The following is a 131,378-nucleotide window of genomic DNA, read 5'->3' on the forward strand; positions in this document are numbered from 1 at the left end:
CTTAGTCACAGTTATACAATCTGTGGTTTAAAGGACAACGAAAGTACGTCACTTACCTAGTTAGTTAATTATATCATCTATAACATCGTGCACAGCTGCCTAGATATGGTTACTTTGCTGGCACATAGCTAGCTAGCTAGCTGTATCACTTCATACTTTGCAGAGCTTGCTGGTGGGTGAGCTAGTAAGAATTAGATAACTAGCATCAGCTAACCGTCAGCAAACGAGTAGATATTGAAACGTCTTGCTATACTTCTTCAAGTTAGCTACCTAGCTATCTAGCCAGCTAGCTTGTTAAACTAAATACCAGACCAACCTTCCAAGTTCCGAGACCCACAATCGGCATTTTTGCTCCGGTATTCAACGTCACGGCAGTGGCCATTATTAAAATGTTGTATTGGATACAAAGGCTCTACGATCACTCTAATAATTTTAGTTTATTTTGGCTCCAGTCTGTACAGCCGATGGAACTACAGATTGTAACTTCCCTGGCGTCGGCTTGCTTGATATTCATTCAACGCCGCGGCAGCGCAGTGAATCTATCTCGTCAGGTCATGTGACGCCTGAATTCGAGCGCAAGGTTGCCATGTCCACATTTATTCCCCTTACATTGCTTAGGTCCACACAGTATCGACGGGGAAACAGGACCACCACAGATTCTCAAGCAAGTTACACCCCTGCTCATCATATCCACAATCTGGCACTCCCCCCTTTTTCCTACAGCAAAGTTGCCAATTTCCCGGTGGTTAGTCATTTTCCTAACAAATTATATTATTACTCGAAGGCACAGCTTCAAATCAAGAAAACAAACCAGTTGGCTCACAATCTGAAAGAGTTACGCGTTCAGTCCTGGGTAAATTAAGGTTACGCAGTTTGCAACGGAAAAAACCAACACCATTCATGCATTAACCAACAATCAGTTAACGTTCCAGTTCACCTTTCTACAACACTTTATCTAAAGAAGTTCCAAGCTCAAAAGGCATTTTAAGAGCCTCCTTCGATGTAGCCTATTCATAATACGCAAGACCTTTCTCTGGTGTTTTGCTACTCTTCAGAGTAAACGTATTGGTTTTCTGCAACGTAATGTTTATCCTTAATGACCCTATACCGTCCACGCATTATGCATTTGTTCATGAGACATTAAGTGCTGTGAAAGACACTACAAAAGGTTCTTGCATTTAGTGCTAAGAAGTAATTCTAGTAATAAATTATCTTTTCCATTTATTTGCAAATTAATGTTATTCATGCCATAATGCAATGATTTGTTTTTTACCTTGACTAATTGCAAATCATAAACTTGATTTGCTGGTTCCATTTTAGGAGCACCATAATGACATAAGCTTTCACAATGATGCTTTGACAACGGGCTTTTTATACTCATGAGCATTTTAGGGCCTATATTCTCATAAGCAGTAAAGACTTCACAGGATTCAAAGAGGCAACTGGAATAAATTGAAAAAAAATGTATCCACAGGTAAGAATTTAAATATATTTGTCAACCTGCCTCCTTTACAGAAAGTAGGGTGGACCGAGAAGGGTGGTCTAACGCTGATGCAAAGTCAAGAGTTTCCCTTATTTAATCTCAAGTCAATTAGCCTTATAAACAGTGATGACAATAACTTTATTTTCCCCAAAGCGACATAGATGTAAAAAAAAAAGTAGCTCACTTGGATGAGTTATCTCGTGCCTGAAAGTAATATACAGCACTTAAAGACAAAAATTAAAATAGGATATTTACATATTTTGCGGTTATTTGAGGCTATGATGTGTTCAGTTTACAAAGAAAAGACAGTTCACCCCCATTTGACAGCTTGATGGGGACATACACACCTTTCTTTCTTTCGAATTGTTTCAAGATTCTCCAGTACCATTAAAAAAGACTTGGTGGAGTCAAAAATATGACATAGCTACTTTTTTCAGCTGAAACAGCATTTCAACATTAGACGATTTTGCAGTTTTAAGAATGTAACCAACAAAGTCCCAACTAGACTTAAGGCAGTACCAGTTTTAATTAGTCCTTACAATTAACAACTAAATTCACTATCCTAGACCTCTGGCAGAGGGCACTAGGCAACATTTTTCTACCCAAAAAATGAAAAAGGTTTTTAAATTTGAAATCGTTTTAAATAAATTTTAAAGTAAGGTTTTTTTAATCACGTTCCTTATGTATAAATTCTGTTTCCAACCTAGGCCTAACTCATGTAATGATTAAAAATGCCTTGTAATGTCCAACAAGTCATCTGCTGAATAATTTTGAAACAATATTCAGATGATAATAGCTGAGCCCCACAGTTTGGGTGGGGTCCCAGTTTAGCCAGTAGAGGACACTTCTTACTACATAAATATTTTATTAGACATTAGCTTATTTGACCTGTTTAAAATTGCAATAATTTTATTCACAGAAGAAACTAAATTTGGGTGAATTTTCTGGTAATCACAAGTATACAGGTGTTAATATTCATCTTTGACATTAACAAAGGAGTACTTTTCCTGCTCTGTACCTTCTTTCTGCAGACGTTGGACTCATTCAGCACATAACTAGAGCTTCTTCTGCACTTTAACAGACAGCTCAATTCCAAGTTACCCATGTTTTTTGTAAATGAGGCATTATTTAAAGTTTGTACAATGATCAAAAGCTACAGAGAACTTGGTAGGTTACAAGCACCAAGCCTCTAAACCTTACCATGCAGATAAGATTTTGGCAAAACAAACAAACAGAAAAAAGACATAAAAATGGAAATAAATATAATAAATATCAAGACAGGCACAGTGCAGTCACTCCCTGCTGCTACAGTCACTGATGTGGGGACAGAGTTTTGTCAGAGGTGTACCCTGCAACTCCTAGACCACAGTCCTCCCTGCTGACTGGATCAATCAGCCCCTCGACATCCCCTTCCTCGTCCTCCTCTTCATCGTCATCCTCCTCCTCTTCATCCTCTTCCTGGAGGGCCTCCCCGCTGGTCTTGGGGCCCTTGCATATCTTGAGGTGGCGGGTGAGGTGGTATTTGGTGAGGAAAGCCTTGCTGCACTTTTCGCAGATATAGTCTCGCCGACCCTCGTGGGAGTTCAGGTGCTTCTTCAGGTGGTTGGACCTCCAGAACAGCTTGTCACACTTCGGACAGCGTATCTGCCGCTCTCTGCAGAGGCGGGTTGTGAGTGGAGTGAAGAGAAGAGAAGACATGCGTGTGAACAGGAACTGAAACTGAATACAGAAACCCTCTACTGCTATAACCTTGCAGTGCTGACAGAAAGCAACAGTTTGGCATCACTCAAGTGTGGAGGAAAAAAAATATGAAAGCCAACTGTCAAAGTGGTATCTACATAGTGTTCATAAATGATTGTCTTACTGTGTGTGAGTGAGCATGTGTTGTTTCAGGTCTTGTCTCCTCATGAACATCCTGTCACAGTGGTCACATTTGAGATTCTTGGCTCCTGTGTGGATCACCATGTGTGACGCCAGGTGGGCTTTCTGTGTGAACGACTTCTCACACACATTGCACCTGTAATTCTTCTGACCTGAAGGAGAAAACATGTCCTAATTTATAAAAGCACTCACTGTGATAGGTACAATGCATACAGCAACAGTGTATGTATCATCATTACAATCATCATCAGAGTTGCATATACACACTACCACACACTAGCAACTGGCACACTCCACTGTATTAAACTTCATTAAAAAAAAACTGTACAGTACAATACATGTGTGTCACCCCTACCTGTGTGGATCTTGAGGTGTGTGCGCAGGTTGCTGGGGTCGCTGAAGGCCTTGCTGCAGTACTCACACTTGTGTGGCTTCATGCCCACATGGCCCATGAAGTGCACGTTGAGCTTGGTGGAGGAAGTGAACGCCCTGGAGCACATGCTGCACTTGAACTTCCTCTCCCGGGCGTGGCCGTGGGCGTGGCCGGGCCAGGAGGAGGCTGCGCTGGAGCTACCGCTGGCCAGCTTGCCTTCGTGATGGGCGTGGTGGGTGTGGTGCGCCGGGTGGGTCTGCGTCGGGCTGTGGGTGTGGTTGCTGTGAGCGTGACTGTGGGTGTGGCTGCTTAGGTGAGATTTCAGCTCTGCGAATGAGGCACACTCCTTGCCACAGTGACACACCTGGCCATCTGGAACCTCTGGAACACCTGCCACAACAAAAAAAGTACCCAATAAACAGAAAGAATACAGCACTGAGACTATTTTTATTTTACCAGTGCAGGCAGAAGGGGCTCCCTCAGCTGTCAAAGCCATTTAAAAATTGAACGTCCTGGGTGGCAGTGCCCCCGTTAAAATCTGCACAAAGCCTTGTAGCGCTGCTTCTCTTACCCATCTGCCTGCTGTAGTCCCGGCTGTAGTAGAAAAGCAGCTCCTGATCTGGGAGGATCTCTCTGGATGAGCAAAAGTACAGCTTCCCGTTGTCAGGATAGGCCACCAGGTTCTGCTCCTCCCCAGTCCTGCGTACATGCATAGGCATGTGCACAAACACAAACACGCACAAGAGAGAGAAACGGACACATACGTCAACCCACAAGTTACGGACATGGGATCATAGGGGCGTTATCATTGCAGACTCATGCAATATTCTTCTTAACTGCAAAATAATCTTTTCCTTAGATTAAATGCACTTTCAATGCACCTTTCCATCGTACATGAATAAAAATGTCTATGACAATATACATTGATTACTAATCCATTTAACTGAAACATATTAAGATTTCAAATATTTGTGACTCACAAAATATACAAGTATTTCATTCTGAACATCTTCTACATCATACACAGGAGCCACAATTAAATACAGATATTAAGCTTAAATGAGAAATTAAAAATGTACGTTTTTTTCAGTCTTCCATGACCATAAAAATGCAGCTCTGATTGTATGTGTGAACACTGAACCTATTGCTACACAGTGCAAACAAACGTGACTTGCCTTGCTTTACGAACAAACATCATCCAGTTGCACTCGTTCTCATCGGTTGTCACAATGCAGAACTCCAGCACATTATTATGGAACATCTACAACAAAACGAGCAAAGGAAATCAATAATGGCGTTTAAAGAATATTCAAAATGCTCACGCTTTTGGGAGAGACAGCAGCCACATCGCCGTTCATCAAACAAGCGATGTGCCTCATTAACAAAAATTGAACCAGAAGTGACTCTGCAACAGACATTTTAGTTTGATACCCTTGAATGCCCTTTGCTAAAAAAAAAAAACCCTCAGAGGACATGAAGGAAAGATTTGAGAAACGCTGCTGGAAGGGGCTGCCTACTTTGCTAAACAAACATCCATTTCTTTTCAAATGGTGCCATCTAGTGGCAACAACTAGTAGAAGTAGAAGAATTAGTAGAAGTAGAAGAGTTTAAATGCTTCCCAAGACACAATAGTTTAAAAATATTGGTTGTGAGCACACACATAAACCTGTAGATGCCCTTTACAGCAAATAAGTCATAACCTGGTGGTGGGATTAATGTATAAGCAGACAAGCCAACCTGTCTCAAATTGCATGGTACACTGATGTTACTACACTTGATTCTACATAACATCTGTTTTTTAAGCAAAAAAGGAGGTGGTTTACTTGTAAATTTCAAGAGAAAATCTTTTGATATCTGGGAAATTTTCAAAGACTTAGTAAGAACAGTGGGATGTCTGAGCACTCTAACTTTACAGGATCAAAATACTTTCAAGGATTTCCAAGGATCATGAAAACGCTGCTTAAGAGTTTGCATCCATGCAATGCCTCCGCTCTGACAGTGTCGACCCCCATGAGGGGACCAGGGAAGCCATCGAAATGCTGGCAAAATGGTCCTCATCTCAGCTTCTCACCTTCCACACATGAGGGGTGTTCTTGTCCGACCAGTCTGTCAGGTCCACAGTGCTGCAGTGCTGCCCGACCATGGGCCCAAAGCAGGTCCTAACAGGTATGGTCTCTCGTGCAAACACACCTGTACAAAGACATGAGTGACAGAGACTTAAAAGCGAAGGAATGAGGGCAGGGCCCGAGATGCAGGGAACACCACAGACCTCGAACAGGGTCCCATAAGCAAAAACACAGGCTGCTGATCTCAGCAGCATGTTAGCAACTGTGACAGTATCGGGGCGCGGCATCTTCCTACCAAGGGGCTCGTCTGCCACAGACACCCGGAGGCACAGAGGCCGTGGCAGGGAGAGGCGGGCGCGGCTCTCGATGGGCGTGTCGGGGATGAAGGTGACAGGACCGTGCTCAGGGCAGTCGGAGGGGTATGAGCGTTCACACAGTGTGCACCCTGTTCAAGAACACAGAAATGGCACTGTACTCAACAGCATTGACACAAATCACCACTGTGAAAAATCACAGTGTCTAGATACTACATACGCGCGCACCCAAAAGATTAGGTCATTTTAGATTAAGTGCACTGAAATCTCATAGGTTAAGTGGATGGGCTTCTTATATTTTTTTTACTTAAGTAAGAGGAGTGGTGGAAAAACAACAAAAGAAAAAACAAACATCACCCTGCTGGAATATGGAGCACTTACATATTGTGAAGGCAGTGGCCATGTTCTCCTTGTTGGAAGTGGAGTCTTCCAGCTGCAAAGATGAGTTGACCAACACCAGGCTACTGTCAGGCCCCAGGGACACCTCCGCCGTGATGGGGGACACGCTGACTGGCTCCAGCCCCATGGTGGGGGGCCCGTGGAGGGAGACAGGCTCCAGCTGGGGTGGGGGCGCCATGGATGGGTGAGAATGCGACCCCGCCAGCACCACGCTGACCGCACCAGAGTTCAGACCCCCAGAGGAATGTAACGGCTCTCCCAGGCCTCCCGCTCCTCCTCCTCCTGCTCCGGCTCCGCCCACTCTCCCGCCGAGATGCTCCTGCTCCATCACCACGGGCAGATCCAGGCCCGGCCCGTGCAGGGGCATCACCCCTGCCGACCCGTCCACCCCCCCCAGGCCCTCATGGTTCCGGGGCCTCCCGCTCAGCTGCTGGGTCTCCGCCACCACGCCCTCCATCGTGGCCAGCTCCTCGCCCATTCTGTCCGGTGATATGGGGCTGCTAACGCGGGACTCCATGCTCAGACCAGCGTCCAGCTGCACCTCGTGGGCCGCCCCCTGGTGGAGGCCCCCCTGCCCCCCCACCTGCCGAGAGTCCAGGGACACCAGGCCTTGCTCCAGGGGCCCCCCGGGAGCATTGTAAGGGTCCAGACCAGAGGGGTTGTTGCTGGACACAGACAGCGTACCGTCCATGTTAAGGCTGCTGGGGTGGATATACTGAGGCGGTGGACGGTCTGCAAGGTAGGACAAGATACCTACACAGACAAGCACAAGGAAACGGAGACTGTCAGGGATTTATAAGCATGTCTGTTAATGAATGATATTAGAAGAGCGTAAATCTGAAAACGAGGCACAAAGAGACCTCCCAAAATACCTGGCAGGATGTGTCGGAAGTAGCTGCTCTCCAGGTGGGGGTAAGGGGGCGGGGGCAAGGTGTAGTTCCTCTCTGGAATGCCACACATCACCCCCCTGTCTCCAATTGGACCCATTGGCAGCATGAGGGAGAGCGCAGAGGGCAGAGACCCCAGGGAAGGACCTAGGTTTGGAATGGCCACTGGCATGCCTAAAGAGAAAGGGAAGTTTTAAAAAAATACATATAAGACAGCTAGAAATCCCAAGTTACCTTTGTTAATTTACTGATATGCATATACATAGAAGGATAAATACACATTTCTGTCTCCTGACCTGGTGCGGCAATGGGGTTGTGGGTGGGGGAGGTGGGTAGGCCCAGGTGGCTCCCACTCACTGAGGGCACATTCAACTGGTCCATCCCCACAGGACTCAGATTGATATCATTCATTCTGCAAGATGAAGAACAACATTTATGTAAAATGATTAACCACAGCCAGACAAGAGTCAGAGAACCATTTCAATCATAACCTTTCAATAGAATATTACCTGTTATTAGGTGTTTGTGTTCATGACACTGTAAATTTTGCATTCTTCTCGCTAAAGTGCAGAAAAAACACAGACTATCAGTTTAAGTAAATAAGTAAGCAAAAGTTTTGCGACATTCAAATACTGAGAATATGATGGTTTAGTGAACAATCAGTGATAACAACGTAAATATCGGACTTATTTTCTCCATTGAACTGGCTAGCCTCCCACAGCTACAGAACAACTTGACCCTACTGTGCAAGCTAGCTACAAACTCTTGTTCCAAGTTATCTTTACATTTAGCTGTGCATCGCTGAATTCATGATATTTAGTTGAAAGCAAAGGGCCGCTTTTTCAACCAATTTCTTATAAAAACAGCTAGCTAACGCTACCTAGAGACAAAACTAAGTTATATAAAAATGCCTAAGTCGCAAGCAAGTTTTAAAGTCGATTTGGAGTTGCAGGCAGACTGAAACAATGTTCAACCTGCTACTGGCTAGCGCTGCATGCTGCTGGACTGTAGCTTTCGCTAGGAAGCTAGTCAGCTAATTGCTTCCCTGGGTAGCTACTTCTCTTGCTCAAGAAATACCATTTCATGCATATTGTCAAAACTGTATTCACTTTGATTGCGACTAGCTAGCTAACTACGTACGTTGCAGTAACAACCTGTAGAATTATAATTCAGTTTTGGTAAATGAAACCTAGCAAGTTAGAATTCCTAACCTTTATGGCTAGCAAGCTAATTGGTAGCTAACTAACACAGCTCGCTAGCCATGTCTGCAGTGAACACATAGCTAGCTACCAAGCTAATGCGTCATGACAAAGCCAGGGAAGTATGTTAGTAGCAAACACAGTATACCTACAAGAAAAAATATTCGGAGAATATCATGTTAACCAGCTATCTAGCAGTCAGCCAGGGACACAACAAAAGCAGTGAAATGCAAAACAAGACAACGACCAGGTCTCCTGAAAACAGTATGCGCTTTAAATAACAATGGGTATGCTTTTAGACTTAAAAGCCAACATTGTGACAAAAAAACTCTTTAAAACGTGTAAAATCGGATATAGATTCAGCGAGGTAATATCTAATGCATTGAATAAAAAGGGAAAACCCACCTAGCTAGCCAGCTAGCTAGCAACTGACTTGTAGGTAGCCTCTCTTTCCAGGTCCATTGCCTTGAAGATACTGTACTGCACTGAGCATGTGCAAAAGTAGGGACCTAAAACCATCATCATGAAAACGAAAACGAAGATACGTGTGATTAACTACGCGTAATTTAACTGATGCATTTAATGTATAAAATATTCTGTTTACAGAAAATTAATATGGATTACTTTGGAATAAATTGTGCATGTTCTAAATTAAAGACGAAATAAAATACTAACATACATTTCGTAAAGTTTAAGAATGCAGAGAATCTCTGGCTAATCTCACTTCATAAACACACTTTTGCAAGCCGATGGCGGTCATGGCATTGACGGACATTATTAGTTCCTCCGACAGACAACTTAACAGCGCTGACACAACTGCAACATAACGGGGGAAAATATTGCTCACTGTTTGTCTCCTGTTATGCAGCTAAAATTTAAATCTGTAATGCATTGCTCAGAACTGAAAACAGGTATTGTTAGAACTGTGGTTGGGAAATCTGGTCGCATGAATTTACGAGGAACCCCAAGCCTCACCTGCCCCCATTGCGTCATCAGCAGCGCGACACACAGAAAATGGGCGCATCCAAATGAACGTATTCGACAACAGATAACTTTGCGATCACTTCACCTTTTCTACTACGGGTTGGTTATCTGCAATTATTAAGATATGCCAACCATGTGTGTAGCTGTGGGTTGCCATCAGAAGGCAAAACCCGGGTCGTATGTGAAGTTTTATACTTTTCCTCGGGATCCTGTAAGAAGAAAACGATGGATTTCTGCATTAAAGCGAGAGGGATGGACGCCAGCTCCACACAGCAAATTGTGCAGTATGCACTTTATTTCAGGTGTGTAGCTAATATTTGAAGATGGCTAAGCAGCTATTTACAAGTGGATATTTCTATGTCGTGCTAAACAATTATCTAGCTAGCTAGAAACTCTTTGCACCTGGAATTCTAAGCCTTGCCAGGTGCCGTTTTGCAGGACAATTTAAAAAAAACAGGGCAAAGGACAATGTAAAAATTAAGCATCGGTAACATTAATTTACAGAAAAGCTTCAGCAATCCACCTCCTAGTTCATGGGAATAAGAGTTGTCACTCCAATGGTAAGTCTAAGACAAATGACATGATGCAGGCAATACACTAACTTCGATTGCTAGCCAGTAACAAAAAGTGTGTATGTATTGACTTATGATTTGTACTTTGAGGGGAGGTTTTTGTGTGTTAAAATATTTCGATATAGATACACCTTTTTGGAATAAACTGTAAGTACTAAAGTGATATATGAATATGCATTTGTGAAAGTCCTAGAAAGTGTGTACGGGCATTCGACCGTGCACACGTAACACAAACGGGCACACTATGAATTGATATAAAAACATTGTGTGCAGCCATGGGTTGTCATCAGAAGGCGAAACCCGGGTCGTATGTGACTGATGGGTTCATGTGTGACACGGATGCGATCTTAGAGCAGTAGAGATCCACTTTTTTACAGGCAGGTGGTGCTGCAAATACACCATTGAAGTAGTTGCAGAGAAAGGTACTGTTTTTCTCATTCGGTGTGTTTAGGATAATAAACCTTTATTAAATTGGGACCCGTAATTCAACACAATTAATACTGCACTACATATTTTTTATGAAATTATAAAGCGTCTAAAATGAACTGAATTCTCATTAATCTGGTTTAAGCAAAACACTGTTAACCCAATGTTAACATCAATGTTAACCCAAGTCATAACAAAGTAAAAATCCCCGTAAAAAAACTTGGACTATACTGAATGTACTCTGTATCTAATAAGAGCTTTGGAACCCATTTCCTGTGATTTTTAGGCAGACGGAGCGACGACCCTCTGTCCCCAGACTACATACCATCATGGTTTGCACATACCACAACGGTGGAGAAGGAAAGGTCAATGGCTGCTATGAGAAGATACAGACGGAGACAAGAGTAAGCGTCCCCCCGTACGGTTAAAGGAAATTCATGTAATTGCAAATAAAATAACTTTATTTCCACCTGTGCTTTTTATTCTTTCTGTTCACGATATTTGCCTGATGTGTTTTTTATGGATTTATTCTCCATAGTGCTCTTCCAAAGAAAGATGGGATTTCACGATCTTTATTAGCTGACCCAACTACAGCGGGTTCTTATAGAAATGGATTCTTACCCTCCAGCTCAGACAAAGACAGGCCAGTTTATTCATGTTATCCCTCCCTGTGTGAGGAGTACGTAAAGAGATCTTTCATGGAAGTCCAAACATTATCAAGGTATGTCTTTCCCATGTTAAAAACGGGTAGCAGTTTGGTTGTCTCCACAACACTTTGCTTCGTTTTTTTGAGGTTTTTACTTCTGTAGCGTTTAAGTTTATGCTTAACAGAAAGTAATGTTAATGTGAAAATAATCTCAGAAAAAACAATTGTAATGTTAAACCTTTGCTACCAGAATATATTGTTTGAATGGTGATCTTTTAGATGATCTCCTTTTTAAAATTAGGATACATAAGTCAGAGCCACCCATAGCTCTCCAAATTTGTAGACTTACAAGGTTTACTTAATTGTTCATAATCAATGTTTGATTATATATGGACTATCTTCCGTAAGTGGAGAACAAGTACTGAAACACAAAAAAAAACTCTTCATACATCACAGTTCACATGAATTCAAAGCAGTGAGCATCTCATTGCTCAGACCCAGTAGTTTTTGAACACAGCTTTAAATGCATCAGATGTTGAAAATGGGAACATTCAGGATGAAATGGGCCATTCATTTCTGCTTGCTTCGTAATAGGTCTCAAATTAAGTGCCTCTGAAGTACAGTGATCTTAACTTTAATATTGATGCAGTAGTGGTTGGTTTTCCTCTCTCTCCCATTTATTTTTAACTTTTGTTTGTGTATCTTTGAAGAAATGCCATATCATCAGCACCTGAGGTGGCTGCCACCCCATCTGCAAAGTCTGGGAATATTGAAACAGTACATCCCACCAGCTTCCATGAACAGTATTGTCTGCCAGAGGTACAGACCCCTTAAGACATTTGCAAACAGACAGTATCTTGCATTTATCCATTCACACACTCGGCTTGGAAAGCAACATTGCAGCAAGTAGCAGTTAATGGAAAATCATGCTGACTGTCTCACAGAACACTTATACAGACAGGTTTTCACCTCAGTTTTTCAGTACTGAGTACTAGGTGGGAAAAGGATCATAGGAACCGAGCATTTGAGTCCAACAGGTTACACTAGCCTTATAGCATCTCTGGAACTAACACTGTAGACAAATTATAGGTCACTTCCCCTAGTGATTTTGACACCAAAGAGCCATATCTCATATCTCCATGAATAAATGAATAAATTTATGCATGATAAACCTAAAGCATATAGAAGATGGCCAGACCTTAACTGGGTTGACTTCTGATTGTCTTTATCCGGTTTGCTAGCTGGTTCATCACTTTCTCTATTTTTTGTCAAATTCAGAGGCAAACGGGCATTGTGAAGCCAACTTGCTCTGATCTCCTGCTGCAAAATTTAAAAACGGGAAATGTTTTTGTATATTAGACACTTTCACACAGGACACAGTAATGTGTAATAAGAGATAATTGTTAAACCGCTTATTTCAATCTCTAATAGCTCATAACTTTTTTCAGTATTGTCCATGGAAGGACTCTGTTTCTGCCACCGGTTTGCACAGCTGCCTGCTTATTTAATGTGAAATCCATCTATTTAATACGTGGTTATGTTTTTTACATCCATAACAGAATAAATATGTCTAATGTTGTGTTTTGTTTGTTAGAGCATCCAGTGGAACAAAGGAGCATGGGAAAAAGTAAGAATCATTTTTTGAGTAATTTCTCATGGTTGCCTTTAATGATTAATTCTGGTGACGATGAACTGTATTTGGGTTGAACTGTAAATACATGATAATCTGTAATTTACGTCTGCAGGTGAGCCGAGAGAAATTTCAGAACAAAAGGAAAAATCGCTACAAGCACACCATAAAGGTACAGATTGCAAAGTCCCCAGCAGCCACATATTTCAGTGTGTTCATAGAAATTTTCATTTTAACATTGTTTGACCCCTGTACAGAGACATAGTTTACAGTGTGTGGGCTTTGGGTAGACTCACTTGCCTTTTTAGGGAACATCATTCAACACCACTCCTTACTCAGCAAGCAGCACTGTCTCTTGGGAATCCCCAGAAATGCACAGGTTGCTGTAATTGTGCTGTAAAAGTGACCTAAAAAGGTGACCAGACTCTTTCTGTTTGAATCTTGAAGATGAAATTCCCTCTGGGTAGGAAATAAATACAGTCTCTGGTTTTTCTATAGTCAACCTGACACAATGTGTTTTAGAGCTATTTGCCAAATTAAGTAGTGATGTTCATTCATGCCATACACCGCCACCCACCAGTGACAATTCCCAATGCCTTCCACTCTTTTTCTGGTCACAAAAACCTCTGTCACAGGTCAGATTGGGAAAGACACAGTTGGGGGAAGCTCGCCAGTGTTGTGATTTTTAAGTTTGAAATCATGATGTGTCTCACAGCAGCTGGTTGCCCCATTTGTCCTGTGTTCAGGTCCATGAGAAGTGGGAGTGGCTGGGCATGGATCTGAAGGGCCCTCTCCCTGCGTCGCAGAACGGACACAAGTTCTTGCTGACCGTGATGGACTATTACTCCAAGTGGGTGGAGGCCTACCCCATGAAATCAGAGTCTGCTGGAGAGGTGGCGCTGAACATCAGAAACCTCACCTATCAGTTTGGGTGGCCCCTCCGAATCCTGTCACAAATGGAGAAGGCGTTCATTGAGGAGGTAAAGTGCACAGATTTCAGATGTTGAGGGTTGTATTTTTTTTTTTTTTTAGAAACCTTTTTTTCATCCATAGAGACACAAGGACTGCAGTGTCAGCGACTAATAAAAAGGTGCCCTTTCTTCAGCTTGTTCTAGATGAATCCTCTCTGTCCCATTACTAATGTGTCACACATACAATATACTTCTACAGACTTGTACAGATTTCTGCAGATTTGAAGTGAATTAACACTGATGGGCAAAAACTGAGAAGAATCATGGCCAGAATATCTGTCCCAACCTGGCTGGAACCACTAGGCAACCAGAGTTTGTTGATTGGAGGGTCTGACTGGGGTGAGGGTTTGGTGAGAGTCTGCAAGTAAAAGGGAGCCATCTGTATCAACTCTATAAAAATGGTATTCTCATTTCTTGGGAGCTTATTGATTTGTGAATTTTATTTTGCTGAAATATTTAATGTGATGGCCCAAATGAAAGTTCATATGGCAGAATGCCATTATTTTATTCAGTGGGGATATCCATGTTCGTTGCATGTAAGACATCACTGACTGGCCAGCTGGTGGTATTTGTATGTCTGTTTCACTATAAAAGCAATGATGGAAAGGCTTGTTTATTGAGCAGTGGGAGTGCTTGTCTGAAGTATAAACGACCTTATATTACCGCCTGAACAAATACAGCAAACTATTGTCAGCTGAACAAATACAACAAACGTGCTTGAAAAAAGTAGTTTGCTGTGTTTCTCGGTACTGTGATGCATACATCTGACCATGTCAGTGCAGTGAGGTACGTGTTTGATCAGTTCAGTGTGTGCCTTATAGTATGTCTGTACGCGCTATGCACATTTCAACTATTGTGATTCCATTTCTTTCTTTACAGGTTGTCTTTATTAGTGTACATATTGCAGCCTGTGTTATCTTCTATTGTCATGGAAGTCGCTCTGGATAAGAGCGTCCGCTAAATGCATGTAACGTAATGTTCAGCAACGCAGTACTGTTCTGTTCTGTGTTCCAGGTGAATATGGAGCTGAGCACATTACTTGGGGAGCAGGTTTGCTCTCTCGTGGTCTTCCACCCAGAGGCCAGCATTCGGGACACGGTCACGCAGTCCTTTATAGACAGGTGAGTTTGCAGCACCACTCCATATCTGCTGGTCATTCTGAGTAGCTGTGACGTTTTTCAAAAATGCACAGTGTAGGGTGTCTTCAGTGTGTATCATAAATAATGCGAACCTGTGTGCTTGTCCACATATTTGCATGTGGCACATCAGAGATTTTTCACTACCAGGGCAGCCATGATCCTTGAAAATTTCCATCTTAGAAAGTCTGAAAGTAGTCAGATATCCCAAATCCATACTCAATGCCAACATACTGCTTGACGTCATTGCACACTGCCCATGAAAAGGTTCAGAAGGACAGCGTGTATATTGAAATGCACTTCTTGAAATTTTTAAGTATAGGCTGCCCGGCCAGCAAGTTCCCATAAACCATTGGGTGGCAGTAGTCAAAAGATTTGCGATTCCTGCTAAATAATGCTCCACCCCTATCCAGGTCTGGTTAAAAAAATGTGAGGAAAACTTTTGTCAAGACTGCATACAGCGATATAGCTAGCATGCAGTCTGTGGGATTATATGGCCGGGTTTTTCCAAGAGTAACTCAGAGATGGTATTGTCGTGTTTATGCCCCCTAGTGGATATGGAGGATTAAGCTTTTTAAAATGATGAAACAAAAGAGAGGCAGTATGTCAGCAGTAAATTAGGACGGAAGCTTGAATAGTATTTTGGTGTCAGTGAATGCAAGTATTGGTGTTGAGTGTGTACAGGCTCTAAGTCCACTATCTAGATTGGCAACTTGTTTTCCATGGCAATAACATTTGTAATTGTGTCTCTGCCCAGAGGCAAAATATTTTGAAAGGACCGCTCTCAAAAAGCACTTCACCCCTGCAGTTCCACCTTTTAAAGTAGTCTGATTTTGCAGTTACCTCCTCAGAGTTAGCAGGAATTTGATTATTTCTGCAATAACAAATAATCCTTGAAATCTCAAAGAACCTCAGACAAGCAACCGTAAATCATTACAAAGTCGCAGGAAATATAAATGTGCTCTGAATAGGGTAACCCGGTAACTTTATCCACTGTCAGCTTTGTCCAACATCCTGTTCATTCAGCCACTGTTAAATTTGTCACCTCACAGCATGGTGTCAGAGCTGCTGAGGGACCATCAGGAGAGCTGGGATGTTCATCTCCCTGCCAGCCTGTTTGCTTTACGACTCCGGCAGCACCCCGGCACCGGACACAGCGCCTTCTACATGCTCTACCGCAAGGAGCCCCGCACCGACTTCTCCACAACCACCCAAGAGCTGCCTGTAAGTGAAGGCCCTCTCAAGCTCCGTCTTACGTCAGCCAGGCAGCGCACATTATGTGCAGCTTCCGTCAATCAGATCAGATCCGGAGGCATTTGTAATTGCACTGTCATGTCGGGCCATATACAGTACATTTTCCAGAGCAAAATGGAGGGAAAAAGAAAACGCACAGGCGATGTGATGAAGGGGACCGGAAAATGATTCCCTCACATCCTGAATTCTTCTCACATTCCTGAGAAGCTCCTCAAAACTGTCATTGAAAAAAAGAGAAGTCAACATTAAATAGGAGCTGCAGTAGCAGTAACAAAAGTAATTCTAGTGAAGGCCACAGTATGATAGAGTATGATAGAAGAGTAATTACATCCAGTCAGCCTTCAGCTTTTATCTTCCCCATAGTTTAGGGACTGTTAATTTTTTTAGAAAGCTGAATTTCTTATTGTCTTGAAAAGAAATTACTCATGTTGCAGAGATTTAAAACACTCCATATTCCCATACCTGCAATGCCACTCCACTCAAATCCATACTTTAGTACCATGGTCACTGCAGAGATGCTGACAGTCATAAAACACTCTGTCTGCCACACCCTGATATGAAAGGTCTGCTCATTACAACTGGACATGACAGAAAACCAAATAACAAAAGCACTTACCTAATGAGTCTAATGGGATGCATGAATGGGCTGTTTAAAAGAATTTTAACAAGCTGCCCAGCCACCGATACAATGCTTAAATGACCAAGTGACCTAAACTGAAAAAGCCGGCCCTTTGATTTTCAGAGAAAGCAGTGCTCGCTGTGAGGAAACCTGCTGTGACTTCACGCTGATATCCATTTGTTTCTGCATCAGAGATTGTGTGACAGGGAAAGTCGTGTCACTTCCTCCCACTTTGTCTTTGTGCTCCATTCAGAAAACACACTTAACATAACCCCAAAGGCAGTGTAAGGCTAATGGGTCAGATTCATTGTTTGTTACATTTTCCTTCGATTACCTGCTGTGTACACATTGATTTGTAATGGGACTTTTACTTAATCGCTATATATACAGTACCTGTCAAAAGCTTTGACACCATTTTTATTCTTTATTTTTACTATCCTGTTATGTCCTTAACAGTTGCGTGAGGACCTCATAAGCAGCAGCGGTCTTAAGATACCTGAGGTGAAGTTCATCTCCAGCATCAACCACCGAGACCCAGATCCCCCAGGTGAGTTCAGAAGTGAGGTACAGCTGGCTGTGGAAATTATTTTTGCACTGGCAAATAGGAGGAAAAACAAGGAACCTACATTCTCATCCAGACTTCTGATCCCTCAGGTTCGGAACACAACATTCAATCAGTTTCCCAGAGTGATGTCGGCGACACGCTGGCGGTAAGTGTCAAAACACCCTGCGAGAAAACAGGGCTCCAGGACTGCAGATGGCTGCTTTCCTGAGCTGGTGGTTGTTGTGCATCTGTGTTGAGCTCGTACCAATGAAAATGCGCAACCTCGCCAAAGTCAGCACCGATCACTTTCTGTGTTATTACTAGAGAGACAAGCAGCGGCCCGTCTTCTTAGTGACCCCTGTGCCCCTGGCCTCTGCCAACGCTCAGCAGAAGGGCAGAACTACACGTGAGTCCATCCAACAGTCTTACCTGTCTGGGGCTGGCTCATTTCTACTCTTGTATGCATACATTTGTAATGTTTGTTCAGGCCATGAAATTAGTAGTTTTCCACTCAGCTGACTGTCTCACGGTGATCTGTTTACAGAGGAAGGCCTGGCAGAGTCCCCACAAGATCAGAGGGATGAGAATACTGCTGTTATGGTAAGAACCAGAACGCAAACAGATGGGTTTGTTATCATAATGCTGGCTTACAGAGAGAGTTGGTTTAGTGGTTTCCTCTCTCTTCTACAGGTAATGTAGCATTGGTTTATTTTGTTGTTGTGTGCTCTGATTCTTTAATAGTCATTTTCCATTACTTCGTTCATCCCATAGGAAAGACAGAGACAGCCTCGTGGTGGCAATATCCAGCATCCAACAAGGCGGATCATCCTCCAGTAAGTGGATCGGTTCTCTCATTGGCTTTCAAAATTGCTGGGAGGAGTAGGGTTTGGGTGCTATGTTTGCATAGAAGGGAGAATTATTCCTTCAGGCCTTTCGATCTTAGACGGCTGGCCTGGAGAATATAACCTGGACTCATTGGGTCTATTTTGGATTTCTTTCAGGAGGATCCACCCTGAAGACTATGCGCTCAGCATATAATCAGGAGGAGAGGTTCTCTGGGACAGGATCTCTTAGGGTACGGAGGTAGAGTGGGGTGAGAACTTGCAGATGGAGGATGTGGACCACACCTACATGTGTGCAGCCTGCAAGGAGGAGACAGAGAACATGGAGACCGGGCAACAGAAGGAGGATTGCAAGGACAGGATCTCTGTGGCGATCAATCTCCAGGTGTTCCTGCAAAATAACCTTGTAGAGAAGAGTAATGGAAGAGTGAGTTTGTATGATCCCACCCAAAATAGGTGGAGCTGTCATTTGCTTTAATTGGCTCACTGTTGTGATCACAGTGTTTTGCTTTCGAGAGCAATATATTTTGATTGGTTTGTACAAAAGAGTGATTGACATCACAGAGTAACTCCAACCAACATGCGGTTCATGAAGTTTCAATTTTCCCTTCAATAATACAGACAGATAAGATAAAGGAGGAGGAGAAAGAAGACATGAAGATTCCATGCTTAGAAACAGAAAAATGCATTAATTTTTATGTACATAACTTTTTCTGAGTGCTGGATTCTTGGACAGCTTTTTGCTTTCTGTTATAACTCATGTTTCTACGTAGGTCCTTGTTGAGGGTCATGTTTATTATATAGTAAGATGGAGAGATGAGCTTAAAAGTTGTATATTTGACAAATAAATTGTTTAAAGTGTTCCTCTCATTACTGCTCTCATTTGTTGTTCTTTCATCTCATTTATTGTTTTATAAGATGGTTATTGCAGAGGAGAAGGCGTTCATCAAAGTAATTTTCCAGGAACTGTTTTGTCCATACTGGAATTTCTCTAGTAAACAGTGTTGTCCAGTACAGACCTCTTAGGGGCTCCTGTTTTCTTGCAGCTGCTCTGACAATGGGGGGCTTCTTCCCTGTGTGAGATTCCAGTGGAAAGCTGTGTATACAACTGCATGCGCACACACACACACACACACACACACACACGGACGCATGCTCTTACATGGCTTTGACCCTCTAAACTGCACTAATTAGTGATGTTGGAGCTTGGAAAGACTGCTGGCTTTGTTCCCCCCCTCTCTTCAGCGGATGGGTGAGTTTCCGTGGTTACTGTGCAGATCTGCATAAGCCTGCAAGGGGGGAAAAAACAAGGCTGTTAGTTTTCTAGGAGAAGGCAAGTCTGTGAGTGTTTAAGCCCCTTCAATCTGCCTCTGTTACTGCCGCGTTCGCAACGTGACGCCACTCCATCCATCTGATCCCTAGAAAGGTGAGTGGGAATGGAAGAGGTTTTTTCCCATCAAACCAGTTAGCTGGTTATGAATGCAATTGCATGCTGAAGTGTTTCCCACAGGCTGACACATTTAATATAGTGGGGCAGGCAGTGCAGATTGTGTATTTGCTAACACAGATTTGTGTGTCAGTGTCAGAGATTGTAGTCTATGTTTTCAGACCTATTGGTGTGTATGTTTTAGGAGAGGAAACCATAGTGAACAGGTGTGTGTGTGTGTGTTTTCTACCACAGGAACGTACTTTTCAGGTGTGATTGTACTCAACTGCTAATTACTTACATACAGGGCTTTCTCGGTAGTGTGAGTCAAACGTGTTTGTTGGCTAACAGGAGCATAATTTGCTGGTGGGGGGGTTTGGTAAAGTCTGAGACCTAATGGCGGGTTTTTGTTGGTACAGAGTCATGCAGCACTCTGAGGGAGGGGCCAAGGGGGGTGAGGCCAAGGCGGGAGAAGAAGCCGTTTACCTGCGGAGAAGGATAGACCTGCTGACTGCCACCTCCCTTATCATTGGCACTGTGGTGGGCAGCGGCATCTTCATTGCACCCAAGGGTGTCCTGATGAACAGTGGCAGTGTGGGCCTGTCTTTGCTGGTGTGGGCTCTGTGTGGAGTCCTCTCCACCTTTGGTAAGAGTGGCTCCTTCATATGGCACTAAATCTTACATTTCTTAACCAGTTTCTTCCCGTTTGTTATGAAAAAAAGAATGCCAATCAGTGACAAACAAAGGGAAATTACAAAAATGAACGTGTCTTATTAACCAGGCATTCTGGTAATGATCCCGCTCAATTACTCCACTCATCTGTGAATGACAATTCACTCAATTCACCGTCGCATGTAGCAGTGTTCTGACATAATGGGGTTTGAGTCTCCGCTGTATCATAGCACACACGTCACACATTCCGTATCATTGTGCCGAGCGTTGTTTTGGTGCCTTTCCAAACAGCCGTTTCCCATGGGTCGAGAGATTGGCGTTGGAACACAAACAGATCAAAGGGAGAGTTTGCGCTATGAAAGGGGGGTCTGCCCCCCCCCCTCTCCCGAACACAACCCCTCACTCAACTTTCGGCTTATGGTGTCACTCCCCTGTAGTGTGACCTAATACTGCGACGCGAAATCCTCAATTAACAATTCTGTGTTTACAGCGAGCCAGTATCGCACGGCGCTGGACAACAGCGACAAACATTTCAGCACTTGAAACGTAATTCGTTTGATGTCTGAGGTAGCCTGTGTTAAAGTAACCAGAGCTGCGATCAATTCCATTTTAAGTCCGTCAATTCAAGAAGAGAACTGAAATTCAATTCGTGAATTGAAAATCGCTATGTAACTTTCTATGAAAAAATGTACCAATTCACGAATTGAATTTCAGTTAATTCCTTGAATTGACTGAACTGAAATGCAATTGATCCAAACTCTGAGAGTAACACGTTTTCAAAGCTTAACAGCGTGGAACGTTCACACATTTTAAATGCTCTCAAATGATAAGCTGCTCAAACAATTATCTTTCTGTTTCCCTGATTTTGTAACTTTTCCTGTTGATGTCATGTAGATAAATAAATACCACATGATGTTACAGTTGTATGGACTCTTTTAACATCTTAGTATTAGCTCGGCATTAAATCAAGCTATTCAGATGGCATATTTCGTAGGCTAGACGCAGCCGCTGTTTTAGTAATACGGTAAAACAGCATCGTGGCTCTACTATGGGAATTCTTTGGAAAAAGTTTAAGAAGAAGTCAAGCTCTAACAGGGCGTATTATAGCGTGTTTCAGATGTGCTGCACCTCAGAAATGTGGCAGGTTTACCCGCATTCTTTGCCTGTATAGGTAACTTTCGAAAAGTCGTATCATTCTTCTTGTTCTATCACCTGGTCTCTTCTATCACGTGGTTATTTGAATATTATATATAATTTCAGCTGGATTGCCTGTTTCTTAACAAATATTGTTGAGTTATGAGATGCTACATTTACATTACATTACATTTACATTTATTTGTTTGGCAGATGCTTTTATCCAAAGCGACTTACAAATGGGGTAGAGTAAGCAAAACAACCATAAGGATGTTAGATCTTCTATACACTATTCCAAGGCTTTTTGAAATAATTTTATTAGGCAATTCAACGAATAAATTATATTTTACAAAATATGTAATCCCAAACAAAGATAGTTATTAAACGTTATTTATTTTGTGCACGTAGTAGTGTTCATTAAATAATGATGAAACCGTTTGTACTCATCTGAAAGTTCTAAACTGCGCTGTAACTATTTATGCAGTAAAGGGGTTGCACGGAACAACTCACAGCTTACATTAAAAGTAACCATTGAAATATTGATATGTATTTCCATTTTTTTCCAAATGTAATAAATAATAATAATAATAATTTATTATTATTATTATTTACTTTTCAACGCGAGTTAGTCTGAATAGTCACATAATGGAGAGCCAACCCCAAATAGAGGCATGCACATTGTCATTTATTCTAGGTATTGGTGTATATCTATAGCAGATGAACATATGAACAGAAACCCTTGTGCTGCACTCTGTCTGTGGACAGGAGCTCTGTGCTATGCGGAGCTGGGCACCAGCTTTAAGAAGTCTGGGGGCCACTACACCTACCTGCTGGAGACCCTGGGACCCTTGCCTGCATTCCTGCGACTCTGGGCAGAGTTCATCTTGGTCAGGTCAGCCACCACAGCCACCCTCTCCTGTGGTGTGTGTGTGTGTTATCACATGCATGGGTGTGCACAAGCATGTGACATTGTGTGAGTTATTTTGCGTGTATTTCAAAGTGTGTGCACCTCTGTGGGAGCTTCTTTGTGAATTCAGCCTGGAGTGATTCAGCAGAATGCCATGTGAAATACAGAAGCCAGATGCAGATCACATTCTTAGGTGCATTCTTCGCACGTGAGAACTGTTCACACAGACATGGCTGCCCATGTCTGTCGTCTGTGATGCCTGTTGTTGCATGTTTTGATGTCCATCATGTGTGTGTTAACTGTCTTGTGTGCTTCAGGCCTGCAGTGGCCTCTGTGGTGTCCCTGGCATTTGGCCGCTACGTCGTGGAGCCCTTCTTTGCCCCCTGTCCCGCACCCCCAGTCCTGGTCAAGCTCGTCGGCATTCTAGGAGTGTGTGAGTCACAGCTCAGGTCACTGAATGTCTGTAGGACCACTGAAAACATTTCAGCGGTTTCTTATAAATAAATCGATCAGAGGCAGTTTACTGCTGTAGAGATACAATGATGAATAAGACCCTATTCAAGGAGTATCAACAGCCAGCCTTTAGTCAATGCTAACTCTGACTCTTGAGCATAATGTGAAAACACTATCAGTATATAAATTTGTATTGTCTTGTAATTGGCTCATGACAGATGCAGTGAGGAGTTTGGTGTGCATGCATGTGTGTGTCTTTATGTGTGCACATGTTGTCTGTGTTGGTGGAGCACTAGGTGTCCTAGAGTGTGTGTGAATGGGACAGTATACAGTCTGTATGTGTGCTTGTTGAGGTAGTTGCATTCTGTTGCGATGGCACTATTTTCTGTGCCTCTCTCTCACTCCCTCTTTTCTTCTCTCTCTGCCTCCCAACCTCTCTCTTTCACTCCCTCATTCTGTCACATTCTCACTCCTTTCCCCTCCTCCCCCTCTCTCTCCCTCCTTTTCCAGCTTTCGTTGTGGCAGTGAACTGTTGGAGCGTAAGCCTGGCCTCAAAGACCCAGATCACTCTCACATTCATCAAGATGTTTGCCTTGGTCCTCATCATTGTCCCAGGAATCATGGCACTGTTCAGGGGTGGGTGGGTCTCAGGACTCAGCATGCGTCTGTGTCCTTGTGTTTGGGTTAGACCAAAATCGGTCAACTGATCGCAAAACCTTGATGCTGAAATGAATCTGCTGTTTTTATCCTGCTTCTTGATTAAAAGTATCACTGTTGCCATTCCAATAACTGGAACTCAAATAACCTGTTACAAAAGATCATAATTATGCTACTGCTAATCACTCTCTTGTGTAAATAGGTCGATTGTGTAAAGCAGTGTTGAATGGTGTCTTCTCATACTGTCTCACTTCAGGACAGACAGACAACTTCCAGAATGCTTTTGATTCTGGATCCTTAACCCTGAACAAGCTGCCACTAGCATTCTACTCAGGCCTCTATGCCTATGGAGGATGGTACGTCTCAGGAAATTAAAATTATGTATCAGGTGTTTCCACAAGCTTAAGTTAAACACACACTTTTGCTGTTATGCCTCTTTTCTCTAGGTTTTATTTGAATTTTGTGACAGAAGAAGTTATCAATCCTAACAGGTACAAAAACTGTGTTGTGGCAGTATACTAAAGTATGACTTTTCTATGGACATTTGCATACCTTTTACTGAAACATGAAAGCTGGGCAGTCGTTAGAAAAATAACACTTGCTCTGATTTTTTGCCATCTTTTCTTTCCACTCAGAAACATTCCACTGTCAATCATCTTCTCCATGGTAACAGTAACTGTGTGTTACGTGCTGGTCAACGTGTCATACTACACAATGATGACAGCCGGGGAGCTGCTGGTGTCAGAGGCTGTGGCTGTGGTCAGTACAGCTGTGCTCTGTCAGCAGCTTTTCAAACTGCTTTGCTTCTGGAGAGTGGAGAGATGACAAACCAATTGTGAAGGCTAGTGTTTCTGGGGCTCAGTCATTTAGATTCTGTCGTTCTGTGCACAGACCTTTGCAGATCGTGCTCTGCACAGGATCGCCTCGGTTATCCCGGTGCTGGTGGCCATGTCCTGTCTGGGGGCTCTGAACGGAGGCTTCTTTGTGGCCCCCAGGTAAAACACTCCCCTACATGTGCCAGCTTCCACAGAGCTGCAGTCACATGCTTGGTTATACGTATTTAATGTCTCTCTCCGTGCTTTAGGATGCTGTTTGTGGGGGCCAGGGAGGGGCACTGGCCTGTTGTCTTCTCCATGATCCACATCCGTAGACAGACGCCCCTGCCTGCTGTGCTGCTGCTGGTACAGTACTGTCGGATACCACCCCTTCTCGCCCATTGGACCCTATTCCACAACAGTCCTCCTTCTGCATAGTAATGTGGAGTTGAGCAGGTGTTGTCCCAGGTGTTTACAGTGTGACAGACATGCGTTTCTTACCCTTTACCCATCTTGATCCTGTCTCCGCAGTACCCACTGGTGGTGCTGATGCTGGCGAGAGGCGAGCTCTTTCAGCTGGTCAATTTCGCCTCCTTCTCCCGCTGGCTCTTTATTGCCTTGGCAACCCTGGGGATGCTCATCCATCGCTACCGCTTCCCGCTTCACCCCAGGCCCTTCAAGGCAACTATGATCACTAGAACTCTCACCGTTTTCATTACTAGAACAAGCTATAAAGCAACCAATATTAGTAATACTATTATGGTGGGATTGCAGTACTGTTACAGGCTTTGGTCTGTTATTAACTGAAGTGGCAATAATGGAAATAATGAATTCCACAAAATATCACCTGGAACTCTCTACTAGCTAGCTTGTACCTTGTTTGGCCAGTTATTGAATGTTGGTCATGCAGTGATTCTAAAACTGTTCACTCCTTATATGGCTTTTTCCTTAAAGACAGCCAATACTAAAGGCACTAAAAACGTTGTAAAGTCTGGGCAGGTGTTCCACAGCATATAAATTATTGAAAGGCTGAGGGTTGGCTATTTCACTTTGATCATTTTTCTTTTCCTGCGTCATGCTCCGACCCTTCGTCTCCTTCTGTTGGCCACAGGTGCCGGTGGCCATTGCAGTGTCTTTCACAGTGGTGTGCTTCTTCATCGTGGGGCTGTCTCTGTACTCTGACCCCTGGAACACGGGAGGCAGTTGCATCATCACCTTGTCCGGGGTGCCTGTGTACTACCTGACCGTGCATCGGCCGCGCTTGCCCCCCCGCTGGAGGAGAGCCTTCAGTAAGTGACACAGGGCTGCACACCCTAATAACACAGTGTACTTTGACACACCTATCCACCGCACACATGCAGCAATTAGCTGTAGGTGTGCCAAAGTCTGCTGAAGCTGAAAACAATCAGTTCAGTTGTTTTATTTAATCTACATGACAGAAGGCTATATGTGAATATGTATTCTCAATTGTATGGATTTTACATGCTTGTCAACATCACGTCACAAGAAAATGATTAAAATATTAATGTGTGAGTAAAATACCAAAGACCAATAAAGTTGATGTTGGATCATCAAACAGTACAATCTGAAATAATCCAATATTCAGGGAGGAGATAACAGATTTTTGGGTAGACGGGTTGAAGTAACAAAACAGGCACTGGTTTGATAGGCTGAAGTTACATACTTATTATTATTATTATTATCATTACATACCTCAGTAGTTCGGTGCTACATCTATAAGAAACACATCAACAAAGAAAATAATGACAGAAAGTGTTACTATGTGTAAATGAGTATCTTCCTCTCACTTGGACACAGAAAGCTGCAACTCACAGCCATGCTGTCCCATCATGTGGACCAGAGGCATCATCATTAGCTAGTTGTAGTTCTAGGTTTTCATAAGTACAGTTCCAAAATGCAACGCCACTACACACAACTGTAAAGTAACATTTCATTGCTTTACTGAAGAAATTGCAGAAATAGCAAAAATGCATACGTAAGTGCATATACAATATGTGGGTTGTGCTCTTAGTGTTGGTGTTGAATGAATGGACTTCTTGTCATGGTAGACTATGTGCAACTGACAGGATTTTGTTTTGTAGACTACTGCAGCAAGCAGCTACAGATCCTAATGGAGGTGGCCCAACAAGAGATCCAGACCTACTGAAGACTTCCCCATTTCTGGTTTCTTCCTCGGTGTCAAGTCTTGCTGAAACTACCACATTTTCAAAATGCCTGTCCTTTACAGGAACCAGGAGTATTGGTTTGCTGTGAAAATATAATAGTTTCTGTTCATGTATATCTTGTCAGTTTGGGAAATGTAAATGCCAATAATTTATGTTGATGACCTAACTCTAACACTGTTAATATATTCAGTCACTGTGAGAGGGCCTCTGTAAATGGAAAATATCTCCTGTTCCTCTAATTTCATTATAAAAGTTCTTGTTAAAGCCTGTTGTGACCACATATGAAAACACCCGTTTGTAAATCGGCATCCTCAATACAACACAAGTCGATTTTCATGTCATGCTTTCCTCGACTCTGTCATGGTGTTCTTCATGTATTCTCATTCTCTTCAACGTGTACACAAATTTCACGTATGTGGGTGAAAAAATCCAATACCTTCCAGGAAAAGAAAAAAGGTGAAAGTACTACTGTAGCACTTCACAGCAGAAGCTGTGTATAAAATTCACTTCCCAGAAGATTTTATCTCAGACTGATTTCCATGATATGAGTCAGCATTGATTTTTGCTGCACTAAACTACCTTGGACTGGCTATGAGATGGAGGTCTTTATAGGGATAAATCAACATTGGCTTACTTAATTTTTAGTACATTTGAATGTTTTTAAAATAGTGAAATTAAATTATAACTGACTGAAGCAGCAGGCCATGTACACGACACTCATTGTCTATGCCAGATGGCCTATGTTGACAGTTGCATACACCCGTGTCTAAGAGTTTGTGGTACTTGTATGTAAAACCACATCTGTAGCTACAGCACACAAAAAAAGTTTAAATTCTGAGTGATACTGCACATATGCACACTGTCAACTGCACTCTCACACGCAAAGGAAGCCTGACAGGGTTTCAGTTTATAGAACATCACCTTTTTGGGAGCTGCTGACATAAAAGTAGAATTAAAAAAAAAAAAAATACAATATTTGCACTTTATAAGGAGAGGCAAAGGAAAGCCCAGTGACCATAGCAACCACAGAATTTTACCTCAGGCCACACCGTTCTGAAGCCAAGCTACTTTTTCCCTTTACCTATGAGAACTCTTGACTCAAAAAAGTCAGATACTGTGCATACTGTGAATCAGGTCAGATACTGTGCCATCTAAAGGCAGTTATGCTGTCTTCTTTTTATGACATGAGAATCCATGACCTCACCACAAAAAAAAACATTTTTAATAGCATTTATTTTCCCCTCATTTTCTGGTGTTATATATTATGTATACAACATGCTGAATTTAATGACTCCCAATAGCCCCTATGACAGGTCTGCTATTTTGAGCAGAAATGCCTGTTTAAATACTAAAACCGTAGTGTCTCACTAAAGGATTAGACAGATACATCAACTTACACGCATTTTACACGCCTAATACAAAATATACAGAATGTGCAAATTAAAACAAGACAAACTGGATGTACATTCATCAATCACAGCAAGAGAGAGAAACACAGAGAAAGGGAGAGACTGGCAAATGTATGCTCATTTCTAGTGCTTCCTTCAAGAGCAGAACAGTCATGTGGCAAAATACCCTCCATGTACAGTAATTGGTTGATACCAACATGAAATTAAAAACCAGACAAACAAACAGTCCAAGACTAAGACATGGCAGTTTTGTGGCACAGGGACATACCATCTAGAGGAGGGAATAGACACAGTAGACAACAGGCAAAATTTATAATATATTTAAAAGATATTTATCTGAGCAGCTTAGTAATGGAAAAAGAAAAAAGGCCAGCTTCACTGACAGCTGGAAGCGCGTTAAAAGAAGGGGGCAGTGGCATGTCACTTGAGTTCTGGGATGAGCTGTGACCAGCTGATGTTGCCCATGGCCAACTCTTCGTCATCCAGCCCTGAAAAGCTGATGTCCACCAGAATCTTACTCAGACTGTCGTTCATGGTATCCAGGATAAGACCCTCAGTGAGGGAGCGGTTGGCCATGGTAGCGCCCCCGACCTGCAGCTCCCGGGAGCAGGACCCGAGGCGTTCGGGCCCTGGGGAGGTTTGGGCAGGAGGGGAGCGGGAGGAGGTCAGGAGCTCACGGGGGGAGCTGAAGAGAGGCAGTTCCTTGAACGGCGTGCTGCTGAAGCTGAAGGGGGTGTGGTTGTGACGCTGGGGGGTGTGGGTGGTGCCACGGGGCGTGCGGATGGGGCTGAAGTCCAGCACGCTGTGGCCCTCTTTGCTCAGGGGCGTCAACCTCCAGGGCTCTGGCAGTGTGTCAGGGGGCTTGCTGGGTGTGGAAGAGGCAGGGTGGCTGCCTTTAATGGGAGTCTTGAAGGCATGTCCCCTCTCTGGGCTGTCAGACTCTGGCTTGGGTTCGGGCTCGGCCTCTCGCGTGTCCTGGAAGGTGGAGAGGTCAGAGGCCAGACCCGAATCGAAGAAGGTGCTGTCGGGGAAGAGAAGAACGGGCTCCTCGCTGGAGGGTAGGACCAGACGCTGCTTACGGCGCGAGCTACTGGCTTCCTTCCTGCTGTGGGGAGGCTGGGCCTCTGGGGCTTCGTGGGTCACGGCAACATCGAGCGATTCTTCTTTCAACACATCCACTTGGGGTGGGGCATGCTGTAGAACCTGCAGTGCGCACACACACAGACACACATGGAACAAAATCCTCTGAAATCTCATCCAATTAACCTACAAGATTTCATTTTGAGGTGAGACACATGCCGAGCCAAATTGCTCATTTGGCTCTACTCTATCCATTTTTGGCTTTTCTGTTATTTTGCTTCTATATATCTGTTCTTCAATAGTCAAGATAATAATAAAAAAAAAAACTTAAATATTTTCGTTTTGTAAGCTTAACACACTGATATATTCCTGGAAAGCTAGGCTTTCTGTAGCCACGGATTCATTTGAACCTTATATAGTTACTTCATCGTGAGTTCCAACAGTTGGCCTTTAACAGACCTCATTCAGCAAGTATAGTCTCATCGTACAGTACATAGAATAGTCTCAGATGTCTCAGTTGATATAGACTTGCAGAGGCAAGCTGATTTTATTAATATTATGTAGGTAACGTATTTATTTATAATCCTGGGAAACCAGACGATGATTAACAACAGAAATACTGATAAAATAATAGCCTAAATGTAGGCAAACACCGGACTTTACCTTCGGCGCAATCCGAACCTTCTTTCCCCCTCCGTGGATGCTGGCAGTTGAAGAACTACAGTTCTGTTGTGGCGCAGCTAGAGGAAGCTGTGCAGAGGGCAGGAAGAGGGAGGGGGCGAGGGGAAGCTGGATGGGGACCAGGTAGGAGTCAGTGCGTGGTAGAAGAGGCTTCATCTTCCTCTCTGAAACTGCGGGGGAAAAAAAAAGTCAGAGGGGAAAAGAAACTACTCTCTTTCTGTTTTCAGTCATGCTTATTGCCTGTTACTCAGCCCCAAAGATCCTCCTCTCCTGCTGTCACTTACCCGTGGTGCTTGCAGCTGGCGCTTTCCTCAGTTCAGGAATAGCTCGCTTCAGTGGCTGTGGGGAGATGCTCAGTGTTAATTGCTCATTCCCAGCATGGTCTGAGGGTAAAAACTTTCCTCTGCTCGTCAGACTCCAATAACTGAGAAAGTTAACCTGACCTAGACATGCATAAGGGTAAAAGGTTACTGAAGGGAGTGGTTACATGGCAACGGCTACAGTTCTGTGATGGCTGCTGCACTCCCTGCACCTCACGTCTCTTCCTGAAACACATTTCCAGCACAACTATACGACAACACACAAAGATGCGAGAATTGCTGTCCCTGGCTGCACGTATGATTGTGGCGGAAGTGAGGGGGTGAAGGGCAGCCTTACTTGTTGCTCACAGACCTGCAGAGTCTGTGGAGAAGGGGGGGCTGCTGGGTCCACCACAGGCTGAAGGAGCGGATGGGAAAACAGTGGACAGTCAGCGGAATAAGATAAAGCCAACACGAGTACAAATCCTGTGTGTTCCCCCTGGCCGAAACGCATTGATTATCAGCTACTTTGGATAACGGCTCGCAAGAAATTGGTCAGGCTGATGAAGGTCTTTGTAACCAACACATAGCGAAGAGAACTAAAACCTTGATAGACAAACCCATCTATGAACATGATGTTCCCGCCAGGACACCTACCTTGTAGACCTGATCAAGGGTCAGGCAGCGGTTGGCCTCGGGGCGAATCGTCCAGTAGGAGATCTTGCCGTCATGAGAAGTCTCACGGATGAACATGTCATGCAAGGAGAGGTTGTGACGGATGGAATTCTAGAGGGGGCATAAAGATAGTCTTATAGAAAATAAACCTTGGGAAAATTACTTCAAAATAAAGCTTTGATTAGTTATGTCACCTTGCCTACTTCTTGCCATTAGTTACACAATTCTCTCTGGCTTATGGGGGGTATGTTTACCTTCCAGCCTGGCTTGGCCACATTTCTGAAGTAAGAAAAGTGGTCCTCGATCCAGGTGTAAATCTCCTTCAGGGTCATCCTCCTGTTCTTCTTGCTGTTGATGGCAAACTGGATCATAGCCATGTAGGAGTACGGAGGTCTCTCAGACTGAGGGTCTTTAACGTTGCACAGCCCCTCTCCACATCCTTTGGGTGGCTGAAGGAAAAAAATAGAATTACAGACAATGTTACCTCAAAGTTCTTTTTTAATGAATGAATAAATAGTAAGACATGGAGCATCCAAAAAAGTCAGATGTCAGTGTCTATCCAAATCCTAACAGTTGTGGTTGACATAACATTAAGGCTAGGGTGATGAGTCCTTTTGTATTACTGAAATATCATGTAATGTTATTGATAAAAAATACTGTTATTTGATAACTGTAACTAGCCAAAGGCAAGGTTGTAGGCATTTTTGTATACGGTTATGTCACTCAACACAACAAAATTACATGCACGTTGACCATTCTTATCAAACGTGTTTGGATATCTAAAACTGTAGTGGCTTCTAATAAAGGCAGTTCTGATTTTACAACTTGAACAATTTGCATTTATTAAGCAACCTATATCAAGACATGATTCACAGGGGAATCAGAACCACTTTGAAGTGGCAGTGCAAATAACTTGTATTTACATGTTGCAGTACAATGAAGCATCTAAAAGTGCCTTAAATTAAGGGTACAATCACCACATCCAACAAAAATGTGTGATAACCTCCTGGTCAGTACTGTTTCCCACCTATTTGTCTTATTGGTAGAACAAGCTGACAAACAGAAGTCTTCTCTGTGAAGACCAGAAAATGGCATAGGACAATAGTTGAATCAGCAGCATTAGTGACCACTGTCAGTGTGATGACCTGGAGAAGCTGTGGGCAGGACTCCTGGTTCTCCTTATTGGGATCTTTCTTCCCAGGGTCGGCTGCCAGACCGTCTGTGCTCATCCCTCCCAGCCACTGAATGTTAGTCAGACTGTCATCCAGAGGGCTGCAGTCCAGCTCCTTGTTTACTGAGAGACGGGAAATAGAATTATACATCTTGCCTCTCAAAAAGTGTGCCGTTACACTTTTTTCAGAATATGAATGATCATTTTTGTTTCTCAAGAAATTACTAACGGAACTTTGGAAAAAAAGCATGTAAAATGGCAGTTATTTCCATAGTTAAAAGCATGGACTTAACGGGCACTACAGATTTAGATGGCTGAAGACTTACAAGGTTTCATTGTGCTCAGGGGCTTGGCATCCACCAGGCAGTCCGTTTCATCTCTCTGAGGAACTCCTCCCTCCGGCTTTGTGTTGAGAGCCAGAGGGTTTCCACATGAACTGTCCCCAACTCCCAAGGCAGGCATGCAGAGTGTCTCTGGCCAGTCCTCTAAACTCCCACTTCCACCGCTCAGCAAGATGAATTTATTGGGTCCCTGAGGGCCACATTCCTTGCCTTTGGCAGTAAGGGCACTGAGGACACTTTGGAGGTCCGCAGTCTTGGGGATGACCACCACCTGTGTGTCAGGCATGGATGGGTGGTCCATAATGCGGATGCTGTTGGGAAAGTGCTGAGCTCCTGAGTGCACTGGGGTCTTCTTGCATTGTGGCCCATCTGGCTCATCACGGGCGACCTCTGGTTCATTTTTTGGAAAGGGAAGCTTCCTCCTCTTGAGAATTAGGGGTCTTCTGGGACTCTCTCTCATCATGATCAGATGTCAATCACTGGCGGCGCCGACTGGCTGACAGACTGAAGGGAAGACAGACACAGTCACATTGCCGTCAGCGTCTGCTTCATTGTATAAAAGTTACGTGTGGTAGCTTTAACAGTAACAACGCTTTACCAGTGAAAATAACACTCTAAGAAACCCGGGATACCTGTAGACAGTCAAACAAGTGCACATTCTTTCTCTACCTCTCTCGCAGCGAGTACCTTTTGGCTAACAAGCTAAAATTAGCAGGCCGATGCTAAGTTGGTTGCTCAGACCAGGAAAAAGATCAATGCCGCTTTGTCTGAATATATCAACCCCTCTGTCTGTGTATTTATTCAGAAACAACAGTTCCTAGTTCACAGAAAGCGGGTAGTTGGTATTGAGCATTAATCACAGATCGTGCAGAGCTATCTAGTCAGATAAGATGTACGTTGTCTGTAAGCTGGCTAATGGCAACAACCAATGTACTTAGAAAAATTCTACTTTTAAAATATTAACCGTTGATGAGACGTACAGTCTTCTAGAACTAGATGCCGTTAAACTGATTGAACTTGGTCAACCTGGTTTAGTAAATACCTAGCTTACAACGTTAACCTCAGCAACGTTAGCCAGTGACGTTAGTTAGCTAGCTAGCAGTGGAGCAGACTAACACTGACTGATATTGGCCACCCATTTTAGCAATACCTTAGATAAAACGCTAGGTCGCAAGATGCACAACAAAAGACAAGCAGTCCAAATCAAAGACCATACCTTCATATTAGGAAAATTGCCTTTTGTTCGTTAATCCCACGCTTCCGCTCAAGACGTGTTAAAATCAAATTCCAGCTTTGAGGAAAAAAATGTGTCTGAACATTCCCCCGATTGTTTCGTTTCATGGTGATTTGAATTTTGGCGCGCGCTACGGCAGGGTAACGTCCTGATGTCGTCACCAGCCGTTACCAATCAAAATTCATTTTCTGCAGGGGCTTAACCAATCGAAGGGGGACCTTTCACAACCTCTCCCAAATAGTAGGCATACTACATTTTACATACTAAGCATTGACAGACTGTCATTCAATATCTTTTGGTATGAAATACTTTTTCCTTCAAGTCATTATAAACATTTGAAAAATATATCTGCTATAAAGTGAATCGAAATTTGGCCTGAACAATCTGGGCCACCTCACACTATTCTATAACATACTCAATGCTTCCTTTATTATTTTTGTAGCCTAACTTGGTCCTACGTTTTTGTTTTTTTTCTAAGTGGCTGAAAATAAAACAAGGCAACAGTACTTCGTCAGCCCAATTTCTAACCGTAAAATAAATGGAAATACCCAGCTTGGTGGATGTCACACTGAAATTTTTCTCCGTTATTAATTAAGTTATTAAGAAATGTTTTGAGTTGTTTGATCGTTATGTACATTCTTGAGGGGGTGGTCTAAAATGAATCAGACTCAGGAAAACCTGAACGTCAACGATAGGAACGCGTAGGAACGCAGGCAGCATTAGCTCATAGATAATGCAGCAGGAAAATTAAAATAGAGAAGAAAGGGAAGTGAAAATTGTCCATGGTGGAGAACTTATTGTGTAACCACATGAGATTGTATCCAAATTTTGTATGTGAAAATGAGATTATAAATTACAGAAGCAAAATTTAAATTGAAGTATGTTCTCTAGAAGTGCACCAGAGGGCGCAAAAACACAGTGAGATATTACGTAGAGAAAACCGTAGCGCATTCTTGGCCCTTCACACTGTGAATGACTATATGTAAAGTGACGTGGGAAAATGTGTTACAGTAGGTGTCAGTTGTTGTAATATTGATACAGTCATTATTTTGCAAATCAGTGTACACGTACTCATATACGGAGAATATATGATTTATATGGATGAGTAATTTGCTCATAACTTCTCTCATAGTAAGTTTTACTATGAAATATGTCTATATGTACTGACATATTTGATAAAAAAGCGATATGTCGAGCAATCTTGCTCGCATCAGGATACGGTTCTGAATCCCAAACACAATAAAACTAGTGGCAGACTAATGATTTATGTTTTCCACATCTGTACGATTCACGATTTCGAGTTACGTGTCAGAGACACACATATACCGAATGAAACAAATGATAGCCAATGGTGTACATAGAGACACAATGATGCAGTTCTGCACGTGGTGAGGGCCTCTTCATTTTTCTTAGCGACAGAAAAGGGTGTACAACCCAATCATTGAATTCAGCTTGTTTTATTTGCAATGGTCATTTACAATACAGTATAACACAGCTACAACGACTCAACAAACATCAACATAAAAGTAAAGCACACAAATCAACCATCTATAACACAACAAATACAGTCATTATACAGCAATGCAATACACTCACTACACATAAGTAAATAAAATACAAGCCACTAAATACAATAAAAAATAGTACAGTTGCAGCATGATTTTTTCAAGGCAACAAACTAGCATAAATTAGAAACTGTTTCAATTCAGCCACGGTTGGACAGGACTGGGAACTTTACTTGAAAGCATCCAGTCGAACTAAACATAAATTAGCCCACTCAGAGGGAAGACCTTCCAGCTGAATACAGAAGACAGTAGCCGAACATGATTCAAGAAAAAAAAAATCAAGTACTGTAGACGCTGCAACAAAGTTAATACTAACCCCTTGTTAACGCACACGCGTTACTTTGCCTCCAAATCAAGTCATACCAGTGTTGTGACCAATCAGAATGCTATTACAAACCCGGACGCCCAATGGCGGGGACCGTTGCAGCTTTGTGCGGTTACTAGGGCTGAAGAGCTCTTTTCCCTTGGTGTAAACGAGAATTACCGACACAGGGAGGCCAAACAGCTGGGGGATCCATAGCAACCACTGATAAACATGAGTTACTACAGCATCAGGTAAGCTAGTATAGACGTACCTAATTGTGTCGAAGCGTTTTTTTCCCATGTGGTTTGCTAAATTCATGAAGCACAGCAGATAACTAATGTTGCTCTCACAGAAACGTGAGTCGTTTAACTTTGATTTTGAGTGGCCGCTGTTGCTCATCATGGCTGGAGAACTGGCTAGCTTGAAAGAACCAGCGTGCTAGCTATCTAAAATACTGATGTAAAAGTATAAAGGATAGGCTAACATTAGTTAACTTATTATATTGGACTGTTTGCACAAATACGTAACTAGATAACTACCGCTTTTCCTGGAAGCAGAGTTAGCTAAAGATAATTAGATAGGCTGCTTAACTCAACAGTTCTGATGAGCTAACGTTAGCTACCTCGCTACTTTACTGTCTGCATTACTAGCTAACGGAGCCAGCTAGCTAATGTTAATGTAACAAACCAACGATCATATGTCAAGCTAAACTAAAAATGAGCAAACTCAATCTAGACTGATTGTTTGTTATAGACTCTAAATGGCAAAATTTGGCTAGATTTTGTAACTGGTTATTTTTCGTCTTCTGATAAGAATATACCTTGCTGTTGTGCTCCTGGCTGAACTACTGTGCTTTACGTTTAACGTTAGCTACTTAACTAGCTTGCTGGCTAGCTAATATTTCTAGTCTGTCAGTTAGCTGGCGCCACACAATTTATCAAAAATAATAAGGCGCCACTGATTAATCACAGTTCATTTATTTGAGTTCAACGGTTTATACCGGTATAAACGATAACAAAGTAAGAAGAGTAAGATCAGCATTTGCAGATGACTGGAAATCAGTAATCCGTTAATAACTAACTACACCGCTGAAAGTGATAAATTACGTCACGGCAACGTTGCAGCTGTGAAAATGTGATCGAGGTAACGGCTAGAGACACGTTGGTCAGCGAGGGTCCGCGCAAAGGTTGTTCCGCCATGGGCGGATCTGTACAGCGAAATTATGAATTGTGGTACATTTTGTAAACGATTGGGGCACGCTATTCACATCGCTGTTCATTGCTAAGAGAGGAAAGTTACAGAAAAGTTGGAAATACTGGAGTGAACACCGATAACAGCAGACAGGTTTTTCTTAATTGAACTAGTAACAATGCATGCAAAAGATAATACCATGGGGTGTCAGAGGATAATGACAGTCGCTGCAAAGATAGGTCCGTAAAATGGGACTAAGCTACAGTATTTTAACATGCATGAACAGAAGCAATATTAGAAGACAAGAAAATCGTAGAGATATTGTTGAGAAAGACGTGTCCTATGCCCCCCCCCCCCCCCCCAAAAAAAAAAAATATATATATATATATATAGGTATATATATGTATAAATCAAGGAGACCACACGTTACTTATGTTGCTGGGTGATTCAGTCCACAAAGGGGAGTGAGAGGAAAGAAAGGGCAATGTTTACCAAAGGAAGAGCAAGTATATGGTAGAAAGTGTTTGTGTGTGTATTGGTGTGTATTTCTTTATTTTGCTCAGTGGACGCCCAAACCCAGGGTGATTTACTAGCACAGATCAAAGACATAATACACGTTTTGCACTTTATTAATACATGCAGCAGGATATAATTACTGAATGCAGAAAGGTTGTACAAATTGTTCAGGGGTGCCTCACGTGAGATTGAAAAACCACTCTTTACATGTTTCCCACCATATTAAGGGTTTACGACATTTGCACGATATGTTGGGGATATAGTGTTATTCAGTAACCTGTTAAATATTGTAGTTTGGTGCAAATAATTTAATACCAAAATGCATCAGTACACAAAGCTTTGTCATGCTTAACAAGGCTGTCATGAATTGTGGTGTATTGTATAACAGTGTCATAATTGGTCTTTTTTGAAGAAAAAAACTAAAAAAGCTTATTGTTAAAAATGGCAAACAAACTGCACTTGTTTCTGTAACTTGAAAGAAGAAAGTATTTTCATTGTAAATTGATTTTAGAGTGTCTATATGTTCATTGTCATTGTTATTGGAGAGTGCTCAGTGATTGATGTGTTATAAGAATACAAGTCAAATACATTTTTAGATTCCTAGTGTCACCTTGTATACAGCCTGGCTTTGCTCATCTCAAAAGCTTGTATTGTATTCACAGAGCTTATGTTTTTGCATATATATTTGATTATATACAGAATTAATATTAGATATACCAGCATGCCTTTGCAAAGGTGCAGAGTTTGTGTGTGGTACTTGAAATGTTCTGAGATTGAATTTTACCTTTTTGAGCTTCATGAAGGAAAGATAATGGATGTCTTAATAAACTGAAACACAAATGTAATGAACAGGGATACAAAATGTGGAAGAGCGTGCAGCTTTTGCTTTAAGGAGTAGGTTCACAAAGGACTGAATCATTTATCAAATGATAAATGAGCTGAAATTTGGTAAGAGCTGCAACTGGAGCTTGGTTCTGCACCTCTATAAATAGCCACAAAAAGAAGGACTATGATTTTCTCTGGTATTTACTGCTTTTCATGTTGTGTTAACTCTTAACTGTCATTTTATTGATGGCATATTAATTACGACTCAGTCTGTACAGTACAATATGCGGCATCTCCCATGTGCTCACTGCAAATTTTGGTGCAGCTCCTCTGATCTTGCACACAAATGGCTACAGACACATAAATCCAGTCTGCAAAAATGACTCTGAATTACTTATATTTTGCTTTTCAAACATGCCTGAGGGCTGTAAGTAACTGCTCTTGCACAGTCAGCAAAAGAAGCTAAAATACCTCTGTGGTATTTATATTGCTATTACCAGGGATTGCTCTCATTTTTGGAAGCCTGATGATGGCCAGCCTCATGCTGTGTACCACTGAATCATGGAGGGGCAGATTTTAGATGAGAAGCAGTTCTGGAATTGGCTTGGCCTCATTGCTAAGGCGGAGGATACTGAGTATCTATCAGTATCCGTCCACATTCCTCACAAAAGTGAGGTCTCTGAGGTGCTCCACACCCTAAAAACAGCTGTATGTGTGTGTTAGAGTGTTTTCCTGAATGGGTCTACAGCAGTTGCCGTGTCCAGTCTACAAATATCTGACCTTTGATGAATGGGAACAATGACAGGAGTTGACAAGAAGGCTTCCCATAGCCCTCTCCCCTCAAAGGCCAGGAAGCGTACCAGCAAACGAGATGGAAATTGAAACACTGCATTGTCTGTGCTGCCTCTCTGTCCCTCCACAGCAGTTTACAGAAGGCCAGAGATCCTTCTTGCGCTGGTTGTGTAGTGGGCTGAAGAAATAAAACAAATTTATGTTTTTAGCAGGCCTCAACATTTTTTTTGTCTCTCAAGCCAGAATTCCTTAACAGCAGTGTTCCTGGCTGAAGTGAAGACCTGCTCCCCTGGTGATAGTGCTTTGGAATGCAGGGCTGTTTGAAGTTGGGTGAAAAAAATATTCTAGTCTTCCAGTACTTTTAAATTAGTCTAAGCAAAGGATATTTTAACTTAAAGTTTAAACTTTTACAACTTATTCTCTCAGTTGTTTAGCTTGTTTGTGAGTAGTTAGCCTATATGATTACCTAACCTCTTTGCTGGGGCCAGTTGCAGTTGTTTATTTCTTTAATTTTTAGGTTTCTATCTCATAGGTTAATAACCCCTAACCTTTGTGAATTGGTTATCATTGTAATTCTGGACATTGTGTATATACTCATTTGAAAGCCATTATCTCCAGACTTTTTTGAGTTGGCAGTAAAGTTGGTTTTAAATTGTTGGTGATTTTTTGAAACTGGCCCAATGATACAGGAGGGTAAAAAAAAATCTAATACTGCTTCTAGAGTTTTCAGAAGAAATGTTAATGCATCAACCAGGGAAGTATGTACCTGATGTGTGGATGTGTATTCTGGTGAATTGCTCAGAAAATTTTTTCAGGTTATAAAAATTTTTATTTTTGGTGCAATGTTGAGGGCTGCACCATACGAGCTTCCACTTTCTCAAAAGCAGTGCATGGTAAATGTGTCTTTTCAATTCAACATTTAAATGAAGTCATATATGACCTTTGACCCTTGGTGCATTATTGAAGCCTGCTCATTATATCTAGAATATGGAGGATGGTGTTTGATTTGTAATTGTAGTTACTAAACCCATTAAATATTTTTGTTACAATGTCTGTGTCATTGGTTATAGCAGTGTGAAATAAAACATACACCTGTAGCATCCATATAAATGCCGGTAACCTACAAAGCTCTAGCCTCTGCTTTTCTGGGTTTCACTGCAAGCTGCAGTAGGAGCGAGGAAGACAAACAGACTCTGTCCGCACATGTCAGTAATAACATGCTGTTAATGTTTGTGTTCGTGCCGGAGCGTGTCTCTCCTTGCACTATCCACGGGGGCTTGCTTGCACAGTGTTTGAGGCCCAACCGAAGTAAATAGACACTCCCCGGAGATTCAGATTCCCTGAACTGTTGTTTGATGAAGCACATGGGGACCTAGATGGAGAACAGGTGCGGAGCAGAGTGGCGCTCTACTAACAGGGAGGCATGGTGCTCCGGGGGGGGGGGGGGGAGGGGGGGGGGGGGGCGAAAAGAGCAGAGGAGTCAGATTGCTTTGGTGACGGTGGGAGGAAAACGCCGACTCCTTCCTCGCCTCCCACCCTTCCTGTTCAAATGGAATTCGTCAGCTTTGATCAACCCATCGAATCCGGTTAAATACATTTCCCCTTAGTGTGTGTATCCTCCCTGATGCTGCTGTCCCAGTCTTGAACCAGCTGCAGGATTAGGCTGTGCAGAAGGACTGGGTGTAATACTGCACTGCACCAAGTGTTGCCAAGGCTCTGGCGCTTTACTGAGTGCAGACCTTAAGGAGAAGAACAACTGTTTGATTATTGGGTCAAAAGTTCCCTAAATGATGAATTTAATAATTATTACATGCTTAAATGCTTGTTAATTAACAAAAATTGAAGTCATGACTCTTATTCTTTCTTGTCCATAGTCATGGACAGCAAAAGTTACCCATTTGAAGTAACAGGTAATTCACAGATATTAATTTTCATGTCTTAAAGTGTGAGTGATAGTAGAGCTCCTGTCCATATAGCGCTTGGGGGGGCAAATCTTTGACTATCCACATACTCCACCTAGGGAACTATAAAGGGTTCAAATATCAGAATAATTCAGATGTACTGCCTGCGATGAAGTTTCCCCAGCCTCTGTCTTCTGCACAGAATATCTTAGTACAGTGCTGTGAGTACAGCTTTGCTCCAGTAGAGCTCTTTGATAATTAAGATAATTAACTATTTAATTGGCCATTAGGGACTTTGTATGTGTTTAATGGCAGTTAATATGTTTTATCCCATGTTTGAAGAGCAGAGAATAATCCAAAGCCATATTGATGGTTCTGCCAGCTTTAATGAAGATTTACGGAATACCCCATAAACTACACAGTTATAGTAGACGTGACACAGAAAATCCAGTGGATTTTATTAAATGTTAATTTTATGCCAGATTATAAGACCAGTTGTTTATTTGATGATACAAATTCAATGGAATACCCCCAAGGACGCAAAGTATACAGCTAGATGTTCTCTAGATCTAATCTGGATTCTGGATTACTTTATTTTGCATTACCATTTTACATGTACTGTTCTAAAACACTTTATAGATGCCAGATTGATGATGCCATCATTTTTATTTCTGCAATATAATGATTACATCAATGCCAGTCTGTTTGTAGGAGCTTATTATACTTTAATAAGCTGGTTCTTAATCAGAAAATTGTGAATGACCCGCCTTAGGCATCATTTTAACACAATGTTTCCCCACCCTCATTCTCAGGACCATTGTGTTTGCTGGTTGTCATGGTGGCTGAGCTCTTAAACTACAGTAATTTGGTTTGATTGAGCTATTGGTTGAATACTAGCTTGAAGCTGATGTCACTCAACACTGTCTGTTCTTAGTTATTTTTCCCAACTATGGATTGTTAAAAATGTACTTATTGTAACAGAAGGGTATATGCAAGTGTATTTCTGCAAATTATTTCTATTGCTTAAACAAATGATCAGCATTAAGAGATATTCATCTTTATTAAACGGAAATAATTAGTTCTGCAGTGTGGGTGCCCTAGGACCAGTGGGCGCTAAGTGAACATCAGGGTAAATGGGGAGAGCTGATTTACATTTGTATTAACAATAATGTGCTGAATAGACAGCTCAACTTGATCTCCCTCCAGTGTACCGCTAATGAAGTTGTGTGGGGGGTGCTTAGACAGAGTGCATTCCCTTGTCCGCAAAGCCAGTGGTTGTTTTTCTCAAGGCTTTTTACTCTCCTATCTGAAAAGTCGCAAACAGTTTTTGTACCACCTTTACTTCCCGCTGCAGTAGAATAATGATGTGGCCTGTTTGAGTCACCCCGGACAACTTGTCCTCCACTTAAACTCCTATTTTTGCAGGCGTTAAAAGAAAAGTCGCATTCCACTGAAGCCAAGGCGGTCCCCTGCATGACCCCCGCCGTTAGCAGCTGACCTTTTCCCTTTCGCGAGACCGCCCGGCTTTGTGCCGTTCCTCTCTGGCTGCTCGGCAGTTTGTGCTGTACCGATACAGGAATCTGAACAGTAGCCTCTCAGACCAAACCATGGACCTGTCCCAAAATCAGACAGGCTGCACTATCCTGGAGCACCACGTGATCACGGCCATCATAAAATAACCATCACAGGCACACTTTGGCCCGAGAGACTTGTAAGGATGCCCGCCAAGAAAACAAATAATGAAATATAATGTGGTAACCAGGCTATGACGACACCTGCTCAATGGAGAGATCAGTTCCTCTCTGTAATTATAGACTAGGTCAGACTGAGCAAGTCCAAGGGTCCGGGACTGAGTCCAGCTTGAGGAGTAATGAAGACAGACAATTGCCCCTGTGTGTGCGGAACAGGCTGTACACACTGCATTTGCTGTTAGCCGTGCAGATGTTGGCATTGGGAGCTGTGCTAAGAGCAGACCGTGATGCCAGCTTCCTCTCTCCTCTCATCGCCACTTCAGGCCGGTACTTGTTGGATGGAGGGATGGAGAGAGTGTGAGAGATGGAAACAGCTGTGCATTCTTCTGTCACTTTGTTGTGTGGTGATGTACAGGCTGTGATGCTGTCTGCGCGCTGAGTATGTCAGAGCATAAACAGCCCACCCTACTCCACTGCTGTGCAATTGCATATTACCAGAAAAACAGGACAGTTTGCCTAGCTGAGGACCATCTGTAGTCTAGACATGTATGTCAGCCAGAAAAGGCTAATTATCAATATGCGTTTGTATATTGTTAGATTGTGATACCTCTTTTTTTTCTCATTCTTTTTGTTCCCCAGTCTCTCTATCCCCTGTCTCTCTCCCTCTCTCCCCCACTCACTCACACTCTCTTTCCCTCTCTCCTTGATCACATTCTTTCTCTCTCCCTCTTTCCTTGTTCATACTCTTTCTCCCTCTGTCTCACCTACTCGCTCACACACTCTCTCTGCTTGCTCACACTTTCTTTTTCCCTCTCTCTCATCCACTCGCTCACTCTCCGTGTCTTTCTCGCTCTCCCTCCCCCTCCCTTCTTGCTCACACGCTCTGTCCCTCTCTCCGTGTTCACACTCTGTCTCTCTTCTTCTCTCTCCTTGCACACACTGTGTCTCTCTCCCTCTCAGGGGCATGGCGAAACACTCTCTGTGGTCCGTTTCATGCCTGTGGGGTGACTCACGCTGCAAGCCACGCCAGCTTCAAATGGCGCTGCGTCTCTTTGAAGAGCTGAAGCCAGGCGCTGCGATGCGACCTTAGGATAACAGAGCGACGAGGTCCAGATGCCGCGGGTCCGGGAAGAGGGGAATAAATAAACCCAGCAGAAAGGCTGGCTTGTTTGTGGCCATGTTTGTTGAAGAGCTGTTCAGAGCTGGTGAGGGGGAGAGTAGGAGGAAGGGCCAGGAGCTGTAGTCTGCAATGCCGTACAGACGCAGGTCAGGAGGTGGAAGAGAGTTCAGGCCTCAGCCTGTCCTGTACTGAGGTGGAGGTGACAGAGCACTCTATATCTGGAGGTGTCAGCAACAGTGGCGTTGGTCATAAGTCATAAAGGCACCAGCAGCCCAAACACCTAGTAAAATCACCATTTCTGAACTGGGACTTAAAGTGAAAAATACATTTGCTTCCAAACGTAAAATGAGAAGCAGTTTTTTTGCAGCGCATTCCTAACACACATGTGGCTCAGAGTCCTGAGCGATCCATTTGCTCTGGGTCAGGGACCGAAAGAATGAAAATAACTCTGGAATGCGCGATTGGTTTTGCTCAATGCATCCAATTTACTCTCGCTGCTTTCGCAACAGTGTGGCGCCTTGATTTGTCTGCGCTGTCCAGCTGTCATGTGGCCATCATACCCTGCTAAGATGGCAAAGCATCAGCAGAGCCTGTTGTGCTTTTGCCCTTGTGTGATTAGGCCTGTGCTCTTCATTGCTGTCTGATTTAGCTCTCACCCGACGCGCGGTGCTGTGGATGTCATTGAATATGAGCTTGTTGGGGCTTCCGAGTGGCTCAGTCAGCTCGTGCGCTTGCAGCAAGCCCTGTGGTCCAAGGTTCAAGCCTACCCATGTCATCAGCTAACTGGGAGCCCACGGTGGCAGTACACATTGGCTTGCGTCCGCCGGGGAGCAGGGGCAGGCGTGCCGGAATAGCTCCCTCGTCTCTCCGCTGCGGTGTCCTCCAGCGGCGCATATCAGGCCCCTGCAGAGTCCCTTGGTGACGTCAGTGGGGAGGCGCCCATCCTCAGTTGGTGTTTTCCACACTGTGGTGCACTGTGGGACTTATGGTATGAAAAATAGCTGTTGCCTGCGTCTGAGTGTATTGAGGACTGCACCCGCCTCGCTGCAGAACTCCTGCACAAGCACGGAGGGTGCGCGAGGAGACAAGCCGAGCGTGCAGCTGACCATTCCAAATTAGGGTAAAGGAGCATGAAGGAAATTCTGGAAAAGGAGAATACGAGCTTGACACATGATGAAGAGAATAAAGCAATTCTCCTGCACATCAGTCAGGCTATTGCAATGCGGAGCCAAGCCACACTCTGCCTTTTTTTTTTTTTTTTTTTGAGTAATCACGCAGTCAAAGGAAATGCCTTTGGTGTATTACGCTATGATGGGAATTGCCTGATGAATGCTGAACAGTCAGCTACTGGGAAACCGTTACAGAAGTTTTGTCTTTGTGCAGTGTTCTTATCCAAATAAACAAAAACTTGTGAAACTTTTTTTGCAGAAGCTTGTTTTTGCAGTTTCTAAATGATTATTAAGAAATTCAAAGGCATTCTGGGCGTGTGTCAGTGCTCCCCTTTCTCAGTGCTGACTGTTCTGCTGGCACTGTGAGTGTGTGTGTCAGTGTTCCGCTGTCTACTGTCTCAGTGCTTACTGAGCGTGTGTCAGTGTTTCACTCTCTACTGTCTCAGTGCTTACTGAGCGTGTGTCAGTGTTTCACTCTCTACTGTCTCAGTGCTTACTGAGCGTGTGTCAGTGTTCCGCTCTCTACTGTCTCAGTGCTTACTGAGCGTGTGTCAGTGTTTCACTCTCTACTGTCTCAGTGCTTACTGAGCGTGTGTCAGTGTTCCGCTCTCTACTGTCTCAGTGCTTACTGAGCGTGTGTCAGTGTTTCACTCTCTACTGTCTCAGTGCTTACTGAGCGTGTGTCAGTGTTCCGCTCTCTACTGTCTCAGTGCTTACTGAGCGTGTGTCAGTGTTTCACTCTCTACTGTCTCAGTGCTTACTGAGCGTGTGTCAGTGTTTCACTCTCTACTGTCTCAGTGCTTACTGAGCGTGTGTCAGTGTTCCGCTCTCTACTGTCTCAGTGCTTACTGAGCGTGTGTCAGTGTTCCACTCTCTACTGTCAGTGCGCCTGTTTCTGCTCTCTCAGTGTTGACCGTTCTGTTGGCACTGTGAGCGTTTGTGCTCACTCTGCTCTGGTTGAGATGGTCCGCTTCACCGCAGGTCTGATTTGTGCCCTTGTGTTTCGTTTTTTGTTAGTCTTCCTCTTCCTTCACACCACGGGATGTTTTTTTTCTTCAGCTTTGTTTCAGAGGATTTTATTTATTTTTATTATATTGCTTGAACTCACGCCTTTTCTAGAACTGTGGCTTTCTGTCGCCTGATTTATCAAACAAAGGCAGTCTTTGAGAGGTTCCACACAGTTAGACTGGAGACTTGGTGACAGTGTAAAATATCTCATATGGCACAGATGCCAGGTCCCTAGTGTTAACAGAACATAAATAAAATAGAATATCCACAGAGCGGCATAAACCGTTTCAGCCATGGTGGTGACAGTATTATTTATCAAAATTATTTCCTGTTTGTGTCCATAAAGCTGAGTTTCCACTTTCAGGGCGCTTGGTGGTGGTGCCGGTTTTGGTCTGAAGTTTGGACAAGAGGGTCATATGAGGCCATACCTCACCGAACATGGGAAGGAAAGCCGTGGGGTTGTTTGACTTGTAGACACAATTCACCGGAATGGAGACGTTGTATAAATTTCTCTCAGCATGAAACGGGGCATTGGGTTCTGGTGCCCCCTGCGATGAACGCTGCAGAACCACCCAGAGTCACCCAGAACTTGGGCTGGATCCCATGCTGGCACAGTGGGCCTGGATGCATCCGAACAGGCCGGGGTGGCACCTGGGAGGTGAAGAGCAGGGCTGCAGGCTGCTGTGGAGATGCTGTGAGAACTACTCCCAAACAAAGGAAATGTTATTTATAAGGATAACTTCACAATGACAGCAACTGTTGTGTCTGTAGTTCTGCTCTGTATTGTATGGGGCTGCTTTAGCAATACTGCTTTGGTTTGTCCTTCCAATAAAGTGCCATTGAATTAAAGGGAGAAAGGAGAGGAGAGGAGAGGAGAAAAGGTACTAATGAAGAGGGAGAGAGAGAGAGATGGAGAGAGAGGGAAGTAGCAACGGGTAGACAGAAAGACAGTAATGGAGACAAAGAGATAGGGAGAAGGAGGTAGCGATGCGTAGAAAGAGAAGGAAAGAGGAGAAGAAGGGAATGAGAGGGAGAGAGTGCTGGGAAAAAGAAGAAGGAAGCAGTGGGTAGGGAGAGAGAGAGGGAGGGAGGGAGTGACAGGAGAAAGAGAAACAGGGAGGAGGGGGTGGATGGAAAGAGAGGGAGAGAGAGAGAGAGCGTATTGCTTTCTCCCTTGTTTGCGGTCAGGCTGACTCACTTGGCTAGGGGTTGTGTGTCTGGACAAGGCCTGCAGTTTTTTTCTGGTTCCCTGTTACTCTGCTGTGAGGCAATAGCCATGCCACATTGTTTTACTTCTTCTTAACACTGTGCCGGATTTGCAGTGGCTATTTATATTCAGCAGTGCTGATGGAAATGACACAATCTGGTTGTAACACTGGATTTATGTGGTGCGCAATAATGTACGTCGCCAAGTGCAGACGTGAGGGGATTTTGGTTACCTCAACGATGTCTCGGAGGTGACGTCACTGCAGTGCTGTGTTGTGAGTGTTTTGTTTTTACACCACCATTAAGGAACTGCGTCATTTGAAGATTCAGGAACAAGTCGGCTTGTCAGTTTTCTTCCTCTTTGCACCCACTTAGTATGCGCTTCACCTTGGTCACTTGCACACGAGCAGCATTAGAGGGTAAGATTGCAGTGGGGGGGTGGGGTAACACACTGGGACGTGCTGCCGTCAATAGCGTGTCCTTCATTTGTTTTGACCGTGTATAATTACCCCCTGGTGAGGTACACCCCAGACGGTCCTTTCATGACCACAAAGTGTGTACCCGTCACACGGGAGTGCTCAGGAGGTCTCGGTGTCCTAGCAACAGGAACGGGGTCCCATGGGTTTGCTGTATGGTCCACTGTGTTCTTAGTTTCCTGTACAGTATGTAGGAGTATGTAACAGCACTTACACTGTACAGTACAGCGTTATTATTTCTAATTTGGGAAGAAAAGCGCTCGTTATTATTAGAGTGTATTTCAGAATAGTCCCCTTTCCTTTGAAAAGTAGGCCACATTTTTGTGTGCTCACGAATGCACTCGGTGATTCATGACAAGTTCTGCTCATCTGTTCATCACTCGCGACTGTTGGCTTTGAGTTTTCACAACCATTATTGAACACATAATTCAGCAGAGTTTAGTGTTTGATTAAGGGTCTGATCAGTGAGGGGGACATTGCTGTGTCATGTTGTGCACGGTGACAGCTGATGTCATCGTGGCTTTTGATCGGTGCCAGGCCCCCGCAGTGATGGAGAAGCTCGTGGGTAAGCGGGAGGAACGTGGCATTGGCTTCTCTGTTGAAAAGGGTTGATTAGCCTGCACTCCAAGCCATATGCTCTCACTCTGGAACACTACAACAACACTCATGGCAGGCGGGGGGGGGGTTTGGGGGATTGTGAAACAGTGAATGTTCTTCATGTACAGCCTTCATTTTTAAAAGCATGTAATGTGCAGAGATTTGGTTTCCTTAAGCGTTGTGGGCTGTGGTTTCTGCATTTGCGAAGTTCAAAAGTCAGAGAGTGCAAGCCTGCACTGGAGGACTCTGCGTCTGTGGAGAGAGAGAGCTCTCTCAGAGCCACGCTGCTCGGGAAACGGAGCCAAACAATGCCCGAAAATTCACTCACTGGTGGTGGTTTAGCAAAACCATGGAAAAATCCATCAACAAACGTGAAAAGCTCCGTGTCTGTCATACCCGCATTAAAGGCTTATTCGCGTTAGACGCATTGCGAATGTGTGTCTTCTACTGGCCCGCTGAAAAACCTCACACTCTGCTACCAGAGCGCTGAGGGCACTCTCACTGACATGTCCCTGGTGTCTGGAACTGTAGGTCCTCTTCCTTTGAGACAGAGGTTTTTCAGGCTACGTGAGGTCACGCTTCAGAGGGGACACTTTGTCCCCGAAATAAATTGTACTCTCTGCTCTCAGGCAGGTCCACAGCAGACCCACTCTGGTCGAATGCTGTTCAGAGGGACATTTGGAAGTACTGGGTACACATTTTGGTGTCTGTCAGTCTCACTTGTTCAGGAATGTTCAGTATATTCTTTGTCTCCTATTACTCCCTTTAAAAAGCAGCTTCATAAATATCAAGTGTCATAAGGCTTCTTTGCTAAAGTTAATTAGTTGACTAAAGCCATCAAGCTTCTTACATGTTACTATGTTTATTGACCAATCGGATAAGAGTATGGACAGAACACTTGGTTGCATTTGTATGTATAATAGGATCAGCTGTAACCTTAAGATAACATTAGGGGTAAAATGCAAGTGAGAGACAGATGGAAACAAAAGTAACCTGGAGAGGTTCTCCTGTATGTTTTTTGCTGGCATGTTGTCTAGTGATAAATCCTAGAAAATGTAAAAAAAAAACTGGGCATGAATCCACTAATGCACGTGTGTGTTGTATGCCGTGCTTTACATCTGTGTGTATTTGGAATGTTGTCGTGGCAACGCCTCACGCTTGCACCTCACGCTCATTGGTGCCGGGTGTCAGTCCCAGGGGCTCTGTGGCCGGCGTCTCCCGGCTTCCTTTCGGCTGCGGCAGAGTCTCCGAGCTCACCTGAGCACGCAGGTAGGGCTCCCGGGCCACGATCTCTCCCCTCCTCCCTTATACAGGACCCTCATCCACACACCATGGACTCCGTTAAAACCGGCACCCAGCCCACATACAGCCGCTGGTCTTACAGGTATGAGCGTGGCGAGGCAGGCGGGAATGGGAGGGTCGCTGTGGATGAAGTTTTGGGGGGGGCGTTTCCTGCGCTGCTGTGCTGGGGTTTCTTATCGCCGTGCCGGGGAGTCTTGTTTCCTGTCCTCCGCCCTGCTGCCTTCGCCCTGGCTCCCCGTCTGCCGCCCAGCTCGTTCCTCTCGCTGTTTTTGCTAATTCGGAGCCCTGGAGCGCAGCGCAACAGGTGGCCACCGAAGCGCCGGGGCTGCCTTTCAGTCAGTCTCTCCTCGTTAGCACAGCGATAATGCCAGGCTTGCGCTCAGTGACTGGGAGGTGTTAGCCATATGTATTACGTGAATTACAGGCACAGAGGAAAACCGGGGCCTCCTGTGCACTCGCAAGTGGTGAATATGAACCCACTGGGCTGCCATGCAGACTTACAACATATTTATCCATGGTGTTTGCCATCTGTACAACATGTTATTGCTCCAACCAGAACAGGTGCATGTAGAGTTTTAGCCAAAGTACTTTGGAATTATATGCATGATTATAATCAGCATCAGTACAATATGCACTTAATCTGGATTTCTGCCATCTGGCTATTTTTCTAGGATTTGCAGCTGGGAAGAATTCTTGGAAAGGCTGCTTGAAAGTGTCGTCTGTACTGCGCAGCCCCTGAGCCGTTGCGGAGTTTGAGGCAATTTGCTGACACGCGGTGCAGTCTTGTGCTCTCTTTGGCTTTGGCAGGGATAATTTCACACTACGTTGTGCTTGGTGCTTTGATCATTTATTCTGTTTTTCCACACGACTCCTCTCCCCGTTTCCTTAACCTGTCGCCGCTAATTTCTCATGGGAGCGCGAGGCTCCTAATCTTTGTGATGTTACCAGCGTGTTTTAAATAATCCTCTTCCAAATTTCCTGCGGCGTGCTCTTCTGTGATCGCAAAGATTTAACTCCAGCTGAAGCCATTCGCTTTTCCCAGTGGATTTAAAGATGTAAAGTTTAATTATCTTTTTTTTTTTTACCAACTCGCTGAGTTGGAAATTAATTTGAGTACGTTTTGATCTGCAGCGGTGAACTTGAATGTGTGACTCATTTAGTATTGAAGCGGTGTGAATTCATAAATAGACTTTTTATATTCACTAATGACGTGCTGTCTGTGAATTCAACAAATAAAGCTCCCGATAAATTTAGCTAAGTGTTCACTAAACGCTCAACGCATTTGCAAGTGCTTTGTTTTTACTTTGAGAGCTTTTAGGCAACTGTAGATGAAGCTGCAGAGGTTGAACTGAAAAACACTGAATAACTAAGCAGCCGAATAATTAATTCCATGTAGAATAGCGCTATTTATATTGTAACATTATCAGAACACAAAGTGGTTACTGGTCCAAGGGCTTACTTAGCTGAGGTGTTTGTCAGTCATTAGAGACCGTTTGTTTGTTGATTACACTTGCGAGGGAGGGCAGGAATTGAGAGCAGCTTTTAATCAATGACTCAGACGGTGCAGTGTTGATGGGGGTCTCCATGGCGACCCAGGGGTTGACACTCGGGGCAGGTGCCTTGTCGTGCCTTGTCACCCTGCCTGTCACAAGGTAATGAAACATTCATCGTGTGCTTCCTGTGGCAGGACGCAGGAAGACCTTCCACGTTGTCCAGTGCAGGCCTGACACAGTGAACTCCCTCACGCCGCAGAGTAGTGTGCAGCTCCATTGAGCTTTGTGTGGGAAACGGCCTTTCAAATTAAAGGTCACACCAGGCATTCTCCATATACCCGGTGTCACATGATGTGAACATTGACTGCCTATTGGATAAATCATGTAACGAGACTGTAACAAACTAAAATACATAGAATTTATTTGACTTATTTGACCCTTATTTTGTGAAATCTCAGCAGACTGGAAACGTGAGTTCTCTTGCTTTCGCAGTCTTCTTTTACACATCCTGTTTCTCTCGTAGTTTCCCAATCCATCCGAGAAACCAAGGAGAAAAAAAGTAATTTCTTTGTTATGTTTTTAATCCTCTGTCCTAGTTAAACAGTCCAGATGGTAAAGATGCCAAATAATTACTCTTGCTGGGAAGGGAAAGGAGAAGTAATGTGTATTTGAATTTTTGGGAATCCATCAGTCACATTTGGTAGAGTTCTTTACAGTCAAATCCTAGTGTACTGTTTCTGGAGGAAATAAATCAAACCAGAAAATAATGTTACTGGCAGCTTTATTGGAAAAAGTGTTTCCTGACGACTTACAAAAAAAAAGAAAACCCTGGAATTATGTAAGGAAAAATGTTACAGATATACTTTAACCATTATGTTACATGTCAGTGATGGTCAGGGTGTAGGGTCTGTGTTTGTGTCCTAAGGGGCTGAGAGTGGACGGGTTGAAACATATGAAGCATAGGGATATAACACGGAACAGGTCTGTGTGGTAAGAAGAGCGGTGTGGACCCAGATGTGAGTGTTTTGTCAGTGCCCCATGCTGTCCATGCCCCATGCTAACTTCCTGTTGTTTTGTGCTGTCTGTGTGTTTATGTTGTTCGTGTCTTAACACCATGGCTGTGAAGACCCTCCAGCTCCACCAGCTTCTCCTCTACCTCATCTGCAAGGTAAGCAGAACCTTGCACAACTCAACATCCTCTCTGTGTGTGTCCTTAACAACATCCTCTCTCTCTTTGTCCTTAATTCGAGGCTGTCCTCTTTCTCTGTGTCCATAACTCGACACTGCCCTCTCTCTGTGTCCATAACTCAACACCATCCTCTTTCTCTGTGTCCTTAACATGACACTGTCCTCTCTCTGTCCTTAACTCAACACCATCCTCTCTCTGTGTTCTTAAAGCAACACCAACCTCTCTCTGTGTCTGTAACTCAACATCATTCTCTCTCTATTTGTCCTTCACTGGACACCACCAACACTCAGCACTCAACACTCTTTATTTTTTGTTACTTCTGTCATGCTTGGTTTTTGCCCAAAATGCATCTCGGCATCTTTAAATAGATTATTTAGTGTGGCTGTCCTGGCAGTGTGTTCTGGGAATTCTGGGGAAAAGCTGCTCAGTACTGTGTATGTAATTGGAGCAGAGCTTACAGCAGGGTGACTAAACTTTGGCTGAAACCCAGGAGGATTAATGGGTCACTTTATATGTCTTCCACCTCAGACGTGAGATTCAGGTTGAATGCATCCCGTCAAATTACAGAACAAGCTCTGCTGTGTCATAAGCACCAGCCAAGCCCTCCAGGAACCAAGCCCTGCTCCCCCCCGGCATAAACCTTTACAATACTCTGTAATCAAAGATGCACTTCAGGCTCTGTGTTGGTTCACTCCTACAGCTCGCTGTCGTAGTATCGAATTGCGGTGATTCAGCAGTTCAGCGGCCGGCCCAGGTGAGGAGGGCGCCGGTCAGGTGACCGTGAGATCCCGGGTTACAGGACACAGGTGAACTGAGGCTGTGACACTTCCACAGCACGGTGCTGGGACTGTTAGGCAAAGCAAGGAGTGCAAATCTCTGTCAGAGTGGCAGTGATGCTTCCAATACTGCGGCCAACCTGGCTTACCGCTGCAGGTAGAGACAGAGGGATAGTGGTGGGCGGCTTTGTGTCCACCTCACGCCTCCGGGGAGGGGCTTCTTTCAAGGCAATAAAAGCATCTATTGATGGTGGTGATGTGCTCATGGCCATGATAGGACATAGCAATATTATGTGCTCGGGCAGGAGCCGATCAAGTGCATCTCCAGTTGTGTTTCTGGCTGCCTTTGAGTAGGCAGTATCCACAGGCCCCTCACACCCTGCGTTAGTGCTGCTTTTTATAGCTGTCATACACTACCTATTGAACACGTTCGCTTGTGCGGCTATTTATGTCTGAGGGCGATAGCCGCCTCCCACTGCAATTCGGCATGGTCTCTTTTTCACAGCACAAATCCTTTGTGCCGGAATCGTGTAATCAAAGGGTTTTTATTATTTATTGCTTAATGGATTTTGTATTTATATCGGCGTGTGGTAGAAGGAAGCCTCTCGAGTGGATTGAGACAGCATCTGTAACAGCCCCTCTCCTCCTCCTCCTCCTCCTCCTCATCCTGGGTGTAATTACCGCCCCCCCCCCTCGCTCAGTCCCTCCCGGTCACCACACCACCCCTGTTAATAAGCCTCTGCCTCAGATGGTGCGTTTGCTCCCGGGTCTTGTGTGATGTCTCGGACAGACGGCTCGTTTCCCCCGGTGCCCTGGTGACGTCAGGCTGGTGTGGTGTGGTGTGGTGTGGTGACACGGAGAAGGATAATGCAGGTTAATGACCGCTGTTCGACATGACGGGGGGGGAATTCAGATGAGTTATAGGGCACAGGGATGGGTTAGTGGGATTAGTCAGTTTGCAACATTGTGCCTCTATGTATGTATGTATGCATTTATGTATGCGTATATTTATTGATTGATTAATTTTAATCCCCCTTGTATGAATATACATTATTCCGGCGTGGCTGGGATTACAGGTAATTGATGCAGCCGTATGAATAAAGGGCCGCTGCAGTGAGGGGTGGTTTGTTTGGACTCACCTCATTCTGCCTCAGTGAATGAGCTCCTGCTGTTGCTCTCCTCTCTGTAGCTAAGCAACCCGCGCCGATCTGCTCTGTTCGGCGGAGTCGGGGAGGAGAATCCGGACGGGCCTGACAGCGCGTGCTGTCAGCCCGGGACAGAGCGCTGCAGTATGACGCGCTGTTTTTGACACAGGCCTCTTATCCTGGCCGCTGCGGAGAGACTCATTGTGGTCTTTTCTGTTTTTTAAGTGCCTAGTTTTATGGGCAATCATCGTTAGGTGATTTTGCCTTTGTACGTTTTGTAAGAGAAAGCAATAAACAGCAATGGACCATAAATGAACCTCAGAACCCCATCTCCTTAAAAGAGGACCATGCCCAATGAATAACCTCTTTTTGACAGATTCTTTGTCAAGATCTGTCTTAATTAATCATATCTATGGGTTTATGCAAGCAGCTACAGATTTGAATGTCCTGATAAGATCAGCGAGATGTTAGCAAAGGAATTCATAGTCTGAGGTGACCCAAATCACGAATCTCGCTGTGTCACAGCACATTCATATCGCAAACCCCTTCAGCCAGATGTTCCCAAAGTATTCAGCCTCAATTCTTCTACAGCCTCTTGTGGAGTGTATTATTGCAGGGTGAGCCCTCTGGTGGAGATCTGTGGAAATGCGGTCATATTACAAGGCAATGATTAACTCTCAGACACACACTGGTAACTTGTTACTTGTAACAGTACTTGTGGGCTCCGTTCCTGACTTACATGGTTGTGAATATAGCGATTTAAGGGAGGTAAATCGTGAGATTTCATCAGAATGAAGAGCTCCCTTGCTCTCATGCTGAATGAGCTTGATAGAGTTCCCCAGAGTGGGAATACTGATGCCACTGGGCTGAAGTGATGTGATGTCATGATAGAAACAGGTGCTGAATATCGTTTTAGGTGCAATACCTATGTCAGTGCAGAGAAAGTCTTGCTGTGTGGTGCAGTATGGTATTGTTTATGATGATGTTTATGGTGGTGGTGATTATGATAATGATGATATTTATACTGATGATATTCATGATGATGATGGTGATGATATCGAAGATTATATCGATGACAATTATTATGACGATGAAGGTGAAGATGATCCTTGAATGTGTCCGTATGTCCCTGGCTCGAGGGCTGGTGTAATAACCATCTCTTCCTTTGTCTCACACCAGTGCCCTGGATGATGACAACACCAGCCTCAGACAGCAGAAGTTGGAGAAGCAGGTGAGACAGCTCACTCTCTCACACTGCATACTAATCCACCTACACACACACACCGGCACACACTGCATACTGTCCCGCTTACTTACTTACTTACACACACACACACACACACACACACACTCACACTACCTAGTCTGACACACATACACAGTCACACACTGCATACTGTCCCACTCACTCAAACACACAAACACACAGATGCATTCTCATGCTGTATTCTGTCTGGCTGACACACTCACATAATGCTTACTGTCCCACTCTCTCTCTCTGTTCCACTGACAGGTCACACACTGTGTATGCACTGTCCCACTCACACACACACACTCCCAAACAAAAATATATTCCTGTATATTATATATTCCACATATTCCCATACAGAAACTAACATACTGTATCCTGTTCCACTCAAATGTACAGGCTCTCATACACATATACACCGTATACTGTTCCACTTGCATTTACAATTTCACAGGCAATCTTACCCACGACTTAAACTCAGAGTTCTCAAATTTCTATCAAAAGGAGCATAGATATGAACAGGCAATATCATGAAAGCAGTACATTCAGAGACTTGTAAATACATTAACAGTGCTACAATAAAGACTCCTACTGTAAAAAAATGTTGCACCTGTAAATGTAAAACCTGCACAGGTGGTACAAAACTATCTTAAGACTGCCTTCTTAGTGCAAAATGATTAAAGTGCTCAGAGAAAGGGGAAAAGTCCACATTCGCTGGACCAAGATGCTGCTTGAAAAGGTGAGTTTGCAGTCCGTGGTGGAAAATTACCAATGACTCAGCTGTTCTGCTGGTGGGGAGCTTGTTCCGCCTTTGAGGGGTCAGGGTTGAGACGAGACCGGGGTAAGTGACCCTGCAGGGCAGGGGCAGACAGGCGAGCTGAGCTGCTGGAGTGGAGTGGTGTGGCAGGGGTGTACCGTCCGATGCTGCCTGGGAGGCAGGCGCTAGTTTCTTAACGTTGATGTGAGTAGGGTAGTGTGTGTGGGATGTTGTAGGCTAGCCTGGCAGCAGCTCTCTGGGTGAGTTGGGTGGGCTGAGAGGGCAGACCAGCCAGGAGGGTGTTAGAGAAAGTCTAGGTGTGAAAGCAGGAAGGCCTGGACTAGGAGCTGGGTTGAACAGGCTGTGAGAAATGGACACGTACTTTGGGTGTTGTGGAGGAAGTGTCTGCAGGACTGTGTCATTGCTGGAGTGTTGTTGCAGAAGGCCTGCTTGTTGCCAGCGTTGTGAAGAGGTTCTTGGTGGAGCTGATCGAGGTTACGGAGAGGAACTGAAAGGGAGCAGTATTGGCTGGGAGGAGAAGTAGCCCAGGTTTGTCAAAGCGGAGCTTCAGGTGGTGGGCAGTCTTCAACCTTAGATGTCAGCAAGGCAAACCATGATGCGGAATGATGCCTCAGTGCCAGAAGAAGGAAATGAGACAAAAATGAGTGTCATTGGTGTAACGCTGGTAAGATACACCAAGGGAAGGAATGAAAGCTCCTGGTTATTTGGTATAGAGGGAGAATGGCAGGAATGGTCAGAGAAGTGCGATGAGAAAAAGGAGGCTAGGGATGCCTATTCCACACACAGACACACACACAAACACACACCCATACACAGCCTCACACAGTGCGTACTGTCCTGTGAGTGTGACTGCACCCCTGCGTGCCACCACCACTGCCCTATGCTATCATAAAAAGTATGCAGGAGTTTTGGGAGTGCTACTGCCCTTGATTATTGTGAGCTATTAGTGGGCTGAGGATGTGACTGTGTCCTGTGAAAAGTCTGTGTGTCTGACGGTTTGGGGTGTAGATATGAGCTGGGGGCCTGTGATGAAGTAACAGCCACAGTAGGAGTGAACTATCAGTCATCTTGTGTGTTTGCCTTACGTAGGTTTTTTTTTCCCCAGAACAAGATAATGCTGGCTGTCATTTTTTATTGTGGCCTTTCAGAACAGCATTGACGGATGGGTGTGAGTCAGAGAACTTTTATTCCCCTGCATTTGATCCAGTTGTGACTACGGGCTTCGCAGTGCGGTGGAAGGCTGGTGCAGCCGCATCGGTGTATTATCCGCAGTATCTGGCTGTGTTGGAGTGTGTCATTGTCAGCCAGCCTCCCTCGTGTTTGGATAAAGATGTTTGCCACTTTGAGTGCTAGGAGAAGAGCAACATAGGCTGTATCCATCCAGCTCAGGGTCCTCTGTGCTGTGTTCTACGAGACCTGTAGGAGACGGCTGTGTGTGTGTGTGTGTGTGTGTGTGTGGGGGGGGGGCTGTCTCCCTCTGTTCTGAAACCCTGTAGGACAGGGAGGGGATGCTGTCTCACTCTCTGAGGGTACAGCGGTCCTCTTTACCCAGCTGTTAACTATCCTGGGACCAGCTGCATATGTGATCAGTGCGTCCCCTAATAAACATCTGTTCTTGGTGCCCGTCAATAAATAAACATTTTGCTCGGTTCTCAGATCCTGTGCGATTTCATCGTGACTTTTTCTGCAAGACGCTGTGGAGAGATGCCCCAGGGAAAGAGCGAATCAATGAACAGGGTTCTTATTGGCTTAAACAAATCATTTGAGTGAATGAACAAGTAAATAGTTTTAAAGGCGCAATTCCACGGGGATGCTCAGTATTTGCGTAAAGAGTCGAGGTGAAGTGGCCTGTGAAATTGAATGAGTCTGGCTGTGGATCAGCTGTTATCTTCATAAGGTCCCTCTCCTCTCAGATCCCACAACAGCGCGCGCTACCTCGTTACATAACCGATACAGTGGAGCACAATGGCTGTCTCGTCTCGCTAGAAATGGGCCAAGGGATAGCACTAAAAAACAAACTGAAGTGCATATTATGTACTTTCCTCCCAGAGTTCTGTACGGTTGTAAAAGACCAGTGTTTTTATACCAGAGGTCTGAGCTGTCCTCCCCTACATGAAACAATGGTGATGGTACCTCCTTGTTATGGAACCTTTCTCTTTCTCTTTCTCTCTCTCTCTCCATCTCTCCCTGTCTCTCTCTCCCCCATTTCTGTCTCTCCCTCTCTCCATCTCTCCCTCTCATGTTCTCTCTCTTCCTTCCTCTCTCTGGAGCTTAAGGCTGGAGTGCTGTTGATTGCATGTACAGCAAGCGGTATTGACCCCCCCCCCCCCCCCCCCACTCCATACACACACACACACACACACACACGCACACACACACGCACACAGGATGAGGAAGCGGCTTCTCTGTGTACTGAGACTCGGGGAGAGGACAGAGTAGCGATAGGCTCCGATATTGTTTTGTGAGCTTTGACTGGAAAAAAGAGGGAGGGGTGTGTGTGTGTGTGTGTGTGTGTGTGGCAGGGGACACAAAGCATGTCTGGAGAGGGGGGGTGGAGGAGAGAGAGGTGACAGAAACGTGCAGAGTTTCCAGGGCTCTGTGTTCTGCTGCTCCAGAGACAAACTCTCCCAGCCTGATCTGAGCCGATCCCGGGATGTCCACAGAGAGGGTGGGTTCCAACACTTTCTCCTACCGCCGGGGGCATGCTGTTGTGCTTGCTTTTTGATGTACATTAACTGTAAGAATTGTTACGTATTGCTTGCGTTTTTTTCTGTCTTTTCTCTCTTGCTGTTAACGTGTATGTGCACACTTTAATGTGTGTGTGCATGCATGCATGTCCATGTGAGCCTATTTGCACGTGTGCTTGTGTGTGTAGGAGGTTGTTTGCATGTATATATTTGTACATGTAAATGCCTGTGTGTGTTTAAAAGTGTTTGTGTGTGTGTGTGTGTGTGTGTGTGTGTGTGTATGTGTGTGTGTATGTGCGCGCGTGTGTGTGTGTTTGAACCCGGCCCCATCCCGGTGATCCTATTGTTATCTTATTTCTACAGAGACTCACACTTCCTGGGATTTGGAGATCTACTTAAGGCAGTTTCTGTTATGTGCTATTTTCATCAGCTTTACTTTCTCCACACTGAGCAGCTCTCCGCCTAAGGCTTCTGTGTGTGTCTGTTGTCTCTCACTCCACTCTGTTTTAGACTGTAAGAAATTGCACTCGGGTTGAAAATTACCATCACTTAAACGCTGTTTTCCTGCAGTACTATGAGTGGTGTATTACTAAAGGTCTCTTCTAAGCTCGCTCTGGCATTTGATGCATGTATGTATTTCCCTTTCGATCACTGGGGGCTGAAGGTTGTGGGACTTACGTGGTTTTGATCTGAAGAAATATTTAGTTCATCTCATGCTGTTGTCATCACTGGAGCATCCCAGTGAACTCGGGCATTGTATTTAAAACAAATAGTTTAGCATCCTTTCATTGTCTGTCTGCGCTCACTGCCCATCTCTGCACAATAAACTAGCTTTAACCCTTTCAGCCGCAAATGTGCTGCAAATACTGTGTTGTACTGTGAAGTATTCCAGGCAAGTATTTGGAAGGAGGGATTTGGACAGAGTTAGTTGCATCTGTGTTGGAGGAAGTTGAGCCCCTCTGTAAGGCAGATTCCTAAGACCGTGCAGTTGGGTGTTGGAGCCTAGTGATATCATAGCCTTAGAAGAGTCAGTGTGACACAGTGTGACTTTCAGCTGAACAGGCTTTGCTGGCTTTGGAACATTCAGATGCATGCTCTCCCTCCACAACACAGTGTAAATTCCACTCAGGGCTGGAGGACACAGGGGACCATTTATTAAAGCCTGTAGTCATGTCCCATAAGGGTTAGGAACCCCTCCAGCCAGAAGGATATAGGTTCAGTTCCGAAGCTGGGCACTGCAGTTGTTGAGCATGGTGTTTGACTTAAATCACACCAGTAAGCTTGAGGTTGTATAAGTGCATGAAATTTAAAATGTAAACCATGTAAATTGCTTGGCATGACAGGACACCTTCATCTCACGATGCAGTACATTTCACAAAGTGGAGTTAACAGTAATCATCACAAAATAATATTCCCCTAGAAACAATGCTGATAGGAAAACAAGAATGTAACATGGTTGAATGAATTCTTTTTTATTTCCTTTCTTCAGACATCAAACCTGTGACCATGCCAATATTCATGATGCACCATGGGTTTGAGTGCCATCTGGCTTTTATTAAATAGATCTATAATTAGCTGAAGTTACAGCCACATATCATAAAGCAAGAGGCTTCATAAAATAAGAGAGACCAAAATGAACAGGTTGTATTGGAAAAGTTTTGATTATAAGAAAATGCGTACACAACGAGTAGCACCGAACTTGTTGCAGTACTTAGAATAGCTTTCCTAACATTATGTAAATGATGTTGCTGGATTTGCTAGCTAGCCAGTGAACAAACAAGGGGACAATGTATAAAAATTCCATTTACCTGTGGTGTATTGGGTGAATATTGTCGCAACTGGAACGCAAACTGCCCAATAGGAACAGTGGATTGGAACTAATCGTTTTATACGGTACTTTTTATCATAGTGCTACTGAGGACTATCGGACAGAACGAGTAAAGCAAGTATTACACTGACATGATATTTTTTCGGATTCTAGCTAGTTTTAATCCAAGTCACGTGGTAATTTGACAGCATGTTCTCTGGGTGACGAAATGTTGTATCATTTTGTGATTTGATTTGATTGGAGGACTGTACAGTACAGCGCTGGAGTGGTTGTAACGTGGGGGTGACGGGCAGTGGCGATCTCTGTTACCCTGTCATCCTGAGCCTTCGTAAGGGGTACCTTTCCAGAACAGCAGCCCGGGTCTATGACGAAGGATGGCCCAGTAGCGCAGCCTCGAACAGCAGCAATTTCACACCAGCAGATGTGAAACAAGAGGCAGACAGACGGCAGCCAGGAGTCGAACAAGAATAGCACTTTCCATCAAGTTCTCACAGGAAGAGTGTCAGCACCCGCAGGGAGTGAGGAGCTCCTTTTCTTCTCTCGTACTTTTCTTTACTTTTCCCCGGCTAACATTGTGCCGCCAGGAGCAGAACGGCCGCTCCCGCATCAAAGCAGACAGTTTGTGTCATCTGACTCCTGATGGGTCTATAAATACAAACTTTATATATGTGGAATATGGGTTTTTTTTATCTTGCATCTGTTTATTGAAAATGCTGTAGGGTAGTTGCTTTCCTCTGTTTTTTTTTCCTTCTTTTACTTTAAAAAAAATTATGTGGCCTCGTGATTAATACACTGACTCATCATTATGGTAATAATTATCCAATTACGCATGTGTTATTCATTAGGTTCCTATTCTCAGTGCGAAGCATTAAAAATTTAAAATCCAAATTAATTTCAAGTTGAAATGGTGAAGCGTCTCCCACAGCCCTTTCATCTTTTGTTTTTTGAAAAATATTTTTTATTCAAACAACACAGCTGCAGACGTAAGAAACGCGTGTCCCTGGTGCGGCTCTTGTGTGCAGGTGCTGGCCCCCGGCAGGAATTCTGCCCCTTCAAGGGGAAGGCGCAAGTGTTTACGTGGTTTTGAACGTGGTAGGATTGGCCTTGATTGGCGGCCGATGAGCGTGGCTACGGATCTCTTCGGAAGGTAGAGCGTCACCAGCCCTTTCCAGCTCACCTCACTGAAAAACTCGGAGTCATTGTTCTGTTCATTCGGATAATTCATGCGGTTATATAATCCATCACCTGATTTGACCGGGGGAAAAAAAAAGAAACAAACTGGACTGGAGTATTTGAGGGGGTGGTCAGTGGACCTTTCCAGATTTAAATTTAAATGTTAAATTTTTTTTTTACCCTGCAGTTATCTTCAGCTGGGAATGTCTCAGCGGCCACTGCTATCCTTTTTCTTGATTTGAGTGAAAATGCATTTGTTTCTGTCTGAAAGCATTACTTCACTCTTGCCATAAATAGAGCCGTCTAACACACAGACGTTACTGATGGCACCGAACCCGTGCTCGTTAGCGCTAATGAGGCTGTGTCTGTGATGTCACCGCTTGTTTGGAGAAAGCAACAAATTCGTGACAGCACCAAGCGACCCGGTCCTGTAGAGCAGCGGGACCAGCCCTCAGCTGGCCTGAGGTGGGATTCCTGACCTCAGTGAACTGATCAGGTCTCTGAGAGTAGCAGGGTTTGGGCTTCGTGCTGGCCTCCGGCTGAATTCCTGACAGCAGTCCTTAAGAGCTGCAGATTATGTTAAACTGTGTGAGGGCTGGTTTGGTTTCTGACCTGACTACACAGCCAATGTATGAGAATCTATTGGAATTTGATGGTATAATTAATCGTTTTTTTTTTTGCTTTTTGCTTTTTTCACTAAGACTGTGTTCCTCTCCAGAGAACTAACACATCCTAGCGCTCGTATTCTGTCTGAGAGGAACTGATCTATACATACATATGTATGCCCAAGTGCACACACACACACACACACACAAACATACAGTATGCATGCGCTCACACACACACACATACGCACACGTTCTTTCGATAACCATCACTGTGTTGTGTTGTCTATAGCCCTTGCTGCTCAGACTCCCATCCAGAAGCTGCTGCTGGCAGAGCCGTTACTGCACGTAGTTATACAGCCCTTTCCTTCTGCTGTATTACCTGCTGTAGTTGGCTTTGAAAGAAATAGCTGCCTCTCCACTTTTCTGTCAGTTAGTAGTATGCTTTATCTGAGTTTTAATACGTTGTTAGATGCTTTTCAAAGTGATTTAGCGTTATACAGCCATTGCTGCCCCAGAGCTGTTTTCCCTCTTTCATTCATTGTCTGAGGATGAGATTATAAAAAATGTTATATTATAATCACATTTTTCATGATAATCTAGGAAACCTGCGCCTTCCTCATAGTTTCTTTTCCATGGTAGATGGTCGACAGGAATTTAATAACAAAACCTCTTTCTCTGTGTGGAAATAAGACAAGCTGAATTTGAGGTTAAAATGCATGCTGTCAGATGTTGTTCTAAGGGAGGCTGCAGCGGTTCGAGTGAAATGTCAGGCAGTCAGTTTTTCTTTCTTCCCTGTTTTTAAACCCGTCCACATAAGTGGTCGTCGATAACACAGACTCTTCAGCGGCGGCCTTTATGGTTGCCCTGTTGTCCTCATGGATTTCACCCTACCTCGCCTTCCTGTGAGACAAACACCCTTTATTTAACCTGCCGGCGCCTCGAAAACCGGTCCTCCTGACGCAACCCACTGTGTACTGATTTGACCGTTCGGGTCTCAGGTAAGGTATTGTGAAGCTAATTGATCTGGCTGGTCGTGACGCCAGTCTTTGCCGAAGCCATCAGCGGCCCCTGGTTTAGGCTCACCTGCTGTGGCCCAGAGACTGGCAGCAGCAGCGGCTACAGCAGAGAGGGAGAGAGGCGGTGTAGAGGGCTGCGGTACAGAGAGGCGTCTCTCAAGGACAGGAGCCACTTCACACCGTCGCTGCTGCGCTGTTACCATAGTAATATCTGCCTCCCCTTTCATTGCCTCTTTCTGTTTTCTTCTCCCGTTTCTTTTTCGGAGCTGAGGGGGCGGGGCTGGCAGCGCCACACAGACAGGTGTTCTAGGTGGAGTGGAGAGACGCTTCGCACAGATCTCGCTAACACAAGTGCTCCTGGGATTTGTGCACTCTCAGCAATGGGAGAGCCAGAATTCTGAGCCTGTTGTAGAGACTTTGTGTTAGCCATTGTTCCTCTAAGGATGTTTAAGATATGGTTTCTGTTGGAGCTTTCTTTATTGAAATACTGCAGTTGTTATTAAAAATATTGAGTATTTAAGGTTTCTATCTCAGTTGCCTCACTTATCGAGACTGGGCCAGCTTACAAGGTGTATGTGGGTGTGTGTGTGTGTGTGTGTGTGTGTGTGTGTGTGTGTGTGTGTGTGTGTGTACGTGTGTGTGTCCATGTAGACCTCCAGCATCCTAGCAGAATGGTAAAGGGGTTGTGGTTGATCTGGATCAGAAGCAGCAGCTAGGTCACCTTGCTATCTAAAATTAAGAAGCGTTCGGTGAGAAAGTGAAATCTGGTCAGTACCTCTAAGCAAAGCTTTGTGTATAGTCCTACAAAAAGGTTCAAGCTGTCCCCCTGCTCTCTCCCTTTTCCCCTGTCCTGCTTCCTCCTGTCCCACAGAGGGCGCTGTTGGAGCAGAAGCAGCGGCGGAAGCGTCGGGAGCCCCTGATGGTGCAGCCAAACCCAGAGGCCCGGCCCCGACGCACCCGGCCACCCCGCACTGAGGAACAGGCCCCCCTTGTGGAGTCCCGGCACAGCATTACCAGCGATGTCATTGTTGATGGTAAGGGAGGGTTGGGGGAGGGGGAGTAAGTTCAGTCTCAGTTACTCAGTCAATTTACTTTCAGTCACTCAGCTAGTCTGTCAGTCAAGTGACAGAAGGTGACTCAGTCAGTCAGCATAATTAGACGATCAGTTTACTTACAATCAGTCTGCTCGGGTGATGTCAGTGAAGTAGCAGAAAAAAGCTTCCAGACTCTCAGTTGGGTTACTTCCAGGATGGTAGTCATTTAGTCAGTTAACTTCCAGAATTTCAGTCAGGCAGTCATGGAGGCCCAGCAGGGTGAAAAGGGACCTGACTTTTAGTCAGTTTTTTTCCCCCGCTCGCATGTAAGAAAGAACCAGAGTTTTACACAATGTTCTAACAAATGATAAGAGCAATGATGTAATGTGTGTCCTTGCAGTGTCTCCTGCAGCCCTGGACCGTATAGAGGAGCGAATCGTCAGGGTAGTGTTAGACAAGCCCAGGCAGGCTCTCTTCTGCCAGCCAAGGTTTTTTCAGGGGGGTGGAGAGAGTAAAGGACAGGGAGGCAGGGCACAGCTCAAATACACCAGCAAGCCCAGGACACCTCTGAGAAGCACGGGCAAGGACAGGACAGCTCTCAAATACACAGGCAAGCACAGAGCACCTCTGAGATGCACAAGAAAGCACAGGACAGCTCTCAGATGCACAGGCGAGCACCAGTCAGCCCTCACATATGCAGGGGAAGGCAGCAGGACAGCCATGTGGAGGAAAGCACTAGGCGGGGAGTAATGACAGGTCTGGCCTCAATGTCCCTCTTATGTTGAGGAAAAACCCAGAATCTGTCCTGGCTTTTGCTCATATCAAGCCCACATGTTCAGTTCTACGGTTCAGCTTGAGAAAATGCAACATCTGAAGAAATAAGGGGCTTCACGTAAGCTACTGTTGTGAAAGTGTTGCTAGATGGCCAGGCAGTAATGCTGGCTGACACCCCGGCAGGTATCGACGGCCCCGCTGCGTTTCTGGCGGCGGAGACCCCAGACCTGGGCACCAAGATCCAGGTCCTGTCCGTCAGCCAGCCGCAGTCCCCGCCTGCCGAGGAGCCGGACAGGGACGGGGACACGGAGACGCTGCTGGAGCCCAAGACCGACATCCACGAGCTGCTGCAGAAACGAGGTTAGCGGCACAGCCTCCGTGCAGTTACCGCACACTCACAGCAGAGTTAAATCAGACATCTGGCCTCAGAGATATGCTTTTCCCGATGACATCTCTGTTACAATAGCCACAGCCACAGCCATAGCCATTGGTTCAGCCTTTTGCCCTGACTGCCACTGAAATACGACATCTTGGGCCCAAACCGTGGTCTTGTCTATAGGCTGTCATGGTGAAACTGCAAGGTTCCACTACAAAAGTAAGAGTCCGGTGATAATGTTCTACATGCGAGAGCTCATACTCATGCTACATGCTCACAGATGGGAAGGAGAGCACACTGCTTTTCTACAGGACATCGTGACATAATAATAAAAGTGTTAGTTACAACTGACGATGAGTCAGCATGCTAGTCTCCCACCCACCTCTGTGTTGTGTCATGAAGTGTGGTGCGGTGCGTATGATTGTGTCTGCAGCAGCGCGGGACCCCACCCCCCTTCTCGCTGACTCCGCCCACAAAAGGGCAGTGCAGCCGGGAGAACCGAGGCCGGAGGCGGAGCGGGAGGAGGAGAAGCCTGCCTCTGAAGGGCCGCAGCGCCCTCTGTCGGCCAGAGAGAAACTACTCCGGTCAGGTAGTGAACAGCCTCTCTCGGACCAGGGCTGGCTGACGCTCGTAATGGAGGAGCGAGGCTTCACGATCCCGATAATAGGCAGGGCCACCACACGCTGTCAATCACTGGCTTTGCTCTCCATGGGAAAACGCTGTGATTGGTTCAGCCTTTGAGTCGCCAGTAGCACATGACGACTCTCCACCCATTCTGGGGTTCATGAAGCCTCACTCTCCCATCACTAGCTGACACAGGCTGAGGTGGAGGTGTAGCATCCAGACCCGCTGTCCCCCTTCTGTCAGGATCTGCGGGATCACGGCGTGCTAGCAGTCAACAGAAGAGGGAATGCAGTGTGTAATGATTATAGTAAAACAGATATTTGCTACAGCTCTTGCTAAATAGCAGTATTAATGAAAATGCAGAGGCTTTATAACTCTACATAGGTAGTCATTAAAAAATAAACTGCATATATTATGTGTAGTTTGTTGGCAAACAATGTCTGTTGAATAGCAATAAACCTAACCTAAGGGCAGCAATGTAGCATCGTGGTAAGGAGCCGGGCTTGCAACTGAAAGTTCGCCAGTTTGATTCCCCCCGGGGCACTGCTGCTTTACCCTTGGGCAAGGTACTGAACTCACAATTGGATGAATGGATAACATGTAAAAACTGTAACCTATGCAAGTTGCTCTGGATAAGATTGACTTCTAAATTACAATAATGTAATGTAATGTAAGCCTCACTTTCAGTAGTAACTTACAGAAACGTGGGTGAGATTTACAGTGCGTCCACAGGGACCACATGCATTGGAGGTACAGCTCTCCGCACCCGCTGGGGTGGAATCCTTCCCAGCATCCCCACACTGTTTCATCTCCCTCAGTGCAGCGGTAGCTGCAGTAGAGCTCGGTGTTGATTCGGCTGCTCTTTGAATGGGGTGCAGTGTGAGACGGGGGGGCCGGCGGGGGCTGCTGGGATTTTGTTGCGGTTTAACGGAACTCCGCTGTGGGGGGGCCTGGGATCCTCAGCGACGCCCCCCCCCCCTACCTGTTTAGACTTTCCGGGCTTTGGCTAGGTGGGGTTTCCAGAGTCTCTCTCCAGCTTCTCTCCTGATTTTACAGCATGCTCACTAATCACACCTCTGTCCCTAACGCAGGTTTCTGTGACCCACTCTCCTCGGGCAGCGGGCTTAAATGTTTTTTTTCTTGAAGGCTCGCATCTAAAATCTCTCTGTTCTGCCTATAAATCTGTTTTATTGTTGAAGTGTCATAATAGTTGATTTATTTGCATTTTTATGGTATTAACATATGAGTCATGCTAGGCACATCAAAAGCTTCATGAACTGGGGCGAAATCTGCATTTTCTTGAATTTTTATTCTTTTCATGTTTCATTGCTCGCACACAGTATGACAACATTCATATTTACTCTGCGATGACAAATCTGTGCAGTGGAACACGAGAGCAGGGCTCTCTGGGAATAATCCTGAGAAAACGGTCTGCTCTGAGCTGGCCTGTGTAAATACACAGAGGTGAATTGGCCCTGACCCAGCTCTCTGTATGTTCTCTGTCTTTCCCTCCTCTTTCCTCCTTTCCTGTTGTCCTCTCTCGTATCTGTCTCGTTCCTCCCCTGGGCAGGGCTCTCGGGCAGCATGAACTACGATGAGGCCAGCGAGGAGGAAGAGGAGGAAGAAGAGGAAGATCACGCCCGGTCCCTTTCTCCTCGTGCAGAGAGCTCTCGACCTGCCTCTGCCTCCAGCACCAAGTCGACCACTGTGAGCTCACCCCCCAGCCCCCCCGACACCTCAGTCCCACCATTTTCGCTGTCTGCCTCCAGCTTTAAAATATTTACATTGGCTGCAGCACTTTCAGAGGCAAACTCCAGCTGACTCTGTATAGGCCTATATCATTTTCTCTCTTAATTTATTCCTGGCCGTTACCCGGGAAAGGATTAAGAATAGAAAATGGGCCATCTCAGTTTATATTCAGAACCTTCTCTCTGCCTGCCGGTGTCTTTCATGTAATCACATCTACATCTTTCTCTTCTTTTTCGTCGATTTTCTCCCCGCTCCGTCACAGGACTACGTGGCCCCCGGGTCCCCGACTGCAGAGGGGCCCTCGATAGAGGTGGACAACCTGGAGGAGTTCGTGCTGCGGCCTGCCCCCCGCGGGGTCACCGTCAAGTGCCGCATCACTCGGGACAAGAAGGGCATGGACCGCGGCCTGTACCCCACCTACTTCATGCACCTGGAGAAGGAGGACGGCAGGAAGGTAAAGCGGGGGAGAGGAGGGACGGGCCAGAAGCCATGGCCCACCTGCGCTGTAATGTGTCAGTGTGGCGATGTGAATACCGACCCAGTCCCTTGTGTTAACTGTGAAAGAGATGAAGAAGATGGACGATATTCTCACCCTTCATTCTCTCTCATCCTCAGGTCTTTCTGTTGGCGGGCAGGAAGAGGAAGAAGAGCAAGACGTCGAACTACCTGATCTCGGTGGATGCCACAGACCTGTCCCGTGAGGGCGAGAGCTTCGTGGGGAAACTGAGGTGCCAAAATGCTGCTCTGCCCCCCACATTGCCTCTTCATCACTGTGCCTTCACAGTGGGGACTGTGAGCTTCATTGATTCAGTCCTATTGAGTCCCAGTCCTTTGTTCCCCTCTATTAATGCGCTGAGGGGGTGAACTGAAAGGCTAACGGGAACACTCAGTTGGGGACTGTTTTTTTTTTTTTTTTACTTTGGTTGTGTTCTTTCTCAGGTCCAACCTCATGGGGACCAAGTTTACGGTGTACGACAACGGCTCCAACCCCGCCAAGACGCCTGGCGCACTGCTGGAGGAGAGCAACACGAGGCAGGAGCTGGCGGCTATCTGCTACGTGAGTCTGGCCGGAAACGCCATTCATTTCATTAAATTACATCGCATTACATGCGTTTAACAGACGCTCGTCTCCAGCACAATAGAACAGAAGCGTATCAAATGTTGTCCATTTATACAGATGGATATTTTACTGAGGCAATTGTGGGTTAAGTACCAAGTGACCAGAGAGTACAACAGCAGTGACCCAGCAGGGGAATCGAACCAGTAACCTTTGGGTTAGGAGCCCTGCTCCTTACTACTATGCTACACTTCTGCCCCTTATGGTTGTTCACCTCCTCCTCTTTGACGACCTGTCATGGAACCCGAGCGCCGCTCCCCTCGAGACTGATCTGGGATCTGTTCCCTGCAGGAGACCAATGTGCTGGGGTTCAAAGGGCCTCGCAAGATGACGGTGATCATCCCCGGGATGAACATGAACTTCGAGAGGGTGCCGGTGCGACCGACCAGCGTGAGTCTACATCACACTGCCGTTCCTGCGCATGCGTTTTATTTATTTTACCAGGAAGGAAGGCTTCAGGGTGTGCAGGGGATGAAAGAGACTGTGCTGCCACACAAATTTAAGGATGATTAGGTGGCCAGGTGTAGAGAGCCAATGTGGGAATTTAACCAGGACGTTGGTTAACACCCCTGCTCTTTTGATAAGGGCCTGTATGATAAGTACCTGCATCGTTGTACTGCAGCATTGGATTTACTTGGCACATCTTTACCCTAGCTGGCTCAGCAACGCCTCTTCCAGCAGTAGGCTTGTATTTCTAGAGGACCCTCATCTAAGCACTAACTGAGCTCAGCCCGATTTAGCTGTTTAGCATGACAAAGGCTTCAGGAAGGCACAACTGTTGGCTATGACGTGTAAAGAGGCACACTGTTACTTTATATATATATCTGTGTGCTGCACAAGCTATGGAAGAAAATTTGCTTGTTAACATCAAAGATGTCTGAGGAATTTATGCATGGTAACTGCAGTTCAGTCAGGAGACTGTACTGTACTGTAAGTGTACTGTGTACTTTGTTAGGATGTATTCAGGCAGAAGTGTGCTGTGTACTTTACGAGGCCGTGTGAAGACTGAAGTGTGCTGTGTACTTTGGTAGGATGTATTCAGGCAGAAGTGTGCTGTGCACTTTGGTAGGATGTATTCATGGAGAAGTGTGCTGTGCACTTTACGAGGCCGTGTGGAGACTGAAGTACGTGCTGTGCACTTTGCGTACCCTCAGGAGCAGGAGAGCCTGCTGACCAAGTGGCAGAATCACTCCCTGGACAACCTGATCGAGCTGCACAACAAGGCGCCGGTGTGGAACGACGACACGCAGTCCTACGTGCTCAACTTCCACGGCCGCGTCACGCAGGCCTCGGTCAAGAACTTCCAGATCGTCCACGACAACGACCGTGAGTCGCGGCACCGTTTACCGTCCTGTCAGCGCGTCTTCACCTCCCACGCTCACTCTAATGCTTCCTCCTCGCATTTACGCACACGCTTGCCAAAGTCAATAGCAGTCTTTTGTTTGAAAATTGAGAAGTGAAAATGCCAGTACAGCACGCTCATTCAGACGTTGCTCAGTGAGTATTGACAGTAACTGTGACTAACTGTGTTGCACGGTACAGCCGTTTGCATGAATAGCACCACATCTCCTGTCTGGATCTCTTCCCATAAGTCAGCAAGTCAGTCTGAGTTGAGGTAAAGGGAGGAAGTATTGAGGTGTTTTTTTTCCCGTCTTCTTCCTGACAGCGGACTACATCGTGATGCAGTTTGGACGGGTGGCGGAAGACGTGTTCACGCTGGACTACAACTACCCCATGTGCGCCCTGCAGGCCTTCGCTATCGGCCTCTCCAGCTTCGACAGCAAGCTGGCCTGCGAGTGAGGGCCCGGCAGGGGGGCTCCGGCCTCCAGCTCTCTGCCCCCCCCCCCCCCCCCCCCCCGACACCCGCGCACCTCTCTCCCCCCCTCAGGACATTGCGAGCGACCATCACCACTCCCCTGAGCCCCCCCACACCCCCCCACTGTCTCGGTCTTTGTCCCTCCCCGCGCGGGCAGCCGTGCCTCCTCTGTGCTCCCTTCTTCTCGGATGCTGCTTCGGTAGGCTACTGTGGAGCCCGTGTCCCCCTAGGCCTCTCTGTGGTGTATCCATCTGCACTATGGGAAGGAGGCCGTGCAGAGGAGAGTGAGAGAGAGAGAGAAATACTGAGAGAAAGAGAGAGAGGGCGAAGGATCCCTTTTGTAAAACAAATTAAACTAGACAAGAGCATAATGCCTTTTGGGGGGAAAACTGGTTAATGATTATGCTTTTGTTTTTTATGATGTTTACTTTTAAATGTCATTCTTTTCCAGTGTTTTTCTGTGTTACCCTCGGTTATATTTGTGTTGTTCTGTGCAGTGAGTGCTCCGGTTATGCTGATCTCTTCTATTTGTACAGAAAGGGAAAGGTTACTCTAGGGAAGCAAACCAAGCATTTCTTGGCCTACCTTGACTTAGGGAAAAAGCCCTTGTTACATAGCCCAATCCTGAGCACAAGGTGAGATTGTTAGGATTTTCATATATTTTTATTCTGTTATAATGTTGAAACTGTTTGCTTGACATTTAATACTTTATTTTTTTGTGGAAGTTTCAAAAAAAGATTTATGTTTTCCACATTGATGCTGATGTAATTCCACTTCTATTTTAAAGAACTTGTCTCTGTGGTTCTTTGTCTTAAAAATTGCGTGTGCGTATCTGCTAACCTTCGAAGCCTTTGTTAATCTGAGTAACAATTTTAATGTCTTTTAATGGTCACATGGCATTGCTTAGTGTAATTTGTATCATGTTCTTGAAAGGTATCTTAAATTCTTAAAAGGTATCGCAACAAATTCATATTTTTGGCAGGCATTTAGGCATTCATAAAGCACTTACATTATTACAGCATGACTTACTGTGAAATAGCATGATTGTTTTCTTAATTTTTTGGTTAGCAACAGCAAAACAAACAGCAAACAATCCCATGTGACCTTAAATGCTCAGTAGCCCCGCTTGTAAGTGCAATATGTAGGAATGGAGCTTCTAGGTCAAAAAGATGTAAATCAACACTTTCAAAGCCAGTCTGCAAGCGTGAAACCCTTTTCTACTCAGTAGGGCTGTGAATGGGCTAATTGGCACTGCAATTTCCTGTTTTCCAAGGTGATGTTCCAGTGGCACTCTGTGATGTGATTTTATTTTTCAGACCAGACCTTACTGTTCCTCCAGCAAACCCATCTGCTTCTGCTTGGCCTGATATAGTTGGTAAAAAAATTTGGCATGACCCAGCAGACTGTCATTACAGTATCAACCAAACGTCAACAATGAGGGAGGGATCGCTTATGAAATGATAAATAACTTGAACGCAGCACCTTGAAGCTTATTGGACTCTCCTTGAAGAATGCCTTTTTCAGAATATGAAAACCAATATGTTAATTGCTGCAGCCTTCAAGGTCTTCAGAGCAGTCTTCAGAGAAGTACTGCTTGTGCTAAACCTACATTTAGCACATTGTAGCATGGCTATCCCTGTAGAATAAGCAGGTCTTACAGGACATGCTTTCGCCATATATGGATGTCATGTAATGCAGAGTTCATGAAAATACATATTGGAGTAATAGACGGTTTTATGCCACATCTCACTGTCTCTTACACACACACACACACACACACACACACACACACACACACACACACACGGATGTTAATCTTCTCCAGAAACCTGAGAATGCCAGGTATGCACACTTGAGATTACAAGCAGACACTATGAATTTTTTTTTTAGAATATTTCTTGTATCAGTGCACTTTTTGAAGAGGACCTGGTTTGCACAGGCACTGTTAAGGATTCTAAGGTGAAGCAACCCTCCACCCCAAAAGGATAACATGTATTTATAATAATCTGTTCTGATCATGACTGTAGTACAATTCATTCCTTCCTGTCATTTAGATTATTTTTGAAGATCTGATCATTTGTTACATATGTTTGTAAATAGAATAAATGACAGTGTTGTAAATTGATGTTACTCAGTCTTGGTCTTATTGACTCTTTCCAGCTCGTCTCAAACTCCTGTGCACAAATGCTCGTAGAGACCTCTATTACAATCACAATTGCATTTCCTCACTGAAGCAACAGCGCCTAAACCAGTACCCAGAATTAGCCAATCTAACTTCCTGGCAACACAGGTGTATTTAAATTGGTCCTCTTATTTCAGCTAAATGTCATCTGTCTGATGAAGATGGACTCATAGAAATCAGATAACCGCCATTTTCTGTAAAGCTGTTTTAATTTTTTACATGGCAGGGCACATGACAATTATCTTGACATTTGTCATCCTAGTACTATTTTTTTAAACCACATAATTGATCACACAGTATCCCACGCTCTGAACAAGATCGAATTCAAAAAATACAGGAAAACCTTTCCACTCCTGGACGACGTCTGCTCGTCTTTGCTTCCCTCTACTGGCCGCTACAGATGGCACCAGTGCTGATTACTGTTAGAGCAGAGGAGCTATGGGTAGCAGCGTGGCAGACTCAACACCATCCAGTCATAGAAGACCACAGTCAAATACTCTGAACCCACCTGACCCTCAACTGACTTCTTTACATTTCAAATGAAATGGCATTGCTCCATTAAAAAAATAAATAAAACATAAAACACTTTGTCAGGTCTTCTCTGAAAGAATTCCTTATACAAAGATGGTAACAATGTCAGTGTCTTGTATTTCAAGTGCAGGTAACACTAGTAGCTGTGGAACACCATAAAGACAGACTGACCCGCTCATTCAAACAGGTACAGCATTCGTATGCTTGCATCATGGGGTTAAGTCAGGGTGGGCAACAGTACGTAGTCTTCCCCACCTGCATCTCATCCACCAGCTCTTTGGCATGGACTGTGTGTCATGTGATCATACCGAGACACTGTTTGATCATCAGCCTAAACCTAATCACTCTTCAACAGGAAAAAAAAGACCAATTACAAGATCTTATTGCACTCCCGGTCTCAGTCCAATATGCTGTAAAGATGTAAACAAACATTTCACTCACATATGTTAACAATGTTTGACACTTTTTAAGAATTGTGAATTTTTAAGTGTCACTTTTGGTAATATCGAAACAGATCCAGAAATTCTTTCCCTTTTTTATCTACAGGTTTTCAGGGACACACAATGGACTCGAATTGGATATACAAACTAGATACCTCATGCAGCCATCTCCTAGTCACTGGTTTAGAGGTGCATATTTTTGTTTGGGGTCAGATACTGATCCTCTAGGGCTTCCCAGTGGGACCCAGTTTGCCTTACAAGAAACCCATTTCCACTGTCAGAAGCCGCAATGGCAACAGCACCACAGATTTTAAGAGGAAAAATATGTATGCCCATATGACATATTGTTAAATGCTTGATGCTACTTGGTAGATCCCTTTTTAGGTTTGGCTAAAACATAGCCATGAAAAAAGAGATACAATAATAATCACACTGAAAGCGACATGGAACAGTGTCATAGAAAGCAATGAGAACTGTGTTTGTTTGCAGTATCCCATTTTTTCATCGCAATATTTTACCAAAGCAGTGAAGTGCTGGGATGTAATGTGCAAATCAATAGCAAAGGTAACTTCGTTTTCTAAACATCCTTGATCCTTTTGGACGATGATGAACAGCATCCCTCTCACTGCTACGCTTTGGAGCTTACCCTCCACTGCTGGCCACCATTGGAATAGCAGAGCTCAAGTGCTAATAAGTGCTACAGTAGAGGTCCTGTGTCTACACAGCCAGCTCTCAGTCAAATGTACTGAAACCGCCAGCCATGTCATCTTAAAATGACTCTGTGGCCTTCAACCTGAACCTCATCGACCCTTCAGATAAAGTAAAAGGTGCCATTTACCTCCCGGTAACAGTATTTCAGGATGTGCTTGTAAAAAAAGCGCTTCACTCAAAGACTTTGACGACGTCGGACGTGGCTTTGTACTTGATCAGGTAGTAGGGGTAACACTGGCAGCTGTCGAACACCACAAAGACGGAGGGGTTGTGCGCCTGGTTCACGCAGGCGTCGTACAGCTCAAACCTGGGCTTCCTGGTGTGGAGGCGGGGCGGGCGGCAGTAGTTGATATTCCCCACGCACGTCTTGCCCACCAGCACCTTGGCGAGGAACATGTGCTGGTAGCCCCCCGTGCCTGCAGGTGCATACCTGTTCGAGTAGCTGGCGTCCCGCGCAAAGTAGCTGCCGCGGCCGTATGCCACCCCGTTCTTCCCGGACACCCGTGGGTCGAAGTTATTCATGCAGATCTCGTTGGCGGCATCCTCCGTGGTCCCGTGGAACAGGTGTCGCTCCAGGGGCCCGCTCCAGTCCCCGCTGTGACTCTGCATGTGCTCCTTCTGCCTGAAACATTGAGCCAACGTCCCTGTTCAGCAGAGGGCTGATGCAGCAATGATGCAAAAAACACAGATAGGTCTCAAAAGACAAAGAATCTCTACGAGAAAGTTGGGGCACAGGAAAGCACACAAGACTAAGCACTGAACAAAGCAACAGGCAGGGCTTATAAAGGATACAAAACACACGACTAGACTAACTACACATAACGGTTAACTAAATTAGACAAGGCACAGACAGAAAGGGGGACCCTCTGCAGGAAGACTGTGGAAGCAGCCGGCAACAGGACCTGAAAGGCAGTTACGAGGACAGCTTCCGGTTGTTGTGAGTAGAAGTCTCTGAAACCCTGACAAGGCCAGTTTACAGACAAAATATAAAGTGATATAAACTGTACAGTACCAGTAAAAAGTTTGGACACACCTGATTAAGATAATGGGAAACATGTATTCAAAGACATTTTGATCTAAAGACTTGTGCTTAAAAGCTTGAAATTTGTTTCTTAGACAAATATAAAATGTGAAGTTGATGCCTATGTAATTAAAAAAATTGAATATCTTGAAGAATCAAAAATATGGTTTTGTTTATAACACCTTTTGGTCACTGCATAATTCCATTTGTGTTGTTTCATAGTTTTGATGTATTTACTGATATTCTAAAATGTTGAAAATAATATAAAGAAAGAAAAGTACTGTATGTCCAAACCTTTGACTGGTACTGTACATAAACATACGCTGCCTTTGAGATTCAGGTTCTCCCTCATTACCCCACCTTACCTTCGGTACTTGTCCCACTGGAACTTGTTCTGAACCTGCTGTATGCTGACGATCTCCATCTTTATCTCAGACATGGTGCTGTGGAACAGGCTGTGGATTTTTTGGTAGGCCTCGGCACTGGGCGGGACTTCCAGCAGGCTGAAGTCCTGGCCTGGACTCAGGGTCCACACAGGGGGGTACCAGCTGTTGAACTCCTGCAGAGGGTCCACACTGACACTGGCAAGGACTTCACCAGTGGGCTGGGAGGCCTCACCTGTTCTGTGGAGGAGGGAAAGATCACACAAGAAAGAAAGGGGAAGACATGTGAATCAATAAATCAATTCTAATAGCCCCACAAGCTGTAGTGTACACCTGTAAGAATGACTCCAGTGATTTGAAAAGAGAAGACAGGCTTGGTGTATACATCATTATATAGAAATATGACAAGGCAAAAATAAGAATACATAGAAATGCACTAATGACAAGGCATATGACAAGGCAATGACAAGACATACACTAGACTCCTATTCATAGACATCAGCTCTGTTTTTGATATGATATAACCTGTCATGTGTGACAATTTGGTATAAATGAATGCCAACACATACATTTTGTGATGATATTCACATTCATATTGAAAAGAATGGGACCGATACATTAAAGTCAATGGAACTCTCTCAGAGCCTGCTACCATAAGTACTGGTGCACCTGTATCAGCTCACTAATTTTACTAACACAAATACCTGTACTCCTAGCAATCCCAACAACTCCATTATCAAATTCTAGGGATGCACGATACTGGATTTTTGGCAATATCCAATATGCTGATATTTTCAAATTGATTTTGGCTGATTTGGCTGATGTGTGTGTGTGTGTGTGCGTGTGTGTAATAAATAGATAGATGCCGCGTAATTTGAAAATGGTCTGTCTTATTTCCCATCACATTCTCTCCTTATGGAGCCGCCATATTTATTTTGAATGAGCAGAGACACAAAGTCATAGAAAACGTTATTCGCTGTCCAGTGTCGTTGTGTAAGTGTACAAACACAAAAATTACGCCCTATGTTCGAGTCCCAAAGCAGGAACTGCGATCACGGGTTGTCTTGTTTTTTCTCCCCCATTGCATTCTCTTCTTACCGAGCCGCGTCATTTAAAAATGGTGTCACGTCCCTCCAGAAGCAGAGAAAAGCTTAGCAGCACACAGCTAGCATCCTCCCAGAGTGCGCAGCTCTGCGTAGACAGCAACATCATCTGCGCAGCTCTGCGCAGTCAGCTCTGTATGTGCAGAGACCAGCATTGCATGCATAGCTCTATACCGTCAGCTCTGTCTGCAGAGAAACATCACCTGTGCAGCTCTGCGCAAGTCTGCGCAGGCAGCAATCAGGTCAAAAAACGGGCAGGTCGTAAACAGGAAACAGGAAACAGGAAACAGCACACAGACGAGGAAACCGGCGGGGACGAAACAGGTAGAAATACACTGCTACGAGTTAGCAACAGGACAGGGTCACGCAGGGAAGATACAGGGCAGGGCTGATGAGAGGATGGGAAGCAGGTGTGCAGGCAGGCAGGTGAAGGCGATGAGCAATCAGGCGGGTGGAGAACCGGGAGGAGAGCAGGGCAGGGCTAGAACACAAGGAAAACAAAAGCACATGGACAGGGAAAAACAAAAACACCACAGCTAGGGGGCAGGAGCACTGACACAGTAAAACACGTCTTATGTCTTGTGTCTTATGACATGGAGCACATAAATATTTCATACTTCAGGTGCGATTTGATGGAGAAGGGTGAGCGGAAGGTGGGTCGGCGTCGTACTCTGCGCTTGAACCCAGTGCTGAGGTTGGTCTGGATCAGGCTGATTAAGTCCAACTCATACTGCTGCTTCCCGATGAAGAAGCGGCATCTGGTATCCCCCGCCTCCATGGTGAACACCAGGTCCTGCAGCAGGAAAAGCGGTTAAGCTCTGTTGTACTCCAACAGTCTTAAACATGAGGAAACCCAAGATAACCTAAGACAAAACTGCAGAACAATTTATACTGTACAACTTCCAATAACAGCCGAGTCTCCAATAAATGCAGGCCTCTTATAGTCGCCGGTATGCGTGACCCTTTCAGTGAAATAAACGCCTGCCTCAAATAAACGCAGCGGAAAATTATATTTATTTTTCGTGACTATAAAATGAAAGAGCACTGGACTAATGACTTTGCAGCACAAACAAATACTGTTTTACATTAGGCTAAATGAGGTTGTTTTAGTGAATTCAATTTGCCTTATGCGTGTTCATCTGTTCATGAATTAGATTAAACATAAACGAACAAAACAAGCTGTCTTTCGGATCATGGTAGCCTAAATTCACAGTGATACTGCTATTCTTACAGACTGTGCTCTCCCATCATAGGTTGCAATGACAGTGTTTAACTTACTTTATTAGTGATTTCTGTTTGAGCTGCTACCAAAGAGCACTGTATAATATTTGTTAAGTAGGCTACTTTGGGGGGAAAAAAACATGGTGAAGTTTTACAGTAAGTTAACATTAATCAAACTACTCAATAACCTTGGTAATCTTGATATCATCAGAGCAAAAGGGCCAGTTTTCATGAGTTTCTTACTTCTTTGTACTTTTCCCATGTGTAGTCATTCCACCAGTAGTAGCGCCACTCTGTGGGGAAATAGGGGTTCATTGCTGCATTGCTGCTGTTGGAGAGTCTCCTGGCTTTGCCATACTTCCCCGAGTCTCCCACTGTCATTGTGTCAAAGTTGAGGGTGAACATCCAATTCCTGTGGGACACACGTCTTGAGTGAGTGAATGAATGAATGAGGATGTGCATTAACCTGATGGATACAGTACCACATGCTGAGTTTTCGGAATTCACTGGGCATTCAACAAGAATTTACTGTAATATTAAAGTATCGTTGTTTGTAAGTGTAATCATAATTTCAAACAGGACTTCAATCTCTGGCCTAAAACACAGTCTGGAGTATGTATGAATAGGCAGATGAAGGGAAGAAACCCACCCTTCCTGCAGCCTGACGATGTCTCTGTCCTTGTCACAGTACAGCCTCTCCAGCCTGACCTGGGCGGAGTGGGAGGTGCTGACCCACTGGTAGGTGTCCTGGCACCACAGTTGCCAGTGGAAAGGGTAAGGTGTGTGATGCTGCTCGCAGTCGAACCCATTCGGGCACCAGCCCAGGAGGAAGTGGTCGCAGATGCACACCTGCCCGGAGGGTCTGGTGTAGAAGCAGGCCTGCTGGACCCACTCGGCTCTGGGGCCCGGCTGGTACAGTAGGTTGGTGACAGCGCCCTGGGCGGTGGTGATTGGCTGGAGAGGAGGCTGAGGGTGGGCTGTGGTAAGGGGCTGGGTCAGGCTGAGAGTTTGAGAGAGGGGTGCAGGGAGGGGCTGTGGGTGAGGTGGGAAAAATATATGGGGATAGGGTGCTCTCCAAGGCTGGGGTGGGAATGTATCCAGGGACAGTGACTGAACAAAGGGTTGTGTCTGGCTCACAGGCAGGGACGAAGGCTGGACTGTAGTTAGCGCCAAGGACTGGGTTCCAGGTATGGTCATGGGCTGGGCTGCGGTCGGAGCCTTGGTCTGGGGGAGCGCCTTTGCTTTTGGGGAGGTGAAAGGAGTGATGCAGATGTTAATGCTGTAAGGACTCACGGTCCACTCCACCTCCACCTGAGCTGCACGCACACTCTCCCACACCGGCAGGCTGGTGTTGGCACTGAGGGGGATCTGCAGGATCAGATCTGTGTCTCCCAACAGGTTCACTGGCCCGTGCCTGCAGGACCACCCCAGGTCTGGGTAATGGGGCCCAATCTTCCACTTCTCCATCTCACTGAACAGCAGCTCCACTATTGTATTGGACATCCAGGCAGAGAGCGAGCACAGAGAGAGGGTAAAATAGGAAATACACAGTGATCTGTTGAAACAGGCCTCCTTTGTAAATGCAGGCTTTCTTGCAATAAACAACCATAATATAAATTCCTTCCTCTTTTTAACTGAAAAATTGTTAGCCCCAGTATGTCACAGTATAACACTGTGTAAGACACTAACAGTATAACTAGATTTGTGTACATTTTCTGAAGAAAATATGATGTGTGGTTGCCTGTGTGCATCGTGAGCATACGCACTATTCAAGTTGGCGTGTGCTGTCTCCCTCCCTTCTCTGTGTCTGATGCTGTGAGCTCCCTTTGAGAAAATATTGTGTTTACATGACTTAAAGTGGAGAGTGAACTCAGCAACTATTTCGGCTCATAAATGACAAACTGAAGACATGTTTAGAATCTGCACAAGTGTACCTCTATTTTGATGTATAATTCATGTGTGTAGAGCCTGAATTCATGGAGACACGACTGTTTAAAAAAAGTATTTTCAAACGCAGGGGTGAAATACTCCTGCTGTTCTCGCCTATAGTTTTGAATGGGGGTAAAATTAGTGATATTTTTAAAACCGTCATCACTGAAAAAGACATGTTTACAATCTGCACAAGGTATCCTCCGTTTTGATGTATAACTTACACGCGTAGAGCCAGAATTCACAGAGATATGGCTGCTTAAAGCAAGTATTTTTCAAACGCTGACGTGAACTCCTGAATATCAGTGTATTGGACTTGCCGTCTCTCTCTCTCCCCCTCCCTTCAAATGCATTCTGTCTCTTGCGGTTGAGCCTGACAGCGCACAGCGCATCTCTCTGATTGGCGACAATGCAAAAATTTAAAAATCGAATGTTAATCTGGTTAGAGTGAGGAGATAACAAAGGCTCGTAATTCAAAAACCATTCATCACAGCGCTGAACTGAAGACATTTTGAGAATCTGCACAAGTGTAGCTCTGTTTTGATGTGTAATTTATGCATGTAAAGCGAGAGAAAATTTGCAGAGATATGGCAGTTTAAAAAGTTTGTAACAGAAGAATGCGGGCCTTATTTTTTTATTTTTTTAAATATCGTTAAAACTATTAATTTTTAAAAGTACAAGCACACCAATGGTGTACGAACTGGTCGATTTGGCACTAGTTTGGTGTCTGTAAACCAAACGGTTTAGGTGCAGTTAGAGCTGAAGAAGAATTATTAATAATAACAACAACAACAACAACAGCTAGAAGAATAAATGATAATAATAATGAGGGCAAGCAAACCAATAAACATCAGAGACATTTGATGTGCTAAATCAGCAAAGCCGGGGAATTCCGGGAAATCTCTGAGTTAGTGTGACGCACAAAGTAGAATTCCCCTAAAACACTGGTGATAAAACAACAGCATGAAAGGGCGCGCAAAAATATATACTTTACGATAAATGGTGCAAAGCATGCTGTTTAACTACTCATCGATACTGTAATTGGTCATATTACATCTATCTTGCAACAATTAACAGAACAGCCACAGTATGCTATTGCAGTTTTGCAAGTTTTCAACAATATGACTTAGGCACACGATATTTTAAGAAGATATTTTAATAATGAACCTGCAACTGTAGTCTTTTTCAGGAGTAACGTAGCTTGTATTGCCAATAACAATTTATATAGTATATTGACCTGTTTGCAGTACTGCTACCACACAGTACTTACGTTTCCAAAGTGTCGCCTTCCCAGCTAACTGTCTTCTGCAGGTCTGCAATCAATGACCTATATGAAACCTTTTGCTTTTGCTTTCAGTTCTTTGCAGATATCATACAGGATGTGGTACGATATCATACAAACAGTGAGTCACGCTTCGTGTGGGGAATCTGCTTCAGGTTGTATGCTACAGCATCACGCAGTGGATTATACAATTATTCGCGATCACAGCACAGGCACTGTTAAGGATTTTAAGGTGAAGCAACCCTCCACCCCAAAAGGATAACATGTATTTATAATGATCTGTTCTGATCATGACTGTAGTCCAGTTCATTCCTTCCTATCATTTAGATTATTTTGAAGATCTGATAATTTGTTACATATGTTTGTAAACAGAATAAATGACAGTGTTGTAAATTGATGTTACTCAGTCTTGGCCTTATTTACTCTTTCCAGCTCGTCTTGAATTCCTGCGCACAAATGCTCGTAGAGACCTCTATTACAATCACAATTGCATTTCCTCACTGAAGCAACAGTGCCTAAACCAGTACCCAGAATTAGCCATTCTAACTTCCTGGCAACACAGGTGTATTTAAGTTGGTCGTCTTATTTCAGTTAAATGTCATCTGTCTGATGAAGATGAACTCAAAGAAATCAGATAGCCGCCATTTTCTGTAAAGCTGTTTTAATTTTTTACATGGCAGGGCACATGACAATTATCTCGACATTTGTCATCCTTTTTTTAAACCACATAATTTTATCACACAGTATCCCACGCTCTGAACAAGACTGAATTAAAAGAAATACAGGAAAACCTTTCCACTCCTGGGCATACAAAGAAGTACTCGTCTGCTCGTCTTTGCTTCCCTCTACTGGCCATCTCTTTGGCATGGACTGTGTGTCATGTGATCATACCGAGACACTGTTTGACCATCAGCCTAAACCTAATCACTCTTCAAAAGGAAAAATAAAGACCAATGACAAGATCTTATTGCACTGTAAATAAGATGTAAACAAACATTTCACTCAAATATTTTAACAATGTTTGACACTTTTTAAGAATTGTGAATTTTTAAGTGTCACTTCTGGTAATATCGAAACAGATCCAGAAATTCTTTCCCTTTTTTATCCACAGGTTTTCAGGGACACACAATGGACTCAAATTGGATATACAAACTAGATACCTCATGCAGCCATCTCCTAGTCACTGGTTTGGAGGTGCATATTTTTGTTTGGGGTCAGATACTGATCCTCTGGGGGTTCCTAGTGGGACCCAGTTTGCCTTACAAGAAACCCAATGGCAACAGCACCACAGATTTTAAGAGGAAAAATATGTATGCCCGTATGACATATTTTTAAATGCTTGATGCTACTTGGTAGATCCCTTTTTAGTTTTGGCTAAAAACATAGCCATGAAAAAAGAGATACAATAATAATCACACTGAAAGCGCCATGGAACAGTGTCATAGAAAGCAATGAGAACTGTGTTTGTTTGCAGTATCCCATTTTTTTCATCGCAATATTTTACCAAAGCAGTAAAGTGCTGGGATGTAATGTGCAAATCAACAGCAAAGGTAACTTCGTTTTCTAAACATCCTTGATCCTTTTGGACGATGATGAACAGCATCCCTCTCACTGCTACGCTTTGGAGCTTACCCTCCACTGCTGGCCACCATTGGAATAGCAGAGCTCAAGTGCTATTAAGTGGTACAGTAGAGGTCCTGTGTCTACACAGCCAGCTCTCAGTCAAATGTACTGAAACCACCAGCCATGTCATCTTAAACTGACCCTATGGCCTTCAACCTGAACCTCATCGACCCTTCAGATAAAGTAAAAGGTGCCGTTTACCTCCCGGTAACAGTATTTCAGGATGTGCTTGTAAAAAAAGCGCTTCACTCAAAGACTTTGACGATGTCGGACGTGGCTTTGTACTTGATCAGGTAGTAGGGGTAACACTGGCAGCTGTCGAACACCACAAAGACGGAGGGGTTGTGCGCCTGGTTCACGCAGGTGTCGTACAGCTCAAACCTGGGCTTCCTGGGGTGGAGGCGGGGCGGGCGGCAGTATTTGGTCTTTCCCACGCATGTCTTGCCCACCAGCACCTTGGCGAGGAACATGTGCTGGCAGCCCCCAGCACTGGCGGGTGCGTAGCTGTTCGAGTAGCTGGCGTCCCGCGCGAAGTAGCTGCCACGGCCGTACACCACCCCGTTCTTCCCGGACACCCGCGGGTCAAAGTTATTCATGCAGATCTCGTTGGCGGCGTCCTCCGTGGTCCCGTGGAACAGGTGTCGCTCCAGGGGCCCGCTCCAGTCCCCGCTCTGACTCTGCATGTGCTCCTTCTGCCTGAAACATTGAGCCAACGTCCCTGTTCAGCAGAGGGCTGATGCAGCGATGATGCAAAAAACACTGATAGGTCTCAAAAGACAAAGAATCTCTATGAGAAACAAGCAAACTTGGGTCACAGGAAAATACACAAGACTAAGCACTGAAGAGAGCAACAGGCAGGGCTTTATAAAGGACACAAAACACACAACTAGACTAACTACACATAACGGTTAACTAAATTAGACAAGGCACAGACAGGAAGGGGGACCCTCTGCAGGAAGACTGTGGAAGCAGCCGGCAACAGGACCTGAAAGGCAGTTACGAGGACAGCTTCCGGTTGTTGTGCGTGGAAGTCTCTGAAACCCTGACAAAGCCAGTTTACAGACAAACTATAAAGTGACATAAACTGCTTTTGAAGAATCTAAAATATAGTTTTGATTTATTTATAACACTTTTTAGTCACTGCATAATTCCATTTGTGTTGTTTCATAGTTTTGATGTATTTACTGCTATTCTAAAATGTTGAAAATAGTAAAAATAAAGAAAGAAAAGTGTGTCCAATCTTTTGGTTGGTACTGTATGTACTGTACTCTGCTTTTGAGATTCAGGTTCTCCCTCATTACCCCACCTTACCTTCGGTACTTGTCCCACTGGAACTCGTTCTGAACCTGCTGTATGCTGACGATCTCCATCTTTATCTCGGACATAGTGCTGTGGAACAGGCTGTGGATTTTTTGGTAGGCCTCTGTGCTGGGTGGAACCTCTAGCAGGCTGAAGCCCTGGCCTGAACTCAGGGTCCACACAGGGGGGTACCAGCTGCTGAACTCCTGCAGAGGGTCCACACTGACACTGGGAAGGACTTCACCAGCGGGCTGGGAGGCCTCACCTAATAGGACTGTTCTGTGGAGGAGGGAAAGATCACACAAGAAAGAAAAGAGAAGACATGTGAATCTATAAAGCAATTCTAATAGCCCCACAAACTGTAGTGTATACCTGTAAGAATGACTCCAGTGATTTCAAAAGAGAAGACAAGCTTGTTGTTTACACCATTATACAGAAAAATGACAAGGCAAAAATAAGAATACATAGAAAAGCACTAATGACAAGGCATGTGACAAGGCAATGACAAGGCATACTAGACTAGACTCCTATTTGAGCAGTTTGCTGTTAAACTGCTCTCAAAAATGATTTAACAGGCCCTTCAAATGATTTAAACAAGGAATACCAGCTTCTGCCATCAGGAAGGCGTTACAGATTTCTTGCATGCAGACTATACATATAAGCACTTATTTCTTCTTAATCCTAAGGTCGCATCAAGTCATACTGATATATACTGTTTATGTACAAGATATATTAAATGATTTTATCCTAATAATTTATATGCTCTACATTTGACTTGATATGTAACTAAATGCGTGCAATGTTTTTTTAACCCTTTTATCCCATGAGCCTAAACTAGACTGTCAGCTACAATTTTCACTCTGGTGACAGTGAAGCGCGTCTTATGTCTTGTGTCTTATGACATGGAGCACATAAATATTTCATACTTCAGGTGTGATTTGATGGAGAAGGGTGAGCGGAAGGTGGGTCGGCGTCGTACTCTGCGCTTGAACCCAGTGCTGAGGTTGGTCTGGATCAGGCTGATTAAGTCCAACTCATACTGCTGCTTCCCGATGAAGAAGCGGCATCTGGTATCCCCCGCCTCAATGGTGAACACCAGGTCCTGCAGCAGGAAAAGCGGTTAAGCTCTGTTATACTCCAACAGTCTTAAACATGAGGAAACCCAAGATAACCTAAGACAAACTGCAGAACAATTTATAAGTTAACACTAAACAAACCTTGGTAATCTTGATATCATCAGAGCAAAAGGGCCAGTTTTCATGTGTTTCTTACTTCTTTGTACTTTTCCCATTTGTAGTCATTCCACCAGTAGTAGCGCCACTTTGCATGGAAATGGGGGTTCATTGCTGCATTGCTGCTGTTGGAAAGTCTCCTGGCTTTGTCATACTTCCCCGAGTCTCCCACCGTCATGGTGTCAAAGTCGAGGGTGAACATCTCATCCCTGTGGGACACACGTCTTTGAATGAGGACTCACATTAACCTGATGGATACAGTAGCACATGCTGAGTTTTCGGAATTCACTGGGCATTCAACAAGAATTTACTGTAATATTAAAGTATCGTTGTTTGTAAGTGTAATCATGATTTCAAACACATAACATCAATCTCTGGCCTAAAACACAGTCTGGAGTATGTATGAATAGGCAGATGAAGGGAAAAAACCCACCCTTCCTGCAGCTTGACGGTGTCTTTGTCCTTGTCACAATACAGCCTCTCCAGCCTGACCTGGGCGGAATGGGAGGTGCTGACCCACTGGTAGGCGTCCTGGCGCCTCAGTTGCCAGTGGAAAGGGTAAGGTGTGTGGTGCTGCTCGCAGTCGAACCCGTTCTGACACTGGCCCAGGAGGAAGTAGTCGCAGATGCACACCTCCCCGGAGGGTCTGGTGTAGAAGCAGGCCTGCTGGACCCACTCGGCTCTGGGGCCCGGCTGGTACAGCAGGTCGGTGACAGCGTCCTGGGCGGAGAGGATTGGCTGGGGGGGAGGCTGAGGGTGGGCTGTGGTAAGGGGCTGGGTCAGGCTGAGAGTTTGAGGTTGGGATGCAGAGAGGGGCTGTGGACAGGGCAGAATAAATATAAGCGGATAGGGTGATCTCCAAGGCTGGGGTGGGAATGTATCCAGGGACAGTGGCTGAACAAAGGGTTGTGTCTGGCTCACAGGCAGGGACGAAGGCTGGACTGTAGTTAGCGCCAAGGACTGGGTTCCGGGTAGGGTTGTGGGCTGGGCTGCGGTTGGAGCCTTGGTCTGGGGGAGCGCCTTTGCTTTTGGGGAGGTGAGAGGAGTGATGCGGATGTTGATGCTGTAAGGAGTCAGGGTCCACTCCACCTCCACCTGAGCTGCACGCACACTCTCCCACACCGGCAGGCTGGTGTTGGCCCCGGAGGGAACCTGCAGCAGCAGGTCTGTGTCGCTTAACAGGCTGACCTGCCCGTGCCTGCAGGACCCCCCTGGGTCTGGGGAAGGTGGCTCAATCTTCCTCTTCTTCAGCGGCACCTCACTGGACGGCTCCGCCATTGCACTGGTCATCCAGGAAGGGAGAGAGCACAGAGAGAGGGTAAAATAGGACATACAGAGTAATCAGCCGAAACAGCCTTCTTGTGTAAATGAAGGCTTTCTTAGATATGGGTGGGTTTTCTTGGGTAAAGTGTAAGGGAATCCAGAATTAGTCACAGCGCAGCTGGCAAAGGTCACAAAAAAGTGTTAGGGGTTTATATTCTTTTCCCCCTTTTTCGTTTACAGACACCTCTTCTTTCTCATACAATCTTCATTTCTTTATTTATTTATGTTTATTGTCTGGAAGGAAAAGGCGACTGCATATTTACAGGTTTTCAGCTGGGAGGAAGTTCATTTGGGTTATGGATTTCGTAGGGCGGATTGCTTAAATTTTATTAAGGCTTGCAGCACTATGCGCTTCCCTGCTGTTAAGGTCCATATATTTCCAGTCCTGCTACCTGAGCCCAAGGCACTTTATGCTTGGTTTCAGGAAGATAGTTTGCACATACAAAGTTGCACGTAAATTGCGCATACAAATCAGCTTATAGGCAATTTAGCATAACTCTTCTCTATGTTTTTGAAGGTGCAGATATAGTGTGAAATAATACAATTATGAAACCACATATTTGTTGCACTTACGTAAAATTAGATTACATTAGTCTCCGATTACAGGAAGCCACATCCGTATTTTTTCCAGGCGAGATCGTACTACAGTCGCGAGTTTAAAAAAACCACTCGTCTATAAGTTCGATTACGTCAATAGTCAAATGAGCTCACAAACACTTCCTCCTTCTAACTTCTAACTCTAACTAAAAGTTTGTAGCTCTAGTATGTCACAGTATAACACTGTGACCACTTACAGTATAACAACCGTCAGAGACGTTTGATATGCTCAATCAGCAAAGGCGGGGAATCCCGCAAGTTATCTCTGAGCAAGTGTGACGCCCGAAGTAGAACTCCCCTAAAACACTGTCGATAAAACAACAGCATGAAAAGGCGTGCAAAAATATATACTTTACGATATGTGGTGCAAAGCATGCTGTTTAAGTACTCACTGATAGTGTAATATCACATATCACATGTAGCTTGCAACAATTAACAGAACAGCCACAACATGCTATAGCTGTTTTGCTAGTTATCAATAATATGACTTCGGCACAAGATATTTTAACAATGAACCTGTAGTTGTAGCTCTTTTCAGAAGTAACGTAGCTTGTATTGCCAATAACAATTTATATAGTATATTGACCTGTTTGCAGTACTGCTACCACACACTACTTACGTTTCCAACGTGTCGTCTTCCCAGCTCAATGTCTTCTGCAGTTTTGCAGTCAATGAACTATATGAAACCTTTTGCTTTTGCTTTCAGTTCTTTGCCAGATACCATACAAACAGTGTGTCACGCTCCATGCGGGGAATCAGGTTCTATGCTACAGCATCACCCAGTGGATTATACAACAATTCGCTATCACAGCACATAAGCAAAGGTAGTAAATTATGTAGCTGGCCAGATAGAGAGCACCTTGCTGGGAATTTAGCCATTCACCGGGAACCCCTTAGTCTTTACAGGAAGTGTCACTATCTCTTTACCTATCGCAGTCAGTTAGGACCTTGATTTAATGTTTCAGATCATAGGCAATATCTCCAGCAGCACTATGGCATTGGTCCCTTGGTTGGTCCACACAGAAGGCTGCCCCACCAACATCACCTTCATCCTCTGTAAGCTGGAGAGCAATACTGTACTGATTGCCTCTCTTACAAAAACAAGAGACAAAAGAAAAAGACGAGATAATAATATTATAAAATTAGGGAGAATACAGGGGTGTTGTTGATAATGTTTTCCTTTGAATAAACGTAGTAAAATAGACTTATTGAACTAAAAGGCTGATATAAGTGACCAACTAACATGTGCTGAGCAAAAATTCAGTAAAACTAAAAGCCATTAATACACACACATAAAAAAACCTTTCATTTTAGCAGTGCAAAATTTGTCCAACCAGGACAAGTATAACATATTTAATATATACACACTACCCTTACCTGTCATACATTTCTAAAATTATATTTTGCACCTTGCTATAAGTTAGTCTATCCTCTTCTCCATTGGAAAAGAGGGACAGAGAGAGAATTATAAAGTTTGTCTTCCAAGGCCCGACGCTCACCTGCAACACAGAACAGCCACTTGCACACACATTACACACTATTACGCAGACACTGAAAACATTAAAAGCACGCACACCACCATAATGAGTCAATACCATTTCACATGGAAATAAAATGGGAAGTGTATTAAGAGTGCTCACCATGTTTACCACTCTTGAACTGTATGAGCTGTGATGCTTGCTGTGTATCAGGTACCTTTCTGCCAGTTAGTGTATGAGTGGCAGAGAACTATGGTCTTTATAATGTATGATCTTTGAAAGTGAGAAACTCTTCTGATAGTCTCGTTCTCAGTCTTGCTTGCTCTCTTTCACTCTCTCTCACACATGCCAGCAGGATGAACACACAAGATATTTCATATATTTTATTACCCCTTGTGAGTCTAAAGTAGTGGTGATAAAATATATGAAAAGCACTTCTGCTATATTTTATCTTGTGTGTTCATTCTGCTAGTGTGTGTGTGTGAGAGAGAAAGAGCGAGAGCAAGACTCTCAATACCGAGAAAGTGATAATAGTTTAATCAGAAAAAACCATATACCTTTAACCCTTTACCAAGGAAAATATATTTTGTGCAAAACAGCATGTGAGGATACAAATGAAATTATTAGGCTTTTGAGTTTTTGTTATACCAGTTGTTATACCAGCAGGGTCTTTTAAGGTTGTGCTGATAAGTCAGCATGACTACTTTTTGATTAATGCCATTGTCAGAGACGCAAACATACAGATTTAATGCTGGAGAAACTTGGAGCTTGTCTTCATAAAGTGCTGCAGTCTTCTATTGGAGAGCTGTGTGGCTCAGGGGTGTTGAAGGGGACCTTTGCCCTGATGCCCCCAAAAAGGTATACCCTCTGTCCTGTCTCCATATTATACCATATATGATGGTCGTGCAAAACATTGCTTTCCCCGCTCTGAACATTGCTTTCTTCTTTGGGAAGTGGATTCTATATTCAAGGCCTATGAAAGGGATGGTCATGCCGTGCTTGCAGGAGTAGTGGCAAACTCTATAAGTGTTTTGTAGCTATATATTGTATTGTATATATATGTATTGTAGCCTGTCTCAAATTTGCGTAGTAGTCACTTGGGCTGTGCATTGTACTCTGTCCAGATTCTGCTGAATCATTGTTGCATCTAAAAGATGCTAGAGATGATGCAGGAAAAGAGGCCTCTGGTTCCCTGTGCTCTTGTTGATATGGTTACAATATAAGCCATACACATGACTATATCCTTGACTTTTTTTCAGACATTTTATTTGTTTATTTTGCTCATACCTTCAAATATTTCCACAACATGGATATGACATGATTGTAAGCAGGTCAGGCGCTTTTTACCTGACAAAAATTTCATCCACAAATGAATTGCAATTAACAGTATCAGCAGATGAACACAAATCTGAAGGAAAGTTTTTTTATCAGAGACATTTTTTTAAATTGAGTCCTGTTTTGCACAAGTAGTTCCCCATTATTGAAAAGCACTGTTTGTGACATGATGAGCACAATCACACTGTTGAGCTGTCAGGACACAGCAACACATTTATAATCAGACAGAAGGAGAGTGGAATGTTATAGAAGTTGGGAGTTACACAGACATGCAAGTCTGGTTTACACCTCCATTTGGGTCAAACCATGTGCAGTTGACAGGTGTTTTTTCAGAACAGCAATATACGTTGGCGTTTTGTATTTCTTTCAGACTATTGTAAATATTTTGTATGCTTGAATGTTTTTTGTCCATATGGAATATCTTACTATAAACAAGAGCCTTATACTCAGCTTTCTGCTTTAAGTCACGGAGTGGCCTTATGATATTGCTAGGCCTATTTGGGTCAGCACACTTTGATGTACACGGGCTGAAGCGAGTATAGACAATCAGACATCCGTAATTGGACTTAGTTGGGATTTTTGTGATAACTCGATATTCAGCGTGCTGTGTATAATTCCTATTATTATTGTACACGTGTTTGGGAATGGCTGCTACTACTCTATCACTCTGGAACACAGCCTCGTTCGCTAATGTCTTGCCGAGACCGTTGAGGGTTTTTAAGGTGGAATCGTCCATTTCTCCCGTATCACAGCGTTCTTCAGAGAGCTGGAGGGCAATACTGTACTGTTGGCCTCTGTCACAAAACCAAAAATTATTATTTCCAACACGGACATCACAGATTATTGTTGACTTTGAATACATATGTTCAAACAGACGTTAATTGGTCAGAAGTTTGGTGGCAGTAATTCCTATATGTTCTGGAAGATTAAACACAAAAAAGGAGATGGAAACTCACGCAGCCATTTTTTTCCCCCTTCTTGTTTCCTTGTTGTTTTCAATTCTTATCTGGTTGATCAAGGCGTTTTGGTCAAACCTGTAGAGACATCATTTTTGTACCAGTGTTTACCCATGACATGAGGATGTACAGTATCAATCAAAAGTTTGGACATACCTTTCTTTCTTTATTTTTACTTTTTTCCACATGCTAGAATAATAGTAAAACTATGAAAAAACACTAATGGGATTATGCAATAACCAAAAAAGTGTTAAACAAAACAAAGCAAAACTTTAGATTCTTCAAAATAGCCAAAATTTTAATTTATATATTATCTTAATCAGGTGTGTCCCAACATTTGACTGGTGCTGTATACAAACTATTTCTAAATATTATATATCCAAACTATATAAGGAATGTAACTGTATCGTAGTGATCAGATGAGAACTGATGAAAAGAGGAACAGGATGGGACTGCACAGATTAAATATTGGCAGCTACAGCATGGTTCTACTCCCAGAACAGTTAAATACAATCTGTGGAGATTTTTATAAATTTAACATTAAACCTAATCTACAAACAGTAGATTCTAAATCACTCTGGATTCTAGATTCAAAAATGCAGGCACATGGGTCAAAATATTTATTCCAGCACTGAGAGCTGATTTATCCTATAAATACAGATAAAAACTGAAACCCATGCAAATCAAAATTTTAGTTATTGGCAAAATCAACAGATGTACAAACATATCTCTGTTTGTTTACATGCTTGTACATTATATACTCATTATTGTAAAAGTAAAGTAAAATAAAATAAAACTGTTTAATGGCATTTGGCTATAAATTTTCAAAACAATTTTTTTACTTCTCAAATAATAAAAGTCAATTTTTTCTGCATCTATACATGTGTATATATTCCTTTGTTTTTACCATTAACTAAACCTTTAACGTTTATGTGAGCATACACCCTCACCGTTGGTACATGTTCTCAATAATCTTCGATAAGCTGTTTTCAGATAATTTACTCTCCCCTGTATGGCAAAAGAGGGAGAGGCAGAGAAGCAGAAGAGTTGCCTTCCAGAGCCCGATCCCCATCTGCAACACAGAACAGCCAGTGACACACAGTCACGTTACCCACTATCACTCAGACAGAGACAACACTGCATGTACATTGCCATAATGAGTCAATGTGATTTCAGATGGAGGTACCTCTCTCACTGTATATCATTGATCTCTAGTTGATATTTTTGGCATATGCCATTATGTACCTATAAACATGTATAATAACACTGCTGCTGCTGCTACTATTACTACTACTACTACTACTAATAATAATAATAATAATGATAACAAAACTCAGAGTGTATATAGTGCAGTAACTCACCGTGTTTGTCTCTGGAATTGTATGAGATTTGAATCTTGCTGTGTATAAGGTACCTGTCTGTCTGTTGGTGTCAGAGAGGCAGAGAGCTCCCGCCTTTGTAGCCCTGCTACTGAGAGGAGACACACCTTTTTTTTTTTTTTTCACCAGAGTTCATGGTCAATGATCACAGCCATCACCAAAAATTAACAGAAATTTACCAGAGCTTCCAATACTCAGTCCTCAGTTCTTTACATTCCTGTAACAGATTGTGTATTTGTGTCTGTATGCATACATGAAAAACTTAGCAGAATGCATTTTTGGCAGGATATTGACCATGAGTGGGAAATATTCTCTCTCTAACATCTCTTTCTCTCTCGTCGTATGTAGGAATATGCTGGTACAAAGAAATTATCAATGTATTATGCATGTGTAGACATTTATATTCATATACAACCAGCATCTCTGTGTGTTTTAGGCTAGTGTATGGACATGGAGTACGCTCTGTAACCTTATCTGGGTCAAGTAAAACCGAAACCATTCTGAATTCCCCTTCGATCTTGCATGTGGCAGAGGAACACAAAAACAAGCGCAAATGCTGGGAAACATCAATGTTTGACGAGTTTGCAAACAGTAGCTGGGCAATAATTAATTAATAAAGTCAACATTCAGCATTCCAGATGTAAAATGATAATGCAGACACAGATTTATATCCTTCTTGGATGTAACTGAGCTTGTCCCTTCTGGTCTCAGTACTCCAAAGTTTGCTTAAATCATTATGATCCTGCTTTGCAGGTGCCATCTTCCCAGGGTGAGTTAAGGTATTTTGAGGGTATTATCATATTTTTAAGTAAGATAAATTATATATTTTTGCTTATTTAAAGTATTATTACATTTCATATTGACTGAAGCAATGCTGGTTAAGTAACTTTTCACAAAGATACAATAACATCATCCCATATGGAAAGATGTTTGAGCCAAAGCCCTGTTCCTTACTCACTACAATGCGTATATATATCTATATATATATATATATATATATATATATATATATATATATATATGACTTCTATAGAATAAATTAAAAACAATAAAAACAAAAGGCTTACACTAATAATGAAGATAATCATGTGATCTGTCAAAAGACTATCGTGATGGAACTGAATGAAGCAGATCTGAATCAACAGTTTTTCACCAGTAAACATAATGTGGCTGCTTTCACAGCACCTGAGACATCCACATCAAAAGTAAATAGAACTAAAGATCACAGGTGCAATTTTAGGTCAGAAGGAGTCACTCCTTTGGCTGCTTAATGCTCTTGCAAGCAGAAAAGAAATATATAAAAACAATTAAATATTAAATGATTTTATTGAAATATATCATAAATTCAATACAAGATGACATACCTGAGGAAGACTTCTTAGATTAGTGTGAAATGACCAGCATTGACTTGTAAAGTGCCGAATAATTATTCCAAGTCATTTAATCCATCTGACTATATCAACAAGGCATTACAGCATAAGTCTGAGATGACAGTGGAATTAAATTTAGGAGTTAATGCTCGAGGTTAGAGCAGCACAGAAAAAAGGGTAAGAGTTCTCTAATCACAATTCACTGGTCTTACAGACAGCTCTACTGGCAGGAGCGTCAGAGGACACTCTTTGCAGCCAGCCCAGAAGTATGGGAACACCCTCTCAGTGAAGGTGTGCTTGAAGGTGTAGATGTGGGTGTGGTCGGTCGAGTCGGAGAAGGACACTCGGCCCCTCTCCCAGTCCAGCTTCACTCTGATCCTCCTCGGCTTTTTCTTCAGACTCAGGCGCGTCAGGGGCGACGTCCCGGCGAAGTACATCTTGTGATAAAAATACACGCACAGGTACCCGTTCTTCAGGACGGACGGAACCTTCTCCTTCCTCTGCACGGACTCCTTGGCCACGCCCAGCACCCAGGCTGTGTTGTCCCCGACCTCCACGTCCCACGAGTGCGACCCCGAGCTGACGCCCTCGGAGCCCAGGACGCCCGAGTCCGGGTCGAACCTCTCGGGGTTGTCGGGGAGCTGCTGCCTCTCCTCGCTGTCGATGACGCTGGTCAGGTCCTCGGACAGGACGAGCCAGGGTGCCGCGGTGTTGGGGTCCAGGGTCACAGGGACTGAGGAGGGACAGGGCGGCAGTCAAACAGTCAGTACTTTAACTTTTAGATAGCATGTCTGTCGGTCACTCAGTCATTCAGTTTACTGATAGTGAGTCTTATAATGAGTCAGTCATAACTTGAGAGGGTGTGTCAGAGTTTAACGTGATTGTGCTTAATGCTGTATGTAAGGTGAATGTGTGGGCAGCAGTAGCAGGTCTCATAACCGAAAGGTTACTGGTTTGATTCCCTGCTGGGGCACTGCTGTTGTACCCTTGGGCAGGGTATCAAACCCACAACTGCCTCAGTAAATATCCAGCTGTGTGAATGGATGACATGTAAAAAACTGTAACCTGACGCTTTTCTCGTCAGGTTACAGTTAGCGTCTCACGTTAGCATAGAGACTAGCGCCTGGGGATAGAGCCCTGCTGCGGGGGGAGAGCATGCACTACCTGTCTCAGAGCATGACATCAGGAGAACTCTTGAGACGAGTAAACACTAAGAACGACCATCTTCAACCTCTCACTGGCCCAGTCCGCAGTACCCACGTTTCAAAAGATCTGTTATTGTCCCTGTGCCCAAAAAGCCCTCCCCAACCAATTTAAATGACTACCGCCCTGTAGCCCTCACATCAGAAATAATGCAGTGCTTTGAGAGGATTATGAAGGACCACATCTGCTCCTTTCTGCCATGCACTCTGGACCCCTTCAGTTTGCCTATCGCCCCAACCGCTCCACTAATGATGCAGTCACTCACGTACTGCACACCGCCGTAACCCACCTCGACATCGGCAGAGGGAACTATGTTAGAATGCTGTTCATTGACTACAGTTCAGCTGTTATCATCACCCTGTATTCTAACTGGTATCTCAGTCATTTATCCTGCAGTGTGGTAGAATTCTGACCTAGCTGTCTATGTAGCTTTTACTCCTATCTACCTTCTTTCTTCTCTTTATAGTATATCCTCCTTAGTTATATTTGTTATAATATTTTTTTCCTATTGTGAGTTTTGCACATTTTTCTATTGTGAGTTTAATCTTCCTTAAGTTATTTCTTTAAATTATTTTTTTTTCTTTTTTTTTCTATTTTGAGTTTTGCACAGTCTGCCCTGCTGCCGGCCATTTCACTGCTTACTGTACATTGTACCTTGGCATGTGACAAATAAAACTTTGAACTTGAACTTGAACTGTAGTGCTGTTGCAATGGTGTGTGGACTGAAAGCTTGCATTAACATTACGGTCAGCTGTAACAATGTAAATATTACATAAACTTTGCAGTCAGCTGTACCGGTAACATCCTACACAGTCAGCTGTAACAATGTAAATATTACATAAACTTTGCAGTCAGCTGTACCGGTAACATCCTACACAGTCAGCTGTAACAATGTAAATATTACATAAACTTTGCAGTCAGCTGTACCGGTAACATCCTACTAGGCTGGCAAAGCAGTTGGTCAGTGAATATTAGCAGAGCTTTTCTGTGTATAGCTCTCTTTATAGCTCTAAACTGTTTATAGTTTAAAGGAATAGCGCCATCACAATTACTGTTAGCAAGCTTGCTCCGCTTCAATGTTATGTAGTCCCTTCCTGGAAATAAGATACTTTATTTGTTAAATGCCTCTTCGTAATACACATCTATTCTACTGCCTGCAGTAGTGGTTTCACATTCTCATAAAACATTATGGAAACGCAGTGTCACAGCATCGTATAATTGATAGCGCTGTGTCTCAAAATACACAGCCAGCAGCTGTCCTTCAGGTCATAAGGCCCTCTGCAGTTGGGGGTGACACGATAACAGCCGATTAATGCCCTTCTGCAGACAAGCCTCCAAAACAAGAACCAGCCTCAATCTACAAGAGACACCTTGTCAAGACACTCTCGTAAGGGAAAGGCATGCATAAGACGTCTGTGTGCAACATCTGCACAGGGAAGCTGTAACACCTGTGTGACACCTGTCTGGTGCTCCCCCCCGGGACTGAGCATCATTCACACTGCCTCCTCTTTCAAACCAACACTCTGTACTTACTGTACTCCACTATCCTCTGCATCTTCTCCCACACTTTGTACTTCAGGGAACCCAAGTATGAGGCCACATTGATCAGCATCCCAGAAGCCATCTCTGGACTCTGCAGCGGGCGTTCAGCGCTGGAACGGCACCCAAGGAGAAAGTTCCGTCAGTTAAGAATATTTAAAAATAGAGGGAAAAAAAATATACATGAAGAAAAACAGGAAGGAGTTGGCATACCTTTTCATCATGGTCTTGTACTTCTGAAAAACAAGGACCACAGGTAATTGTTTGCATTCAGCTTCTAAGCACACAATAAACACTTTAGGAAATGAGTCACTTTTTGCAAACTATATCACTACACATTAGTCAGGTGAATAGAAAGTAACAAATAAATCATAATCCATGAAAATACACTAGTCTAGGGTAGACATGATTGAGCGAGTGTGACAGACTGAAAATGACAGTGCCCTTACATGCAGTAATGATACGTCCTCCACGCCCATCTCCTCCTCTATGGCTCTGATGGTGTCGGAGAGGAAGGCCATGTTTCTCTCTATCGTCTCCATCTTCTCCATCAGCGCGTGGCTCTTCTCCTCCTCCTCGTCCTTCAGCGCAGCTATCCTGACCGCCTCCTCAACTCGGAGGAAGTGGTGAAGGATCTCAAACTCGTCCTTGATCCGTTTCTCGGTGTGCTGGACCTGGGTCTAACACAAGGCAGAACCCTTAGCGCTGTGTTTTAGATGTAGCCAATGTCTTACACTCACGACCTCTGCTGCTGCCAGCACCTTTATATGCGCCGCCGTCTTTTCGCAGGTCTGTCTAATTTTCTCAAAGGCCTCCCGCTTCCCCCGCAGGGTCTTCAGCGCAGACTGGAGCTCCACCTGGTCAGAAACAGCAGAAACTGGGCTAGACCAAATGACTCCTGATGGAACGACAAGGCCTGGCTAACACCAAAACGGGCGAAGCTATCAGGTGTCATAGACTTTCCGATTTCAGCTGAGCCTAGTCTTCTGAATGGGTTATACACTTAGGTGATTGACAGCACATGGTAGCGCCACCCATTACAGGGTTCATGAAGCCTCACCCTGCTATCAGTACATATAGTGCCCTCCATGTTGATTCAAACCCTTGATTAAACAGGAACAAAAATATGCTATAAAAAATGCATATTGATTCATACTGCATATGCATATACTTGATGCTTAAACATTTTTATATAGTTCGATTTTGCAAATACAGATTGTTCACACGTTTTATGCCAGAAAACATACACGTCACATTTATTCACAAATTCATATCTCAGCAAGCTCAGCAAAAACACATCTACACCAATATTTTGCATTCTGTACAGTGGAGGCTTCTGAATCTATGTACGGGCCTCCAAATGCTTCGAAAGGCTCTAAAGGTTGTTTCCCGAGGGTACAAAACAAGGGAAAACATAGAGGAGACTCACTAGTAGCATGTATTATCAGGGCCAAGGTCAGACGGCTCTCCAAAAATGCAAGGAAATTGTCACTGACCTTCATAAGTCGCGATATGGCAACAAAGCCGACAGCTGGAGATATCCAAAACAAACTGCCAGCTTCAATATACAAAGTGTCAAAAAGTGAAACTATGCAGGAAGCGTCTTGTCAGTGCCAGAAGAGGATTAACAAAATACTTCCACCAGTGGTATTAATAACCATGACAACCATATCCCTCATGTTTTCTGGAGCAAATTACCAACATAGTCATCCATTGTTTACATAATTCGCAAAAATGAAAAATGGACAGATATGGAAATAGCTGATGGAGAATTAGAAACACGGAATCAACCTGTAGGTGGAAATCCAACCAGGGAGCTTTGGAACTGAGTCTGAGGGACAGTGTGGATAAAATGTTTGTGAAATTTAGTAAGATCTCAAAGCTAAAACGGTACGCTACGGTGATAGAGACCGGAAGCCCGTGTGCTCTCACCTTACAGTCCATCACCGCCTCCGCCACCGGACAGCACTCGTGATGTTTATGTTTTCTCGAGGTGTGGCAGACGACGCATATGGGCTGCGCGTCCTCCAAGCAGAAGAGTTTGAGCTTCTCCCCGTGCAAACTGCACAGCTCTCCCGTCTCCGGCCCCGTCTCCTCCACCGCACGGGAGCTGCTCTCCTGGATGTAGGAGTCGCACAGGTTCTTCAGAGTCAGGCTGACGACCGGCTCCTCCGCGGTGGACTCGCACCTGCAGAGGGGACAGTCCCGACCGGCGCCCTTCTGGGTCCAGTACTGCTGCAGGCAGGACTTGCAGAAACTGTGGCTGCATTGAAGGACGACTGGATCGCGGAAGATATCGCAGCACACGGGGCAGGAGAGGTCCTCCTCGCGTAGTGAGAGCCTAGCTGCCATATTTTCTTGTAGAGAAAACTCCTAAGTGAGAATTGTGGGAAAGGTCAGGCGCAACACGGTTTGCGAAAACTACGCACGCAATAAACAGCCCTGGTTTGTTATCGTAGCAATGGCTTCTTACAGCCGTCAGACGTTGACTTTCTGCTTTGCCTGACAACTGATACGCACTACTCTTTACGTTAAAAAAGTGCAACTTAGTGCCTTTTCTCGTCTCACACTGCATCTATTAGCAGTTTCCTTCCCGGTTACTTTCTCCCATTCTTCATTTAGGAATAATTCCTTCAGTTGTCGCACTGACACGGCTATGACTACTTGTACACAACTCCACAACTCAGTTTCGCTTCCTGCTTCCTGTCACAGCTAGGCTAACTATGGGGTGGAGACGCTGTAAGGATCGCTTAACCCTTTAAGACCTGAAAAAGTGAAGTGAAACTTGTTTGTATATTCTGCTCGTCACAGGATGATCACAAGTCGAATGAGTACAAACTTGTCTTCAAAAAAGTGTGGTTAACCTCATTGTTCTGAAATTTACTTTGCTTTATTATAAACTATACCGAAACCACAGGAACTATTAGGCAAGGAGAGACTGGTTTCTGGAGAGTCACACTCTTGCAGGTTGAGAAATGTAATTCAGTATGTGTCCATCTAATTAACGACATCAAGAAATCAGATAGACAGGTTGAAGCGCAACGAACAGTATACCAACAGCCTTCGATATATAGGGCACACCACTTTCATTTCAGTTCAAATGCATCCATCTAGTGGTGACGATCCGAAACTGCAGCAACCAACAAACACAAATTACCCGGCTCTGGCACGGAAACGGAGAACATTTCAGAAATCTCAAGTGAACGCACTGAAATTGGTCCATTTGCTATAGGAGTGATTAAGGGCTGACCCTCTTCAGCCACAGCCAAGAACTGACCAAAGCAAAATGTTGAATATTATATAATTTTTTATTCGCTTACAGTTAGGTATACCATCAGTTATGATTTGGTTCACATGCTGTAAAAATGCCACACATTTCTGTCATACCTTTGAGCTACTCTGGTACACCATATTATGTGCTATATACTAAAATCAATCACTTGAAATTTGATATTTTCAAATATTTTTCATGGTACTTACTGAAAACAGTGCAGAATTTCAGACAGCTGAAGACAGACAACAGAAAAAAAATCAAATGTAGACTTCTTTAAACATATGCCGCAAAACAAAAATACCTTTAGAAATTTCAACCTCAGTTGCAAGCCATTCTGTTGGTTTTGCTTTGTGCAATGAAGGTGACTTGCATTTTTGCCATTTATATGAATTTATCTTAACAAACAAGATCACTGAAGCAAATTTGGAAATAACATTTCTATTTAATTGAACATGTTTCACTGACTATTGCACTGTCTGATTTATTTATGGTTAATCGCTTTAATGCTATGTCGGTGGGGAAAACCAACAAACATTTTGTGTACATATTTCATGACATTACATTCGACGACTCATTTCTGATTTCTCGTTCCCTTTCATGTGTGGCGTGCTCACCAGCAGAGGCATCTGCTCTTTTACCATCTGGAGATTTCACCGCAGGTTTAAGTGCACTTTTCTGTTGCACATTTATGGACACTTTCATTGGACAGATGCTCAGAGAGAAATCTTTACTGCTGTTTGAAAAGAGAGGGAACATGGTTTCGGTGAACTTGTCTCTAAAGCAGTAGATCTGAGTCTTGTCAACTGGGTCATAAAATGACACGGTTCCCTTGTCCCAATCCATCTGCACCCTTATCCTCTGGGGTCTCCTCTGCAAACGAAGCCGTTTGAGGGGCGAGGTCATAGCTTGGTACTCTCCATTGTAAAACCATATTGCACAGAGTTTCTGTCCAGGGCATACACTGATTGGTCCTTTCCGGTTGATGGACGCTCTGGCCACACCCAGAACCCAGTGTGGATTGTCCCCGACATCCACATCCCACCAGTGTTTCCCAGAGGAGAATCCCTCAGATCCCAGCACATAATTAGACACATCAAATCTCTCTGGGTTGTTAGGAAAAAAGCTCTTTTCAACACTGCATGTTAGGCTGGTCAGCTGCTCGGACAGGCTCTGGTTTGGGTGTGCAGTGTTAGGGTCCAGAGTCACAGGGCCTGTGTGGGAGAAAGAGAGAGAGAAGGAGGATGGGAGTAGAGATGATCAAAAAGGGCATCCTGGAGGAAATTTTCAGTTGCTTTAGTGAATATGTGAAAAAATGTATGATGTGTAAGTTGTCCTTATGCCTTGGCTGGGCAAATAACTAAATAACTAAATAAATGTATTTTTGACAAGAATCCAGTCGAATGTAATGCAATTTTCTCAGTCCTTCACAGTGCTCTGATAAACTTACAACGTGGCACAATCTCCTGCATCTTCTCCCAGACTCTGTACTTGAGGGATCCAACATGCCTGGCCACATCCACCAAAGGAGTGGAGATGTCAGAGGGCACTGGAGTGCACTGCAGTGTGTTCTGAGCCCTGAAAATGCACTTGGCTGTCAGTTTCAATCTCGATTTAGCATTAATAATGTAGAGGTAACGCAAACTTAACATGGACAGCACGTCAAACATACAGGTCAGCTGAAGATTACAAACCTTGTTACTGTGCTCTTGCAGTTCTGAAACAAAGACAAAGATATATTACTTAAAACTCTTTAAAAAATACACATAAATCATTCCTATCATGTTTATATGTGGTACAATATGTTTGTAGAGCCCCACGATTTTGATTGAACTCGAAAGTAATGTGAGAGGAGATGTCAGGCACTCCCACCTGCAGAAACAGAGTGTCCTCAGTTCTTAACTCCTGCTGTATGGCTCTGATTGTTTTTGTGAGCACTGATATCTTGTGTGCTATTTTCTTCACTTTCTTCTTCATTGTTGTACTCTTGAGTTGCCCTTCTTCCCTTACGGCGGTAATCCTTGCGGTCTCTTCTTCTTGCAGAAACTGATACAGAGCCTTAAATTCTCTCTTTATCTGCCTTTGTGTGTCCTCTGCCTGACGCTGAAATGCAAGCATTGAGATTTGTTTTTGTTTCACATGAATTTTTTTCTTTCTTCTTTGGATCATCTCCACCAGTTCTGACCATGGTATTTTCATCATTACAAAACATTCAGGACACGATCACAAAACTCTCCCTGAATGCTTCCCCCTTTCACCAACACTCATCCACGTTCTCTAACATAACAATAACTCTAATCACCCCCCTTCCCGGGCACATTGGAACTGAATATTACAGGGTAAACTCATTTGGAAGCAACACTACCTCAATGTACTCCACTGTTTGGTCACAGGCTCGCTTGACTTTGTTAAATTCTTCCAGCTTCTCCTGCAAAGTTGTCAGTGCAGTCCTGACTTCCTCCTAAAATGAAAATAATTACAATTTGTAAGTTTAAAATTCACACACACACACACACACACATACAGACACACACACACACACACAATACATACATGCATACATACATATGTACATGCATGTAGTTTTACCACAAAATGCAGACATGTCATGTATGGGTACATTGGGACTAACAAATACTTACACAGTATTAATATTTTATGAATAATTATGGGCCATTGATTTATTGGGCTATATGTGCCCTAAACAGACAAACCTTATATTCCTGGGCTGCCTCATCTGTAGGAATAAAATGGTGGCCAGTGTGTTTTCTTGAAGCTTGGCAGATCTCACACACGGGTACTTTATCGCTCAGGCAGAACAACTTCAGCTCCTGCCCATGCAACCTGCAAAGCGTTCCGAACCCCCCGACGCCTCCCGGGCCTCTCTCCTTTCGGATGGTGTCGCAGAGGTTCTTCAGGGCCAGGCTCAGGGGAGGGTTGACCATGGAGGATTTCCTCTTGCAGACGGGGCATTCTCGAGAGCCCTTCTCCTCCCAGCTCTGCTCCAGGCAGGACCTGCAGAAGCTGTGGCTACAGGACAGGACCCAAGACCCAGGACACAAGACAGGAGAGGTCCTGTTCCAGGAGGGATTACTTGTCCGCCATTTCTCCGCGCCATTATTGTGTGTTGGTGTGCCTTTACAACTGAAGGTCAAAGTCTGCTGTCTTCGCAAAATCGCAGCCCTGTTGATCTTAGTAATGAGCTCTGCTTCTTACTTTAATTTCACTCTACCCAGTTCACCGTAACAGAGATAAGTGAAGTACTTCCTGATGTCCGTATCTGTCTTATTGCCTCTGGTGTCTTTCAGTCTCGTACATTTTAAAGAATTTGTAATGTTTTTCTCAAGTCTCACCCAGTCCTCGGCTTCCTCAGCGGGTGTGGCTATGTTGATGATTGGAGTTTACTGCTGTTAGTCCAATAAAACAGTCTACACTCTATGCTCACTGATTACAGCACAGCCAAAGGTCAACTGTTCAGTTCCAGAAGAAAATTAAAAAAAAGAAAATGGCGGATCTTTTTTTTTTCTGATATTCTGCTCTGCTCTTCTGGTTTTCTATATCATAACTGAAGATTCCAAAAATCATACCCATTACATTAGAAAATTCATACAGAAATCATACAGCTCAAGTATACTATGGAAGGCTAAAACACAAGGAGGAACTAATGGTGGAGCAAAAAGGAACAATAATTGTGAAGTTTCTGTGGTGGGATTTGACCTCAGATTTCAGATTCTATACAATATATTTCAGATTAGGGTACATGAAAGCAATGATATAGTCCAAAAGCAGACTTTCATCAGTTTTCATGTTCGTCAATTTGTTATAAAGATCTTTGTTCTTTGTTTTTTTGCACACAGCCATTTTGTTTCTCTGCCTACCACAAACTGTTGTCCCAAAATAAAAAGAAATGGCTACAGTATGAAGATTCAACATCTCAGGAAATCCTTTTCTGTTTACTGCTAGAAGAACACACCTATCATATGATTAGTTTGATATTTGTTGGCCTGTGGACCTCCAGAGGTACACAGTGAGATTGAAAAGAAACAAAAACATAAGCTCTATACCCTTGTCACTAGCTTTCAGTTATTAAAAGTACAGGTAACACTGATTGCATAGTATTTGACCACTAACCCCAAACACCACACTTATTAACCAAAAAAATATAAGTATTTTATTTAATTACATTGTTTGAAGTACACAGCAGTGGCAGTTGCTTTGCATTTGTTTTATTACAGTAAGGAAAAGGCAATCATTAAAATGTTTATTTTTTAATATGGATTATGTATATGTACATATGGAACTTAAGTATGTCTTGAGGATATATGCTTCTATATTAAAGATGTATAAATCCCAAATGTATGTGAAAGTGTAGCTGTAATTATACGAATGTAAATTATACAAATCTAACTTTGCATAAGAAGTAATATAAACATAACAATGTACTGTAAATATAATGTAATAATATGTAATTATATCATGTAACAACAATGGCACCAATGATATAATAATATATTATTATTATATATTATCACATTATATTTGTCTGATGTGAGCCTCTAGATAAAATGTGCTCTGCTTCTAAGAATAATATCTACCAAGGATGATTTGAGTCTTATAAGTGATATAAGAGGATTTACAATTGAACTGAAACCCTTTCTGTTATTTGACTGAGAAATAAAACAAAATATTTAAACGTTCAGTTTACCCATGTTTTTAGCCAAGCAGATTGTTTGATTCTTATCTCAGTGGATTGTTTAAGCAGCTAGTAGAGGAATAATTTCCTCAAAGTATTTTTATTCATTATCACTAATTTCAAAATGTTAGCTAACCACTAAAATGCTCTGCTGATTCAAGTAAGACACGACTTTTGGGAGATGCTTGTTCCGTCATATGGTCTATATTAGTTATGCTTATGCTTTTCATTCTCGGGACATGTTGCCTGCCGCTAATGCCACAAATCCATCTTACAATGGTGACCTCCAGGGCTACTCTACTTAGGGAGCCATTAGGGAAATGTTAGGGTACAATCAGAACCTACTGTATGTGCTTCAGAGTTGTGTTTTGTGCTCTGAAACCACTACAGATACCTTAGATTGCACTATTTGCAAAGGGCATCTTTTACAGCCATGAGCAAAGTAGGGGAAAACTCTCTCAGTGAAGGTGTGTTTGAAGGTGTAGAGGTGGGTGTGGGAACTGGGATCAGAGAAGGACACCTCCCCATTATCCCAGTCCAGCTGCACTCTGATTGTCTGCGGGATCCTCTTGACTGAGATGGGTGTTGAAGGCATGGTCTGGGCTGTGTAAGCCCCATTGTACAGGGCTATAGTCCAGAATCCACCCTCTGGAGTCAGATTGATCTTTCCTTTCCTGCTGGCTGTCTCCTGGGCCACTCCCAGGGCCCAGACGGTGCTGTCCCCGACCTCAACGTCCCATGAGTGTCTCCCCGCGCCAAATCCTTTGGAGCCCAGGACACTCTGATAGGAAGTGCACCTCTCCGGGTTGTCTGGCAGGGCCTGCTCCGCATCGTTGACTGTCAGTTTGGTTAGATCCTCGGACAGAGTGAGCCAAGGGTCTGCTGTGTTGGGGTCCAGAGTCACTGGAGCTGGACCAATGGTAAGGAAGGGAGGGAGGGAGGGAAAAATGATGGGACAAAGAAGACATTTATAAGTAGCAGCACTGTAGAAATGTCCAGGTCACAGTCTCTGCCTTCCTAACAATGTTCTTAGAGCATTAACAGTACTCAGCAATTATGCATTGCTGATGCTTTTTTTTCAGATAAATACTTCTTGATGTATTTACGGATTTCTGACTAGAAATATTTCTCCCTCCTAAAAGCTTTGCCTTATGGAACAGGAAGGCTGCAGATATTATTTCATTTAATCTCTATATATTTAACAAGATTTGTTGGGCATCCCCACTCTTCCCTGAACGTATTCATTTTGCAGATGACAGCTGTTGGCAACTTACTGCACTGAACGAGGCCCTGCATTTTCTTCCAGACTCTGAACTTCAGGTTGACGAGGTGTTTGGCCACATCCACCAATAATCCTGGAGCCAGTTTGGGTTCCTGCACATTGCACTCGGCCCTGCAACGAACATTGGGAGGGTTTCCATGAAACCAGAACAGAACAAACGAAAAAGTCTTCAGAAATAAACTGAAATTTTGAGGTAGGAAGAGGAAGGTGGAGGTCACATACCTTTTCATTGTGGCGTCATAATTCTGGAAGGCATCAAATGAGCAATGTTAACAATGGCTCTAACATATGTGAATACTGTAACAGTGGTGTAGAGACTGGTGGTCACTGTGATCCATCAGTAATTATATGATGCCAAATGCGGGAAACACATCTGGTGTTCATGTTTGTCATTCAAATTATCTTAAAATAAATGCTTCTTGATTGACCTATGACCTATGACCCATGACCAATGATGTACTGAGTGTCAAAAAACATTTTTAGAGTAAAATTGCTTAAAAGTAAAATAATTAAAAAAACAAGGCCTCTATTCACAGAAAGATTTCTTTTGATTGTACCTGAAGGAATGGCAAGGCTTCAGCTTCCATTTCTTCCTCGAGAGTTATCATTTTTTCTTCAAGATTTTTTATCTCTGCAGTGATCTTCCAGATCTTCTCTTTCATGGTTTGGCTCTTTCGCCGCGCCTCCTCCCTCACGGTGGCTACCATGGCCTCCTCCTCATCCATCAGGAAGTGGCGAAGGGTTCTGAACTCCTTGTTGATCTGCTGTTCTGTAAACCTGGCCTGGCTCTGACGCAAGAGAAGTATGGCAGAGAAATGCATGAACTTTTGTTTTCACTTCCTCAAAACTGGGAACCAGTAAGTACAATCCAAAAGGGTGGGTTCCTCCCCGGAAAGGAGAAACACGCATGCCAGACTGTCTGACACCTCTTTTCACTCAGTTTCCACTCAATCTGTAATCCTCCAGATGTGGAAACGTGTTGAAACCGTAGGAATCTTTTGGTTACGTGAAAAGTTGCACCTTATGGCATCTTACAGTCAGTCTGTTTTACGCATAGAGTCATATTTTTCTGTCATAACAGCTGCACTTACCTGAACGTGTATTAACGTTTCCTCAAAGGACTGTTTGATTTTATTAAAGGTCGTCTGCTTATGGTGCACGGCCTCCAGCGCAGTCTTCAGTTTCTCCTGGAACGACATGTGCAGGCCTGTCACTTTCCTTCAGCAAGCTGGCATCTCACACACACACACACACACACACACACACACACACACACACACACAGACACACACACACACACGCACACACACACACACACACACGCACACACACACACACACACACACACACACACACACACACACACGCACACACACGCGCACACACGCGCACACACACACGCACACACACACACACACACACGCACACACACACACACACACACACACACAACAGAAACAACTGGCTGATGCATTAGCACTAACTAGATCAGGAAAATCATTACAAAAATGCCGTTGTATGTAGATTTTTTTTTACTTTGCAAAGGTGTGTCCACTGCAATAATGAAACAGACAGGAAAGAGAAAGTATTTAAGAGAAAGAATGAATGAATGTTTGAATGAATGAAGGAATGAATGAACGAATGAATGAATGAATATATGAATGAAAGATTAAAGGCACAAGACTGAGTGGGGAAATTTGCCTTTAGTAGAAATCTGGGGAAATCCATTCTGAAGGTGGAATCTTTCCTTTGTTGCGACACGTTCTGACGTATCTTTGAATGGGGGATGGGTGCACCTTCCAGATGTAATCTGAGCAGTTTCTAGGCACCTGCGTGAATTGCAGGGTGCTGAGGGTGGTGTGATGAGGGAACCCTGGCTGATATAACCACCCCTGTCCCAGCTGAACAAAGGCACATGACATGGCTGGCCTTAAACCTGGGCCAGTAGGGCTCATCCTGCACTCGTAACAGACCCCCTAACTGACTAAGCTACTTTGGAGCCCCCTCCCAATTTAAATTTGAACAAGATGTGGAGCTGCATGAAAACCTAATGACACCCATCAAATCAACTTAAATCAGCTCAAATCTTGTACAATCAGGAAATCAGGAATTACTACAGCGCTCAAAACAAAGGTGGTGTCTGAGATGGGGCTTTATGGAGTGCATTGCAGAAAGGCAAGGCAAATTTATACCAAAAAACATGAAACTGAACAGGGCAGAGATAGAGCAAATCAGTTTGTTATAATATTAAAATTAATGAGACATACTTCATTTCAATTGTGCTGGAGTGAAAACAGAAATATGTCTATGGCACACGTCTATGGGCACTGGAGAGGGGTAAACAATCATGGCCTCCCGGACACAGCAGGAGCCGGTGCACCTGTGCAACACTGACGTAACGAACTCTGGCAAGGGTCAGCTGTGAAAGGCCCTTTGTACCCACAGCGAGAGCCTTGGGAAAGCAGGGAGAGGATGAGAGCAGGACAGGGAAAGTGAAAGAGACAGAGGGAAAAGTCCGGAAGTCAGCAAGACCCTGAAAAACGGCAGCTTCTGTTTGCCGTTTGTTTATTTTTCCTTTGTGTTAGTTTAGCTGCATGATTTCCTGCTGGCGGACCCGTGAGGGCGAGCCTCAGAATAGTTGTTGTTTTATTCCTTTCCCTCTCAGTTGCTTTGTAATAAACATTGGTCTGCAAAAAAAAAAAATCCACCGGAAAAGTGGAATTCTGACCTCCTGTCTGATCACTCCTGGACCAGACCATGCCTGACAGGCGTGTAACGATTTCCTACTGCCATACATTACTATACTGTTAGATTAGCTCTGAAGCAGCATAACAGCACGTACTGTACCGCACCTTGAGTTCCACAGCGACCTCATCGATGGGACAGCATTCGTGACCCCTGTGTCCCCCGCAGGTGTGGCAGGTGGCGCAGACAGGCTGGCAGTCCTCCAGGCAGAACAGGGTGAAGCCCCCGCCGTGTGCGCCGCACAGCCCGGGGGCGTCGTGCCCCGCGGCGCTCCTCCTGTCCCTCTCCTGAACGGCTGCCTCACAGAGGTTCTTTAAACTCAGGCTGACCACGGGCTCAGTGGCGGGAACCTCGGCCCTGCACACCGGACACACCCGGGAGTCAAGGGGCTCCCAGTACATGTGGACGCAGGCTTTGCAGAAGCTATGGCTGCAGGGTAGAACCACGGGCTCCCTGAAAATGTCCCAGCACACAGGACAGCTGAGGTCCTCCTCTGAGACAGGAAAGATCGCTGCCATCCCGTTCAAGTTCGCAGTCTGTCCTCTTCAGCTGCTGTCTGGTTGGGACTCCAGTATTGCTCTGTGGTTTGCTTTCAGTTTCCTCTTAATGCTCGGCTGACTTCGCTTCACCCTGGGAGATGTTTTGACATCACCCGGAAAAATGTGATAGCTGTTGCACAAGTGTTGATCTCGTGTGTCTTGTTTTCACCAGTTTTCTTTGAGAGCTTTTCTTCCAGTTCCTCTTTGAGAGGTATAAGATATTCTCTGAATGGTGGGGGAACTTTGGGGAATTTACAGTCATGTGTCATATGTGAATCTCAGACCACTCCTACCAGCCACAGCACAATAAGGTGAACGTGAGGGCAACCACTTCCAAAATATTGTTAAGCAAAAATGACTGTTGACTGATATTTTTGTTTTTTGAGCAATAAAATGCACAAGGTCTTAGTCATGAGTAGACAGGGTTTCACATAATTTTCCTCCTAGGAAACGTTACCATTAAAAATAACAGGAAATTTGCAGACAGCAAAGGGCAGTGCCTCTCCTGAAGTACTTTTGTTTCTACTCTTGCGGGTGCTGTTGCTTTTATTCTATGTTTATTTCTGTTATTCTTCTGTTTCACTGCCATTTGTGTGTATTCCACTCTCTTTATGCTTTATGCAATCCTGTTTTGGAATTGGAAGCTGTGCATTTGGTTTGTTTCACTGTGACAACCTCTGCACTTGTTGAGGGTCTGGAAAGCAGTGAGACGGGGAAGCCCTGACCACCCCTGTCCCCAGCGGAATGAAGCCAATTTGTTCTGCTTCTGTGGGCCGCTGGTCATTGTCGGCAGATGAGGCTGCTGGTTTCTCACCCGGGTCATAGGGCTCAGCCTGCCTCCCTACTGAAGATGAGTACCATGCTGACTGGGCCACCTGGGAGCCCTTTATCCTGCTTTTTATTGGAGTTCCTATTGACTGCCTTTTCCTGCACTTTAGGAAATCATTGCCATTTTTTTAAATTCCCCCTGTAATATGTACTTTGTGTGATGGTTTATGGTTATGGTTTATTATAATGTGAACTTAAACACGCACTATTATAATTACGTTCAGAACAATTGATTTGATTGATTGGTTGCTTGATTGATTGAAGTACGTAAATCTCTCGCAGAAGAAATGGTGTTTAGATATATACCTTTACCAGGGTCAGTGAATCCTTATTCTTATTTTATGTTTTTATGATTATAATTATGATTATGATTATTGTACTTTACATTTCTCTGTGTATTTTTTCACAGATCTGCCAATCTTCACGTCATGAACAAACCTGCTTCAGGGTAGAGCTGGATGGATCATTCGGAAATGCAATCACCTTTTATGAGAATTCAGTTGGAAGGTCAGTCGAACTGAGCAAACGGCACAGACTTATGTACATAACACTTTCAGTCCCAGACCTTGAAGGTAATTGACTGTCTAAACATATTTCTGTTGTCTCTCAGTAGTCAATAGGTTGATGTTGAAAATTTACAAGACCTACTGGGAGGTAAAGATTCGAAAGCTCAAGAAAAGGGCCTTTTTTGCATTACTGGCCTTGCAGAGTACTGGACATGCCAGATACTGGAATAATTTGGAATGTCTTTTGCTTGTTTGATAGATGTTGGTTGTTTGTACGGTAATACACCCCTAGATGTCAGTACACATCCATGTATTGTGGACTGAACTGCTTCACTTCCTTATCCTTCAATGTGCTGTGATGACTCCAAATCTGTTTTTCACTGTGATGATACTTGCCCGTGTGTGACTGAGGTTTGTGCAAAACATATAGAACAAAAAATTCAGAAAAAAGTAACATTGATTTTGTCATTTTTCTTTAAGTAAGCCTGTAATAATGTGTTTGTTTGTGTGTGTGTGTGTATTTAAAATGATACAGGATTAGAGGTTTGTGAACATTATATTTTGCAGTTTACCCGGCTCGAGGTTATCTTTCTATTTGTTTTTGTCTTTTTTTTGTCATACCATCTGCACTACAGTGCTTTGTAACAATACAATTTTTAAAATAGTTAGCTTGTATATTTTCAAAATGTATAGTATATCTACTATATCTATACCCTATTCTGCTAAGCTCCATGGCTCCTAAGGCATATTGCATAAATCAGCTCCATCTCAACCCTCTGGAAGCCTGGAGCTTTTTTTTCCTCTCGCAGGAACAGTTCACACAGAGCAGACTGACCACAAAAGAAAACGTGTTCTTTTGGGCCAAATGAATGCAGATAAGAGGAGTGAGCTGACAGTGTGGAGGGGGGGGGGGGTCTGCCGGTTGGGGAATGCATAGGTAAGAGGCTTGCGGGATGTTTATTCGAGTGCTGTTCATTTATTAACCTGTCATATCAGCCACGCTTGGCTGGGCTCCATACAAACTTTCCATTCTCCATTAAGAGCATTTATTATGGCTGCCTCTGTGGTGGAGATTTATAGTTCTGGGCCTCTCCACGCAGCCACCATCCTATCCCGCTCTTTCCACGCTGACTTTGAGGTGCTTCTCCCACCTCCACAGATCTCTCTCCACCCCTGCCAGAGAGCTGAGGGGATAATTAATGTGCCACATCTCGTTTTTTTATATACAAGATTAGGACTAAATAAAGGTGTGTGTGTGTGTGTGTGTGAGTGCATGTGGTTCTGCATTTGTGTATCTGTATGGAGAACTTTTAGGCCCCAGTCTCTGGATTTTCTGATCTGGATTTTCACCTTAGACCTCCACAGAGCTGGACTCTACAGGTGGACTGACTACTGTGGACTGAATATATTGTAGTGCAGCCAATGGTATGTGCTAAGAACTGCACTTATATACATCTATTGCCAGAGGCCTTCATAGTGCAGTTAAAAAATAAAAATGAAAATGGAGCACAGCTGCCAACACGAGGGGTGGGAATTTCCAGTCCTAGCGGGCCTCAGGGTCTACTGATTATTGCCTACCTCATCTCTTAATTTTGCAATTGAAGGTATTATTTGGAGATGTCACCTCAGCTGACATACCAGGTTCTTTTTTTCAGTTGTTAATTGAATGATAGCCCTTAAAGACGACTGCACCCTTCGCCTGGAATTGCCCAGGAACAGAACTAGCATACGCCAGCAGTAAGTCAGGATACTGCAGACAACTGGAAATGATTTTGAAAATCATTTCCCCCCAATTTTTGCAAAATCGCTGGCTGAGGTCAGATAACCTGTTACAAAATGTTGAAGTTCCCTCATTTACTCGGAACTTCTCTGGGGACTACACAAACAGAATCTTGCAAAAAAATGGTAAAGTGTTGAAGGATACAGATACTGAACTTGTGGTATTGTTGCAACTGCTTGTGACCCAGAGTTGCTGGTTCGATTCCCATGTAAGATGGTTCCCATGTTGCTAGTCTGATCCCAATGTGGGCTGGTTCCCATGTTGCTGGTTCCCATGTGAGCACTGGTGTTGCACCCTTGAGCAAGGTAATTTACCTTAATTGTTTCAATAAATATCCAGCTGTATAGGTGGATACAAAACTATATGAAATGCTTTGGACAACAGGTGTGCATAAAGCAAATGCATGTAAAATAACCTCTTGCTTTCTGTTTAATGGCAAATACACAATGTGCACAAAAAGGGGAAAACCATAAATGACAAGGGTGAAAAAAAAAACACGCTGCTCTCAACTATACTATGCACTGTATTAGTCTGACTGTACAATTCATTTACCCCGGGAGTGACAGTGGAAAGGCATCGTGCCGTTCTCAGCGGTCCCCTAAAGAAGATGGAAAAGCAGACAGCGTGAAGCTCGCTCACACTGCTTAATTATTTCTCATGCTGTCAGGTGCTTTCGTGGGCTGTCTTAAGGGAGCTCAGGAAAGCCATCAATCCTTCGGCTTGTGATGAGCTTTGGCAGCTTGACACGCGCTCACTAACTCGACGGTGGTTTATTTCTGTAATGGAAGCCTTATGGATAAGTCTGTGGAGCATAGTGCTGCTGATGGGCAAAGAGAAAAGTGGGGGGGGGGGGGTGTCGCGGTGTCCTGGTCCATTAATCCTCCAAGCGAAAGGGTTAGGTAAGTGTGCGTGTGTGCAGGTGTGTGCTTGTGTGTGTGAGCATGCATGTGAGTGTGTGTCTCTGAGTGTGTGAACATGCGAGTGTGTGTCTTTCAGTGTGTGTGCATATGTTTGTGTGTGTGTGACTATGCATTCAGGTGTGAGCATGCATATGTCTTTACATGTATGAGTGTGTGTGTGTGAGAGAGAGAGAGAGTGTAGGAGGTGTGTGTGTGTGTGTGTGTGTGTGTATGTGTGTGTGTGTTTGTGTGTGCGTACCTTTTTGGGCGAATGACTGTATGCTTGCTTTCTGCTTTCGAGGAGACCCTATGGTCTTTCTGTCTGCTCCTGTGAGCACAGACTTGTCAGCTAAGTGACTGCATTTCTCTCCAGTGTGCAGTGCTTCTCCAGCTCTGTCTTTTATACAGCCACATCACCGATGGCCGTTAGCAGCAGCAGACCAAGAAAACAAACCCTAATGCGCCCAAAATGTCCTCTTACTTACACAGTGTATGGGAGCTCCTATTCTTGCTGTTGTCTGTGGGAGAGGGAAAGCATTTATTGTGTATGGCAGAAATTGACTGTGGCGATTTCATCATAATCAGAGCATAACTGTCAAATTTCTCATCACAACACATATAACCGATGTTCAGCATCAGTCAGACAGTGAATGTATTAACACTATCCTGCCTGGCTCATCAGATATGTACGCCTCTCTGTCTGTCTACTGAAGAGACCTTTGCAGGGAAGTCTCAGAGGGAGAGAGGGAGGGAGAGAGGGAAGCCATCTGGATGAGAGAGATGGTTGCGTATGGGAGAGACACAAAAGAGTGAACAGCACACAGAGTCCCGTGAGCTCCAGGTGTGAGACGCTGATGCGCTGCTTCGTCTCCGGGGCCTCCCAGGAGATCCTCTGCACAGTCCATCCCAGCTAACGCCACATTCTCATCGTGTCTCTTTAACATTGAGCTAATGCTGTCAGGTAGCTCCACTGTTTCCCCACTGTATGGGGCAATTACGGGCAATTATAATAAATTCGCCTTCTGTGATAGTCTTCCACACCGCCCACTTACTGTTGCCACATGACTGTGACTCTCTTCTTCTTAAATAACAGCCCTCTATGATTGATTTTTTTTGTGATGTCAGTTGCTTATTTCTACCCCACTGGGGTAGAAATCCATTCACTAATTGACCAAGCCACAAACAGGCCTGAATGTTTTTTGCGCTCCATGTTTCAGTTGAAAACACACAAGAAACACCTGCAGCTGCGTAGGTGATCCTTGTTTTGGAAGTACTGTTTGTGTGTGTGCGTGAGTGTATGTGTATGTGCTTGTGTGTCTGTGTTGGTCATTGTGTGTCCATCCATTCTCTGATCCTGTCTTACTCCAAGGCAGAGAAATGACTGGCACCTCATTTCTTTCTGTTGCTGTAGTTCAGAACGGAGGACCTCAGAACTGATAAGTTCAATGATAGAATAGTGATCCAAGATAATTTGAAATGATGCCTTTAGAAGAAAACACTGTTTTTTTTTCTTCCTGTCATAGTGATTAAATGTCAACGTCTTACTAAGTACAAGAGGGAGTCTACATGATGCTGTCTAAGCCAAATTATTTCTGGCACAGTAACTATTGTGAAGCCTTCTAAAAACCATTTATTCATAAGAGTGAAACAGAATTAGCTACCTTCTCTGAAGTTTTATTACTATATTGTGGTTCAATTATTCATTTCTAAGTTAATTTCAATTAATTTTCCTTAAAGAGAAAGGCACAAATGTTTCAGCCAGTGATATCCATCGACATCACAAGGGAGACTGCAAGCTTCTTGCATTCTCTACACGTCAACTTTTGAAAGGAACGTTATGTGTTAAATAGTAGGTGGACTTATTGATTATGTACTGTGGTGTTTTTATGCTGTTATCGGATTTGGAGGTTTTTACAATCCAAACAAAGTTTCTGTCTCTTCACTAACTTCTGAAAGCTCCTCTCTGGATGCGAGGCGTTGTCAGAACAAAAATAACACGGGAGTGCAGAGGAGGTGAGACCATCTAATGCGATTACCAGACTTTCTCACCAGCCCAAAGGTCTGTTGTTTTTGGCAGTTTGGACAGGGAGTGCTGTGAATAATTAAAAAGATCAGTCTGTTCCTACATTGTTCTTGAAAAACTACATATATATTTTTATGAATACAATGTCTGGAAAAAATATATATGCATGTTTTCTAAAATACATATATTCATTTATATCTTTTTTGTTCACAGTGGGTAACAACCTGCGGCACTTCCATGATAAATGATAATGGTTTACTGGTGTTAAAGGACCTGCTCAAACTAAAACACAACATTCAAAAAGGAGAAAATTAGTTTTTCCCCTATAACCCCTCACAATCCTATCTCTCTGCCTCCCCGCAACCCCCCACCCACACACATATATACTTCTACTCCCAAAAAAAGGAAATACAAAACAATTTCAGCAAGGTTTTAGCTGCTCAGAAATGTTTGGTGTCTTCCTGCCCAAGGAAGGAACACTCCAGATGATTCAAATAGAATGATGAATTTGCTAATGAGACATTCAAAACAAAGCAGTACAGTACAGGCACACCTGCATATAATGGAGTATAAAGACCACCTGCTAGTAATGTCGTATTAAGAGCACTTGCAGGGAATAGAATATCTAACATTCTGCAGGGGGTTGTTTTTAAGAAGGGAATAAAGGGCAGGTCTAATTCATCCTTTCCTCGATTTTAGCTGCTTTGTAGAAAGATTGGCAATACTTGATTCATAGTTGCCACAGTTTTTCCCGTGGTGCCACCTGGTGGTGAGGCCTGAACTGGCAAACATTTCATACATCATCATACTGGCTACAACTCTCCTCACTCCTAGCTGTGCAGACCATATAGACAAATGCTCTTGCAGGGAAGAGAACTGAACTGGGTCAAAAACATCTGAGTGTCCAACACTGCAGCCCCCCAAGGCAGTGGTACTTCAGTTTCAATCAAGCTGAGGGACCTCAAATGTCAATCATCTCAGAAAACTGTTGCTCTCAGCAATTGCCTCCTGAATGAGAGTCCAGTGTGGTGGGGCAGCACTGTCTGGAGGTTCTGAGGGTAGGAGAGTGGAAGAGCATGAAGGCAATGGGGGAAGAGAACAGGGACAGCAGTATGTCTCGATGTGTCAGTATCTGTCAGTGTTTTTCTCAATGTGTAAGTGAAGGAATCTCAGCATCTCTACATACATCTAGGATGTTTGTGTTTTTGTTCCTCACACATGAATTACACTACATGTATATTTTTTTATTTATTTTATATGCGTCTATGTATCTTAACCCAACAGTCTCACATGTTCCTCTGAATAGGATGCCTATCGTATGGATATTAATTGATTAATCACAGAGAAACTGGATACAAGTGATAGAATAGGACTACTTGCCAAGCACCAGATATATTTCTTCTCTTTTTTTTGCCCGGTGAATTTCCTCCACTCTGGAGAAATTCTTGGCGATTCATCAGAGACGGAGGCAGAACAAAAAAACGAAAAGCTCCACATCTTCTCTCCGAAGCCACTTTATACGGGTTCTTCGGGCCAAGTGTGTCTCGATTATTCACAGGCTGAAGATGATACGTGTCAGGCGGGGCTGTCGGGCAGGAGCGTCGCAGAGGGATCCGTTCTCATCGCGAGCCAACGAGCGCCCAGCCTTCAGGCTTGGGCCTCCTCCTCCTTGAGGCACTGGACGGATGCCATCTGGTTCGCCACTACCTCGGGCCGTGCTGAGAGGTGAGAGTTATTGGGTCGGCTGGCTCACCTACCAGCCTAATGGAGTTTAAGGAAGCAACATCAATTTTGCGGCCTAGTGTTGATGGGGATGCCAGAAAGCTACTGCCCTGCTTTCTGCCATTTCATTCTGCTCTTCCTCCAGCTGAGAGAGCGATTGCAAATTCATGAAAGATGGGTCTGTACTTATTTTTATTTTTATACATAGATCCTTATTTGTTTATGTTTTTTTTGACCATATCAAAATGATATCAACAATGAAATGACTTCAATGTCATTTACAGTTTTTATAGTGCAGTACAGTAACTTATTTTAGCAGTAAAGCTCAGATCGGCGATAATTGTCACTGATGATAATTGGAGAGAATTCTCCTCCTAATAGTTAATTCTTGAAGTGGTAAGACATACATTCAGGTATAGTACCGAGTGTTTCCATAGGTCATAGCAGTTAAATACATAAAAATTGAACGGACTGAATGGGATCCATTTAATGAGGTGTGTCTTAACTTGATTGTACTATGCTCAAAAGCAGAGCATTGGGTGAGTGGTAATGGACAGAGCACCATGGAGAAGCACTAAAGCTGATGAGGAAATCTCCGGAAAGCTCAGATCTCTGGATTTGCTCCACCAAAGGCACAAGGCGACCTGCCGCTCTCTCACTGAAGCACACAAATGCAAAGTACTGAAGCTGCTGACCTGGAACCCAATGTCTCTCTTCATTGGTCATGTGCTGTAAGGATATATGGAGCAGAATTGATCTTGAAGGTTGTATTATCTCCTCTGACCCCTGTAGTCTCCCTCTCTTTGGCTCAGCATCAGTCTGGAAGGGACAGGTGGCATCCAGGGACACCGCTGAGTAGTGTGACACTTGCCCTCTTGGGGACTATGCCGCTGGAGCTTTATGTGCGCATTGTGGTCTACTGTCACTGTTGGGTTATTTTACTCCCTTCAGTGATCCCAGGCACCACAGATTTGCAATGGCAGCTAAAATGTACTGGGGCTATGGTACAATGTAATGTAGGCTATGCTACGTTGCCACAAGTCAATGTAAATACATTGATTTTATGATCTGCAAATCCTGTTTCAATTCATCTTTAACCCAACAAAGATCTTTAACCCAAAGCAAGTCTCGTACCTGAAAATTTAACCCCATGCTTTTAGCAAAACATTAGGAGCTGGTTAGGTTGCTTGCTGGTACTGTATACAATATGCTATGTACAGTAGTTACTTTGTCTCCTGCAGCACTGCAGTATAACCAAAGTTACAATATTGCTCATCTATGGCAAATTTGAAATATTCACACGTTATTCCATGTGGACTTACTGAGATAGCTAAATAGGTGCATTTCAAAACTTTGCAATACTGTATGTGTCAGGACTCAGGCACGGACCACGAGTGCTCCAATTACAGGCGTTTATTAGCAGAATCCTCAAACAAGCAGGCAGTCCAAAAACAGGCAGGGTCAAAATACCAGGTAAGCAGTCCAAGGGCAAAACAGGGATCAAAAACAGAAACAGGCAGGGTCAAACCTTGAAGGCAGGCAGATCAGGCAATCAGGACAGAAGGGCAGGCAAAAACGAAGTTGAGGAACAGGCAAGGCAAAAACCAGCAAAATCCAAACAGGGTAAACAGGCGGGAAACAAGACAGGCAGAAACACTGAAACGATCTGGCAAACAACACAGAGACAAGCAGGGTAGATATAGGGCTGGGCTGATTAGGAGATGGGAAGCAGGTGTGCAGGCAGGCGGGTGGAGACAATCAGGTGGGCGGAGACAGGGCGGAGAGCGGGGCAGGGCTAGAACACAAGGAAAACAAAGGCACATGGACAGGGAAAAACAAAAACACAACAGCTAGGGGGCGGGAGCCCTGACAGTATGCACTTACTGTGAATAGCAATTGGTTGTTTTATGATATTTAAGTACTTGTCTTAAGATGGACAAAATATTTTTCATTAAGTTCAAGGTGAAATTAAAAAAGTGTTATTGTAACAGTAAACCTGCGTTGCATCTTCCTAGCAATGGGCATCATTGCTAGGAAGCAACATTCTTCACTCAAGAACCGAATTAAGTTTGCCAGGTAAGCTAACTTGCTTGATAATGAAAGAATGACATTATAGTTACTTAATAAACTATTATAAGTTCATTTTCATTTTTGATTGTTGTTGCTTTTTTATATTGTGTGGCACTATAACACTATAAAATTATAATAACCAATAAAATTTGAAGAAATTGTGTTCCTTCCCAAATTGTACTGAAATGTCATTTTAAACCAGTGGCTGACTTTGTATTGTCTCAGAAGGCTGGGACCGATTACCTCATTGCTAAGCATATTACTTAGGAACGTTCTATCAGCACACAAAAAAACCCCATAATATCAGTGTACAGGGAACAAAATTCATAGAATAATACTGGATTTGAAAGAGATTCTTTTATGGCGTAAAACAGATTAAACACGGCTCAGAAATATCCTGCGACTCTTAAGCTCTCTGTATCTTTGAGTGCAGAGAAATGTTGAGAGTCCTCAAGCGCCGGCTCCAGTGAATCCCCCTTAAGAAAACAGCACAGATTCTCTCCCTTCATTACACATCATATAAGTCAGGTTTGTATCCCCAGATCCCCCCCCACCCCAGCAGATCCCCCCCCCACCCCAGCCTCCCTCCTGCAGCCATTGTGCACTGTGAGCCTGTTGAATAGCAGCCTCTGCGGATAGCCAGGCTCAGCAGCGTGACCGCACTGCTCAATGCATACCACCGGAGCCCGGCGTTCTCTGTGTCGGTCCGCAAGCCGACTCACTTAAAAATTAATTTGCGGGTGCTCGTCGCTCAAGCCTCTCAGCCTGCAGACTTTCACCTGGACCCCGATCCTCCAGATAGAGGGCCTGGTTCTGATTCAGCGGGCCCGGTCTTTCAGTCTGTGCTGGAGAAAACGCTCGGGGCTCAGCGAGTGACATTTTAGAGTTAGGCACATAAATGTAGTCTAACAGAATAACTGACTTACTGCTGAAAGCCGTGACAGTTGTTTCGTTTTAGCCTTATGTTTGTTTATATTAAAGAAACAAAATGTGTGGCCCTTACGAATACTGTCACTGAGACAACATTCATGAGCACAACAGTATCTAAACACTTGTCAATATGGTTTGCCATATTGCCACTATTGATTTATTCTTGGCACTATCAAAATGAACAAAAAACTGTCTAACAGATAAAGAACAGATAAAACACAACTGCCTTATGGAGGAAGATTCTCTCCAATGCCATATCCTACACAATAGATTCTGGTTTGCAATGGTTTATATACAAATATTTAATACTTTTTATGTTCATAAGGTTTACAACTATTCTGCACAAGTTTGAAAGCAGTTAGATAACAGTTTTCTAAAATGTGACAGGTGCTTATTATACAGGAAAGCATCCCTTTCAATGTGGGAGGACGTACTCAAGTGCTCAGGAGTACTCAAGGAAACTCCTACATGGACACAGGGGAGAGCAAGCAAACTCCACAGCCATAGCTGGGTTCAAATCCTCACACAGTCAAAACAGAAATGTGAGGTGGCATGGGATTTATTGAATGCTGCATCAAATACCACAACATAGCTATTTCATATTCCACATCTTCTCCCATTTTTTTTTCACTCCTTAAAGGGTAACTTGCAAAACAACTGTCTGAAAAGCCCAGCCTGCCACCTGTCCCATTTATCTTGTGTCACGAAGAGAGATGACGCTCTGTGAAGGCACCTTTGCATTCCAAAATGCTGCAATAGGACAAACTGTGCTTTTAGGAGCAGTGAGGGGCAGGTCGGGGGGGGGGGGGGGTGTCAAGGAGAAGGGTATGGTACACTTGAGGAGGATGATGCTCTTTTTGCATGTTTCTCCTCCATGCTGACAACGACTCAGCGCAGCTCCGACTGGGGATTGTCCATTTTGAAGGCTTGGTCATCAGCTTGCGCTATCCTTTTCTCTTTGTCAGGGAAGGGACCGGAGCAGGACAGATAAGGAAATAACACAGCGTCGCTCCAGAAGACGGTCTGCTCTGGAACCAGGAGATGGAGAGACAAAGGCAGATACGGCCCAGGAAAGTGACAGCGCCACCTCTGCTTGATATATGCGTGGAGAAGAAAATTCATTATGGGCATGTGGGAGTAATAATAACCAGTACCAGGGAAAAGGCCTTATGTGACTTATGACTGCCTGTAAATATTACTTCAGGGTAGAGCAAGAGTTTGATATATGTACATACCTACATATTTTTTCAGGTGCATAAAACTTATTGTGTGTTTTATGAAGCAGGCAAGCTAATCATCAGGCCATTTTAAATGCTCACACCATTTCAGAGTAAGGAGCAGAGGCTAGAGAGTCTGGTATTTTTTTATAGCTCAGCTCCTTTCAAAGTGAAGGTCATAGATAAAGTTAGGATTAGGTGTAAAGGCCAGGATATGAGCCAGAGCCATGGTCTGAATGTGCTCTATCTGAGAGTAACGGGATGAAGCGAAAGTGGGACCCCCTCCATTAATTCTGACTGCACAGGGGCCTTCTGGGTAAGATCGTAAATAGATAAATAGATGGAGCTCCTCATTAGACAGCTCAAGAGAACAGGATTCTGACAAGTTTGTATATAATGCAGGGAGCCGTCGTCCGCTTTCTCCTTCCATACAGATTCAGTGTTTAATGTGTGGCGGTTAAATTACGGCCCAAATACTTTACCGTCATGCCTGACTGATACCGAGAGACCCTCGGCGTGTGTGTGGAATAATAATTCTTGCAGTTATCACGCTAATGGGAGTGCTTTTATTACACACAGTCAGATTTCTGATGGGATTTTGTTCCACTTGTGCAACGTTGTAACAAACAGCAGGCATTCCTGAAACAGCATTCCATCCTAACGATGATAATTTTATGATTTTAAAAGCAACCCCTAAATTCAACCCTGTTCTGTATGGGCTGGGGTGGGGCTGTTTTAAAAAAATAAGAGACGCTTTTTATAATCAACCGCTGACCTGGACAGAGGGGCACCAGTTGTGTGTGGCTCAATAGACTGTGGGGATTTCGATTTTGATAAACCGTGATATATGGGCAGCGCAGAGAGGGGAAAGGAGCAGAGATAATTGTTTTGTTGGTGTTCATTCTTAATCCATTGGTCCCATGAAGGTCATGCTTTATTGAGTGCTTGGAAGTACTTTTATCCATAACCATGTTGTTATGGATAATAGCACTATTGATTATAGTGATTGCCCGAATCAAAAATTATACGACCTTTCAGGATAGCCCATAAAGACACAACTCATGCTGGAAATGAATTTCTCCACTCAAGGTGATATAAAAACACGGCCCTCTTACCATGAATAAAGGAACCAGTTTTTCTTTTAAAGTCTGTCATTTAATACTCCAAACAGAGAGCAAGATAAAATGAATTCAGGCAGACTGCCCTTTACACATAACTGAAATAAAAACAAACACTAAGACTATAGTTGAAAGTGTGCAGAAGACTATAGTAGAAATGGTTACTTTCTCTGAAATTCATCAATATGTCCCTGCTGTAGTTGAGAGGAAATAAAACAAAGGTCTCAAAATCCCCAGTCAAACAGGACTGCAAAGCTAACAAAAACATAGGCACTCTGTCTGTAAATGAAACCGATGGTCTTCTTGGGTTCAATTTTTTCTGTCATAAATTTTTAATAAAAGGTCAGCGTGGAGAGGCCTGGCATTTTGGTAAACTGTCTTCAGTTCATTTTTTTTCTGATAAACATTAAAGAAAATATTCACACACTGCTGAGGCAACTTGTATGATCTCATCAGGCCTGTGCTTTCAGAAAGCTTTTTGGTGTTTTGGTTGGTGAAAGGACCGTTCTACAAATAGACATCTTGCAACCACTCTGCTCTTTTCATCTCTGAATGAAGTTGCAGTACTCAGTCCATTCAGGTGTGTACAACAAAAAAAAATACTGTTTCCATGTTAATATCCAGCAGCTAATTTTAATATCCACAATGATTCACTTCGTTATCTCCCTCGCAGACTTGAATTTTCAGAGATAATTTTCCAGCAGCATTGAGCGCAGACCGCTCCAGCTTAATTGATTGCAGTCCGGCGTCTTGATCGAGGGGGCCGGGGTGCTAAAGGTCAGACCGGCTTCCGCTTGTTGCGCCCGAAGCGCCTCCTCGGAACCTCATTAGAGCTCGCCGCAGACCCAGCGCCCCCGGACACAGCTCATCTGTATGCTAACGGAGACAAATGCAGACCTCAACACGTCAGGAAGTTCTCTCGGCCTGACTCGCTTTAATTGCCCCCATACGCAGTCGCTCCCCGCTACTGCCACGGCTGATACACTGTACACAGCCGGCGTGTCAGCGCAACAGAGGGGAATCAGTCATGAAGAAATGATGGATGAATCGCAATTAAGATTAAAAAAACTGCAGTGAGAGGAGGGCAGGCCCCCGTCTTCGTCAGGGGCTATTTTGCTCTTAACTTTCCCGTCAGCTGGCTTGAGGAAGCTGGGCGTCATGTTTACAACCACACCGGACTCCTCTTTCATTACGGAACAATACCCAACTTCCTCCCCGGTGGGGCTGCAGAAATTAAATATTAAGGAAATTAAAAACTTTACTTTGTTCCTTTTAATCAAACTGGGGATTAAGTTAATTCTCTCTTGATTTTGTTTGATGGTTTAATAAGGGGAGGTCTTTGCTGGCCTCATCAGCCAGGAATGTCACATTCTTTGTTGCCATAGAAATTACCGACAGCATCGCTTGCGCGTGGCATGGTATTCAACTTTAAGATAGCAAATTTCATTAATGATGCATGTTAATCAAAATTAGCTGTCAAAATTTTGATCAAAGTTTAAATCCTTTTTTTAAGAAGACAGCTTTAAGTTCTTATTGTTCATAATTACAGTAGATTATGTAGGATTACCTTGAAGCGTTACCTATTAAATTAACTATTACATCATTCAGCCCACAGAGATATGTAGTTAGATGGTATTTTTTTAGCTCTCTGCCAAATCTACTACTCCTACTTGTAGATGACTGCATTGAAAACTCCCACTGATATATATCAATGTCGTCAACTACATTTTCTGTATGCACAGATTGTTCTTCATCAGTGTAAAGAATGATCAATACTCCATCCCCAATCTCACTGATTGATGCTTTCCTGATTTAACTAGACAGGAAGAAGACTGCTTATATCCCAGGTGTGGGAGAAAAACCAAGTGCCAAAGGGAAAGTGCATCTTGGTTTCAGTTTATTCTGTGTTATACAGACCTCTCTCGTTTTTTTGCTAACTTTCCAGTTAATCTTGTCCGCACCTGATGAAACATAAATGTTTACTCCATACCCTGACACATGATTTTACTCAGCCACATGCAAGGTACAGGTGACATCACAAGACAAAATGAATTGCACAGGTAATATTTAGATATCACAGGTACCATACAGCGTACCATAATGGACTATTTTAGAACATATTATGTTTGACAAATTAAAATCTGATTAATTGATTGATTTATTTATTGTTAATGCCACTTTGTGTTGGGAATCAGTGAAGGGAGACAGAGAAACGCCCATTTTATGACTAAATTCACTTTGGTAGATTTTTTTTTAATTATGATGCATCATACAGCATTTATAATGCTTTATAATGTTTTCACATAATGATCTGTGGATGTTTCTAATGCCGTATCCCACATACGGTCAAGAACATATAATAGTTTATGAATTCAATACATATAATGCACAATGGAATTACCCCTGAAAATGGATTGGAATGGCATGGAATGGAATAACCTGTGAAAAAGCTCTGGTCATAACGTATAGCATTATGTCTTTCATTCTTCGGAAGATGCTGTCACAAGTGATAAACAGTGCATGTTTATTCTTTTGAACAGAACATATTGTTTAGACTTGCAAAGCTCTTGCATCTTCATAAGAAAACCAGAGCAGAAGATTTGACTTTTGCATTTCCTCTTTAAATCTCCTGACCTTGAGAGACTGCCAGTTGTGTATTAGGCTCACCTCACTGCTGTCTTGCTGAGGCGCTGAAGCGTGACCAGTGTGATCCCCAGGTAAACCCACACATTTCAGTTCCCACAATGCACTACAGGGGGCGGAACTCTCTTGTAGGAGGACAGGAGCACCTCTCACTGACATCAACTCTAGAGGCATCTGAGAAGTTGCTAGAGGGTATTAAAGAGGGTTGTGATGGGAGACCCTGGCTAACCCTGGTGGAATGGAGCCTGACTGAAATGTGCAATGCTTTTGGCTGTAGGGCCCAGCCTGCGCTTGGCATGAGACAGGAGAATGTCTGAACTATTCATTGTGCATTTAAATAAACATGTAAATAACCCCCCCCCCCCCCCCCCGACTCACACACACCCAGCCACCCAGACGGAAATGCTAAGATACAGGAATGGCATGCCTGACCAGCTTGGAGTGGTCACACTTGGCTTTAAACTACAAGTAGAGCCAAAGAGCTGAGACTGATGAACCTAACTGTGTCTAGTGACCCAGTGAGCTGCCCACCTGAACGAGCTTTACTCTGCTGATGCAACTTCGGGCAACCTGGTTACGGGGGACACCTACCCTGGTCATTGTGGTGAGCCACCTCTTTGCAGATATCCACTGATTGCAGTTTGCACTCATATGCCCCTTTGCTCCGTACCGTGAGGCCACCAAATGCACTGGTAATGGCGCACCAACCAAAAACAGCCTGAAACAAAGCAAGAGAGACAATCTACAAAGACTACGTTCACGCATTTGCATGCTGTTCAGGTGACAAGCAGTCTGCGGAGAGAACCTCTGTTTACTCGGCCCGTTGCACTCAGCACTACAGAAGTTTACAAAGAGAACTGGGGCGGAATATTTTCCACCTCCATCAAACTTTGATCTAAGCGCTTTTTTATTTGTATATTGCCTGCTGATTTCTAGCCAAAGCTCTCGCACAGAGCGGGTCACAGTGAGTTATGTACATCAGGCGGAGGGTTACTTGGGATTTACAGGGACAATCTGGGTAGGGAATCTCACTCAAGGGCAGAGACTGCCAGGTATAAAACACAGGGAGAGAAAAAAAAGCCACGGAGGCCTGCTCCTCTCTGATAACCTGTTCGGAGGTGATGCTGTTTTCGGGGGTGGGGGTATGAGATGGCATCGGAATTCAGCGCCACGCGCCGAATGGCATCGCAGGGACCAGCTGAAAAAAAAAAAAAACAACGCCGTAATAACATCACAGAGTCGGTGGAATCCTTTGAAACCAGGCTGTGCAAGTTTCGTTTGCAAAACCGAAATCCGTTCAAGTGTGGGGTATCAGAAGCAGTCTGTAATGTAGCAATGTTCTTTCTGTGAGGAGAAAAAAAAATATTGGATCAATAATATTTTTTTTAAAACAGTCATAAGAAAATGCAGCATGCTTTTGTTTATAATACTTCAAACAGTATGAAAGATATCATAAGCACTGTTTTAACACCTTCTTATTGTGATCCATGTAGGCAGCAACAGAACTGATTAAAACAGTTATGTGGCCCAATCCAATAGTAACTGCAATGTTCCATAGCATTATATCTCTTGAAATATGTCTTCATGACAAACGTCTCATTTCTGTAGTTTAATGAGTCCTATTTAATGGCTCTAAGCAGAGTACAGCTTTGCTTGGTTAGAATGACAATGAGCGAAACTTAGTGAAACTTAGATCTTAATGAAATGGAATTTTAAAATTAACAGCATGAATTTTTATCAAATTTTTTTTTTTTAATCAACCCCACCCCCTTCCACAAAGACACAAGGAGCACCATTGCAAAAAATAATTAGTTAATACAATCTTCATAATGAAATTTTCTATCTCTCTTCTTTACTCTCTTTTCCCTCCCCCGGTCTCTTATCTTTGTTTCTTTTCTCCTCTATTGTCAGGCTTTTACATGTATATCAGATCATCTGTGTATGTCAGCCTTTTCCATGGACTGGAGCAGACTTTGATTGATCTCCCAGTATCTATATATATATCTCAGTATCATCTCCGCCATCCTAGCCTGTGACTTACTGAAAACAGCTTTTTGATATTTTGACATGTATGTGTCTACACTATTGTGCATTTGGATGCATTATGTACACATAATAAATGTAATTATAGGTAATTAAATACATGGAAATTGGTTGAAATTGTCATATATAAATTCAAACAGTTTCTCTATCAATTTCTCTATCAAAAGATTAATTGTGAGTCCTTAATGTTTTTGTCCATTGAAACCTGATGCAGTGATGTGGCCACAGAGTTAGAGGACGTGATGGAGACAAATAAAACATCAAAGAAACTTCCAGCCTTGATAGGAATCAGACAAAACTGAAATGCCGAGATTTCTTATCACTTCAGCTGTGTCAGGAGGAGTGATATACTTGAGTTAAGCTCAGATGCGACATAGCAGACTTTAAAAAGTAAACACACAATTGAGTGCGAAAGTAATAGGTCATTGTAATGACAAAGCAAATTGTTGTGTAGGCAGCCGAGACTGCGTAGGCTAGCTGAGGCTAAGGCCAACACTTTCATCTGGGAGGTAGGAGTGACTGCAAAGCCTGGGTGCAGCACTGTGGCATTGTGGGGAAGTAAAGTCCCACAATGCCACAGTGCTGCTTCAAGGTTTCAGGTCTCGATATTAGTTCAGGCTTTGCTGTTATATCAAGGTATTGAGTAACCCACTTAATATCTCTTATGTTATATGGACAAAACGTATCAGCGGAAGCTGATATTTAAATTGTTTCATTGTTATCCATTTTCTAAAAATCCTAAAAACTATTTAACTATGCCAGTCCATGTGTTTTATAGTTCGTCACAGTTTGGAAGGAGGAACATGGCACAAGGACCAAACCCACCGTGTCATTTTATGTGTAAAGTTCAATCATTTTCCAACCAGAGGAAAGGGTGTGTGGCTCCTTTAAGAGACATCAGTCAGTTAGTCAGTAAGTCAGTCAGCAGAATGAGGACCTCCTCCGGCACAGAGCTGGAGTCCCATCAGAGTCCTGTGTCCAGTGGGGAGGGCAAGTGGAACACCAGAATCAGGTAATGGGCTTTCTAGGGATCTGCAGGGAGCTCTGTCTCTGTCTGTCTCTGACTCTCACTGTCTCCGTCTCTGTGTCTGTCTCTGTCTGTCACTGTCTCTGTCTCTGACTCTGTCTTGGTCTCTGTCTCTGCCTGATGGAGGCACAAGCAAGAGGCAAGATGAGTGGCAACCATGCATACAGCCAACACACTCCTCCCCCATGGTTCTTCAGGCTCCTCCCCTTATACAACCACCAGCAATCAACGAATCAGAGATAGGTGGCTGATGAGCTGATTGGCAGTAGCTGTCTCCCATGTTCACTATTGTGCAGCTCAGGTTTCAGCATGAGGGAGGGGTTGATCTTCTGGCTCTGAGAGCAGAGGATGTTGCGTTATCCTTTGGGCAGCCCTACAATCTGCCAGCCAGAGGATCAAACAAACAAGCATTTAGTGTAATGAAATTACAACTACAATACATGAAACAATCTACCTAGCTGACAACAATTTAAATGTCAAACAAACTGTAAATTCATCTTCATAAATTTTCAGCACAAAGTCCTTTTTTGCCTTTGTTGATAAAAAATTTGTGATGGATAGGCAGGTTGCAGAAAAATTTTGCTCATATTTACTTCATTGAATCTTGGATGGGCAAGAGAAAAATTAGTGAGATGTTGGATAACAAACAGCATTTTCATAAAGTTTTTCAAGAGGAATTAAACTTCATAATCATTATGTTCTTTGGGACGTAGAAGTCTTTACTTTTCTTAGCAACAGCAGACATAAATATTAATATTCAACAAAGAGTTCATGATTTATTAATATATATCTCTTTCACTTCTTGTGAAACGAAATGGGTGTAATGAGATTTCTTTCACGACTTCATGTGGAATTAATGAGAGCCATAAAAAAGGGAAAGAGAAGAACGTCACAAATGAATGTGCCGATTAGAAAATAAAAGGCATTAGAGAACCTTTAGAGCCTGTACATAGTTATTAGCAACATTCAATGATGAATACAGCTTTCAGGGGAGACCATCTCGGGCCTTGAGGAAAGAGTGCTCAACACTGCTGAAGGTCCAGCTGTACTGGACCTGGAACGAGACCCACCTGAGTTCCTGCAACACAACAGGTCAGCAATGACGTTCCCCCTGAGCGGTCACCTAGGAGAACAGCAAGCTAATCAGGGGGTGATTCTGAATTCAGTGAGAATTCAGTCTGAAACCTGAAATCAATGGCTAACAAATGCACGGGTTTTCCCCCCTGTTATGAGCGTGCTCCCTGTGGCTCAGACAGAGGGGCCTTGCGTGACTCCACTGATGTCCTCCTAGGGCCCGGCACCCACAGCCCCCTTAAATCACCCAGGCCCACCACGCTCTGCGATGACTCACGGAGAGACACACAATCACACTCCGGAGATCACCGCGCAGATTGCCTGTACAGATTGAGATCACTTTCGCCCTTATTGATCGGTTCCCTTCCTTCCACTCTATTTCTCTGCCTCTCCCCCTCTCTCCCCCCTCCTCTCACTCTCATCCCTCCCTCTCTCCCCGTTCTCTTTCTCTCTCCCCTCTGTTCTTCTTCTGTTTTCTCTCTTTCCTTTCTCATTTTTTTTTTTCGTCAGCTTCCTGTATCTACTTCTCCCTCTCATTCCCCTCTCGTATCTTTCCTTGGGGCTTGCTCCGATGTCCCAGATGTGCTAGCAGATGTGCAGGTTGCGCGGGGGATTTTTAAATGGCCTATAAATCGTCGGCTCATGGCAGCCCATTCTAGATGGAACTTTGATTCACACCAAGGGTGAGACATTAGTCCAAGTTACTCTCGCCTTTTGTCATTGTGTTGATTTAAATTTTCACGTTCCTGCTCACTATACCACTACTGTGTTTATATCAAACCTAGAATGTTCAGTTCTAATCTTTTTTTATTATAGCGCATAAGTTATTATAACACAAACACACACTAGAAAATACATCTAGACATAAAATATTCAGTATTATTCTGCAATAGACCCAGAATAATAGAGCCACTGTCCGGTGTGACAGTGATGAAGGCTTCGGTTTAAGGCCTTGCTCTGGCCCCGAGATTAAGCTTGTTCTCTTTGTGCGACTGGAGCATTTGCAGTTGGGATTGGTCTGTGTACTTGATTACTGACTTCTCTTCTTTTTGGATGCACTCATTTCCTAGAGTAATAGCCTCAATCTCAATTTGACCATTTACACTTCAACAGCAAATTGAACATTTGTGAGAAAAAAAAAAAACTTTTTGGCTGAATTACACCCCCATGCTGATCCCTTTAAAAATAAAGTGTACACACACACACACACACACACACACACACACACAAACACACACACACACACACACACACACACACACACACACACACACACACATTTTATATATATATATATATATTTTCTTATAGTATCATTTTTAGCTGAGGTAATTTTCAAAATCAAACTGTTATTTCCATCTGAAAATTACTGAGCTGGAAATCGCACCCAATTCTCAGGATGGATTTGAAATGTCAGGTCTCCAGCAGTATTGCTGCATGAGATTTCAATCACAGTTTTGCCAGTCAGACTCCCAGACAGCACTTGCATCCTGCGCTCAGCTGAGCACTGGGGTTAATGTGGACACTAAACCATTTCAGTCAGTTCACAGGACAACCTGAGTCTAAACTGATGAAAATTAATGATGAAAACTGAGGATGCCATTGGCTGACACCACCTGTTTGTCGCCCTCGGATTGCTTTTATGTGTTTTTCATGCTGTCACATAAAGTAATAACCGCGAAGACAGAGTGAGTTCATATAAACGCTGAAGCTGAGAAAAAGCCAATGCACTCAACCAAACCAGTATATTTTCCAGCAAAATATGCTTTTGTCGTCTGCTTTGATGCTTTACCTACTTCCAAAGGAGGGATATTGGTAAGTTACATTGGAGGTTTTTTGAAACCATCAGTAGATGTCCTGATTGTGGCTCTGGTTTCCGGGCCAAACTCTAACCTAAATGGGACCATGGGGCCTGAATGAATGTAGGCGATAACATGCTCCAAACATTCTGTATCGTTAGAAAAACCCAAGTGTGGATTCCCACAGTCCAGGAACAGCAGTTGTGAACTCTTGCCACTTAATAGACACTTTTCTGCACCTCTCTTGTATTTCAATAGAAGTGAGGCATGAAAGATGAATGCTTTTGCAAAGGACTAAAGCAGATGGATGAAGTTAATTATTCATAAGAAGAATATGAGAGGGGAGAGATGGCTGGCACATCTCACATGAGTCATGCTGCCAAGTGACCATCACAGGTACTGTTTCCCTGATTTATCGTGGATCTTCAAATAACACTGTTCTCAGCGTGATTTGTGTGAATTTTAAAGTCTACTTTACTAGAAGAGCCAGTTCTGTTTTTTTCATACTTTCTTTAGGTCTTTTCAATGCCAGCAGTTAATCTTCCTCATGAATGAAAACACAGATACACGG

The 131,378-nt window shown here is 43.8% G+C and overlaps 11 protein-coding genes and 1 long non-coding RNA gene across 16 annotated transcripts in view; 3 read left to right on the forward strand and 9 right to left on the reverse strand.

Annotated features, from left to right (window-relative positions):
* Nucleotides 1–534, reverse strand: part of akr1b1.2 (aldo-keto reductase family 1, member B1 (aldose reductase), tandem duplicate 2) — a 6,155-nt gene extending 5,621 nt beyond the window's left edge. The window contains exon 1 of the mRNA XM_036517691.1: nt 317–534. Coding sequence (XP_036373584.1) covers nt 317–382 — 66 coding nt within the window. The 5' untranslated portion in view covers nt 383–534. The remainder of the gene's footprint in view (nt 1–316) is intronic.
* A 1,888-nt stretch (nt 535–2,422) lies between these two features.
* prdm4 (PR domain containing 4) lies at nt 2,423–9,078 on the reverse strand. The gene is made up of 12 exons (XM_036517690.1): nt 9,008–9,078; nt 7,913–7,963; nt 7,700–7,815; nt 7,389–7,577; nt 6,499–7,269; nt 6,099–6,248; nt 5,809–5,927; nt 4,913–4,998; nt 4,309–4,436; nt 3,720–4,127; nt 3,348–3,516; nt 2,423–3,137 (listed from the first exon to the last, which is right to left on the reverse strand). Exons 3-12 carry the CDS (start codon nt 7,812–7,814, stop codon nt 2,795–2,797), a joined length of 2,478 nt encoding a protein of 825 aa, XP_036373583.1. The 5' UTR covers nt 7,815; nt 7,913–7,963; nt 9,008–9,078; the 3' UTR covers nt 2,423–2,794.
* Nucleotides 9,079–9,647: 569 nt separating this feature from the next.
* LOC118770594 lies at nt 9,648–18,555 on the forward strand. The gene is made up of 15 exons (XM_036518354.1): nt 9,648–9,888; nt 10,871–10,988; nt 11,123–11,305; nt 11,941–12,049; nt 12,825–12,857; nt 12,976–13,032; nt 13,607–13,840; nt 14,846–14,952; nt 16,020–16,191; nt 17,297–17,387; nt 17,495–17,550; nt 17,709–17,790; nt 17,929–17,984; nt 18,156–18,217; nt 18,386–18,555. The coding sequence occupies exons 1-15, from the start codon at nt 9,711–9,713 to the stop codon at nt 18,420–18,422; spliced, it is 1,575 nt and encodes a 524-aa protein (XP_036374247.1). The 5' UTR covers nt 9,648–9,710; the 3' UTR covers nt 18,423–18,555.
* A 976-nt stretch (nt 18,556–19,531) lies between these two features.
* Nucleotides 19,532–26,764, forward strand: si:ch73-352p4.8 (cystine/glutamate transporter). Its single transcript, XM_036518070.1, has 13 exons — nt 19,532–19,652; nt 20,072–20,298; nt 22,224–22,350; nt 22,683–22,798; nt 23,329–23,454; nt 23,732–23,831; nt 23,922–23,966; nt 24,111–24,234; nt 24,367–24,470; nt 24,560–24,656; nt 24,822–24,971; nt 25,402–25,579; nt 26,393–26,764. The coding sequence occupies exons 2-13, from the start codon at nt 20,076–20,078 to the stop codon at nt 26,455–26,457; spliced, it is 1,455 nt and encodes a 484-aa protein (XP_036373963.1). The 5' UTR covers nt 19,532–19,652; nt 20,072–20,075; the 3' UTR covers nt 26,458–26,764.
* Nucleotides 26,765–28,305: 1,541 nt separating this feature from the next.
* On the reverse strand, nt 28,306–32,433 carry foxm1 (forkhead box M1). The gene is made up of 8 exons (XM_036518479.1): nt 32,118–32,433; nt 31,766–31,914; nt 30,875–31,069; nt 30,603–30,731; nt 30,262–30,363; nt 29,931–29,985; nt 29,617–29,816; nt 28,306–29,088 (listed from the first exon to the last, which is right to left on the reverse strand). The coding sequence occupies exons 1-8, from the start codon at nt 32,431–32,433 to the stop codon at nt 28,306–28,308; spliced, it is 1,929 nt and encodes a 642-aa protein (XP_036374372.1).
* A 2,983-nt stretch (nt 32,434–35,416) lies between these two features.
* zmp:0000000711 (tubby-related protein 3) lies at nt 35,417–70,495 on the forward strand. 4 transcript variants are annotated; one of them, XM_036517965.1, is made up of 12 exons: nt 35,417–35,486; nt 51,649–51,690; nt 54,812–54,863; nt 63,843–64,005; nt 64,963–65,139; nt 67,350–67,486; nt 67,791–67,982; nt 68,144–68,256; nt 68,468–68,585; nt 68,937–69,035; nt 69,800–69,971; nt 70,312–70,495. In XM_036517965.1, the coding sequence occupies exons 1-12, from the start codon at nt 35,467–35,469 to the stop codon at nt 70,443–70,445; spliced, it is 1,419 nt and encodes a 472-aa protein (XP_036373858.1). In that variant the 5' UTR covers nt 35,417–35,466; the 3' UTR covers nt 70,446–70,495. The 4 variants fall into 4 exon arrangements, with proteins under 4 accessions (XP_036373858.1, XP_036373859.1, XP_036373860.1 ...); XM_036517966.1 differs by lacking the exon at nt 51,649–51,690 and having other exon boundaries at nt 35,419–35,486; XM_036517967.1 differs by lacking the exons at nt 35,417–35,486; nt 51,649–51,690; nt 54,812–54,863 and adding an exon at nt 58,247–58,327.
* A 4,001-nt stretch (nt 70,496–74,496) lies between these two features.
* Nucleotides 74,497–79,556, reverse strand: LOC118770714 (protein mono-ADP-ribosyltransferase TIPARP-like). The gene is made up of 6 exons (XM_036518480.1): nt 79,191–79,556; nt 78,703–79,085; nt 78,297–78,465; nt 77,450–77,625; nt 75,712–75,969; nt 74,497–74,947 (listed from the first exon to the last, which is right to left on the reverse strand). Exons 1-6 carry the CDS (start codon nt 79,554–79,556, stop codon nt 74,497–74,499), a joined length of 1,803 nt encoding a protein of 600 aa, XP_036374373.1.
* A 3,576-nt stretch (nt 79,557–83,132) lies between these two features.
* LOC118770715 (protein mono-ADP-ribosyltransferase TIPARP-like) lies at nt 83,133–86,696 on the reverse strand. Its single transcript, XM_036518481.1, has 6 exons — nt 86,340–86,696; nt 85,852–86,234; nt 85,459–85,627; nt 85,113–85,288; nt 84,199–84,465; nt 83,133–83,583 (listed from the first exon to the last, which is right to left on the reverse strand). Exons 1-6 carry the CDS (start codon nt 86,694–86,696, stop codon nt 83,133–83,135), a joined length of 1,803 nt encoding a protein of 600 aa, XP_036374374.1.
* A 3,428-nt stretch (nt 86,697–90,124) lies between these two features.
* Nucleotides 90,125–92,544, reverse strand: LOC118770685. Its single transcript, XR_005004564.1, has 4 exons — nt 92,469–92,544; nt 92,058–92,179; nt 91,108–91,185; nt 90,125–90,945 (listed from the first exon to the last, which is right to left on the reverse strand). It is a non-coding gene; the product is annotated as an uncharacterized LOC118770685 (long non-coding RNA).
* Nucleotides 92,545–93,880: 1,336 nt separating this feature from the next.
* On the reverse strand, nt 93,881–99,273 carry LOC118770175 (tripartite motif-containing protein 35-like). 2 transcript variants are annotated; one of them, XM_036517689.1, is made up of 6 exons: nt 98,531–99,273; nt 97,360–97,455; nt 97,048–97,278; nt 96,812–96,831; nt 96,593–96,711; nt 93,881–94,589 (listed from the first exon to the last, which is right to left on the reverse strand). In XM_036517689.1, exons 1-6 carry the CDS (start codon nt 98,948–98,950, stop codon nt 94,045–94,047), a joined length of 1,431 nt encoding a protein of 476 aa, XP_036373582.1. In that variant the 5' UTR covers nt 98,951–99,273; the 3' UTR covers nt 93,881–94,044. The 2 variants fall into 2 exon arrangements, with proteins under 2 accessions (XP_036373582.1, XP_036373581.1); XM_036517688.1 differs by having other exon boundaries at nt 96,812–96,834.
* Nucleotides 99,274–99,708: 435 nt separating this feature from the next.
* On the reverse strand, nt 99,709–102,974 carry LOC118770717 (tripartite motif-containing protein 35-like). The gene is made up of 5 exons (XM_036518482.1): nt 102,964–102,974; nt 102,661–102,899; nt 101,320–101,418; nt 100,604–101,083; nt 99,709–99,728 (listed from the first exon to the last, which is right to left on the reverse strand). The coding sequence occupies exons 1-5, from the start codon at nt 102,972–102,974 to the stop codon at nt 99,709–99,711; spliced, it is 849 nt and encodes a 282-aa protein (XP_036374375.1).
* A 1,743-nt stretch (nt 102,975–104,717) lies between these two features.
* Nucleotides 104,718–109,143, reverse strand: LOC118770718 (tripartite motif-containing protein 35-like). The gene is made up of 6 exons (XM_036518483.1): nt 108,697–109,143; nt 106,936–107,031; nt 106,402–106,632; nt 106,067–106,089; nt 105,837–105,955; nt 104,718–105,471 (listed from the first exon to the last, which is right to left on the reverse strand). Exons 1-6 carry the CDS (start codon nt 109,105–109,107, stop codon nt 104,918–104,920), a joined length of 1,434 nt encoding a protein of 477 aa, XP_036374376.1. The 5' UTR covers nt 109,108–109,143; the 3' UTR covers nt 104,718–104,917.
* Nucleotides 109,144–131,378: the final 22,235 nt, after the last annotated feature.

Source organism: Megalops cyprinoides, chromosome 23, assembly GCF_013368585.1.
Source record: "Megalops cyprinoides isolate fMegCyp1 chromosome 23, fMegCyp1.pri, whole genome shotgun sequence".
In the NCBI taxonomy this organism is placed as follows: Eukaryota; Metazoa; Chordata; class Actinopteri; order Elopiformes; family Megalopidae; genus Megalops; species Megalops cyprinoides.

Coding starts and splice junctions, on each gene's coding strand:
- prdm4 (XM_036517690.1), bottom strand. CDS start 7,814: ATGAATGATATCAATCTGAGTCCTGTGGGGATGGACCAGTTGAATGTG. Junction 7,578..7,699: donor CAACCCCATTGCCGCACCAG/GTCAGGAGACAG, acceptor CTTTCTCTTTAG/GCATGCCAGTGGCCATTCCA. Junction 4,437..4,912: donor ATGTTTGTTCGTAAAGCAAG/GCAAGTCACGTT, acceptor GCATGTACGCAG/GACTGGGGAGGAGCAGAACC.
- LOC118770594 (XM_036518354.1), top strand. CDS start 9,711: ATGCCAACCATGTGTGTAGCTGTGGGTTGCCATCAGAAGGCAAAACCC. Junction 17,551..17,708: donor ATGTCGGCGACACGCTGGCG/GTAAGTGTCAAA, acceptor TGTTATTACTAG/AGAGACAAGCAGCGGCCCGT. Junction 17,791..17,928: donor GCAGAAGGGCAGAACTACAC/GTGAGTCCATCC, acceptor ATCTGTTTACAG/AGGAAGGCCTGGCAGAGTCC.
- si:ch73-352p4.8 (XM_036518070.1), top strand. CDS start 20,076: ATGCAGCACTCTGAGGGAGGGGCCAAGGGGGGTGAGGCCAAGGCGGGA. Junction 23,967..24,110: donor GAAGTTATCAATCCTAACAG/GTACAAAAACTG, acceptor CTTTCCACTCAG/AAACATTCCACTGTCAATCA. Junction 24,657..24,821: donor TGCCTGCTGTGCTGCTGCTG/GTACAGTACTGT, acceptor CTGTCTCCGCAG/TACCCACTGGTGGTGCTGAT.
- foxm1 (XM_036518479.1), bottom strand. CDS start 32,433: ATGGACCACCCATCCATGCCTGACACACAGGTGGTGGTCATCCCCAAG. Junction 31,915..32,117: donor CCTGAGCACAATGAAACCTT/GTAAGTCTTCAG, acceptor CCCGTCTCTCAG/TAAACAAGGAGCTGGACTGC. Junction 30,364..30,602: donor CCCTTGATCAGGTCTACAAG/GTAGGTGTCCTG, acceptor CCGCTCCTTCAG/CCTGTGGTGGACCCAGCAGC.
- zmp:0000000711 (XM_036517965.1), top strand. CDS start 35,467: ATGAGTTACTACAGCATCAG. Junction 64,006..64,962: donor CAGCGATGTCATTGTTGATG/GTAAGGGAGGGT, acceptor ACACCCCGGCAG/GTATCGACGGCCCCGCTGCG. Junction 69,972..70,311: donor GATCGTCCACGACAACGACC/GTGAGTCGCGGC, acceptor TCTTCCTGACAG/CGGACTACATCGTGATGCAG.
- LOC118770714 (XM_036518480.1), bottom strand. CDS start 79,556: ATGTCCAATACAATAGTGGAGCTGCTGTTCAGTGAGATGGAGAAGTGG. Junction 79,086..79,190: donor TCCAGCCTTCGTCCCTGCCT/GTGAGCCAGACA, acceptor CCTCACCCACAG/CCCCTCCCTGCACCCCTCTC. Junction 78,466..78,702: donor ATCGTCAGGCTGCAGGAAGG/GTGGGTTTCTTC, acceptor TGTGTCCCACAG/GAATTGGATGTTCACCCTCA.
- LOC118770715 (XM_036518481.1), bottom strand. CDS start 86,696: ATGGCGGAGCCGTCCAGTGAGGTGCCGCTGAAGAAGAGGAAGATTGAG. Junction 84,466..85,112: donor TCCATCAAATCACACCTGAA/GTATGAAATATT, acceptor CCTCCTCCACAG/AACAGTCCTATTAGGTGAGG. Junction 83,584..84,198: donor CAGTGGGACAAGTACCGAAG/GTAAGGTGGGGT, acceptor TCAATGTTTCAG/GCAGAAGGAGCACATGCAGA.
- LOC118770175 (XM_036517688.1), bottom strand. CDS start 98,950: ATGGCAGCTAGGCTCTCACTACGCGAGGAGGACCTCTCCTGCCCCGTG. Junction 97,456..98,530: donor AGGCGGTGATGGACTGTAAG/GTGAGAGCACAC, acceptor GTTTCTGACCAG/GTGGAGCTCCAGTCTGCGCT. Junction 96,835..97,047: donor AGGACGTATCATTACTGCAT/GTAAGGGCACTG, acceptor CTTGTTTTTCAG/AAGTACAAGACCATGATGAA.
- LOC118770717 (XM_036518482.1), bottom strand. Junction 101,419..102,660: donor GAGCGATAAAGTACCCGTGT/GTGAGATCTGCC, acceptor AGTGCACTCCAG/TGCCCTCTGACATCTCCACT. Junction 101,084..101,319: donor GCAGGAGATTGTGCCACGTT/GTAAGTTTATCA, acceptor TCTCCCACACAG/GCCCTGTGACTCTGGACCCT.
- LOC118770718 (XM_036518483.1), bottom strand. CDS start 109,107: ATGGCAGCGATCTTTCCTGTCTCAGAGGAGGACCTCAGCTGTCCTGTG. Junction 106,090..106,401: donor AAGCCTTGCCATTCCTTCAG/GTACAATCAAAA, acceptor GATGCCTTCCAG/AATTATGACGCCACAATGAA. Junction 105,956..106,066: donor TATGACGCCACAATGAAAAG/GTATGTGACCTC, acceptor TGTTCGTTGCAG/GGCCGAGTGCAATGTGCAGG.